We start from the raw sequence: 144,179 nt of genomic DNA, 5'->3' as shown, positions 1-144,179 counted from the left end.
CATAGATGAGGATACTTGGTTAAATCACTTCCAGAATATATTCCAAAATCAGGCAGATACTAATGTGGTGGCTCTAGAGCACTCCTCTTGTGTTTCTCCAGCACTGCAGTTCTCCATCGGTGAAATGGATTTTGCTTTGTCTCAATTGCCCGCCCTGAAACCTGCTGGACCAGATGGAGTTCTGTTGGATATCTTTCTCACTAATAAACCATTGTGGGCGCCACTACTGACCTTAGATTTTAATGCTATAGCCAAAGTTGGCCCCTTGTCATTCTGGAGGCAACCCCTGATAATACCTAATTTACAGGAAGTGGGATGGCTCAAACTCTGCTAATAACCACCCAATGTCCCTATTAAATAGCACAGCTAAATTAATTGGTAGACTATTACTCAATAGGCCGGAGAATTGTGTGACGGAGAACAATTTTCTTGCGGAGGCCCAATACGGCTTTAGGAAGGGGAGGGGGACAATAGACCACTGCATCAATCTAGCCCTAGTCGTAGCCAAATTTGCTAAGGCAAAAAAAGGGCAGTTTTACATGTCTTCATAGATTTAATAATAATAATAATAATTTGTAGAGCGCGAACAGCTACCTCCTAAGAGGTGTCCCGGCGCTATAGCAACAGGTGGCTGCAGGGTAGCCTGTCTTCAACAGAGAGTCCAGCAGATAAGTCCTGATTGAAAAGCCAAGTTTTAGTTGATTTCCCAAATATGGTTTCAGAGGTAATTTGTCGCATAGCATTGGGCAGGGCGTTCTAAAGCATGGCGGATCTAACCGTAAAGGATCTGCCCCCCAATCGAGCTTTTCTAACTCGGGGGATGCATAGCAGGTTCTGGGAGCTAGATCTGAGTAAGCGGGGCTGTTTGTACGCACCAAGCCTCTGCTTCAGACTGTTGGGGCAAGGTCCGTGGAGTGCCCAAAAGGCTAGGGTTAGGGCCTTAAACTTTATTCTGTTGCTGACTGGCAGCCAGTGCAATTCTTTGAGATGCGGAAAGAAAGGGCAGTTTTACATTGCCTTCATAGATCTATCGGTTGCATTTGACTGTGTCGCACAGTAAACTGTGTGCCATCATGGAAATAATGGGCGTGGATTCCTCTATAAGAGAACCCTATAGAGAAGCTTGGGCAGTGATCCGGTATGGGAAAAAGGGGGAATGTTCAAAACCCTTCAGGATTGAAAAGGGTAAAGGACAGGGCTGCATCCTTGTTCCATTTCTTTTCTCTTTATATACCAGCAAACTAAATGAGGTGTTGAGAGATAACGTAAGGATGTCCCGGAGGTTGGCTTATTACCCTCAATCAATCAATCAATCAATCAATCAATCAATCATAACACTTGTATAGCGCGCTACTCACCCGGAAGTGTCTCAAGGCGCTTGGGGGAAGGGGGCCGCTACTGCTCGAACAGCCATGTCTTGAGTTGTCTCCTGAAGGCGAGGTGGTCCTGGGTCAGCCGAATGTGGATGGGGAGGGAGTTCCATGTCTTGGCAGCCAGGTAGGAGAAGGATCTGCCTCCGGCGGTGGCTCTTCGGATGCGTGGTACGGCGGTGAGGGCGAGGCTAGCGGACCGTAGCTGGCGGGTGGGCATGTGGAAGGTCAGGCGGTCGTTGAGGTACTTGGGGCCCAGGTTGTGGAGAGATTTGTGTGCGTGGGTGAGGAGCCTGAACGTGATCCTCTTGTTGACAGGGAGCCAGTGCAGGTTCCTCAGGTGGCCGGAGATGTGGCTGCGTTGAGAGATGTCCAGGATGAGTCGGGCGGAGGCGTTCTGGATGCGTTGTAGTCTTTTCTGCAGCTTGGCTGTGGTTCCGGCGTAGAGGGTGTTTCCGTAGTCCAGCCGGCTGGTGACAAGGGCCTGGGTGACCGTCTTCCTGGTTTCGATCGGGATCCATCGGAAGATCTTGCGGAGCATGAGGAGGGTGTGAAAGCATGAAGAGGAGACAGCGTTGACTTGTCTGGTCATCGAGAGGGAGGAGTCCAGGATGAAGCCCGGGTTGCGTGCGTGGTCTGTCGGCTTGGGGGCGGTGCCCAGGGCAGGGGGCCACCAGGAGTCGTCCCAGGCGGAGGGTGATGGTCCAAGGATGAGGACTTGATATTTGATATTTTATTTGATATTTGTGGGTATTTGTAAACCGCAAACTTTCGCTCTGGAAGGAGCATCTTGGCGCTGAGCATGCGTGTGGGAGATAGGTGGTTCTGATTTCAGTTTCAAGAAGCTGTTCTTCATCCACTCGGCGACGTCTTTCATCCCTTCGTGGAGACTGGTTCTCGCGGTGTCAGGGTCTCTGGTGAGGGAGAGGATCAGCTAGGTGTCGTCGGCGTAGGAGATGATGTTGAGGTTGTGTTGGCGTGTGATGGCTGAGAGAGGTCTCAGGTAGACGTTGAAGAGGGTGGGGCTGAGTGATGATCCTTGCGGGACGCCGCAGATGACTTCGGTGGCCTCGGAACGAAACGGAGGGAGGCGGACTCTCTGTGTTCTTCCAGCGAGGAACGAGATGATCTACTTCAATGCCTTCTCTTGGATGCCGGTGTTGCGCGGTGGCAGACAGTGTTGAACGCGGCGGAGAGGTCCAGGAGGATGAGTGCCGCTGTTTCCCAGTTGTCGAGAAGGGCTCGGATGTCGTCGGTGGCTGTGATGAGGGCGGTCTCGGTGCTGTGGTTGGCTCTGAAGCCGGACTGCGAAAGGGTCGAGGGATCCATTCATCTCGAGGAAGGCGGCAAGCTGTCTGTTGGCGATCTTCTCGATGACTTTGGCAGGAAAAGGGAGGAGCGAGATGGGGCGGAAGTTTTTGAGGTCGGTGGGGTCCGCTGTTGGTTTCTTCAGTAGGGCGCTGAGCTCGGCATGCTTCCAGCTCTCCGGGAAGGTGGTGGTGTCAAAGGAGGTGTTGATGACGTCTCGGAGTTGGGGTGCGATGGTGGAGTCGGCCTTGTTGAAGACGTGGTGGGGGCAGGGGTCAGTCAGAGATCCGGAGTGGATGGTGTTCATCGTGCGGGCTGTGTCTTCGGTGGTCACTGCAGTCCAGGTGTGGAGGGTGGCAGTGGGGTGCGTTAGTTCGACGGTTCACTGCGGTCCAGGTGCGGAGGGTGGTGGTGGGGTGCATTAGTTCAACTGTTGGGTGCGAGGAAGGTGCGCCGAAGCTGTTGTGGATGTCGGCAATCTTGCGGTGGAAGAGTGAGGCGAGGGAGTCGCAGAGATCTTGTGACGGGGTGATGTTGTTGTTGCTGGTGCTGGGGTTGGAGAACTCCTTGATGATGCTGAAGAGTTCCTTGCTGTTGTGGGAGTTGTTGTCCAGTCGATCCTTCAGTGATTTTTTCTTGGTGGTGCGGATGAGCTGGTGGTGCTTGCGGATCGCGTGTTTGAGGGCGGTCATGTTGTCAGTGGCCCAGTGGAGGAGCCAGGCTTTCTCGAGGGTGCGACAGGTCTTCTTGGAGTCCTTGAGTTTGTCGGTGAACCAGGGGGCATTCTTGCTTCTGGGTTTGCTGGGAGGGTTCTTCAGTGGTGCGAGGTCGTCGGCGCAGATGGTCAGCCACTGCGTGAAGTTGCGGGCTGCTTCGTTGGGGTCCGGTGTGCTGGCAGGTGGGTTCTGGCTGAGGGAGGTGGTGTGCTGGTCGGCGGTGATCTTGCTCCAGCTTCTGTGAAGAGCCTGTTGCGGGTGGTGGTGGGTAGTGGTTTTTCTGAAGCTGAAGTGGACGCAGCTGTGGTCAGTCCAGTGAAGTCCGGTGGAGTGGCTGAAGGCGATGTGCTTGCTGGCTGAGAAGACGGGGTCAAGCGTGTGGCCGGCGTACTGGGTGGTGGTGTTGACCAGTTGCCGGTCATGCTTTATGCAGGTGACGCGGTTTCATTGACTAGAACTGCAAATGCCCCCACAGCTTTCCATAGTAATATACTCAGCTTACATGGCGGAGTTAGGCCTATATGTTAATAAATTCAAGGCCTTTGTGATGGCTGTGGACAGGGAAAACCTGGAAAGCGTAGACAAATTCATGTACTTTTGGATCCTCTTTAATGCTATATTAAACTGTTCTAAGATTGTGAGAAACAGAGTAAATTATATGACTAAAAGTATAACTGCCCCTTGGAAGTTTGCTACAAACCTAGGAAACAAACTGATTAAACAAATGTTGGAAATTTACTCGGCGAAAACTATATCTTCCTATGGTGCAGCAAGCTGGGGCACAGCACAAGTTGAACCTCTACAAGTTATATAGGACAAATTTGGAAAAAACGTTACTGTCGATTCCTGGTTTGTGCCCTAATATCATTTTCCACAAGAAATTAGGCCTTCCTTTTATAATTGATGCCATTAAAATGGCCCCATTATTAATAAGGTTCTCGATATGGAAAAAGAACTCTGTCTAATTAAATCAAATTGTTTAAAGGATATCTTAACACTTGATCCAGTTTCCTCTATTCTCTGGCTGGCTCATGTGAAGCTGTCTTTTAATAAGTTGGACTTGGTGATATTGTATGACTCACCGTCTCAGTGTATGACTTTCCCTAAACCTAGGTGACAAGAACTTTTTATTTGCAAATGCACTCAAGATAGATGGTTAAACAACAAACAACAAGTTTAGTTATAAGTAACCCTGGTCACTGAACTCCGCTCTGCTGGCAGAGTTTGCGGAATTTTGCATACTCCGCATTCCGAGGATAACGCGAAGTTCCTGCAAAACTCCTCCGCAGCGGAGCGGAGTTCAGTCCCGGACCCTCCCACCCCCTAGCAATAAATATTTTTTAACTAAAATTTGCAATTAAAGTAAATTAAAAGTGAACTTACCTTACTGCGGCGTCCCAGGCTGCTCTCCTCCTCCTCGCCCTAATCACCCACGTGAGGCATACGTCATGGTAGGACCAATCTATCTCTCATATACTATTCTTTTGTTCCTTCTATAATGTTGAGAAAAGAAAATGTATCATTCCATTGCTGGGAAAATTTTGCTTACTTTCTCACACGCAAGCTCTCACAGTAATACAACAACTGGAATGGCCATACATATGTTTTATGACTGCGTATTTCTTACAGGCTGCCTTAAAGACTAGAAGGGGGGTTACCTCTAGGGGACCGTTCTGACCAATTGTTAACCCTTTGTTTATGGCCTTTTGTGTAAACTAACCAAGCCAAAGAGCAATTGCTATTTATCTACATTGGTGCGCTTTGTTTAATATTAACAATTTATATAAATACAATTCATTACATAAAAAAAGGAAAAAAATAATGATACATCATGTAAAATACACTGATAATGGGAGTTTTTCCTTAAGTAGTTTGTGTAAACATATTCATTCTATCAAGTTAATTTCTTCGGCTTGCAGAGTAAAAAACCCTAAAGACTTGCAAATCCTCATTGATATATACAAGGCACATATATACATTTCAAAACATACTGCATGGGTAGCCAATTCTAAACATAAGAGGGGGCATAAATACATCATAGTTAGTGGGCAAGTAAGGGCTATATATGGAGATAAAACTGCTTGGAGCAACATATGACCTCATAGGAAATAAAAGCTAGAACAACAAATAATGAGGCTAAAAGAAGAATTTAAAATTCCATACAGTTTCTATACCTCAGAGAGCATTTCAGAAATCCAACTACAAATGGGATACATTCTGGTTTAAGCATTTGTAAAAAATGAAGGGCCGGGCGGACCTGGATAAAATGTAACATTTTTAAAAGCGATTTTACAAAGAACCTCTGGGGAGCTTCATAGAAGCTACAGAAGAACATAAAGTGCAGCAGCTCCTGTGGAGACACTCCGTCACAGCCACAGGGTGCTAACACTTGTCCATTGTGGAACCCCTTCCGAACAGCAAGTAAAAAATGGAAATAATCTATTCGGAATCGGGTCAATAAAAACCACTCATGGGCCGACAACGGCCACAGAAGATATGGCTCCATGACTGGGGTAGTTTTAAGCATCACAAAATTACAGACGCTAGTTTTGGACAATTCTAACACATTTCTATTTAATTTTTTGAGCAAAATAAAAGAATTCTTCACAAAAGACACATCTGCTGCAGTAATAAGATCCAGTCTTAAAAAAAGGTCCGGACGCCCCAGCTCACCAAAACAGCCCTTTAAATATTTTAACCACAGGATATTAATCATATGGTCCAGGCTCAGAACTACTTTCAATATCTCGTGATTCAGGCCAAGATCTTTATTTAGCCAACATTTGAGCCACAAAAGCAATGGGCTCATGGCCAATATGTCACAAATGAATGTCAACCCAGGCTCTTCATGAACAATTAGATTAGAGGTTCCTTTAGGTACCCCCAGCAGCTGTTTTAAAAAATCATTTTCCACCACCTGAATCTCCTCCGTTGCTGCATAACCCCACAGTTCAGTACCATAGTTGGCGATCGCTACGCTCTTTGCCTGATAAATTTTCAGCATAGCCGCAATCGGGCGCTTGTCCATTTTTGCGGCAAAGTTGAAAATCACTGCGTTAGCTCTTATCATCTCCCCCCTCCTTCTCCGCACTAGGGCACCCCAGTCTGGATGAACATCCAGTAAGACTCCTAAATAGGAAAAGGTTGAAGTTAAGGGCACTTTTTCATCGTTCACCTTAAAGGTGTACTGCCTCTTACGACGCAACCCGACATGCATTACATAGGATTTTGAGTTATTTATGGCCAGGTCGGTTTCTGCCATAAAGCTACGGAAGGTGTCAAGCAGAGTCTGCAAGGCTCTTGGGGTTCGAACTAGGAGGACCGCATCATCTGCATAAAGCAGAACAGGCAGACCTCTTCACCCCACATACAGAAAGTCAGCCCCTGTTTCTATCAAGGTCTTGTCTAGATCATGGATATAAAGGTTAAAAAGAAACTGGGCTAAAATACACCCCTGCCGAACACCCCTTTAAGTACAGAAATCCCTCAAAACCCTGAGCGAATCTAATGTTTGCCTTGGTGTCCCTATGCAAGTCCCTCAGAAAGTCTACTAGGTTAGCCTCCACCCCCATGGCCCTCATGGGCTGCCACATCTTCCCCCGGTTAACGCAGTCAAAAGCAGAGGAGAGATCCATGAAGGCCATGTAGATCGTCCCCGGGCAACAGTATACTTTCCGAAGATTAAATATTGGTTAAGGCACTGTGCTAGGGTAGAGGGACCTGGGCGGAACCCATATGGGATATCTGAAAGGATCTTATTATCTTCCGTCCAGGCAACCAATCTATTTAATACAACTCCACCTACAACCTTAATGACAGAGTCGATAAGGGAAATCGGTCTATAATTCAGTGTGCTATCACAATCGCACTTTTTAAACACTGGTACGATTGTAGAGGTACCCCAGGACACAGGACACCCTGCATTTTCCGCCGCGTTAAGCACAGCAACCAGGACAGGAACCCAAAGGGAAGGATTTAACTTGTAGAGGTCCGGCGGAATACCATCCGGACCTGGCGCCTTATTACATGACAGACCGGCAATACCTTTCTCCACTTCACTCTGGGTAAATACAACAGTGGCATTATTATGATCTCTAGCTTGTGGACGAGATAGGGTTGTGGCACTCTTAAAAATAAGACTGAAGTAGGATACCATTCCGCTTCCATTATGTTGGTGCCTAAATCATCTGCTCTGTTTCTTTCAAAGAGGGGTCTATTAATGATTCCCCAAAATATTTTGCTACTACATAGCGTGCTTAGATCGAATAATTCCGGTTAGGTCGCTTCCTTCAATTCCGTCTTACGGCTTGCCAGTATCTTGTTATAATTGAGACGGAGAGCAAGAATTCGGGGTTGGTCCCTCGGCTTTGCTTTCAATGCGGCCTTTAAGTCTCTAGCAGCTTTGGAACATAAAGGATTAAACCATTTGGGATCATCAAACAACGTTCTTTGTGCGGGGACAAGTAATAGTGCCCCCACCATAGAAACAATCCCTTCAAAAGCTTTAAGAACGGGAGAATCAGGTTTCACACAAAAAGTGAGTTCTGCAGCACAGGAATCAAGAACCTTTTCTCCCCTTGCACCGTTGAGACCTTTTTTGTTATCCAGCCCTCGTTGCCTTAGTCCCCAGATACTTTGGCTTGCTTTAAATAGTTTATACTGCATGCAGTTCTAGTAATGAGAATACGGTTATACAAATATTACATGGGCTACTTGAGATCACTTAAGGCGGCGCCTCCCATCCGTAGATTCCAGCACGCCCGGCATTACCACCCTGGTCTGTCTCTTCAGCATATTGCCCACCAAATGCACACACAGGGGATTATGATTGTTATATGATTCTGAATCCACGAAGGATGGACTGGAGACTAGCCGAGATTAAAATATAATCAATAAAAGATCCACTGCAATGACTTTTAAGAGTCGGAACCAACTGTTTACTGGTTGGTGCTGCAAAAGACATAGAAGAGATCAGATCGTATTCGTTGAGCAGATCATTAAGTGTGTCTCCTTGCACAGAGTGTTCAAAATGAAGACCCCAGAACCTGGCATAACCCATATTGCCCATACTAGAGATTTTAGGATCACCGCACGGATGAACATTAAAATCCCGTACTATCATAAGACTATTACTAACATGGCCACAGTACTGCCTAACAAAACCATTTAGCTGAGTTATCTTACAAACCCCCTGTCTGTTAAATGCATTATAGAAATTAATCAAAAACAGACTAGCATTTCCACACATTAAACAATAGCTTGGAAGTCCCTTTGAGGAGGGGAAATATCATTAATCCTTCAGTTCAGGGAAAGAGATGTAAAGATGGCCAAACCACCCCTAGCTCTTCCGCTGACTGATGGACCTGCGGGGACAAAACATCTTTGTACCCCTCCAAAAATAGGTTGCAGTTCACCAGCCAGGTCTCCTGGAGACAAATCACAGAAAGTTGCCTGATGAACTGCACCCATAATGGGTCTATGATCTTCTCTGCTAGCCCAGCAATGTTCCAAGACAGAACATTATAGTCCTCTACCTTGGGTGGATTCTCAGACGGCACAATGGGTATGACCTCCGATAACACAGGGAAGGGCAACTCAGGCAACGACTGGCCTGATGACCCGGCGCCAAAAAGATAAGGAACAGCGAGTGCACGGGGCAGAGCAATTAGATCTAGAGGCGCTGATCAGTTACTCAGTCATTCACAGTCATCTAGCCTTGAAAGAGCTGCAAATCTATTTGGCCCCTGTGGGATAGATGAAAAATGGCAATTCCCCATTAAATTATACCACTCAGCCATGGGGTCAAGATATCTAGCCCTGGACTGCTCTGCCGGCTTCTGAGACCATGTATAACGTGGTAAATTCAAGTTATTTTGCCTTGGGAGCTCCTCCTTATAGAAAAATCCCAAGGGCAAAATCTGAATACCTTGTTCCCCATTCACCAATGGATGTACCATGTTACTCCGCATACTTTTACTCCGCATACCGTTACAACGCGACTTTTACAACGCATACCATTACAACGCATAGCGCTTTGGGGTGCTGGATAGTGGTAAGTATAATTTACTATTCTAACTCCAGTCCCCGTGGACCCTAGGGAAGGTGTTGGATAGTAAATTATACTTATTCCCTATCCTAGAGCGCCCCCCAGCGCAATGCGTTGTAATGGTATGCGGAGTAAAAGTCGCGTTGTAATGGTAGTGCGGAGTAAAAGATGCATTGTAACGGGTGTATACCTTCACCAATCCATCTCGGACCTCCCGTAAAAAATTTCCACAGGCAGTGGGTTGTTAAAATTCACCACTATACAGTCACCCCCCCTTGATTTCTTAGAACTTCCCAGCCAAGCAACACGGTAAACCATGATAATATTTCGCTCAATCGCAAGGCCCACAGTGGTATTACTACTCAGCCAATATGTAAACTTGTTCTTGAGTTGGGAAAAGCCCCCCTTTGAACCTTTTGGGAGAGACGGGACGTTCCCTAAGATAACCACCAGTGGTGTCGATTGAGGTTGGAGATCAATCCCTGCTAAATTCTGCTGCATGTCATTGGGGTTCCCCTGCGGCATGCCTTCTTTCCTTCCTGAGTCAGAGGAGGTTTGGCCGGATTGCTTTATGAACGGAGCCCCATTTGACTTCGATCTATCAGATGCCTTATTGCGCAACCCCTCCCAACTGCTATGGATCATATTTTCAGCAGGAGACACAATATTAATCGGAGGGAAAAAAGGCCCAGTCGCCCACTCTAAGAAGACAGAGCCTAATGGATTTTTGGGCTCTGCTGAGACTGACGCAGAACAGCATTTGGGTTGAGTAGATTGTATTAATTTATTCTGGTCTGCTAAACTTTGCTCAATCTTGTTTAGCTAAACCATAATTGGACGTAGCTTCTGTTCCAGCATACTGCACAGGGTAGATTTAAAAACTTCCATCAAGGGGAGGTCAGCCTCTGAGGGGGCTACTGTCATAGATGCCCTGTGATCTGGTGCAGGCTTAAGCAGTACGTTAGATTTAGCCTTTTTTGCTTGATTACCTATTGCTTTTCCTTTTCTTTTTGTGCTACCGTGAGACCGGCCTACCTCCCCCAATTGTTGTGGCAGATTAGGGTCGCCAGATGCCTCTAAAGGAATGTGAGTATTATTCCCGCCTTCCCCACCCTTACTTTTAGTGACTAAGGGGACGGCCACCTGCCTGTTTTCAACAATTACAACCGGGGACAGGGGCATTGAAATTACCTCCCCTGAGATTCTAATAAGGGGGAGAGCACATCTGTATCTCGGGTTACGCTACCCAGCCCCGGTGAGAGTATAAGGCTTCCGGCCTCATCAGTATTGTCCTTTGAATGATTATTAGTCCCCCCCAAGAGAGGAAGAAGGCCGCTGGTTGGAGATATAGATAGGCGCCTGTTTACTAACTCGATCTCCCTATCTATAACTGAAGCCGCTCTAGTTAGAAAAGCGTCCATGGTGGTTACAGTTGTTCTAGCTGTACCTAAGCACCTCTCCTTGTTTGTCTGAATCTTTTGCCTCCCCATGACAAATTAACTGATTTAAAATCCCAAGCTAGTGGGACCTCCGTAACAACCTGCAGCAAGTTTAGCACTAAACACTCAATCACCATAGCTGCCAAGGTATCAGATTGCTGTGTGTGACATTTTCATAATTTCAGGGTAATTATGAGTGACATTTCAACGACTATGAGTGACACTTTCTCTGGAGCAAAATCAAGGAATGAAGACGCTGGAGACATATAAATATCAGAAATTACAGCTATTTGGGCATCGAGAAACTCTAAGAAGGTCTGAAAACTACTACAAAGCACCAGAAATGGAAGTGCACTCATTGGAGGCAGACTGTATAATTACAGTTCTCAGTCACAGAGGGCCGGCAGGCACTGCAGCCGCTCAGAAGATTATTTCATTGATATGATCATTCAAGACCACTCACTAGCCTAAAAAGTACATTTTATAGCATAGCAAGTGCAACTAGGAGATTTTACCGTTACTCCGTCTCAGGGACTTACAGCCTGGCAAGCTGTAGCCGCAGCAACAGGCAGGCCCTGTCACACTCACTAGCCCAGCTGCATATCTCCATGGCAGCATAAACTTCACAAGACAGTGTATGAACTACTTAAATGAATGCAGAGTTTAACACAAAATATATATTTCCATAAAAAATAACACAGGTAGCCATTGGACAGGAAGTGTCTGCCTGCACAACAACAAGAAACAACTGCAGCTAACCTTGAGATGTGCAATGAAAACATAAAAAATTTCGTGATAACGTCAGCTTTATGCGTGGTAGCAATACACTACAGGGGAAACATGTTTGTATACTTTAAATTACACAGTGTTCCTGCGTTGAAAGTCATGCTCCGTTTGTATGAGATATGTGCAGAATCTACAGTGTCTTTGGTGCTCCTTAAAACACATTTTACTGGGGCGTGGCTTGGACGCCGGCCAAGATGGTGGCGTAGACCGAGCGCTCCGCTACCGACCGCAACTAATCTCCACACAAGGGGCATTATGTCGGTGCAATTTTCCTCTCTCTACACAGCCCCGTGCAGTGGAACGTGAGCAGAGCCCGGCGCCCTCACTGTATCCGCTTTTCACGGGTTGGCGCAAGAGTTCACCGCAGGCTTTCGTTTCGCGGCTGTCACCGCCATTTTGTACGCCGCCCGCGGGACTCACAGGCAGCCGGCTTCTCTTCACATCCCTTCATCTGGCGGACTCCTCTGCAATTATTGAAGGAACTGCATTTCATTTTGGCAAAGCGCTGCTTTCATACTGAGCTCCTTGGTAAGCCAGATGTTTCTCACAACCAGCTCCTCAAATGCCTTCCTCTACAGATTCTGCCTGCATTACGTGGTGTGACATCTTTATCTATTCACACATGTGACTCCCAGCTGTAACGCCTCATGAAAGTATTGTCTGTACCTCTACCGTACTTCCCCCTCAATACTTCTTCAGGAAGCCTCTTAAATGCGCAATAGGATGCGTCACAGCTTATTTCTTTGCCTCCAGTTACCAATTTTTAATCAACTTCTGTGAGGTCTTGTATCCACCTTACTTTCAACTTGCGCGTCAGTGGTGTTATTTTCAACGAGGGCTGGTGTTATATTAAACGAGGGATGCTCCTCCCATGTTTATCTGCGCTCCTCTGCTATACTCACCTTCATGAACTTACATTTTTACTTTTCCTGAAGCGCCTTTTTTCACAAATTTTGCCAGTAACATTTTTGAATTCTATTTGGGCCTAAGTGCCTCTTCTCCACTTCAGCGACTGCTCCTTTCATAATCTCTGCCACACGTTATCCGCATGCAGCGCTTTCTCTCATTATTTGGCGCTTCTGTTCTCTCCATGCTTTGAACTTCCTGACAAGACTCTTCCTCTTATCACATACCTCCGTTCCTGCGTTTTTGGTTGATTGATTGTCTCTTCTAGGCGGTGGGTCCACTACTCATCGCTATTCAGTGGCATTGCGAGGTTTCTCCTATTCTCCTTTTTATACTGGTGCTTGACTGTTTTTTTTTTGTTTTGTTTTTTATGGGGAAACTTCGTACCTTGAAGCTCACTTCTTTGCCGAAACTTCCCTCTCGATCTGATTCTGATTCTCCACACCAAGAAATGGAGGAGGGCAAATCCTCAAAATCTGACTCAGCCCATTGAGCCATTCCTAAAGCCCACACTGGAGGGAAGACACAGCCTTCTTTGACCTCTTCCAAGCGGCTGAAGAAAGATCCGCCTTCGCCAGGGAGTAACTCTTCTTCCTCCTCCATGGACCTCATTCTGGAAGAACTCCGAGCCTTCAAACCCTTTATGGAAGCCACCACAAAAAATATGCAAGCTATGCAGGAGAAGTGGACATCTTTGGACTCTCGAGTCACAACTTTGGAACAATCCTCAGACTCTTTACATTCTTCATGCTCCCGCATTCCTTCAATAGAAGCTGAAATTCTTCTCCTCAGGCGTCAAACTGAGGATTTGGAAAATAGAAACCGCAGGAACAACCTTCGCTTGTACGGCCTTCCGGAACTTTCAGAAGGGTCCAATCCTACCGTCTTTTTCCAATCCTTCCTTGCGAAGATACTAGACACTCTGGCTCTATCCTCCATAAATATCCAGAGAGCGCACCGTCTTGGCCCCAAGGTTGCTTCTAAGCCTAGAGGTGTCATCATGCTATTCTTGCAGTATACAGACCTCCTGCAGGTCCTCTCAGCTGCCAAACTCAAGAAGCAAATCATGTGGGAAGGTCACCGTCTTTATATTTCGCAAGATGTTTCCAAGGCCACCGCTGATCGAAGGAAAAGGTTTTTAGACTTGAGACCTCAGTTACGAGCTATCAATGCCAGGTATGGTCTCCTACACCCTTGCCTCTTCAAGGTCACGTGTAAAGACAAAACCACCACATATGATGATCCTGCGGTTCTGCAAGCTTTTCTTCGCCAACTGAATCTGGATGTTATGGATACCTCCAAACCTGGCTGAAGACACTTGTTGTCTATTGTTGGATATATTTGCATGTTCTCGTCTGATTATGTTTCTACTTGCTCGTCCCTAGTGTTGTATATTCGATGTTAATTGTTCTCTCTTATTCTATTAGATGTTTTTGTTAAATCATTTTACTGTTTTCTATACTGTGATATTAAGTTGAGTCATGTTTTCACTGTGACTTCTTATGTTACTCTCTAATGTGTATTTCCTTCCTTTAGATGTTCCCCTCGTCAACCCTTCTCGATGCTTCCAATTGCTTTTTGTCTTGCCCATTGGATCTACATATCACTGGTTGGTTGCTTGCTCTGGTTGTTGACGTCGTCATCTCCCGCAACCACCACCCCCATTCCTGTTTGAGTTTTCCGTTCTCGTAAGTATGTCTTTCAGTCGTTCACTTAGAACTTGTACTGTCTCTATGTTCATCTCTGTCCCCTTTCTCTTTCCCTTTTTCTTTTCTTGCATTCTCTTCTCCCTCTTCACTGGACTCTTCTTCACTTCTCTCTCCTTTTTTCCAGATTTTCCTTCTTTTCTTTATCGCATCTGCCATCTCCATATCTACCTATTTTTTCTTCGTTGGTTCTCTCTCTCTGGAATCATTATTGCTCGCATCCTTTCCTCCTGTTTTCTTTTCACATTTCTCTTCTACTTTTCTAATTTCTTCCCAATTATATTTTTATGCATTATTAAGCATGTTGTTTATAGCTATTTTCTAAATTGTTTCATTCCGTGTAACAACATGGAACGTTAAGGGATTAAATAATCCCATTAAAAGGCAGAGTGTTCTCTCGCATTTAGCAAGACTTAAAACTGATGTTGCCCCCCTTCAAGAAACTCATCTTTCTGAACCGGAGGCTTCGAAGCTTAAATGTTGCTGGGTGGGTAATGTTCTTTGTTCACCTACCACTTCTAGAAAGAATGGAGTTGTACTTTTGTTACATAAAAAGTTAAATGTTTCTTCGATTTCTCATGAATGTGATGTTGATGGCCGTTGGCTTATTGTTAATTTACTCATTGATAACATCCCGCACACCCTTTTTAATGTATACGCTCCTACTGCAATTGATAAATCCTTCTGGCCTGCTATCTCTACCAAATTGTCTTCCCTTACTGGAGAGTATATACTCCTCGCTGGGGATTGCAACCAGATTGTGGATCCTTTTCTTGATCGACACTCAAAAGTCAAATTTACCCCCTCTAGAATGCACACGCAATTTCTCAACTCATTTAAGAATAATGCCCTTGTAGACATTTGGAGACTATGCAACCCCGACCTTCGTGAATATAGCTTCTTCTCCCCTCCTCACCAATCCCAGTCTCGTATTGATCATATCTTTCTCAGTAAACCCTTATCCCAACACGCTATCCACTCAGAGACTGGCTCCATTCTACTCTCAGACCATGCCCCTGTTTTTGTTGACCTAGACTTACTTCCATTCTCCCCACATTCTGGTAGATGGCGCTTTAACAATGCTTTACTTACAGACCCCACTTTTCATGCTGAATTTACTGCTTTTGGCAAGGAATTTTTTCTTATAAATCAAACTCCAGATTCTCCCTTTGTTATGGTTTGGGACTCATTTAAAGCAGCCTCTAGGGGTTTTATTACTAATTTAGTGTCACGGCGGAAAAAATTACACGCAGCCAAGTCGGAGAAAATGTTAGCTGACATCAAGAACAGGCCTATTTCCCCTCTAAATCTGATTCCTCTCTTAAAGCTCTTATTAATGTGAAAATCTCCTTTAACACATTTACAATGGATGCCGCCTCTAATATCCTCCTCAAATGTAACTCTAGATAATACGGTGGTAAAAATAAAATGGGGAAACTCCTGGCCAACTATCTGAAGATTCGTAAAGAGCGCACAAAAATTCAATCTATTAAAACCTCCTCTGGTGAATCCACATTTAAAGATAAAGAAATTCTTGCAGAATTTGCTAAATTCTATGATACGCTTTATACTCCTGAGCAAACTCCTACTCCTGATGATCTTCTCGCTTATTTTCAATCTCTCCCTTCTCCCTCTCCTCACATGTTGATTTTCAGGCTTTGGAACGCGACCTTTCTCTTTCTGAAGTTTCCCATGCTGTTTCTAAACTCCATCATGGTAAATCTCCGGGCCCTGATGGATTTACAATTGAATTTTACAGTCACTTCGCTTCTCTTCTTCTTCCCAAACTCCTACTTTTATTTCAATCCTTTTCCGACAAAGGCTCTTCTAGCGGTTCCTTCCAACAAGCCTTAATTTGCTTAATTCCAAAGGATGATAAAGACCATTCCCTTTGTAAAAATTATAGACCAATATCCTTGGTTAATACTGATTATAAAATTCTAGCAAAAATATTGGCCTTACGTATGGATTCTCTTTTACCGGACTTCATTGGACCAGAACAATCTGGTTTTGTCAAAGGACGTCTCTCTTCAGATAATTCCCGAGTTTTTCTTAACGTACTTAGTAAATCTTCTTCACTCACTCTTCCTTTTGCAGCTATCTCCCTAGATGCGGAGAAGGCTTTCGATCGCATTGGATGGGATTTCATGTTTCAGGCTTTACGTTGGATTTGTATTCCTCCTAAATTCATTTCTGTTATCTCCTTGCTTTATTCTAATCCTCAAGCTTCTATTTTTGTCAATGGGTTTTCTTCAGACTATTTCTCTCTCCATAGAGGAGTTAGACAAGGCTGCCCACTATCTCCCTTACATTTTATTTTAGCTTTAGAACCCTTCCTTACAAAAATTCGTTTAGATGACACTATTTCTGGCTTTCCTTTTGGTTCCCAACAAGTCAAACTCTCGGTTTATGCCGACGATATTCTTTTCTACTGTTATGATCCTGCTACTTCCATTCCCTCTTTTCTTCATCAGGTTTCTTCTTTTTCTGCAGTCTCCGGCTATCGTTTGAACGCTGATAAATGTGAGATTCTACCTTTGAATCCTCTTTGTCAGAAACACTTTTTCTCTTCTACAGGTTTCTCTTGGCAACCATCCAAAATTAAATACTTAGGGGTTTGGTTTGCTCCTTTGTTATCTGATACTCTCAAGTTTAACTTTGATTATGTATATAAGAAAATGGATACAGCTATTACTCGTTGGCATCCGCTCTTTTTATCCTAGTGGGGTCGCCTCAATTCTATAAAAATGATGTTATCTCCCCTCCTTCTTTACACTATTTCCATGCTCCCTATACGCATTCCTCTCTCTTTCTTTAAGAAAATTGACTCTCTACTACTCAAAGTCCTCTGGAACGGTAAGCGATCCAGAATAGCCCTTACTTCCTTACGTAAAGACAAAGCTAACTCTGGAGTCCGTTTTCCTGATTTCAAGTCATATCATCGCGCTTTTTCCCGAAAACAAACGATTCGCTGGTTATCATCTGATTTGCCATATCATCCCCCTGTCTGGTTAAGTATGGAATCTTCTTTCATTTCCCCTTTCACCTTTCAAGAATTCTTATCTTTTACATCCTCCTTAACTCGTCTCCGCTCGCCTATTCTCTCACACTCTCGTAATTTCCTTTCCCCCTACGTCTCGTCCTCTTATTCATCTCTTCACTCTCTTCATGAACAACCGATCTGGAATAATGCTCTTCTTAAAGTACGAAACCGTACCATATATTGGAAAACTTGGCATTCTCGTGGTCTTTCCTGGATATCTCAATTAGTGTCTCAAGATACTCCTCTTTCATTTCAACACCTTCAATCTCTTTTCTCTTTGCCCGTCTCTGCCCGAGCTCAATACAATACCCTCTATCCAGTCTTACTTTCATACCTTCAAGCTCTTCCATCCTCAAACGAAATTCCGGCAGATTGCAGACCCACTTCCCTTTTATTGGACGCGTCTCCTTGTGCTTCCGCCTTATATTATTCTTTTCGCCTTACCAATGATAGATCAAAATCTCATACTGAACTTGCTTGGGAGCTGGATTTTTCTCAGACTTGGCCGGTCCCTTTTTGGAACAAAATTTGGACTAAAATCCATAGGACCTCCAGGGCTGCTAATACTACCCAGACTTTATTTTTTATTTACCATAGGATTTTATTTACCCCTCTCGAACTATCCCGCTTCTCAACAGACACTCCCTCCTCCTGCTGGTCTTGTTTATTCCCCTCTGCTGACCTCAAACATATGTTGTTTGACTGCCCTCCTATTTCCCAGTTTTGGCAGTCGGTCTGGAAGCAAATTCAAAAGATTTTTCAACTCCAGACCCCCTTTTCACCTCCACTAGTTTTTCTTGGTTCCCTCTCATCAGAACTTCCCCATCCCTCCAACCATTACCCTTTACTTGACCTCTTCCTTGCTATAGCTTTTCATATCATTACCTCTAATTGGAAACAAGCTGAGAATGTTACCTATCAATCCTGGTGGAATGCAATTTGTTTTAATCATCGTTTAGACACTAATTATGTATCTCCCATCTCTTTAGCCATTAAGCGTGACCTACTTTTGCTCCCTTTGGTAACATATCTCTCTCCTACTACTTTAGTTCCTACCTCTCCTGCTCCAGACACAGTTGAAGTCCACAAACCCCCATGACTTCCTCCGTAATTGTTTATTCCTACTTATAATTGATTATTATTGTTATTGTATCCATATATGTTGTATTTTTGCTTCATATATTCCCACCTATGTGATATGTTCACGCTTTCTCAGGCTTGTAATGCCTATTTTTATGAAGTTTTTACTTTAATGTTTATTTCTGCCACCTGCTTATTGTAATTCTTCTCTTTCCTTCCCCCTTCCCCTTTTATTCCTCAATAAATCAAACTTAAAAAAACAAAACACATTTTACTCCTTGAATGCTTCCCTTGAGCTACCTCGGTAAAGACACTGGGACCTCAACCCCAGTTTGAAATTCTGGTATTCAAAGCAGCATGTAGTGCCTGGAAGTGAGTCAATGGAGCTATGCATCTGGGCTTTTACTGAAGCTTGCATGTGCAACACTGCTATACAAACCTACTCACTTTATTGGTGCGAAGTGGTGTGAGCACTGTTTCAGCCTATTGCCTGGTGGTTAGTGGTGCTGTTACAAATAAAAGAACAATGGAGTGACAGTTCGGTTTCGCTAACTCATAGTGCTGTGTATGTAAGAGTTGTATCACAGCCCTGAGACAAGTCTTTCTCATCAAATTACAGTGAGGGGCAAGCCTGACAGTGCATCTGTGGATGAGATGCACATTCTGCTAGTGTTTAAAATAAATCTTGCATGATACCCGTAAATTGCTAGTAATCGACAGGTGTGCATAGTTTAAAATATATTGTCTGATTTGGTGCTAAATTGAATAAGTATATATTTGTCTTTACACAGCTGATCTACATTTTCTCCTTCCTTTGTTTAGCAGTGAGTTGGTGTGCTGCCTTGCGCTGATGGGCGGCTGTCTGTGTCTGTGTTACCGATTCTAAATATTACCCTCTGAAATGCAAATGCGCCCTGTCTTGTCAGTGAGCTGCTAATCGCTCTGTCACTGCACCAGGCCCAGCAGTCACCCCCTGCGGGTCACAGCATGTGCCTCAGCGTTTTTACACTACCACTTACACAGTAAGGTTCAGACTAAGAAGAGCTTCGGGCCTGCCGAGCCTGGCTCAATATTTACTTATGGGGCTGGATGCCCCTACAGTCCACGGAGCTCTGCCATAATTATAAATAATGTTGCCATAACTGTACCTGAAATGCTGCAAGTTCACAAGGCCGGTCGGTGGGGTCAGGTCTATCGAGTCTGGATCACACAATGCGCAGCAGTCTATTTTGCGAGCGCCAGCTGCCATACGCGCGCCCATTGCACAAGTTCATTCATGCCCCCTCTTGCGGCCCGGCCATGGCATGAGAGAGACTTGAGTCTCGCCTGGACTCTCAGATTCCCCCGCCGCGTAGTTCCTCCTGACGTGACTGCACTCTATGCCGGCACATCCGGTCTATTGAACCTGGCCCCCATGGTGCCACGCCGGCGTTGATTGCCAGCTGCAGTATCAACTGATGAGAGGGCAGCCCGGCCCCCCGTGTGTGTGTGAATGTTTCTAAAGCCGTGCGCCACCTCGCTGGCGGCGCATTCAGTTTCCAGGGCAGATACATTGTAGCGCTGCTCTCAGCCACTCCACAGAGCTGAGAGCAGTCTGGTTATTAACTATTTGGGAACTCGGCTCAGCAACCAGCATCTCTCTCGGAGCAGCAGCGAGCCGGGGCACAGGCGCCGCTGGTGGCACGCCTGGCAGGTGACAAAATGCGTGACAATGCATTTCAGTGCGGTGTTGCGGATCACCGCACTGAAATGCGTGAGCGTCACACCTGTTGCATGACGCTTGACAGGACTGAATTACACTGACCACCAAATAATAACATAAGAGATAAAATAGTTACAAATAAGGAATAATCACCCTAAAACATAAAAGAATGTCCAAAGAACTATAATTTAAACTGAAATACCCTGGCCCAGTCCGGCCGCTGACGGGCGCGGATGGGCCCGCCCTGGGCCTGGGCTTTGCCCGGGCATAACCGCGTCCGTCCTGTCTCTGAGTGTTCTTAATTCAGAAAAAGGGGGTGGTGATGAACAGAGTGTCTGAATTAAGCAGACCACTCTTACCCAGTACTAAGATCAGGGCTTGATCCATCACCGTTTTTTAGCTCACTGCACCATCCCAGCTCAGATCTTGGCTATATGCAAATTAGTCTGATCCTGGCCCAGTGCATCATGGGAACAGGGCAGACCAAACTACCAAGCCAATTCTTATACTGGGAAGGAAACAAGCTACCGGGGACCAGTTTCTGGCATTTCAGCCATCTTCGGCCTCGCTTGCTTGAATCCTGATGGTCCAATGAGCTAGGGACTCACATCTGAGTATACCCTTCCACGCTTATGGTGGACAAAAATGATTCAGAAAAAGGGGGTGGTGATGAACAGAGTGTCTGAATTAAGCAGACCACTCTTACCCAGTACATGGATCAGGGCTTGATCCATCACCGTTTTTTAGCTCACTGCACCATCCCAGCTCAGAACTTGGCTATATGCAAATTAGTCTGACCCTGGCCCAGTGCATCATGGGAACAGGGCAGACTAAACTACCAAGCCAATTCTTCACCAGAAAGGAGACAAGCTACCGGGGACCGGTTTCTGGAATTTCAGCCGTCTTCGGCCCGGCTTGCTTGAATCCTGATGGTGCAGTGAGAAAGGGACTCATGTCTGAGTATACCCTGCCACACTTATAGTGGCCAAAAACGATTCAGAAAAGGGGGTGGTGATGAACAGAGTGTCTGAATTAAGCAGACCACTCTTACCCAGTCCAAAGATCAGGGCTTGATCCATCACCGTTATTTATCTCACTGCACCATCCCAGCTCAGAACCTGGCTATATGCAAATCAGTCTGTCCCTGGCCCAGTGCATCATGGGAACAGGGCAGACTAAACTACCAAGCCAATTCTTCACCAGAAATGAGACAAGCTACCGGGGACCGGTTTCTGAGATTTCAGCCGTCTTCGGCCCGGCTTGCTTGAATCCTGATGGTGCAGTGAGAAAGGGACTCATGTCTGAGTATACCCTGCTACACTTATAGTGGCCAAAAACGATTCAGAAAAGGGGGTGGTGATGAACAGAGTGTCTGAATTAAGCAGACCACTCTTACCCAGTCCAAAGATCAGGGCTTGATCCATCTCCGTTATTTATCTCACTGCACCATCCCAGCTCACAACCTGGCTATATGCAAATCAGTCTGTCCCTGGCCTAGTGCATCATGGGAACAGGGCAGACTAAACTACTAAGCCAATTCTTCACCAGAAAGGAGACAAGCTACCGGGGACCGGTTTCTGGCATTTCAGCCGTCTTCGGCCCGGCTTGCTTGAATCCTGATGGTGCAGTGAGAAAGGGACTCATGTCTGAGTATACCCTGCCACACTTATAGTGGCCAAAAACGATTCAGAAAAGGGGGTGGTGATGAACAGAGTGTCTGAATTAAGCAGACCACTCTTACCCAGTCCAAAGATCAGGGCTTGATCCATCACCGTCATTTATCTCACTGCACCATCCCAGCTCAGAACCTGGCTATATGCAAATCAGTCTGTCCCTGGCCCAGTGCATCATGGGAACAGGGCAGACTAAACTACCAAGCCAATTCTTCACCAGAAAGGAGACAAGCTACCGGGGACCGGTTTCTGGCATTTCAGCCGTCTTCGGCCCGGCTTGCTTGAATCCTGATGGTGCAGTGAGAAAGGGACTCATGTCTGAGTATACCCTGCCACACTTATAGTGGCCAAAAACGATTCAGAAAAGGGGTTGGTGATGAACAGAGTGTCTGAATTAAGCAGACCACTCTTACCCAGTCCAAAGATCAGGGCTTGATCCTCACCGTTATTTATCTCACTGCACCATCCCAGCTCAGAACCTGGCTATATGCAAATCAGTCTGTCCCTGGCCCAGTGCATCATGGGAACAGGGCAGAATAAACTACCAAGCCAATTCTTCACCAGAAAGGAGACAAGCTACCGGGGACCGGTTTCTGGCATTTCAGCCGTCTTCTGCCCGGCTTGCTTGAATCCTGATGGTGCAGTGAGAAAGGGACTCATGTCTGAGTATACCCTGCCACACTTATAGTGGCCAAAAACGATTCAGAAAAGGGGGTGGTGATGAACAGAGTGTCTGAATTAAGCAGACCACTCTTACCCAGTCCAAAGATCAGGGCTTGATCCATCACCGTTATTTATCTCACTGCACCATCCCAGCTCAGAACCTGGCTATATGCAAATCAGTCTGTCCCTGGCCCAGTGCATCATGGGAACAGGGCAGACTAAACTACCAAGCCAATTCTTCACCAGAAATGAGACAAGCTACCGGGGACCGGTTTCTGGCATTTCAGCCGTCTTCGGCCCGGCTTGCTTGAATCCTGATGGTGCAGTGAGAAAGGGACTCATGTCTGAGTATACCCTGCCACACTTATAGTGGCCAAAAACGATTCAGAAAAGGGGGTGGTGATGAACAGAGTGTCTGAATTAAGCAGACCACTCTTACCCAGTCCAAAGATCAGGGCTTGATCCATCACCGTTATTTATCTCACTGCACCATCCCAGCTCAGAACCTGGCTATATGCAAATCAGTCTGTCCCTGGCCCAGTGCATCATGGGAACAGGGCAGACTAAACTACCAAGCCAATTCTTCACCAGAAAGGAGACAAGCTACCGGGGACCGGTTTCTGGAATTTCAGCCGTCTTCGGCCCGGCTTGCTTGAATCCTGATGGTGCAGTGAGAAAGGGACTCATGTCTGAGTATACCCTGCCACACTTATAGTGGCCAAAAACGATTCAGAAAAGGGGGTGGTGATGAACAGAGTGTCTGAATTAAGCAGACCACTCTTACCCAGTCCAAAGATCAGGGCTTGATCCATCACCGTTATTTATCTCACTGCACCATGCCAGCTCAGAACCTGGCTATATGCAAATCAGTCTGTCCCTGGCCCAGTGCATCATGGGAACAGGGCAGACTAAACTACCAAGCCAATTCTTCACCAGAAATGAGACAAGCTACCGGGGACCGGTTTCTGGCATTTCAGCCGTCTCCAGACTGATTTGCATATAGCCAGGTTCTGAGCTGGGATGGTGCAGTGAGATAAATGACGGTGATGGATCAAGCCCTGATCTTTGGACTGGGTAAGAGTGGTCTGCTTAATTCAGACACTCTGTTCATCACCACCCCCTTTTCTGAATCGTTTTTGGCCACTATAAGTGTGGCAGGGTATACTCAGACATGAGTCCCTTTCTCACTGCACCATCAGGATTCAAGCAAGCCGGGCCGAAGACGGCTGAAATGCCAGAAACCGGTCCCTGGTAGCTTGTCTCCTTTCTAGTGAAGAATTGGCTTGGTAGTTTAGTCTGCCCTGTTCCCATGATGCACTGGGCCAGGGACAGACTGATTTGCATATAGCCAGGTTCTGAGCTGGGATGGTGCAGTGAGATAAATAACGGTGACGGATCAAGCCCTGATCTTTGGACTGGGTAAGAGTGGTCTGCTTAATTCAGACACTCTGCTCATCACCACCCCCTTTTCTGAATCTGAGTGTTCTTAAGCGCCTCCTGGCACTTCTGGATGATGCTGCAGTGAAGCGCCAGCCGGGAATTCTGGGGAAGGTAGCCCTGCCTGCTCGTGACCAGTCCTCACGGCTGGGCAGCGCCCCGGCCTCGGGATCTGCTGCCGAGTGATAGAAGGTGAGTGAAATCCCCACAAAACGATATGCCTGCAAGTTGCCTTTTAACCACATCCGCGCTAGTGGAATTTTGGAGCTATGCTGAGATATTTAAAAACCCATGTTACATGACGAGCTGGGCTCGTCATCAGTGTGCGAGGAGGCTACACCATGATGAGCCCAGCTCGTCATGAGCCTGGAAGGGGTTAATAATATTTTGTACTATTGCTATTAACGGATATTTTAACCATCTAGCTATTGTATATAGATCGATTGGATGTGATAGATATCTATCAGAAGTATAGTTATAATTATTATGTACTTTTCTTGCATTTTTTAAATGCGAAATAAAGTTTCTTGACTGACTGAGTCACTTTCTCGCAAATAATCTGCATTAGATCCGTACCTTAGGACAATTGCAAATTGCTATAATTTGTTTTTCGAGTTTGAAACATACAACATATAGAGATAACTTATGACCTGACTTAGATGTAGCATTAGCTGTAAGTCTTAATAAATTAGGTCATAAGATTGAGTTATACCCTGGTTCCGCACTTACTGATAATGCACATAGTCAAAATTGAAATGTGTTACAAAGTGCTTTAGTAATCTTATCTGTCATTAATGCCAAGACTGAACATTAATGAGGAAATTATGGACCTGATCTACAAATGCTATTTCTAGACCTGCGAATATCTCTCACCAGTAAATAGACTTACAATGCTTCCCTTCCTTACACTGTATTAAAATTCAAGAGTTGCCTTATATCAGGGAAGCAGAAGTGGGTAGCAGCCTATTTTAGGGCTAACTCAGACACACGTACGTTTTGTCTTAATTTTCACCTGCGGGGTTCCGAGATGGGCGTGAGAGGACTGGTAAGGGCAATTTAATGTACATGTAAGTAGCAACGGTTCAGACATAACTCCGTGGTAATGCACAAGGATGTGTACATCCATTGCCCATACCTTTCTGAACACACAACTTGTAAGAGTAAGATCCAGCTGTAAACCTAATGTTGCAAGAGTTCAGCAAGGAGCATCAAATTTCTGTGCTTTGAAGCTGTAGACGGAGGGAGAAATTACACATTAGAGAAAAATAGTTCTCAATTGAGGAAGAAAGGATTTCTTAATTTAACTAAGTAATGTTTCTTATTTTCTAATTCTAAACTGGCAGGGCTACAGCTTTCACTAGTGCAGCAGATGCTGGAGTTTAGGGGTTAGGTGTTATTTCCCTGATGTAGGAGCAGTGGTCAGAGGCTGCAATATGCTCCCGCCAACGCATATTACACGTTTCTTCTCTGTGAGAAGTTGACCTGGCATATGCTGACCACTATTTTAGTGGGCACCATGCAAAAGTCCAAATGACCCCTTATTGATGGTAGGTTAAAGACAACCTTATAAAAAGATATCTTAGTGGTAGCTACGGAGAGCAGCCTTCAGGCTAAGTCTTGAATGTATGTAAAGCAGCTTTTTTTACCGGTCTATAATCTTGTGACTGACCAAATGAAAGGAGAACCACACCAGGTATATATAAAATATATGTATTTTTTCTAAACACACTCCTCTAGTCTCTTTATGAGGCAGGAGGCAAAAGTACATAAGTTAAACTTATTTAGCACACAGTAAATTAGCACAGTATACGTTTAGCCCAAGGGGCCTCACAAACCATATACTAAGAAAGTGATATAAGACCACGACTGACATAGATACAAGGCCTAGAGTCTTTAGAAACGCTGGGGCCACCAGGAACCACTAAGGTAGTGACACAGGGGACCCACAGGGGACGCGTGCAGTGTCTAAACACAGCCGTAAATCACCATTTACTTCTATTACAAAGGAAGTACACTTAGAAGAGGACTTGGAGTAAACCCCTTTAGAATTAGGCTGTTCTAAAGTAAATTCCCATGGGAGCACCGGAGTACTTGTGTTACCTCACCCACGAAATCCTGGTGCATAGGTGTCTTTTCGTGTTGGGTTTCGTCTTCGTTTTCAATGGCGAGCTGCAAGAATGTGCTGCAGGCGACCTAGTCGAAAGTGTCTGGATGGACCCAAGCCTCGATCAGAGTCGGGAAGAACCTGAAAGCAGAGGGGACAGAGTCTGGGTCACTAGCCAGTGACCAGGAATGCGAAGAAAACATGCCAACCAATGTCGGGTGCTTGCAGGTGAAGAAGGTGAAGCTTGATTCTTCAGCCACGAGGAGCAGGAGGTGTCAACGACAACCAGGAGCTGCCCACAAAGGATGTCGAGTGCTGCCGTGTTGGATTCGGGATGAGACCCAACAAGCCTTGGCAACGGCAACCCACGCAGAAAGCAGAGATTGGCTTTGGTGCAGACCAGCAAGGTTTGAGGGACTGACCCTTTGGAGGGGAGTCAGGGCACATCTGGAGCAACCAGAAAAGCCCAAGAAACAGAAGATTTCATGGGGACCCACCAGTCGACGGATCAGGGATTGTGAAGGAGCCTCAAGCGGAAAAGCTAGAAGCAGGCCCATAGAACACTTGTGGAGTGTAGGCCCACAATCTTTGGTGCAAATGGTGCTATGGGCTTGGACTACGAGTAGCCCAATGCACAACTTCAGGAAAGCTCGGAAAGTTGTTGCACTTATAAACGTGCACAGTGTCCAGGAGTTCCGGTCCCATGTCTCTTGTGATGGCTGAGGGTCTCAGCTTTGCTGGGAACTCATGTCGGTCTGGGAGATGTCTGGAAGTCCATGTCCTGTGTCGAAAATCCGTTGGGATCCGGCGGGAGCCTTCGAAATGCAGACCTGCAAGATGCTTCTTTGGTGCCAGTTTGAACAGGGGATTCTTCTGTCTTCTAGTCTAAATAGAATGTCAAAGTTCCAGGATATATGTTGCAGAGTTACATCCAGGGTAGTCTAAAATCCTAAGGACTGGGTTCCCATACTTATACTAAGTTTAGGGGTTAGACTTATTCTAGAGACCCACCTGTGGGTGGATCCAGGGAGCTGGTTGTTACACCCACCCATCCCCAATACACTAAAGCCTGTTGTTTATACCGGAGGAAAGATCATGTGGCAGGCTTCTTGGTGAGATGGCAATGGTCGAGGGAGGAAGTGGAGGTGAAGGGTTTCTTTATAAGTTTGGGACCCCAAGATATTTCAAACGTGTTTGTCTTAAGGTCCTTAAAGCCACCCTAGAGACATGGCATAAAGCAAGATGTAGATGAGGCATTGGATACTTCTCTTATTTTGCCCCCATATGGGATTCCCCTGGGACCCCACTCTGCCTGAGAGATAGCTCAGAGGTACCAATCAGGAAAGTTGGTGTTAACAAATGGTCTGATCATTTGGATGTGGATGGGATTTTTCCTTGGGAGGTTTTAAGAGCTAAGATAAGCTCCACACTCTCTAAGTTTAGGTATCTCTAACTCAAATCATGGTATGAGGCAGAAGTGGGCGAAATATCTGGGATTTGGGAATAAGAGCAGCTATTACAAGATGTCCAGCCAAGAAAGAAAGAAATATCTAAGTGGAATACAAGGCCCCTTGAAGCAGATGATGCAGACATTTCACCCTAATCATCGGTTTGGAACCAGTCACCGCTTGGTCACAATATTGAAGATTTCTTTGAAACATCTTTCAAATTACTTTACAAATACATTAAACCAGCCAGCTCAAAAAAGAACCATCTTTTTGTACTCAATAGACTCTATTACACCCCGGTCAAAATAGCTAAATTTGCTCTGCTCCCCACACCAAAATGCCCCAGATGTAAAACACTGAATCCGGATGACATCCACATCTTTTTGACTGCCCAGAGTTAAGACTTACTCGAATGATGTGGGGGATTCCTTATCAGACATTCTTGCAACTAACATCGAAACCATTCTTCATCTAGTGTTTTTTGGGTGTAGCGACTCTACTAATGGGGTGTTATCTCAGATCCATAGGGGATTGTTGTTATATCTTGTACTGCTCACTCGGAGGGAGATCAGTATAAAGTGGAAAAATCCTATCCCCCCGAACGGAGAGAGCTGGCTTAAAGCCTCATTTGGTATGGCAAGTACGGAGCAAGACATCTCGCTTAGCATTTGCCATCCTTTGCTAAAGTGGGGCCGGGATCTGTGTTTGGTAACTTGATAACTTCTTAAAAGAGCTGGTTTCATCTTTCTTTCCCCCTTCCCCATGGGTCCTATGATTACACCAAGCCTCTACTACCTGGGGCGGGTCTGGTCGACCTAGATGAAAGCAGTGAGCCATGAGGCGCCCAGTTGTAAAGTACGACGGCTTGTTAAATCTGCAGATGTCTTCTGGTGAGACAAGGACAAAAAAAAAAGAAATGGAAGGTCACTAACTCACAACCTCTTTATAAGATCACCGCAGAGCTAGGCTTTTAAAGCTGCATGGAGCAGAAATTCGCCATAATTTATCGCACATACCTAACATTCCTTTTCATTATGGAACAAGCTTACTTACACTAAGCACTTGGAGACAGTCTAAAATATGAATTACGAAAAACATGCCTCTAAAGAAATGGAATTTTGGTGCTCTAGGACGGTTAAAGGATGTGCTGCAGAGATCCTCAGATGAGTGAAGTGAGCTGTCTAAGAAACAGTGAGAGCTTGTGACTCGCCTTGTCTGGCTGTCAGTCTAAATTTGAGCGCCGCACCTAATAATGGTTATAGTAGAGCAGAGCCATAAAGAACTTTTCAGCCAGACCTTTAAAAGGGAGATGGAATATGAGCAGTGTCAAGCTCTCGAGACTGCCCAAGTTTGTTGATCTTTGAGAGGCACTGGTTGCTCTTCGTTTCTTGCGTTGTTTGTAGCATTCTTCCAGCTACTGCCTAAAACTTGCCAATTTGTGCAAGAGCCATCAAAACCGTGGTACTATAAATGAACATTAGGGCTTCTTTAGATGATCTTACGCTGATTTGCAGGAACATTGTTCTTAGAAGTAATCGCCTCTGGCACAGCAAGTCTGGGCAGCTACAAATGATGTGCTCAGATGATTCCGCATGGTATTGGCATAAACAGCATCCCTTGTTTCCTGGCAATATGTTTGTCAAGTGGCCCCTATCATTATATAGTGGCAATGTTAAAAGCCTTCTTCTCAGGATGTCCTGTAGGGCTTGCCTTCCCAGCCCTGCCTTCAGGTATGGTTGAAATGATGTAACTTCGTGTGAATAGCCAAGACCCTCTGCACCAATCTAATCCGTTCAAGATCCTGTTGTCTTGAGATGTGATCGCCCTCTTTCTTTCACAAACCCTTAAGGCTGGCCATTGTTAAGGACGTATCGGTTATTATTTCTAACTGCAGGCCCGATCACCCATTAGCCTTCATGAGATACCTGGCCCAGCGGCTAATACTATACTTGAAGACTATTTTTAGTGCTTTTCTGATTTTGTCAGGTCCAGCCTTAAAACACGGATAAAGTTTTACTATATCTTTTTTGCATTCAATATCCATCGTTGAAATATTGAGTTCCAGACATTCCAATGTACGCTGTGTTGAATATGGAAGCATGAAAACTTTTCTAAAAGCCATGGTATGCAATCGCTCCAATTTTTGGGTAAGCAGTACTGGAAGGACAAGATGGCGATAACTCAGTAACGGAATTAATTTAGCTTGCATACCCGTTGGATACCCTCTGCAAAATGACATTGAAGCTTATGATTTAATTTACATAGTCCATGTGTGACCATAGTAGTGTCTGAGGATTGTACTCCCAGATAATTGTATTTATTAGCGGTGGCCATCCTTAACCATCCGAGATGCCATTCCAGCAGTTGTATTTTCGGTTTATAGCCAAAAACCAGCAACCTTCGTTTCTGTGGCATTAGCTTGAAGTTTGTTTTCCATGTCATATAGATTTAATGTCTACAATTACTTTTTCATGACATGTCTGGTTTGGTCCAGTAAAACCAGTGTAGTGTAGTACCTATACTCCCAATAGGCTGTGCACATAAGAATAATATATCCTATAGATTAGACATAGGACTTCGGTCAGTAGGTCTCTATTGAATATACTAAACTTAATTGTGAGTGCCAGCTAGCTCAGAAGTCACAAGAAACTTTTTTGAATACACAAGAAGGGATTCGTTTCTGACAACCGAGTCATAGAAACAATAGATAACTATTTTACTCAGTCAATCGTGCATGCTTCGTTTCTACAGAGTTGCAGAGAAATAGTGAGACAGGCGTTTTCAATAAAAGGTTTATTGAGCAGTCTTCTTTCTCATGCAAGAGAGGTGAACTGCTACAATCGTTAGACAGAATGCAAGTATAATGCATACAGCGAGAATAGTATTATAAAATAATGCTGTAATGGAATTGTATGGTTTCTAAGCCATATAAAAATACATACATAAATAACACCGGCTAAAATACTCAAGTGGTGCTTCTAAAATATGCCTATCCCAATGTACCTAACCTAGGTCTAGTACGAGGGAACAAGTAAGTATTGTTTAGCATAAGTTTTAGTTCTGCCAAGAATTGCCAAAGGTTTCTCTAGGTTCTAATCAGCTCCATACCTCAGAATGAAGGAGGTTGGTATCTCTGTCTCAGGCTCGATTTCCCAATACCCCGCAAGGGGAGACAGAAACACTGGAGCTAGATTCTTGGCAGAGGAGGACAGCTTCTTGTCAGTGCGAAAGCTGGAGAGTCGGCTTCCTTCGGCACTTGCTGTAGCGAGCAAGTAAGTCGTCGAAATGCACTGAACCACATTCTGCTTTGCTATAGCAAGTGAAGGTATATTTATACCTTGAAGGTGTTTAGGAATGCCAGCTTTGACATAAAGTCAGGAATATGAACGTCATGGATGAACCCCTAAGGAATAGTTGTTCATGCATAATAATGAGTTTCTTGGACAAATCAATATCCAGGCTAGGGGAAGTCCTTCCTGCTTAACAGTCTGGTTTTCCAAGAAATCATTGTGACGTTTGATAAACGGATGGAAGTAGCCATGCCTGTATTTGGCCAGCATGGGCTATGCCTAATTAAGGGCTTGATTTCTATGCCTATATACGGGCAACGTGGATTGTACCTATATAAGAGCATGAATCAGGAAAATTCATTCGGGATCTAAAACGCCATACAACACCCACTCCACTTTCTTATGTATGACATCACTAAATTCTACACACGTTAAACATATCTAAACATGATGTGTTAATGCCCACCCAAATCAAATAAAAATGCAATGGTACTGGTTGTACACAAAAGCGCATTGGTGCTGTACGCATTTAAAGCAATGTTTCATTCTAAGCATATATGTTGACTTTTGTAAATGCTGTCTGAATGAATCATGAAAATATACATTTATGAAATGGCTCGTAAATACAGAAAAAAGTGACGAAACCATTTCATGTTACAATACAGAAACCTGTTTGTTATGTGGACAAGGTCGAATATTGTCTCTGGAAGTTTTTCAAAGAATTCTTGTTCTCTATGAATAGTTCTACTTTAAGCAGATGACTTTGTGCCAAAAAAACTGTAAAAATACAAATTTGGAAAAGAAAAAAGTTAATCATAGAAAAAAGACTCCCAAAGTTAGAAATTTGTTTTGAAAAAAGAATGTCGAATTCAAAGTCTCTTAGAACACTGTGTGCCAAATCAAAAGTCAGTGTTATTGTTTGGATGAAACATCAAATCTTCTAAGTCTGTAAAAAAGTCATCTATCATTGCAGGTGAAAGTTGGATTACCTCGTTTAGAAGATTAACCGCACATGGATGTAAAGCATCGCCGTCAGCATTGGTCGCAGCAGCAATGTTCGAAGTGGATGATATCTGTGTGCCTGTTTCCTCTCATACCTCACCATCAGCATTTTGCGTCCGTGAGATCTCAATGAATGTCATCATCAGAATTGGTAGCCGATGGGGACAACACAGTGCATCGGCCATTACTGGTTCAAGCAAAGTATCAACATCCGTTGGCATGACTGATGGGAGTGTGAGACATAAGTCTAACACGCATTCTTCTCCACATAGCAGGCAGCGTAGAATAGGTAAGATGAAATCTTGCTAAATTGGTCTGAATGACAGAAACCATGTGTTATTTAATTCTCTTAAACAAGTTATTCCCAAAATTTGAACGATGCGCTCACGACACTTCATCGCCAGTAGAGTTGTCTCCATTGAGACTGGATGGGGCTGGTGAATTGGCTTGCCATATCATAGCAGGAGGAGCAAAAATAGTATCCCTGCAGCGAGTCCCAAAATGAGAGGAAGTCCGCTTAACACAAAGTTTTGAAATATTCCTAGGACTGTTTCAAAAGGTGCTAACAGTCCAGAAAATACGGTCTTAAATAAATGTACAATACTGCTCATATCAGACATGTGTAAGATACCACTTAACATTTCTAAGAAATGTACAGAGCAGTTTTTAGTTAATAGGGCATGTATCTCTGCAGAAGTCTTTGCAACTTGCAGATCATGGGTCTCTTTGGCCAAGGTCAGTGGCACAGTTTTTTGCAAAAGAAAGGCTTTCATTCTGCTTAAAGTATCAATTCGTATAGAAGAGATGTTCAGTGAAGGCCAAATAGGCAACTCCCTGTCTGACTTGGTCTTTGGAAACAATACTTGCATACAGCAAGTGACCCTGGCTGACACAGTTACTAGATAGGGTAAACCTGGCAACATGCCACAGCAACTGTGATCGTTCAACATGAGGTAACTTCTAGAGTTGTCCAAAAATTGGATCAATCACCACAGCTGGTGAACCTTTCATGTGGCAGGATAAGTTGGTAGAGGAACCATCGCAGGCTCCGTGTAAATTAATACCCTGACAAAGGAGAGAACTGCTTAGTGTGTTTTCACAGTTTTTACCACTAAGAAACACTTCTCTTCCCCCACTCCAACATCTGTGTGTGTACGGTAATTCCCAGGATGTCTTGATGTATTCTTTACCCAACCTTTCATATGTGCCTGCTGGTATATGTTTTTGGCAATAGTGAAAATGGAAAATTGTAACAGGCAGAGTGATTGTTCCATGTATAATCCATTCATTGGCTGCCTTTTCAGTGACTGTAAATGGCAATCTTTCCAGTTTTTCAATGTTCGGCACTGTATAGTCTGCTCCTCTTTGTGCCAGTTTGATCTGTTTATCAGTAAAATTGAATTCTGAAAACAGTGAAGTAGTATTGATTAAACACCAAGGCACATAGCCTGAACATAGGTTTTGTAACATCCAGGCTAATAGCATGATAGAACATAATTGGGACTGACCATGTCCTGTTCCATGATGTCTATGGCAGAAGACACTATGCTGTCTAATGAATATATCCTGGACAACAGAGTTGTTTGCCCATTACCAACCACAGAGAGAGTTTTCTCTAAATTAATTCGATCAATTTCTCAACTTCGTTCTGCAGTCTCTGCTTACGTAATCTTCCATGTTTCATTATAAGCAGCATAGATACCGGCATATATAAAATGTTTATGACTCAGTTTTCTTGGTCCTAGCAAAAATTCCCTAAGATCTGCGGCATCTTTAAGTAAAGATAAGTGTTGCTTTACATCCTTAAGTGTAGATCTATGTAGCCAATCAAGGCACAGTTACCCTATACTGTATGTTGTTACTATTCTAGGATGCTGTCTTTGAACATATCTTGGGTCTAGCCTAGTGAATGTGAAATCCTGTGTTTTGTATAGGAATCTATCTTGACAGTTGTTTATGTCTGTGGCCCAGATCAAAAACATTTTCCAATCTGGATGTGTTCTGTTGTGATGTAAAATAGTATGTACATCGACTTCTCCCTCTGCAGTGTTACTGCTATCAGGTGTAGCTGTTGGTATGGATGAATTGTTCAGGTCTTTTATCTTTGCTAACCCAAGACAAGAAGTCTGTTGGACAATGTCATTCAAAAACATAATTTGCTCAGGGATGATACAGGATCTAAACATAGCTTCTCTCCCCTGTACCTGCCAATCTTTTGTGCCCCAGACAGTTTTTGTGTCAATGTTATCTTTCCAAAAGTCAAAACCTAGTTTAGACAATTGAGCATAAAAGGCTTCAGAATAAATTTGTTTGGTATTTATCAACATAATTGTCTAGCCTGCTTTGTTTACATTTCCAAAGTAAAATGTTTCAGCATTGGATACACTGAACCCTAAAAAGTATGGAAATATGTTTGCATATGTTTTTGAGTTACCCTTTGGCGGCATTGGACAATGTTCCCATTGGTTATACATTAATACATTTCTTGGAATTGCAGATTTGTGCAAGGAATGGTGACAATATTGTTTATAACAATACATTTGTTCATAGTCTGATGAACCTTCTAAATATTCATGATTTGTTAATACTGCAGACATTTCTAAATCTGACATCATATTATTAACAGTCCCGAAGTAATCAGAAAAGGTACTAGATGAAATAAGGTAATTCAAGGAACTCTTGAACTTGTAAGGAATCTTCAACAGCTCCGACGGGCCAAAAATATAATGGTCAGTTCTGACCCAAGCTATACCACCAGGTATAGGAATGGCTGGAATGTTCACAGTTGACAAGTCTCTTTGTTCACAATGGGAGGATTTGTGTGGCTTGAGTAGTAAGTTGATGTTCTTACTTGCTGTGTCCATTTTGACATATCTTCCATTTTCAGCATACCCAAAGTTATCACCAGTGTCAACCAAAGTAGAAAAACTAAGCACACCCAACACAATCCAAATTTCAATCCATGGTGAAACCAGATAGGTCTTTTACAGGTGATGAAAAAGGTATGTTGCTTGTTCTTTGAAAGTTCTTTTAGCTGGCATCATGTCAGGTTCGCTTGGATCCTCAGAAAACGTACCAAAGTAAATGAAATAGCCAGAGGCAGTTCTGTCGATGGTGGGGATTGCATCCAGATTTTTTTAAATCACGGGAACCACAGGATCAATTGTTACTTCATTGTAGACAGGTGTTTCTTGACGAACTGTTATTTGGATTTCAAGAGGTACAAGTTCCATAGCTTTTTTGCATAGTCCTTCTTTTCGCACTGCAGATTATTCAAAGGTGATGAGTCTCTCAGTTTGAACCTCTTGGATAGTATCCAGATTAGGGCGTCTGCTACTTGGTCGCAGTCCTCTTGGCCTCCTGCTTATGATCGGCTACATGATGTGGTTTGATCAGGTTGATTGACACAAACATGTTCTCCTTTTTACCAGCAAGTGGTGGCAGTAATACTGTTCTTGATCCGTGGTTTGCTAGGACAGGTACTGGTTGTCTGTAAGAAGGCCCAAATTCCTTCTTGTCCGCGATCTTCTATCTGACTAGATTCCCAAGCTTAAGAATCCAGACAGGCCTTGCTGGGATGGTCAGTTTTTCTTCAGGAACACGTTACTTTGTTTCTTTTTTATTTAATTTAAGTCCTGTAAAACAGCCAAACGGTCTTTGATATCAATGGGTTTTAGTCTACCACTGAAGTCTGACAATCGAGGTCCGATACTAACATTCTGGTCCCAAAAAGGACTTCATATTGAGTGATACCCCCTAGAGAACTTCTTGGCAGATGTTAAGACTCTGTTAGACACCTATTAGATGTATTACCCACCCGTCACCTGGGCCTAATACCCTAGCTGTTATAGATTGCTTTATGTCCCGTTTTTTTTTCTCCACTACCGAATTTCCCTCAGGATGGAATGGACTAGAGTACCGCAATGCAATGCCCAATTTGGCCATGGCCTCCTTGTAAGCTTGAGAGCTAAACGCAGGACCCTGGTCAGAATGTTGCTTGTCGACTTTGTATATGCTGATATAGACTCGCAAATCTTTTATAACAGTTCAAGCGTTAGCCGAGCCCTGAGGCCACATCCAAATGAACCTTGAACATGAATTCACTGTGACCATGACATATTTATAGTTACCACCCCTCTGTGAGGGACTGCAGTGATCCAGGTAAACACAAGCTAATGGTTTATCTGAAATTAACAGGGGCACATGTGCAGGACATTTCGCAGTATATACTTTCTTCTTCTTCTTCTTTGGGCTTATTTCACATTCCAAAACATAGTTTCTGGTTTATTTCCTCATGCGTGGCCACCAGTAACTCTGTTTTAATAATGACACTGTGGCGGAAACACCTGCAGGTGCAGAGGCGTGCCGTTATGTGCTGCTAAAATTAGTCCTAATCTATGTTCCATGTTTGGAATTACCCGATCCCCCACTCCAGGGATTCAAGCAAAAAGAACATTGTTTGCATAAGTTATATACAAGTATTTGAGTGGAAAGCCTTTTGGTAATGTTTTGCTTGAAGCATTGACAGCTAGCATTATTTTGCTGTATATTTTCATTTTTGAATGAGTGATTGCAGCTATGGAAGCTGTTTGCACAGCTCCCTTTGCTGCTTCATTAGCAAATGAATTCCCTGCAACGTGAACGTCATCACGTTGATGACTCAGCGTATGTATCACATGAGTGTTTTGTAGTCCTTGTCGTAACTGAACTACTTGTTTCCCAAAGCAATTTATGCTGGATTGTGCCACCTTTTGTATCTTTGTAACCGTTTTGAATCCAGTTTTGCAAGTATTCATTGTAAGATTGAACACAATTATACGAATCGCACACTATGAGTGTGGGGAATTCGCGATCTGTATTTTTAAGTGCCATCTTGAAAGCTTGTAGTTCAGCTCGCTGAACTGTACAATCTCCTAGAGATTGAGTATTAGTAACCATTGGTCGGAATTTGCCATCAGTGACCTTTAACGATTGCGCACTCCGCACTATTATTATTATTATTATTATTAAATGGGTTTTATTAAGCGCAGACTACCCGGAGGCCTCGTAGCGCTGAGTGTGACTGGGGGGCAAGTGAGGGTAGTGTGGTTTAGGTGAAAAGGATAGTTTTTAATTCCTTCCGGAACTTTAGGAGGTTGGGTTCGCCACGCAGGGAGGCTGGCAGGGAATTCCATGTCTTGGCCGCATTCCAGGAAAAGGAGCGGCCCCCCCATCTGGCACGTTTGACTTTGTTCTCAGTGGCCAAAAAAGCTGTGCCGGAGCGCAGGGGCCTGCGAGGGAGATATGGAGTGGCCAGCGAGCATATAGGCTATAAGCTTGTTTACCCCCCGTGGCGGGTTGGGCTGATCGGTCAGTATAAATTACACAGGTGACCTGACCTCAGGTCACTCCCCACGCCGCACGGCTCCTCCTGGGTGCCTGTGACTCTGCCCCACTGCTGCCACTGCTGAGGGTCCGCCGCTGGTGTGCCCCTGGTAACTGGTCTCGTTTATCCTTCTCCTACCTCACCGCCAACACCTGGAACGCTCTCCCTACCAGCCTAGGACAGACCCAGGACCTGCCGGCCTTCAGAAGACATCTCAAGACCTGGCTCTTCGATCAGTAGCAGCCCCCCCCCCAGCGCCTTGAGATCCTCATGGGTATGTAGCGTGCTTTAGAAATGCAGTGATTGATTGATTGATTGATTGATTGATTCATACTGTTCTAGAGGCAAAATTTCAGTAGGCAGAGGACATTCTTGTTCGTATTGTAGAAAAGCTTATGTCTTCAAATATGGGTCAAAAACATATTCAACGTCTATTGCAGCAAGATAATTAACCCATTGTATCCTTCTCGGATGTAAAGCTTTTGCATTTGGAATGCTCGCTTTTGTTACTGCTTCTGAGGCAGGCACATGTGTAACAAAAATAATACCTTGTGCAAGGGCTCTCTCTTTTTCTACTGCAGTTTGAACTGCTGTCAGAATTTTTTCTGTTGAAGTGAATTTCATTTCTGCTTGTGTGTATAAGTGTGCTTTGCATGCTATTTGTTAGACCTGGTATCTTTGGCGTGGTTTCCCACTATCTTTTTACCTCTACCTCCTGTATTTTTGATGTTGTGCTGGATTTCGTTTTTGCTGGTTTAGATGCTTTGGACACTCTGCTACTGCTGATCAGTGCCAGAGTGTAAGTGCTCCCTATGTAAATTGTTATCATGATTGGATATACATGATTGGCATATTTGTATCACCACAAAGTCCCTAGTAAAGTGCACTCGGTGTGCCAGGGCTGGTGATGACAAATGCTACTAGTGGGCCTGCAGCACTGATTGTGCCACCCACATGAGTAGCCCTAAAATGGTGTCTCCGGCCTGCCACTGCAGTGCCTATGTGCAGTCTAGGAACTGCCATGTCCTCCTGGTCAGTGTCCCCACTGACCAGGCCTAACCCTTCCCTTTTGTACACATTAGTCACCCCTATGGAAGGCCCAAGGTAACCCCTGGGCAGGGTTCAGTGTATGTGAAAGGTAGAGCATGTACTGGTGCAGATGACATGCTCTGGTAGTGAAAGGCAGCCATTTTCGTTTTTCCCTATTGCAAGGCTATTTCACTATTGTAAGGCTATCTTGCTCCATAGATTAACATGGGGGATGCTGGCTACAGTGGCTTCCAGCATTTCTTCCCATAGGAACAAGATAGGACATAAGAGTCTAGTATCCCTGAACTCAGAGTTTAATAACACATCTTTTGGGCAAGGTGTTTTTTAAATCCTGTTTTTGAGAACAGCACTTTTAGAAAGTTGCTGTTCTCTTGTCTGACCTTTCTGTGTGCCTTGGCCTGTTTGTGCATTGACTGTCTGGTTTGAGAGTGACAGGAGCTGGGGATTCCCCAGGAGGCTGGCTGAGTCAGCCCTAGGCTGAATGACTGCATGTGCAACCTGAGTGGTGGGAGGAGTTAGCACCAGGGCCTGAATAGGGCTGTGCCTGCCTGCCACAATGCTGGCTCCACCTCCTGCTGATGGCTGACGACCCTGCCCCTCACTCTGAAAGGAAAGGAGAAGCCAGGAAAACAAAGTACTCAAGAAACACCCAGAACTGGTTCAGACCGGGCTCAGGGCCCACATGCACAAAGAGAACAAAGACTTTAAGGGGTATAAGTACTGGACCCCTAACAACAGAACATTAGATCATCCTGGAATCAAGAAGGAACCTCTGAAAAGAAGAAAGCTGAATCTGAGGAAGGAAGACTGTCCTGCTGTTGCTCTGCTGGACTGACCTGTTGCTTTGCTGCCAAGGAGAGTGTAAATAATTTGCTGTTGTGCTGTGTCCCCTGTCTTGAAGGAATCTCCAAGGGCCTGAGAAGAGCTGGCTCCCTGTTTCTAAGTCCCAGAAACAAAAGGACTTCACCCCCAACTCCCCTGAACTCTGCTGAGAGAGTTCTGTCCTTCCTAGAGTGCTTGATCCAGTTGTGGGGTCTCTGGAAGTTGTACCTTGCTGGTAAGCTTGAAACTAAGCTTGAGAGACTTTTGCAATTGAAAAGTATTGCATCGCTCACTGCGGAGCGCATCCCCGACAGTGCGAGAAGTTTCCCGCTGCTACGAAGGTCGAGATCATCGCAGCGACTGTTGCCGCTGTCAGAGCCGTCACATCCCTCGTTTGCGGGACGCACCCGATCGGTGCGGAGAGCCTAACATCGCTGCGAGTGTCGTCGTAGAGCCTGTCGTTGCTGGGTGAGATCGCCGCACTGCTTGCTTGCGGCCCGCATCACGTTGCTGCGAGTGTTGTCGCAGAAACCATCGCGTCAAGGAGCTGCGAGAGAGAAGATCACCGCTGATCCGCACATTGTCACCCCGGAGATCGTCGCACCTCCAAAGATCGTCGCATCGTGCCTTTGTGAGAACAAACCTCCTACTTAACCTACGCACCGGAATCCATACAAGTGGCCTTCCTCCCCATACAGACCAGATTCGTCGCAACACGTCTGCTGCTGCAGCGGGGCTGCTGCAGCGCCTCCCCAGGGTCTCAGGAGCAACGCATCGCTTGTTTTCCACCGCACCATCTTCTGCTTGTGGAACTTTGTCGCAACTAAAAGGTACTGTGAGTAAACATGATGCAACTGTGATCTTTTTACGCATCTGTGGATTATTTTATCGCAACCTAAAGAATTTATCTTACAACCTTAAGAATTCCTTTGAAACCATATTCTTGAACTGTGTATGATGGATTTTTGCCGTTTTGGTCTTGTGTAGTTTAGATTAAATCATATGTGTAAACAACAACCTAGGCAGACATTATGCTTGTCAAATAGATTTAAAAGGGCGATGGACCATTCGTAGAAATGAGGTTAAAACAAATTTTATTGGCAATACATCAAAAGTTCGTAAAAAATGGTTCAAACCTATTTTAATGAACCAAAAATGTTATATTAATAGTTCAAAAGAACTATAAGTAAGTAGACAACATCAGAAACAATCACTGTATAAAAAAGACAATTAAAAAACAAAAATACAAATGAATTATATGTGGCACAAAAGGAATTAGTCTCGACGCGCGTTTCGGCGACCAGCGCCTTCTTCAGGACAAGCCACACAGTAACTTTAGTCTTTAAAAATTAAAAGTTGCCAAATCGTATTATTTTCAACTGGGATATGAAGAGGATATCGAAGGATTCTATTTGTAGTGAATATTCCTGAATTCTTTTCTGTTCTAGAGGAAATTGATGTTCCTCTCAATAAAGATACAGGTATGAAATCATCATGATGGCTGTATGAATTGTTTTTAAACAGATCCTGGTCTGGTAAGTCGTAAGTTGACTGGCGATCTGATTAGAAAGATAGGTAAATTTAGCCGTCGCGCTGTTTCCTAGCCGAAAGCCTCACTGTGCTAGAATCAAGATTCCTTTCGATAAGGATACAGGCAAGAAATATATATGCTGACTGAATCAAGTTTATTCGGAACAGATACTGCTGTGGTTAAACGTAGGTCGGCTGGCGATCTGATTGGAAGGATATGCAAATTCGGCCGCCGCGCTGTTTCTTAAAGCAAAGCCTCAATGTGCTAAAATAATTAAATTTGTCTCATCAGTGCAATGGTTTGACGGGCTGGACGGCGACCTCACGTCTTGTGGAGCAGAATGATGAATTAGGTATCCAAAGTTTAGATTAAATACCTTTATTTTTCTAAACTGTTGTGGAGTCAGTTTGTGGTGTTTTCACTGTGTTACTGTGAGTGTTGGTACAAATACTTTACACATTGCCTCCTGAATAGCCTTGACTGCTCGTGCCAAGCTACCTAGAGGGTGAGCAGGGGTTATCTCAGAGGGTTTCTTCCTTACCGTGACTAGAATCAAGGGTCCCTATTTGGACAGTGGTACCAACCTCTGCCAACTAGAGACCCCCAGTTCTAACATTGTTGGTCAGCGGTGCGGATTGAACTTGTATTTGTACTAGACCCACAGTAATTGGTGTACATCACTAGTGAGTGCAGACCACTACGCCACCACATACTACTGGTTTTTGATTTTTGATTCTATTTTTGAGTAACTCTTCAAAGCATCATGTCTGCGAAAGGAAAGGCACTCAGTGAGGGGGCAGAAGTAGAATTGGAGTTTGCCATTGGAGATTTGTATTCATACAAAGCTGCGCAAATTAGGAAATTCTGCCTTGAGTTTGAGTGCCCCATGAAGAGCACCTACAGAAAGGAGGAGCTGCAGAGAATCTTGAAGGCCCATTGGGAGGCACAAGAGGGAAATGATGATGTGAATGGAGAGAATGGTTTTCAAGTCACAGATCTGCCGGTGGGCAGAGTAGCCTCAGGAGCTGGCAGCAACCACTCCGGTAGGGGCCTCACCCCAGAAGAGTTACAAGAGAATCAGAGAGTGAAAGAATATGACTTGGAAGTCATGAAAATGAAAATGAGGCAATTGGAGTTGGAGAAAGAAAGGGCAGCGGAAGACAAGAAAGAGGCCTGTGCCCTAGAGGAAAAGAAATTGCTTTTGGCTCATGAGTTGAGCCTGAGAGAACTGGATCTTAAAGCCAAGGAGGTGGATGCCAGTCCAAATGGTGGCAGCACACAGCCAGTGCATGGGGGTAAAGTATATATTCCCAAGGACCTGGTCCAGAATTACCATAGGAGTGAGGATATTTATACCTGGTTCACTTCGTATGAAATTGCATTGAAGATGAATGGTGTGCCTGATCAGTATTGGGGGGCGGGCCTGTGGAAACATTTTGATTCTTCTGGGAGGAGTGCTCTAGAGCCCTTAGAGATGGCAGGTGCCATGACCTACCCCAATACGAAGGAGGCCTTATGTCTCAGGTATGGCCTTACTCCAGAGCAGTATAGACTGCAGTTTAGAAACTCCAAAAAGAGAGAGTCTGAGACTTGGATGGAATACGTGAATCAGTACTCACGTGCATTGGAAGGTTGGATGAAGGGCAGTAAAGTAACTGATTTTAAGGTGTTGTTGCATTTAATCAGCTGGGAGCACTTGAGTAGTCTTTGTATTCCAGAGCTGGGTCAGCATCTTTTAGACAGCAAGCTGACAGACCCCATTGAGCTTGCTAAGGAGGCGGACCGCTGGACCAGTACCAGGGTCCAAAGAGGAATTGTGGGTATCACACCCAAAGGTGGGCAGGGTCCCCAGCAGAAGAGTGGGGGGACAAGGGTAACCAAGAGGAGTTCTCACAAGGGCCCCAAAATAGTTCCCAGGGAAAGGAATCCCAATCCCCCAAACCTAGACAGCCATGGCCCCCTAAGGGCAGGCGGGACAATAGAGACAGAAGAGATAACCAAGGTCTCCCTACCTGCTATCACTGCAATGAGTTGGGCCACATTGCTCCAAAATGTCCCAAGAAAAAGCCAGCACCCACTGGTGCTCTCACCCCCAGCGTTAGAAAGTGTAGCTTTGGGAGGGGATTTGGTTTCTAGTGACTGGGGGAGCTAGCAGTTATGACCCTTGTCTCTCTAGGAGACCAAGAGATGGTCCAGGAAACCTTACTGCCCTCTAACACTAAGAATTGGGATATCAAAGTATATAACTATGCCGACGATCTGCAAATCATCTTCCCCCTTAATTCCCAGAACGCGGTAGCAAACTTCCACGCCGCCATGGTCCACATAGAGGAATGGATGAACGTCAACCATCTGAAATTGAACCCTGGGAAAACAGAGCTCCTCCTTCCGGGCTCTAGTCTGTCTTCCTGGGGGGCGCATTTCTGGCCCACGGAACTGGGCATCCCACCAACTCCCGTGAACACTGTAAAGAGCCTCGGCGTGACCATCGACGCCGAACTCTCCCTCCGATCTCAAGTCGGTTCTGTGGTTTCATCCTGCTCCTTCCAACTCCGCAAGATCCGTAAAATCAGCCATTTACTCCCCCCTGCTGCTCTAATTCAAGTGATCGTCTCCCTAGTGCTCTCCCGTTTGGACTTCTCCAACTCCCTTTACCACGGTCTTCCCAAGTCACTTCTCTACCGCCTACAGGTAGTTCAGAGCCAAGCTGCCCGCCTCATTTATAAATCCCCCAAAAGGCAATCGGCCAAACCACTGCTGCACAAACTTCATTGGTTGCCTATAGAGCAGAGAGTAGCTTTCAAGGTGGGCTGCCTTACGTTCGGAGCACTTCACGGCACTAGCCCCGCCTTCATAACCTCACTTATTCATCCTTATCGCCCTGCTCACGACCTACGCTCTTCCCACCTTCACAAGATTGTCGTTCCCAAAATCAGAACCAATACATTCGGTGGACGAAGGTTTGCCTCCCTGGCCCCAAAGCTCTGGAATCCCCTCCCTCTGACCATTAAATCCGGTAGCTCCCTCCGCCATTTCAGGAAGCAGCCTAAAACCTTCCTCTTCCCTCCACCCTGCTAATCTTGTACATCTCCCAGCCTGCATCTTGCCTCTGTCCTACACCACCAGGAAACTCATGGTGTCAGTGCGCTCTATAAATGTCACTTAATAATAATAATAATAAGAAGTATGGGCAGAAGGTGACCATCAATGGGAGGGAGGTTGAGGCTCTGACAGAGGCAGGAGCCAGCGTGACATCCGTGAGCTGTCAGTGGGTGTCTAAAGTAGTTGTCAGTGATGCCTTGCCTGTAGACTGTCTGTTAGGTAACGATCTGGAGAGTTCTCCATGGAAGGATGTGGAACACAGAACTCATTTGGAGATGTTGGGTTTGCCTGTGTGGGTCTGTGTGACCACGCGTGCTATGGCAGCCAGTAAGGGTGTCTCAGCATAACTGGAGCCTGAAACAGTGGCCCAGAGACCTGCCAGGAGAGGAAGAGGCAAGGGGCGCGGGAAACCTGCTACAGCAGTTCCCACGGTCCAGGAAGGAGAAGAACCTGAGGGGGATGCCAAGGAACCTACAGGGGAACAGGTGGCCGAACTGGGAGACCTACCTGAGCTGACTCATTGGCAGCAAGAAGGTGGTCCCTCCAGGGAAGAATTCTACGGGGGGCAGAAAGAATGCCCTTCCCTCATTGGTCTGAGGCAACAGGCGGCAGACCAGGCAGCAGGTGGAGCAGCCAGAGATCACTTTATCTACTGGGAAGATGACCTACTATATAGCGAGCCTAAGTTTGCTGAGCCCGGTGCAGCTCGTGTGCTGGTGGTACCCGAGCGCTTCAGAAACTTCCTAATGGGTCTGGTTGATGACGTGCCTCTTGCAGGACATATGGGGCAAGACAAGACCCTGAACTGGCTTGTCACCCACTTCCACTGGCCCCAGATGAGAAAGCACGTTGGTTCCTTTTGCTGATCTTGCCAAACCTGTCAAGCCAGTGGCAAGACTGGAATGAAGTTGAAGGCACCCCTTCAACCCTTCCCAGTGGTGAGCACCCTTTTTGAGCGGGTGGGCATAGACATAGTAGGGCCTCTGGACCCCAAGACTGCCTTAGGCAACAGGTTCATCCTGGTCTTGGTGGATCATGCCACCCGGTACCCGGAAGCAGTACCTCTCAGGACAATTACAGCACCCGTGGTGGGCCGTGCATTGATGGGGATCTTTTCCCGCGTCGGGTTCCCCAGAGAGGTGGTTTCCGACCGGGGTACCAACTTCATCTCTAAGTACATGAAGTCTCTGTGGGAGGAGTGTGGGGTAACTTATAAGTTCACCACTCCTTACCACCCTCAAGGAAATGGGTTGGTTGAAAGGTTCAACTGGACCCTGAAAGGTATAATTATGGGCCTAGCGGAGCCCATGAGACGGAAGTGGAGAAGTCCTTAGGGTTCAGTCCCTTTGAGCTCCTGTATGGGCACCCTGTTAGAGGACCTCTCACACTGGTGAAGGAGGGGTGGGAGAAATCCCGTGGGAAAACCCCCAGGATGTGTTCAGCTATGTGCTGGCCATTCGCAACCAGACACAACGCTTCAGGAAGCTTGCTCAGGAGAACCTGGAAGCTAGCCAGGAAGGAATGAAAAGATGGTACAACCAGAAAACCACTCTGGTCGAATTTCAACCTGGGCAGAAAGTGTGGGTGATGGCGCCAGTGGAGCCTTGTGCGCTCTAAGACAAGTGGACTGGTCCATATGAGGTGGTGGAAAGGAAAAGTGAGGTAACCTACCTGGTTAACCTGAGGACCCCCAGGCAACCCCTGAGAGTCTTGCATGTGAACCGCCTCAAACCACACTTTGAGAGGTCTGAATTGACAATGCTCAAGGCTACAGATACAGGAAGGGAAGAGGATAGTGATCCTCTCCCTGACCTCCTGGCAGTTAAGGAGCAAGACGGGTCAGTGGATGGTGTGGTCCTCTCGCCCAACCTGACCCCAGAACATCAAAGGGACTGTCGCCAAGTGTTGGGTCAGTTCTCCTTCTCCCTGACCCCAGGTGTCACCAATGGGTGCGTCCATGATGTGGACACTGGAGATAAACTGCCTGTGAAACAGAGATTTTACAGGGTGGCAGACAAGGTCAGGGCCAGCATCAAGGAAGAAGCTTTCAAGATGTTGGTGATAGGGGTTATTGAGCCCTCCAGCAGCCCCTGGGCTAGCCCAGTGGTCTTGGTACCCAAAGCTGCTGCGCCCGGTGCCACTCCAGAACTCCGGTTTTGTGTGGACTACCGTGGGCTCAATGCGGTCACGAAGACTGACGCACAACCCATCCCCAGAGCTGATGAGCTTGTGGATCGGTTTGGAGCTGCCCAGTACCTCAGTACCTTTGATTTGACCTCTGGGTACTGGCAGATTGCCTTAACTGATGGAGCCAAAGAGAGGTCTGCATTCTCAACGCCAGTGGGGCACTTCCAGTTCCTAGTCATGCCCTTTGGGTTGAAGAATGCCCCTGCCACCTTCCAGAGACTGGTTAACCAGGTACCGTCCGGGCTGGAGGAATTCAGCCCTGCATACCTGGATGACATTGCTGTTTTCAGCTCCACATGGGAGGAACACTTGCAACACCTCTGTGAAGTGTTGAAGGCTCTGCAAAGGGCAGGCCTCACTATCAAGGCCAGCAAGTGCCAGGTAGGGCCGGGATCTGTGGTGTATTTGGGACACCAGGGGGGGAGCGGCCAGGTGGCGCCCCTACAGACAAAGATTGATACCATTCTGGCTTGGGAGCCCCCCAAAACCTAGACGGAGGTGAGAGCCTTTTTAGGTCTCACCGGGAATTACAGACGGTTTGTCAAGGGATATGGCACCATTGTTGCCCCGTTGACAGAGCTTACTTCAGGGAAGAAAGTAAACTGAACCGAAGCGTGCCAGACTGCTTTTGACACCCTGAAGACTGCCATGTGCACAGCCCCTGTGCGCAAGGCACCTGATTTCTCCAGTGAGTTCATTGTACAGACAGACGCTTCAGAGCATGGTGTGGGAGCAGTAGAGTCACAAATCACTGAGGAGGGAGGAGACCAGCCAGTAGCTTTCATTAGTAGGAGGCTAAACCCCAGGGAACAGAGGTGGAGTGCGATTGAGAGAGAAGCTTTTGCTGTGGTCTGGGCTCTGAAGAAGTTGAGGCCCTACCTGTTTGGGACTCACTTCCGTGTTCAGACCGACCACAGGCCCCTCAGGTGGTTAATGCAGATGAGGGATGAGAACCCAAAACTGTTGAGGTGGTCCATCTCCCTACAGGGAATGGACTTTACGGTGGAACACCACCCTGGTACAGAGCACGCCAATGCTGATGGTCTGTCCAGGTTTTTCCGTCTTAGTGAAGAGAACGCCCAAGAGGGTGGGTAGTTTTCTCCACTTTCAGCTGGAGGGGACACGTGTTAGACCTGGCATCTTTGGCATGGTTTCCCACTATCTTTTTACCTCTACCTCCTGTATTTTTGATGCTGTGCTGGATTTCGTTTTTGCTGGTTTAGATGCTTTGGACACTCTGCCACTGCTGATCAGTGCCAGAGTGTAAGTGCTCCCTATGTAAATTGTTATCATGATTGGATATACATGATTGGCATATTTGTATCACCACAAAGTCCCTAGTAAAGTGAACTGGGTGTGCCAGGGCTGGTGATGACAAATGCTACTAGTGGGCCTGCAGCATTGATTGTGCCACCCACATGAGTAGCCCTAAAATGGTGTCTCTGGCCTGCCATTGCAGTGCCTGTGTGCAGTCTTGGAACTGCCATGTCCTTCTGGGCAGTGTCCCCACTGACCAGGCCTAACCCTTCCCTTTTTGTGCACATTAGTCACCCCTATGAAGGCCCAAGGTACCCACCTGGGCAGGGTGCAGTGTATGTGAAAGGTAGAGCATGTACTGGTGCAGGTGACACGCTCTGCTAGTGCAAGGCAGCCATTTTCGTTTTTCACTATTGTAAGGCTATCTTGCTCCATAGATTAACATGGGGGATGCTGGCTACAGTGGCTTCCAGCATTTCTTCCCATAGGAACAAGATAGGACATAAGAGCCTAGTATCCCTGACCACAGAATTTAATAACACATCTGTTGGGAAAGTTGGTTTTTAAATCCTGTGTTTGAGAACAGCACTTTTAGAAAGCTGCTGTTCTCTTGTCTGACCTTTCTGTGTGCCTTGGCCTGTTTATGTATTGGCTGTCTGGTTTGAGAGTGACAGGAGCTGGGGATTCCCCAGGAGTCTGGATGAGTCAGCCCTAGGCTGAATGACTGCATTTGCAACCTGAGTGGTGGGAGGAGTTAGCACCTGGGCCTGAATAGGGCTGTGCCTGCCTGCCACAATGCTGGCTCCACCTCCTGCTGGGCAGCTGACGACCCTGCCCCTCACTCTGAAAGGAAAGGAGAAGCCAGGAAAACAAAGTACTCAAGAAACACCCAGAACTGTTTCAGACCGTGCTCAGGGCCCACATGCACAAAGAGAACAAAGACTGTAAGGGGTATAAGTACAGGACCCCTGACAACAGAAAATTAGATCATCCTGGAATGAAGAAGGAACATCTGCCAAGAAGAAAGCTGAATCTGAAGAAGGAAGACTGTCCGGCTGTTGCTCTGCTGGACTGACCTGTTGCTTTGCTGCCAAGGAGAGTGCAAGTACTTTGCTGTTGTGCTGTGTCCCCTGTCTTGAAGGAATCTCCAAGGGCCTGAGAAGAGCTGGCTCCCTGTTTCGAAGTCCCAGAAACAAAAGGACTTCACCCCCAACTCCCCTGAACTCTGCTGAGAGAGTTCTGTCCTTCCTAGAGTGCTTGATCCAGTTGTGGGGCCTCTGGAAGTTGTACTTCGCTGGGAAGCTTGAAACTAAGCTTGAGAGACTTTTGCAATTGAAAAGTATTGCATCGCTCGCTGCGGAGCGAATCCCCGACAGTGCGAGAAGTTTCCCGCTGCTACGAAGGTCGAGATCGTCGCAGTGACTGTTGCCGCTGTCAGAGCCGTCACATCCCTCGTTTGCGGGACGCACTCGATCGGTGCGGAGAGCCTAACATCGCTGCGAGTGTCGTCGTAGAGCCTGTCGTTGCTGGGTGAGATCGCCGCACTGCTTGCTTGCGGCCCGCATCACGTTGCTGCTAGTGTTGTCGCAGAAACCAGCGCGTCGAGGAGCTGCGAGAGAGAAGATCACCGCTGATCCGCGCATTGTCACCCCGGAGATCGTCGCACCTCCAAAGATCGTCGCATCGTGCCTTTGCGAGAACAAACCTCCTACGGAACCTACGCACCGGAATCCATACAAGTGGCCTTCCTCCCCATACAGACCGGATTCGTCGCAACACGTCTGCTGCTGTAGCGGGGCTGTTGCAGCGCCTCCCCAGGGTCTCAGGAGCAACGCATCGCTTGTTTTCCACCGCACCATCTTCTGCTTGTGGAACTTTGTCGCAACTAAAAGGTACTGTGAGTAAACGTGACGCAACTGTGAACTTTTTACGCATCTGTGGATTATTTTATCGCAACCTAAAGAATTTATCTTACAACCTTAAGAACTCCTTTGAAACCATATACTTGAACTGTGTATGTTGGATTTTTGCCGTTTTGGTCTTGTGTAGTTTAGATTAAATCATATGTGTAAACAACAACCTAGGCAGACATTATGCTTGTCAAATAGATTTAAAAGGGCGATGGACCATTCGTAGAAATGAGGTTAAAACAAATTTTATTGGCAATACATCAAAAGTTCGTAAAAAATGGTTCAAACATATTTTAATGAACCAAAAATGTTATATTAATAGTTCAAAAGAACTATAAGTAAATAGACAACATAAGAAACAATCACTGTATAAATAAGACAATTAAAAAACAAAAATACAAATGAATTATACGTGGCACAAAAGGAATTAGTCTCGACTCGCGTTTCGGCGACCAGCGCCTTCTTCAGGACAAGCCACACAATAACTTTAGTCTTTAAAAATTAAAAGTTGCCAAATCGTATTATTTTCAACTGGGATATGAAGAGGATATCGAAGGATTCTATTTGTAGTAAATATTCCTGAATTCTTTTCTGTTATAGAGGAAATTGATGTTCCTCTCAATAAAGATACAGGTATGAAATCATCATGATGGCTGTATGAATATTTTTTTAAACAGATCCTGCTCTGGTAAGTCGTAAGTCGACTGGCGATCTGATTAGAAAGATAGGTAAATTTAGCCGTCGCGCTGTTTCCTAGCCTGAAGCCTCACTGTGCTAGAATCAAGATTCCTTTCGATAAGGATACAGGCAAGAAATATATATGCTGACTGAATCAAGTTTATTCGGAACAGATACTGCTGTGGTTAAACGTAGGTCGGCTGGCGATCTGATTGGAAGGATATGCAAATTCTGCCGCCGCGCTGTTTCTTAAAGCAAAGCCTCAATGTGCTAAAATAATTAAATTTGTCTCACCAGTGCAATGGTTTGACGTGCTGGATAGCGACCTCACGTCTTGTGGAGCAGAATGATGAATTAGGTATCCAAAGTTTAGATGAAATACCTTTATTTTTCTAAACTGTTGTGGAGTCAGTTTGTGGTGTTTTCACTGTGTTACTGTGAGTGTTGGTACAAATACTTTACATATTGCCTCCTGAATAGCCTTGACTGCTCGTGCCAAGCTACCTAGAGGGTGAGCAGGGGTTATCTCAGAGGGTTTCTTCCTTACCGTGACTAGAATCAAGGGTCCCTATTTGGATAGTGGTACCAACCTCTGCCAACTAGAGACCCCCAGTTCTAACATTGTTGGTCAGCGGTGCGGATTGAACTTGTATTTGTACTAGACCCACAGTAATTGGTGTACATCACTAGTGAGTGCAGACCACTACGCCACCACATACTACTGTTTTTTGATTTTTGATTCTATTTTTGAGTAACTCTTCAAAGCATCATGTCTGCGAAAGGAAAGGCACTCAGCGAGGGGGCAGAAGTAGAATTGGAGTTTGCCATTGGAGATTTGTATTCATACAAAGCTGCGCAAATTAGGAAATTCTGCCTTCAGTTTGAGTGCCCCATAAAGAGCACCTACAGTAAGGAGGAGCTGCAGAGAATCTTGAAGGCCCATTGGGAGGCACAAGAGGGAAATGATGATGTGAATGGAGAGAATGGTTTTCAAGTCACAGATCTGCCGGTGGGCAGAGTAGCCTCAGGAGCTGGCAGCAACCACTCCGGTAGGGGCCTCACCCCAGAAGAGTTACAAGAGAATCAGAGAGTGAAAGAATATGACTTGGAAGTCATGAAAATGAAAATGAGGCAATTGGAGTTGGAGAAAGAAAGGGCAGCGCAAGACAAGAAAGAGGCCTGTGCCCTAGAGGAAAAGAAATTGCTTTTGGCTCATGAGTTGAGCCTGAGAGAACTGGATCTTAAAGCCAAGGAGGTGGATGCCAGTCCAAGTGGTGGCATCACACAGCCAGTGCATGGGGATAAAGTATATATTCCCAAGGACCTGGTCCAGAATTACCATAGGAGTGAGGATATTTATACCTGGTTCACTTCGTATGAAATTGCATTGAAGATGAATGGTGTGCCTGATCAGTATTGGGGGGCGGGCCTGTGGAAACATTTTGATTCTTCTGGGACGAGTGCTCTAGAGCCCTTAGAGATGGCAGGTGCCATGACCTACCCCAATACGAAGGAGGCCTTATGTCTCAGGTATGGCCTTACTCCAGAGCAGTATAGACTGCAGTTTAGAAACTCCAAAAAGAGAGAGTCTGAGACTTGGATGGAATACGTGAATCAGTACTCACATGCACTGGAAGGTTGGATGAAGGGCAGTAAAGTAACTGATTTTAAGGTGTTGTTGCATTTAATCAGCTGGGAGCACTTGAGTAGTCTTTGTATTCCAGAGCTGGGCCAGCATCTTTTAGACAGCAAGCTGACAGACCCCATTGAGCTTGCTAAGGAGGCGGACCGCTGGACCAGTACCAGGGTCCAAAGAGGAATTGTGGGTATCACACCCAAAGGTGGGCAGGGTCCCAGCAGAAGAGTGGGGGGACAAGGGTAACCAAGAGGAGTTCTCACAAGGGCCCCAAAATAGTTCCCAGGGAAAGGAATCCCAATCCCCCAAACCTAGACAGCCATGGCCCCCTAAGGGCAGGCGGGACAATAGAGACAGAAGAGATAACCAAGGTCTCCCTACCTGCTATCATGCAATGAGTTGGGCCACATTGCTCCAAAATGTCCCAAGAAAAAGCCAGCACCCACTGGTGCTCCCGCCCCAGCGTTAGCAAGTGTAGCTTTGGGAGGGGATTTGGTTTCTAGTGACTGGGGGAGCTAGCAGTTATGACCCTTGTCTCTCTAGGAGACCAAGAGATGGTCCAGGAAACCTTACTGCCCTCTAACACTAAGAATTGGGATATCAAATTATATAACTATGCCGACGATCTGCAAATCATCTTCCCCCTTAATTCCCAGAACGCGGTAGCAAACTTCCACGCCGCCATGGTCCACATACAGGAATGGATGAACGTCAACCATCTGAAATTGAACCCTGGGAAAACAGAGCTCCTCCTTCCAGGCTCTAGTCCATCTTCCTGGGGGGTGCATTTCTGGCCCACGGAACTGGGCATCCCACCAACTCCTGTGAACACTGTAAAGAGCCTCGGCGTGACCATCGACGCCGAACTCTCCCTCCGATCTCAAGTCAGTTCTGTGGTTTCATCCTGCTCCTTCCAACTCCGCAAGATCCGTAAAATCAGCCTTTTACTCCCCCCTGCTGCTCTAATTCAAGTGATCGTCTCCCTAGTGCTCTCCCGTTTGGACTTCTCCAACTCCCTTTACCACGGTCTTCCCAAGTCACTTCTCTACCGCCTACAGGTAGTTCAGAGCCAAGCTGCCCGCCTCATTTATAAATCCCCCAAATGGCAATCGGCCAAACCACTGCTGCACAAACTTCATTGGATGCCTATAGAGCAGAGAGTGGCTTTCAAGGTGGGCTGCCTTACGTTCAGAGCACTTCACGGCACCAGCCCCGCCTTCATAACCTCACTTATTCATCCTTATCGCCCTGCTCACGACCTACGCTCTTCCCACCTTCACAAGCTTGTCGTTCCCAAAATCAGAACCAATAAATTCGGTGGACGAAGGTTTGCCTCCCTGGCACCAAAGCTCTGGAATCCCCTCCCTCTGACCATTAAATCCAGTAGCTCCCTCCTCCATTTCAGGAAGCAGCTTAAAACCTTCCTCTTCCCTCCACCCTGCTAATCTTGTACATCTCCCAGCCTGCATCTTGCCTCTGTCCTACAGCACCAGGAAACTCATGGTGTCAGTGCGCTCTATAAATGTCACTTAATAATAATAATAAGAAGACGTATGGGCAGAAGGTGACCATCAATGGGAGGGAGGTTGAGGCTCTGACAGAGGCAGGAGCCAGCGTGACATCCGTGAGCTGTCAGTGGGTGTCTAAAGAGCAAATCATCCCTGATGTACTCCGCCCTGTAGTGGCAGCTGACAGCTCAGTGCGCCTCTGCAAGCTGGTGCGTGTTCCCTTTGAATGGGGGGGAGTCTCTGGTCTTTTGGAAGTAGTTGTCAGTGATGCCTTGCCTGTAGACTGTCTGCTAGGTAACGATCTGGAAGGATGTGGAACACAGAACTCATTTGGAGATGTTGGGTTTGCCTTTGTGGCTCTGTGTGACCACGCGTGCTATGGCAGCCAGTAAGGGTGTCTCAGCAGAACTGGAGCCGGAAACAGTGGCCCAGAGACCTGCCAGGAGAGGAAGAGGCAAGGGGCGCGGGAAACCTGCTACAGCAGTTCCCACGGTCCAGGAAGGTGCAGAACCTGAGGGGGATGCCAAGGAACCTACAGGGGAACAGGTGGCCGAACTGGGAGACCTACCTGAGCTGACTCATTGGCAGCAAGAAGGTGGTCCCTCCAGGGTAGAATTCTACGGGGGGCAGAAAGAATGCCCTTCCCTCATTGGTCTGAGGCAACAGGCGGCAGACCAGGCAGCAGGTGGAGCAGCCAGAGATCACTTTATCTACTGGGAAGATGACCTACTATATAGCGAGCCTAAGTTTGCTGAGCCCGGTGCAGCCCGTGTGCTGGTGGTACCCGAGCGCTTCAGAAACTTCCTAATGGGTCTGGTTGATGACGTGCCTCTTGCAGGACATATGGGGCAAGACAAGACCCTGAACTGGCTCGTCACCCACTTCCACTGGCCCCAGATGAGAAAGCACGTTGGTTCCTTTTGCTGATCTTGCCAAACCTGTCAAGCCAGTGGCAAGACTGGAATGAAGTTGAAGGCACCCCTTCAACCCTTCCCAGTGGTGAGCACCCCTTTCGAGCGGGTGGGCATAGACATAGTAGGGCCTCTGGACCCCAAGACAGCCTTAGGCAACAGGTTCATCCTGGTCTTGGTGGATCATGCCACTTGGTACCCGGAAGCTGTACCTCTCTTGACAATTACAGCACCCGTGGTGGGCCGTGCATTGATGGGATCTTTTCCCGCGTGGGGTTCCCCAGAGAGGTGGTCTCCGACCGGGGTACCAACTTCATCTCTAAGTACATGAAGTCTCTGTGGGAGGAGTGTGGGGTAACTTATAAGTTCACCACTCCTTACCACCCTCAAGGAAATGGGTTGGTTGAAAGGTTCAACTGGACCCTGAAAGGTATGATTATGGGCCTAGCGGAGCCCATGAGACGGAAGTGGAGAAGTCCTTAGGGTTCAGTCCCTTTGAGCTCCTGTATGGGCACCCTGTTAGAGGACCTCTTACACTAGTGAAGGAAGGGTGGGAGAAATCCCGCGGGATAACCCCCCAGGATGTGTTCAGCTATGTGCTGGCCATTCGCAACCAGACACAACGCTTCAGGAAGCTTGCTCAGGAGAACCTGGAAGCTAGCCAGGAAGAAATGAAAAGATGGTACAACCAGAAAACCATTCTGGTCGAATTTCAACCTGGGCAGAAAGTGTGGGTGATGGCACCAGTGGAGCCTCGTGCGCTCTAAGACAAGTGGACTGGTCCATATGAGGTGGTGGAAAGGAAAAGTGAGGTAACCTACCTGGTTAACCTGAGGACCCCCAGGCAACCCCTGAGAGTCTTGCATGTGAACCGCCTCAAACCACACTTTGAGAGGTCTGAATTGACAATGCTCAAGGCTACAGATACAGGAAGGGAAGAGGATAGTGATCCTCTCCCTGACCTCCTGGCAGTTAAGGAGCAAGACGGGTCAGTGGATGGTGTGGTCCTCTCGCCCACCCTGACCCCAGAACATCAAAGGGACTGTCGCCAAGTGTTGGGTCAGTTCTCCTTCTCCCTGACCCCAGGTGTCACCAATGGGTGCGTCCATGATGTGGACACTGGAGATAAACTGCATGTGAAACAGAAATTTTACAGGGTGGCAGACAAGGTCAGGGCCAGCATCAAGGAAGAAGCTTTCAAGATGTTGGTGCTAGGGGTTATTGAGCCCTCCAGCAGTCCCTGGGCTAGCCCAGTGGTCTTGTACCCAAAGCTGCTGCGCCCGGTGCCACTCCAGAACTCCGGTTTTGTGTGGACTACCATGGGCTCAATGCGGTCACGAAGACTGACGCACAACCCATCCCCAGAGCTGATGAGCTTGTGGATCGGTTTGGAGCTGCCCAGTACCTCAGTACCTTTGATTTGACCTCTGGGTACTGGCAGATTGCCTTAACTGATGGAGCCAAAGAGAGGTCTGCATTCTCAACACCAGAGGGGCACTTCCAGTTCCTAGTCATGCCCTTTGGGTTGAAGAATGCCCCTGCCACCTTCCAGAGACTGGTTAACCAGGTACCGTCCGGGCTGGAGGAATTCAGCCCTGCATACCTGGATGACATTGCTGTGTTCAGCTCCACATGGGAGGAACACTTGCAACACCTCTGTGAAGTGTTGAAGGCTCTGCAAAGGGCAGGCCTCACTATCAAGGCCAGCAAGTGCCAGATAGGGCCGGGATCTGTGGTGTATTTGGGACACCAGGGGGGGAGCGGCCAGGTGGCGCCCCTACAGACAAAGATTGATACCATTCTGGCTTGGGAGCCCCCCAAAACCTAGACGGAGGTGAGAGCCTTTTTAGGTCTCACCGGGAATTACAGACGGTTTGTCAAGGGATATGGCACCATTGTTGCCCCCTTGACAGAGCTTACTTCTAGGAAGAAAGTGAACTGGACCGAAGCGTGCCAGACTGCTTTTGACACGCTGAAGACTGCCATGTGCACAGCCCCTGTGCGCAAGGCACCTGATTTCTCCAGTGAGTTCATAGTACAGACAGACGCTTCAGAGCATGGTGTGGGAGCAGTAGAGTCACAAATCACAGAGGAGGGAGGAGGGAGGAGACCAGCCAGTAGCTTTCATTAGTAGGAGGCTACTCCCCAGGGAACAGAGGTGGAGTGCGATTGAGAGAGAAGTTTTTGCTGTGGTCTGGGCTCTGAAGAAGTTGAGGCCCTACCTGTTTGGGACTCACTTCCGTGTTCAGACCGACCACAGGCCCCTCAGGTGGTTAATGCAGATGAGGGATGAGAACCCAAAACTGTTGAGGTGGTCCATCTCCCTACAGGGAATGGACTTTACGGTGGAACACCACCCTGGTACAGAGCACGCCAATGCTGATGGTCTGTCCAGGTTTTTCCGTCTTAGTGAAGAGAACGCCCAAGAGGGCGGGTAGTTTTCTCCACTTTCAGCTGGAGGGGACACGTGTTAGACCTGGCATCTTTGGCATGGTTTCCCACTATCTTTTTACCTCTACCTCCTGTATTTTTGATGCTGTGCTGGGTTTCGTTTTTGCTGGTTTAGATGCTTGGGACACTCTGCCACTGCTGATAAGTGCCAGAGTGTAAGTACTCCCTATGTAAATTGTTATCATGATTGGATATACATGATTGGCATATTTGTATCACCACAAAGTCCCTAGTAAAGTGAACTGGGTGTGCCAGGGCTGGTGATGACAAATGCTACTAGTGGGCCTGCAGCACTGATTGTGCCACCCACATGAGTAGCCCTAAAATGGTGTCTCTGGCCTGCCACTGCAGTGCCTGTGTGCAGTCTAGGAACTGCCATGTCCTTCTGGGCAGTGTCCCCACTGACCAGGCCTAACCCTTCCCTTTTTGTGCACATTAGTCGCCCCTATGAAGGCCCAAGGTACCCCCCTGGGCAGGGTGCAGTGTATGTGAAAGGTAGAGCATGTACTGGTGCAGGTGACATGGTCTGCTAGTGAAAGGCAGCCATTTTCGTTTTTCACTATTGTAAGGCTATCTTGCTCCATAGATTAGCATGGGGGATGCTGGCTACAGCGGCTTCCAGCATTTCTTCCCATAGGAACAAGATAGGACATTAGAGTCTAGTATCCCTGAACGTAGAATTTAATAACACATCTGTTGGGAAAGGAGGTTTTTAAATCCTGTGTTTGAGAACAGCACTTTTAGAAAGCTGCTGTTCTCTTGTCTGACCTTTCTGTGTGCCTTGGCCTGTTTGTGTATTGGCTGTCTGGTTTGAGAGTGACAGGAGCTCGGGATTCCCCAGGAGGCTGGATGAGTCAGCCCTAGGCTGAATGATTGCATTTGCAACCTGAGTGGTGGGAGGAGTTAGCACCTGGGCCTGAATAGGGCTGTGCCTGCCTGCCACAATGCTGGCTCCACCTCCTGCTGGGCAGCTGACGACCCTGCCCCTCACTCTGAAAGGAAAGGAGAAGCCAGGAAAACAAGGTACTCAAGAAACACCCAGAACTGGTTCAGACCGGGCTCAGGGCCCACATGCACAAAGAGAAGATCAAAGACTTTAAGGGTCATAAGTACAGGACCCCTGACAACAGAACATTAGATCATACTGGAATCAAGAAGGAACCTCTGCCAAGGAGAAAGCTGAATCTAAAGAAGGAAGACTGTCCTGCTGTTGCTCTGCTGGACTGACCTATTGCTTTGCTGCCAAGGAGAGGGGAAGGACTTTGCTGCTGTGCTATGTCCCCTGTCTTGAAGGAATCTCCAAGGGCCTTAGAAGAGCTGGCTCCCCGTTCTGAAGTCCCAGGAACAAAAGGACTTCACCCCCAACTTGCCTGAACTCTGCTAAGAGAGTTCTGTCCTTCCTAGAGTGCTTGATCCAGTTGTGGGGCCCCTGGAAGTTGTACCTGTGCTGGGAAGCTTGAAACTAAGCTTGAGAGACTTTTGCAATTAAAAAGTATCGCATCGCTCGCTGCGGAACGCATCCCCGACAGTGCAAGATGTTTCCCGCCGCTACGAAGTTCGAGATTGTCGCAGCGCCTGTTGCCGCTGTCAGAGCCGTTGCATCCTTCATTTGCGGGACGCACCCGATCGGTGCGGGAAGCCTAACTTCGCTGTGAGTGTCGTCGCAGAGCCTGTCGTTGCTGGTTGAGATCGCCGCACTGCTTGCTTGCGGACCGCATCACGTCGTTGCGAGTGTCAACGCAGAAACCATCGCGTCGAGGAGCTGCAAGAGAGAAGATCACCGCTGGTCTGCGCATCGTCGCCCCGGAGATCGTCGCACCTCCAAAGATCGTCCCATCGTGCCTTTGCGAGAACAAACTTCCTACGGAACCTATGCACCGGAATCCATACAAGTGGCCTTCCTCCCCATACAGACCGGATACGTCGCAATACGCCCGCTGCTGCAGCGGGGCTGTCGCATTGCCTCCCCAGGGTCTCAGGAGCAACGCATCGCTTGTGTTCCACAGCACCAGCTTCTGCTTGTGGAACTTTATCTTAACTAAAAGGTACTGTGAGTAAACGTGACGCAACTGTGAATTTTTCACGCATCTGTGGATTATTTTATCGTAACCTAAAAAACATACCTTACAACCTTAGAACTCCTTTGAAACCATATTCTTGAACTGTGTATGTTGGATTTTTGTCGTTTTGGTCTTGTGTAGTTTAGATTAAATACCTTTATTTTTCTAAACTGTTGTGGAGTCAGTTTGTGGTGTTTTCACTGTGTTACTGTGAGTGTTGGTACAAATACTTTACACATTGCCTCCTGAACAACCTTGACTGCTTGTGCCAAGCTACCTAGAGGGTGAGCAGGGGTTATCTCAGAGGGTTTCCTCCTCACCCTGACTAGAATCAAGGATCCCTATTTGGACAGTGGTACCTACCTCTGCCAACTAGAGACCCCCAATTCTAACACTATTGGTACTTTTTCACCTTCGTTAAAAGTTAAGTACGTGAATCTGCATTGTCCTGGAATGATTCAGATCACTAAGTTGGGCACTTTACACGTGTTTGCAAATGTTTAGTTGCTAACATGTCTGTTTGTAATGAACGCAAAATTTCTGTGGGATTTTTTGTCCAATTTACTGTTTTGAAATCAGGTTTGATTAATTCTTAGAGAGGTTTAACCCTTTCTGTGTAATTTAGAATGTAAGTTCTTCCGAAATTTAGGAAATCTAGAATCGACTGTAAGTTTTTCAGCGTTTTTTGGAGGTTGGAGCAGCACACATTTCTCCAGCAAGTTTGCTGCCAGGTTTTTGCCTTCACTTGAAAGTTCATATCCTAGAAAGAGGTTGTTTAAATGGGCAATTCTAGATTTTTTTTAATTGAATTTGTACCCTTCAGAGGCGAATCCCAATATAATTGTATTCACCTATTCAAGTACCTATCCAAGTCATTTTCTGTTAGATAGATGTCATTGACATATGACAATGCTTCATCATTATAAGTTTGTGGTAACTCTGTTACCCTTGCTGAAAATAACCCAGGACTATTCTTGAATCCCTGTGGGAGACAACAGAAGTGATGCTGTGTCCCCATAATTGAGAAAGCGGTCAAATATCTAATGTGGTTTTATATTTTTTACACACAATGTTATTCATTAATGCTGCGCTGTGTGCATTTTGTACAGCAAAAGTTTTGCAACAAGAGTTTAAATGTCTGTAATCCAAAAGCAGACAATATGTATTGTCTGGTTTGGAGACAGGAAACAAAGGATTGTTTATTGACGAGGTGCATGTTTCAATCACCCCCTGGTATTCAAGTTGATCTAAGATCTCCCTGGCCTGTTTATTAGCTTCTTGCGTAACTGGGTACTGCCTTTGTGCAGTTGGTTGATTTTTCTAACTGGATTTTATGGTGGGGAGAATCCTTATCCCATCCTACATGATTCTTATACAATGCAAGAGCCTGGGCTACTGCCCATTTCCTGGCATAGGTATATTTTAAATGAATTGGAATGAGGAGAGGAGAAGGCTGGCATAATGATGTCTTTGCCATGTGGGCACTCACTGACATATTGTGGTGGCCAGTCTTGTTCAGCTAGAAGAATTTCATAACGCTTAGAGAGTGCTCTCACTTTTTTTGGTCTGTCTCCCTCCATCCGGAGTGGTATTTCATGTAACTTATGTGGAGAACTAACCCTGGTATCAGCAGTTTCAATTTGGATATATAAATTGAAGTCCTCTGTCTTCAGGTGATCCTTCACGTTCTTGCGAGCTATGGTGACGTCTGCTGCACTGTCCAACATTGTCTGAGCCCATTCCCCGTTCTTGAGTTGTGTCCTCAAGATCCTTGGCATGTCTGCTTTTTAGACCTGCTACTTTCTTTTTGGTGAATTGAGGTTTCTTGTTTTTCTGAACGTGCTGATCGTCTTTTGACTTCACACTTTCTTCCTTTTGTTTTGACCGTCCTCTTCTTTCAGATTTCTGTGACGAAGTCTGAAAGGTACAAGAGGAGCATGTATCAGTATCTTGATATCTATCAGGTTTTCTCAAAGTATCCCTATTCCTGAGATTATACCTCCTATCAGAGGGCTCCTTTTGAGGAGACCTACCTCTGGATTGAGAACGCTTCTCTTTAGAAGTTTGCTTGCTATTTCCCACTTCTTTTTAGAAGGAGTAGGAGTGTTTTTAGAAAACACTTTTTCAGGACTTTCAGACAGTTGGGGTTTCACTGGTTTCCCACCCAGACTGTCTCTGCCTAATTCTTCATAGGATTTCTCAATTATTCTGGCCAGTTCTTGTGGCTGCTCAGTTACATCAAGTTCCCTTAATTTCCGGTAGATCGCCACTGATGCTGCTTCTCCTTTAGTATTTGCTAATATTATTGCTGAGACCTGTTTGAAATCTTTCAGTAATTTCATACCTAACTTTAAAGCAGGCTCTGCCCCGTATTCGTTTTGAATCTTTTCCAGGACGTCAGGTATTACCGCCCTAAATAGAACACCATGTGTTTTAGTGGGGATTGCAGCGACGACTGTACCCCAAGTGCTGCAGTCCTCCAGATGTGGTGCGATCCCCATTGGTAAACAGATTGTTAAAATTCTGTGTTTCTCATGAGGGGTAGTATTAGGAAAGACTGCTTTGATTTGAGTAATTTTTTAGCTTTTTAGCTTTCCAGAATGGAATTTGCTCCCTTTTTGAAGGTAACTTACCAATGACTGATTGTTAAGTCTGTGGTGTAATTTTATTTGTATTCCCCTGTTGAGGGGAGTGTTGTGGAACCATTATTGCAGGTTGGACTGTGAAAGAGTGCATGACACCCTCGCCCCACTCAGGACCCCCGCCACCAACCACTCCACCAAGAAAGCTACATGGTTCACCGAAGACCTCCAAGCCTCCAAGCACACCTGCTGAAAATTGAAAAAGAACTGGCTCCGCGAACGAACACCAAACAGCTAAATGGCCCACAAGAACTCCTCCCGCAGACACCACCAGCTCATCAGGACCGCCAAGAGGACCGCTTTCAAGGACCGCCCAGACAACAACGCACACAACAGTAAAGCTCTCTTCAACATTGTGAAAGAACTCTCCAACCCCGGCTCCAACACTAACGACATTCCCCCCTCTCAAGACCTGTGCGACTCACTGGCCAACTTCTTCCACCGCAAGATCGCCGACATCCACAACAGCTTCAACGCCACAACCCCCACATCCACCGCTGAGCCCACCAACCCTGAGACCACCATGCGCACCAGCCGCCTGACCGCCTGGTCCAACGTCAGTGATGAAGACACAATCAAGACCATGAACTCCATCCACTCCGGATCCCCATCTGACCCATGCTGTACCGACCGGATTTTCGGACCAAATGGGATCAGCTCCTGAGAGCCCCTCTAACCCAGCCGGAACGTAACCACCACCCTCCTCAGGACCATCTATCCAGGCACCTGGGTACCAACCTGAGGATGGGGAACTCGCAATATACAAGCATAGGTTTTCTACAATATCCTATTCACACCAACTAGTCTCGCGGCCACTTAGGCCCAGACTAATCTACCCCGGGGTAGGTCTGATTATATACTCTCACACACTGATCTCCCTCAGTGCTCACTCGACACGCAATCCAGCGCGTCTACACACATGGGCCTGCAGTCCCAGTGCTCTCATCCACTCACGGTCTGCAATCCGGCAGACCTACACACCGTGTCCCTCCGGTGTTCTCATTCACACACGGTCCGCAATCCGGCAGACCTACACACCGTGTCCCTCCGGTGTTCTCATTCACACACGGTCCGCAATCCGGCAGACCTACACACCGTCTGTCTCAGGTGCTCTCATTAACGCCGTGTACCAACGACGATCACTTTCCTATGAACACTTAGGGAAGAAGCCTCTCATTATCTACTCAGGATAAAACTACGATAATAGAAATTTGTATGGCTTTCCAAATTGCAATATGTACCTTCTGCTCCTGACATCAAATGTTCCCTTCCTTCCTCATTACTCAATCATCTCTTACCTGATCGGGATTCGCATCCGCTCATGCAAACAATGTTTGACTAGAAGACAAGGTTACCCCGATTGAACAAGAATACAAGGCACATGTCGGTTCACTAAGAACTGGGGTCTCTTTATTTTAACAATGATGAAATACACATACACAAATCTGCGGGGTCTCTATGACTAACAGGAAATTTAACACACCGTTGAAAGAAAAGGATTAGACATACAGTACAAGGTTATCTGCGGGGACAGGAACTTGTAACACACCGCTGAAAGAAAAGGATTAGACATACGATAGCCTAGGGAATAAGGACAAGATTAAGGGATAAGTGTAAGAACGAGGTCACCTTGGGAGTGTGAAGTCTTGCTCTAGCTGTCATCTGGGCTCCTCTCTCGTCTGTGTCTTGGCTCATCTCAGACTCTCTCTCCTGCACTCTTGGATACACATCTGCGCCGATCACTTTGCACTGGATTTCTCTCCCCCACGGACTCTCTCCACCTTCCAACTTCAATCTAATGGTTTCTGCCGCTCTGATAACTGTTCATTCCACTAGCTTGTTCACTCTAGGTAAAGTCTCTGTGCCAATGTCCAATTAACTCCAGCTGCTCCCACAGGTTAATCCACGATATAACTTCAGTCTCTTCTAAAAGGCATTACTTCAGACTCCAGCTATTCACAACTCCTCCTGATAAGTAACTGCTTCTGACTGCTTCCTTCAGTTCCAGCTCACTGACTGTCTGTTTGTCTTCTCTCTGTTCCAAGCATCTTCTGTCTCTTCTCCTCCTGCAATTCCACTCCTCCAACTCTACCAACACTCTCTGCTCCTCCAATTCAACTCTCTCTCTCTGCTCCTCCAACTCAACTAACTAACTTCAGCTCAGCTCTCTCTAGCTCGAACTCTTTCTGCAACTCCAACAACTAACTGACTCCGCCTCTGCACTTCACTAATATAGAATGCTGTCTCCTCATGGAAAGTTCCAGCCAGCAGCTTCCTCCCACCGATCCCATGCACCAGGCTCCTTGCGCTAGACGCTCCCACAGTGACCAGCTGCTTGTTTCGTCTAGAGACCTGAGCCCAGAGACACTTTCTGATTAGATTCAGCTCTGGCCGGTTCTCTCCGGTTCGCTTAGGGCGAACAACAGCTCAAAACCAAAATATTACCTTTTCCCTTGAAGCCTCTCAGCTCCATCAAAATGGAGTCCCTCTAGTTCTGGGCCTTGTACGCCTGAAAAGGATGAAATAACCCTTAGCTCTGTCAGAGTACCTACATAAACCATACCAATGTGTAATATAAAGTCAGGACCACAGGATCCAACCTCTACTATAAGCAAAAATGACAGGCTAAAGCCAATAGGCAATAGATGGCCTCTTCTAGGTCTGGAAGAAAGGGCTTAAAAGGGCCAACACAAGCTAGGAATACATATCCTAGATGTGAGCAAGATTAAAGTCTATATCACTGCCAACTAGGGCCAAAAAGCCTGTCTATACACATGCCCACATCACATTTTCAACAAAGCCAGCACAGCCATCACCCCCATCTACGGAAAATGATCAACATCTCCTTCGAGCCAGCAACCTTCCCGGAAAGCTGGAAGTACGCCGAGATCAACGCCTTACTGAAGAAACCCAAGGCGGACCCCAAGGACCTCAAGAACCTCCGGCCCATTTCCCTGCTCCCGTTCCCGGCGAAAGTCATAAAGAAAATTGTCAAAAGACAACTGACCCGATACCTCGAAGACAACAACATCCTGGACCCACCCCAGTCAGGCTTCCGCAGCAACTACAGCACCGAAACTGCCCTCATCGCCACCACCGACGACATCAGAACCCTAATGGACAAAGGAGAAACAGCCGTCCTCATCCTCCTGGACCTCTCAGCTGCCTTTGACATGGTCTGCCACCGCACCCTAACTGCGCGCCTCCATGACGCCGGAATCCAAGAGGAGACCCTGGACTGGACCACATCCTTCCTCTACGGCAGAACACAGAGCGTCCGCCTCCCACTCTTCCGCTCCAAGACCACTGAGATCATCTACGCTCACCCATGACGCCCGCCAGCACAGCCTCAACAACATCTCCTACGCCAATGACACCCAACTGATCATCTCCTTCACCGAATACTCTCCCACGGCCAAAGCTAACTTTCACAGGGGAATGAAGGCCATCGCCGAATGGATGGCGGACAGCAGGCTGAAGCTGAATTCTGACAAGATGGTGGTCCTCATCCTCGGATCCATCCCCTCAGCCTGGGACAACTCCTGGTGGCCCACCTCGCTGGGAACAGCCCCAGCACCCACCAACCACACACGCAACCTGGGGGTCATCCTTGACTCCATCCTCTCGATGAGCAAGCAGGTCAAAGCCATTTCCACATCCTGCTTCAACACCCTCTGAATGCTCCGCAGAATCTTCAAGTGGATCCCCTCTGAAATGAGAAACACTGTCACCCAGGCCCTCGTCACCAGCAGGCAGGACTCCGGAAACGCCCTCTTCGAAGGAACAACAACCAAGCTCCTGAGACGGTTGCAACGCATCCAGAACGCCTCGGCACGACTGGTCCTTGACATCCCCCGACACAGCCACATCACCCCCCACCTGATAGACCTACACTGGCTCTCCATCAACAAGAGGATAACCTTCAAACTCCTCATCCATGCACACAAAGCCCTACACAACGCCAGACCAGCATACCTCAACAAATGACTCAGCTTCTACACTCCCACCCGCAGCCTCCAATCAGCCGGTCACGCCCTCGCCACGGTCCTTCGCATCGGTAAAATGACTACCGGTGGCAGATCCTTCTCCCACCTTGCCGCCAAGACCTGGAACACCCTCCCAACCAACCTTTTGACAAACCCAAGACCTGCTGACCTTCAGAAGACTTCTCAAGACCTGGCTCTTCGATCAGTAGCGTTGCCCCCTCTTCCCCAGCGCCTTGAGACCATCACGGGTATGTGGTGCGCTTTACAAATTCCTTGATTGATTGATTTATTGAGTTAGTAACTCCGCATCTGACATTTCTTCGATGCCAGGATGTGGTGTATAGCTGGCTAAGCCTGGCTATGTTGCTCCTGGTCTACCTAGTGGACTGAGCCTGGTAATGTGATTTATATGTTTTAGGGTGCCTTTAAACCAGAGCACAAGGAAATTCTATATCCTCAAAAAGAATGTATTCCTCCAGTGGTTCATCTCTTTGTAGAAGTGAAACATCTGTGTTACTGGATTTGCTTCATGGAAGACTATCCATGAATAGAATACCTCTGTCTAGTGATATTCATGTGCCTCTATCATAAAAACTAACCTACCACCTCTCGGTGTTAGGCCATTTTTTAATAAGTTTTATAGTGATGGCTCTCCTTAAACATAGGAATGTGTAAAGCATCCTTGTTGGTTTCATTAAAACCTGTTATGTTAAAGCTGCACCAGCTGGATCAGCCGCAGCTCCACCAGTTTCGGTGTTGTTATCTCCATTTTGGGACTATTTTTGTAAATGAAAACTGCAGAGCAAGTTTTAATGAAACAAAGATAAGGTGCACAATATTTTGGAACACTGTATTCTTCAACGTTGAAGAAACCAAAAAGCTAATACATAGGATTTTCGTCCTACTCAGCTATGGCGGATAGTATCCCTTTACCCACTCCAGACGTCTATTGGAGTATTTACGGAAAAGGGGTCTATGAGAAAAGCACACTAGAGTTACTTTAGTATCTAGCGTTAAATTAGTGCCTTACCAAATGTTGGGCGCCATGTAGTCTAGTTCCTATATTCCCAATAGGCTCTGCGTATTGGAATAATATATCCTATAGATTTGACATAGGACTTAGGTCAGTAGGTCTCTATCAAATATACTAAACTTAATTGTGAGTGCCAGCTAGCTCAGAGGTCACTTTCTCAAATCCCCAAATGGGATTAGTTTCTAACAACTGCATAAACATGACAACTTTGTTTTCCTAGGACTGGAAAATATCTTCAGAGTCGTAGAAACAATAGATAACTATTTTACTCAGTCAATCGTGCATGCTTTGTTTCTTCAGAGATGCAGAGAAATAGTGAGATAGGTGTTTTCAATAAAAGGTTTATTGAACAGTCTTCTTTCTCATGCAACAGAGGTGCTACAATCAGTAGACAGAATGCAAAGTATAATGCGTACAGCGAGAATAGTTTTATAAAATAATACTGTAATAGCATTGTATGGTTTCTAAGCCATATAAAAATACATACATAAATAACACAGGCTAAAATACTCAACTTGTGCTTCTAAAATACGCCTACCCCAATGTACCTAACCTAGGTCTAGTATGAGGGAAGAAGTAAGTATTGTTTAGCTTAAGTTTTAGTTCTGCCAAGAATTGCCAAAGGTTTCTCCAAGTTCTAATCCGCTCCATACCGTGAAATGAAGGAGGTTGGTATCTCTGTCTCGGACTCGATTTCCCAACACCCGCAAGGGGAGTCAGAAACACTGGAGCTGGATTCTCGGCAGAGGAGTACAGTTTCTTGTCAGTGTGTCAGCTGGAGAGTCGGCTTCCTTTGGCACTTGCTGTAGCAAGTTGCGTCGGGAAAGTAGGTCATCGAAATGCACCGAACCACACTGTGCTTTGCTATAACAAGTGAAGGTATATTTATACCTTAAAGGTGTTTAGAAATGCCAGCTTTGACATAAAGTCGGGCATATGAACGTCATGGATGACTCCTAAGGAATATTTTTTTCATGCATAATAATGAGTTTTTGGAGAAATCAATATTCAGGCTAGGGGAAGTACCATCTGCTTAAGAGTCTGGTTGTCCAAGAAATCGTTGTGACGTTTGATGAACGGATGGAAGTAGCCATGCCTGTATATGGGCAGCATGGGCTATGCCTAAATAAGGGCTTGATTTCTATGCCTATAGAAGTCCATTATGGATTGTACCTATGTAAAGGCATGAATCGGGAAAATTCATTCGGGATCTAATCGCCATACAACAACAGATCATTCCACTACTGCATATTCGGGAATCTAAGATGGCCTAATTTGGGCAGAAAGATTGAATTTCAAAAGCGCCTCTTCCGAATCCAGAGTATATAGATTAAACAATGTAGGGGTGGTCACACAGCCCTGTTTCAACTCTTTGTTTGTGGGAATCTTAATTATTACATGTGTCTGCGTAGGCTTATTATAAACCCAAGTGCCAGTGTGAAGCATCATATTGGCCGCCAAACGTTTCCTCAGAATGCCCCACTTTGCAAGTTTTGCCCAGAGTATGTTGCGGCCAATGCCATCAAAGGAGGCACTATAGTCGACAAAACATGCATAAAGTAGGGGGGAAACCATTCGGACAATGAAACAGTGAGGGTGAGAGATGCACACCTTTTTTGTCAAATTTAATCGATATTTCTTCCATTAAAGACTTTATCGGCGTGCAAACTTGCTCCACGCTTCGTCCCATTGTGCTGCAAATATCACAAACCACAGGGGAAACCACAAAAGATTCCACTAAGCTGCACAGCCACAAGACTTACATAATTCAATGAATGAAATTCCAATGATTTTTGTCCACTATTTTTCATAATTTTCACCATATAATTTTCAACCTTCATGCTTAACTAAATATTCAATTCATTTTATTCATGTCATTGATTAGCGAAGATGTCTAAATGGACTCAGGCACAGTAGTTGGTTCTGCATGTCATCATTTTATTGCAACAACCCAATGCATTTCGGGAACGAAATTCCGTTCGTCAGGGGAATCTAAAAGAATAAAAACACATTTTACCCTTCTTTGTCAACATTAGAAATGCATTACTCTCTAACCACAATATCCAACCATTATACAAAATAATTAATAATATTTTCAATACATTATAAATGAGGCATTACTAATCTGTCTGGCCTGTTCACAAGAAGTATACAATAGCATACTGTCACACATGCTAGTGTATACTTCTTGTGAACATTATTAATTATTTTGTAAAATGGATGTATATTGTTGTTAGAGAGTTATGCAGTTCTAATGTTGACAAAGAAGGGTAAAATATGTGTTTTTATTCTTTTAGATGCCCCTGACGAAGGGAATTTCATTCCCAAAATGGATTGGGTTGTTGCAATAAAATCATGTAAAAATCAAGAAGGGGGAGAGTGGACCACTTGTCTTGTGTCACCAGGGTCTCAACTAACGTGGCAGACCAGCGTTGTAAAAAACCCTCATATACGTACACAGGCTTTGGGCGGTATATGTTGATTCTCCACCTTTGTGTACCGTAACAGCATTATCATTGGGTCTTTTTTTCGTGCGTTATGCTGACCTCCACCTGGAGGAAGACCAACTGGATTTGCAGTAGTGGTCAGAGATCAAAAGAACGCGTGTGCTCTTATTAAAAAAGTGTGGTTTCTAAATCCCTTACTTCAAGGCTCATGTGTTTCATTCTTCAGACATATGAACTGGGAAGCTAAAAACAGTGGCATGCGTGTTTAGACTCGCTTATTAGTCTATCGCACTGGTGATCGTAGTCAACAACGTCAACATATTTCAGCCTCTTAAAACCTCTAGAGGCTTTTGTCAGGACCAGTAAATTAAAAGCCTAGTTATAGCTTTTATTGTGAGAATCCAGGGTTGTATTATACTCACCCCTTGGATGTTAGTCAGATCTATAGTATCTGAACCTGTAAATTGAGAAAGAAAAGATAGTAGTGAAAATAACGCATATGAATATATATTTTGTAATGGCTTTGTCACATATTATGTTAGTTCTCAAAAAGGCTGTGGCTGTGTATCGATATATATGTTTTCCCTCAATGTGCGAATTTGGAGTGGGGTATATATAGACTGTTCTGCACCAGGGTGTGTTTAGTACACCCTGGTGCAGAGCAGTGTTAAAAGAGAAGTAGACAGGGATTCGACTTTCATTTGAATGTAGTTCGCTATTGGGGCCTGGCGAGCGGTCTTTGTTGTGGGAATTGTGATGTCTAGTAGTAGTTACTATTGATAGGTGTCACCTCGTGTATGTCGGTTAGATCTCAGTTATCGTGCTCCAAACGGCTAGACTGCAATTGGAGGCCACATGGAGAAGGCGTGTTTTTGTCGAAGAACTTTTTGAATGCGATGGTTCTGTTGGTTTCCCCATACTTTCAACAGTTCTAGGAAAACTCGCTTTACTAATTATAGCAAGACTTCAGAGCGTAAGGGTTAAAAAGAGCTTAAAGTGAGTAGTTGTTGGTGCCGCCATCATTATTTTACCAGCTTCCCTTATATCAATACGGTAAGCGCTGCGATGTTAATATGCATGGGCTCTAGTCCGGCTTGTTCAATACTGTAATTAAGGTGCCCCTCAAGACTTCTAGTAGGATATTGTTGTTATATTTGGCCAACGTTCCAAAGGAGCTTGTATGCATGCATTGTAAAATACACGATTCATTTATGGTTGCATTAGATGAAAAACAAATTCCTTCGGGTTTTTGGTAGAAGATAACATCGGGTTACCACTGAGCCGGGACAGTCTCTTGCTAATGTGGGGAAAGAAGAGGTGGTTAGACTCCATGTTACTCATGGTTTCCCATTATTGAAGGGATGTACTTCTTGTTTACCGGCAGTCTATCCTAATGGCTTGTTCTGACTCTGGTGGTTCCCGGGTGACGCGCTCACGTTTCTTGCTGTGTTTTACCTTGGTACCGGCAGTCGAAACGGACAAAAGACTACAGTCTGTTCTCTGGTTGGGACCAATGGTTGGCATTAGTGTGTGTTACGAGGAAAGATTCATTGTGTAATACAACCCTGGATTTTCACAATAAAAGCTATAACTAGGCTTTTAGTTTACGGGTTTACGGGTCCTGACGAAATCCTCTAGAGGCCATAAGAGGCTGAAACATGTTGACCTTGTTGACCACGATTACCAGTGCGATAAACTAATAACCAATTCTAATTACGCACACCACTGTTTTTAGCTTCCTAGTTCATATGTCTCAAGAATAAAACACATGAGCCTTGAACTAAGGGATTTTAAAACCACACTTTTTTAAGAAGAGTGATAGAGCGCAAACCTAGGCCCATAATTCCATTACAAATTTACTCAATCAGGTAACCTTCGCTCTACTATCAGTCTATTTTTACCTACTAGGTTCTATACCATTGACTTACCAATCCTTGTCACTGGTACCTATAACCTATTGGATCAGGGAGTTAGTTTAAAGGCAGTTCAATAACCAAGCAGCATTTGCACGAATAAATAACCACAGACTCTGGAAGTTTTAAACTCTTTATCTAATCATCATCAACGGTCATAATTCAAAGATTGAATGCAATTAAACTATCAATAATCAAAATCAAAAATAGTGTATAACTATGCAAAAGATATAATATAACAATCATTTAGTCAAAAAATAGAGCAAAGGTAAAAATATGGAACATGCTATTTAATTAAACTGACTTTGCACAATTTCCTAAGGGTAGGGAAAAGAAGGAACATACTAAATAACACAGCTTTTACGCACTTATCAAGGGTAGGGTAAAGAAAGGGAACCTAATATGCAATGACGAAACCAAATTTACCATATAGCTATAGGGAAGGTAAAAATTGGAACTCGCTATTAAGTCAGATAACCAAGCTTAACTACTTTGTAGGAGGGTGAAGAAAAGGAACATTTATGCAATCATGAAAAACGTTTTAGCATTCAACTAAAAGGTGGGTAAGAAAGTGGAACATGCTAATAAGCAGCAAAAACACAAATTTATCATTTATCCAAGGGAGGGCAAGAAAAGAAACATATGCAAATAAAGCTTTAGCAATTTAGGGAGGGTAGAGAAAAGGACGCAAATTATACTGACAATTTTCTCACACAGACTTATATTTACCTAGAATAGTGTGAAGACCAACCCTGGCCACGGGTCAGTTGAAAGGACAGAAGAACCCCAAAGTTGCAGATCAGAATCAAGACAGGAAAACCCAGATTTGGATCAGGACCGGACCACCAAAGGTTAAGACCAGCACCCACAGTTCAGTTGCAACACTTGCGCTACTCCCTCTCTGCAGGTAACAGTCAAACCCCCAATTGGGCTATCGATTTCACCGACAAAGTGCTTCGCCAGCACCTCAGCTTCTTAGAACCCCGATTGGGTCAACAAATCTTCTGACAGAGTGCTCCTCAGCCCTCTGCTCTTAGTCACCTATTGAGTGCGTTGGGTCAGTGACAGGTCAGCTATTCAGACAAGTCGGACAAATTAACTAGCTAAGCCTACCCTAGTTATACTGTTTTTCAGGTGAGTGTACCACCCCCAATTTTGCAAGTGTAAGGATCCCCAATTTCAATTGGACAGAAAAAGAGGACAGGTCATCACACCACATACATTTTAGACTTCAGTGTTGAATATTAATTTTTCGTTCCCGCCCCATCAATTTCTTTTCACATGAAAACTGCATTTTTACCTAACAGTGGTTGTTCTATTGACAAATACATTGTATACAATTTGGCTTCTTCTAGTTGGGTCAAATGTGAGCTTCCCAGGCGCATCTTGGCTGTGACTGTCTTCTTGCTCAGTTTCAATGCCAAAGAGTTCATCTTCTCGAGCCAGTCTGTCATGCGCAGGAGGACTTCCAAAATGGAGTAATAGCATCTCCCAGGCCAAAAGATTACGATACATGAAAAGTAAAAGGAAACAGTTGTAGAACACAGAATAAAATGAATACACTGTATACCATGACTTTCTACACTATACCCATTACTTTATATTAAACTATAGCAACAGTATTAAGCAGAACAAACAGCTTGGCAAATGCAGCAGTCCAAGCCTCTTGCATGTGAGAACACAGAGCAGCCATATTAGCTCTAGAGCGCAGAAGCGACAGTTTCCCTCCAAAGCTGCGAGTACGTCATGTCACGTGAGTATGACAGACGCATGCTCAGTAGAAAATCCAGTGTACAACAGCCATTTTATATGCAAGCTTATTAAGGTTTGGTAAACACATAAGCAAGCTTCACTCGGACACCCCATGTCAATATAAAAGGGGCAAAATTAGTAAGACAAACATGTTGGTTACATAGTTAACGTTATTCGAGGTTCATGAATTTGAGCAAGTCGGTTCTCGTGCGAATCCTTGCTCCATCAATCCCCTCTTTGATGATATTTTATATCATCACCAATTAATGAACCAGATGCCAACTTTTCACAATTCACCCATTTCGATCTCTTCAAACTTTCTATTCTGCTTCTTCTCATTATTATTATGAGAATTTTTCATTTTTCTATATATTTGGCTATTTATTTCTTCTAATTCGAGTTCATCAATATTTCTTTTTACTCCTCTCCTTTTCATGGAATATTTATTTTTATGTTTTCGACCTTTGCAACAAATTATTATTCCTAAAACTAGTAACCCTATTCCCGCCAATGGCATCAGTATTCTACTCACAAGACTCTTACCTAGAAAACCAACTACCTACTGAGGAGAGACCATCAGTAAGTCTCTTCCATGCACTATCAACATCTAGTGGTTTAAGGTCTTTTTCCAAATTTGTAATATTTCTCAAAAACCTCTCAATTTCTACACTTTTGTCTGGTATGTAAGTGCAACAATGTTGTGCTTTCAACATTCTACAGACTCCGCCCCCTTTTGCCAGTAACGTGTCAAGAGCAAGTCGATTTTGTAAAACCATACATCTGATCGCAACCAGTTCGGTATTGACCATCAGGAAACCTACAGCAGTGTCAGCTGATAACCGATCTACTACTGTTGACAATTTGCAGATTCTGTGTGTATTCCGAGCCACTTCCACTGTTGGTATCAATGCACTAAATATATCACCTACTACTTCACCAAAACTAGCTCTTTTACTGGGTACTAATCCATTAGTTTCTTCATTGCTTCCAGTGATTTTACCCACATGATATATCTTTGGGAAAACTATTCCAAAATAACAGCTCCCATACAAGTGATTTGGACTTGTAATAAGCCTTGTTCCCACATATGTAATAGACTCCGGGAAACACAGGTTCAGTTCCATCTTTGAAACCCAAACCCCCAATTATCTTTAAATTGTGTTCACATTCTCCTGGAACCAATGAATACATTGTTATAATAACTAGTCTTTTCTCTGTGAAGACAGAGTTTCCCCTTCTTTTCGAAATCCAGCAACATAGCAGCATTAGCTCCACCATTTGAGGTGTTCCCTATACTTTCAGCCCATTTATGAATTTTATGGTTCTTAACATTCGCCTTTCTTTGGAAACTCTCTCTCCTTTTCTAAACCATATTCAAAAATATCTTTTCTTTTTCTTGTAATAAACATGTTAGATTATTCTTGTGTGCGTCAGCTATATCTATTGTACCTATAGTTAGAAAATATTCACTCATGTAGCGTGCTACATTCCTAGTAGTATGTACAGGATTCAGGTTTCTACGTATAGGAAGTTCAGAAAATATCACGTCTAAATTATAATAATAATACTGTAAAGGTCCTTTCTTGTAGAATAAAATAGCTAAAACACTGCATGAAATTCCATATGTTAGCGGTAAATGGTGATACGTCACACCCTCAGCTACCGAAGTAGGCAGCTTCATACAAACGTAGCAGTCTTCTATTTCCATTGCTTCTACATAGTGTACTAACAGGCTTGCAAATACATTTAAATGAGTCCTGTTTTTGATTCTATTATAATGCAGTCCTTCCTCATCTGGTGCTCTAAGTCTACTCTTTGTTGTCTAACCCTAAGTGCTTTCTTTAGTGTATTTACTCTTTTTGAGTCCAGGCCAAAACTGAAAGTGCACAATTATCTTGTGTGTCACAGAAGAGTGCAAAATCCTTTGAATAGTCCGGCATTCCCATTGCTGGTGCTGTACACAGACATTCTCGTAATTTTACAAAAGCAGTCATGCTTTCGTCATCCCACTCTATTGGGTCCTTTGCTCTTTTCTTTGTCATTTGTATTAATGGCTTTGCTAGGACTGCAAATCCCACAATCCATTGCCTGCAGTATCCTAAAACTCCAAGAAACATTCTAATCTTTTTTTGAGTCTGAGGCAAATTCATATTTCTAATTATTCTGATTCTTTTTGAGGTAACTCTTCTGACACCCTTTTCTATCTGGTGCTCCATATATTTTACTGACGTGGTACATAATTGCAATTTTTCTGTCCTCCTTCACCTAAATGATTCAGTAAAGCAATGGTGTCAACAACACAGTCATTGCGAGTTTAGGACGTCACCAATAGTTCGTCAATACACTGAACGAAGACTGATTGTCCAGGCAGCACCAATGACTCAAGGCACTTTTTCAAAATCTGATTAAAAATCGAGGGACTTTCTGTGTACCCCTGAGGGACACGATTCCACATGTAAACATGACTGTCGAATTCAAATGAGAAAAGAAATTTGCTATCTGGGTGCAATGGGATTGAGAAAAATGCGGGACACAGGTCTATGACAGTAAACCATCCAGCCTCCCATGGTATCTGATACAGAATCACTGCAGGATTTGGCACGACTGGACAGCAAGGAACAACAATTTAATTAACCTTTCGAAGGTTTTGTACGACCCTGTACTTGTCACTTGGTTTCTTAATACCAGTTATGGGTGAGTTACATGGACTGCTCGTTACTTCTTGTAAAATGCCTGCCTCAACCAAGCGTTTTATTTGTACTGCAACACCTGCTTTAATTTTTAGCTTATTTTATACTGTCGAGTATTTGGGTAAAATGCATCTTCTCTTATGGTCACTTTTATTGGGTCAACATTTGCCATTAATCCCACATCTTTTCTGGTAAAATCCAATACCTCTAGTTTTACTGTCTGTTGCAGTTCTTCTTCTGGTAAGTCCTTTATTGTCAGTCTTTTAATTTCTGTCTCTGGTCTCGCTAACTTTAATTTGTAAATTCCGTCTTTGTCTGGGGTTTGAGTTTCAACACCATTTGGAGTGCAAAAGATGGTGCAATTCATTTTGCACAACAAATCCCGTCCTAGCAGTTTTACAGGACTTGAATCACAGACAACGAATCTATGCTTTTCTTTAAAATTACCTATTCTGACTTCCATGGGTTCTGTAACTGGGGTACTAATTTGTTTATTAGAAACGCCCACTACTTGGATCGCTTCTCCCGAGAGGGATAGGTTTGAAACGTCTGCTGTTCTCACAGTAGAACGGGTAGCACCAGTTTCCAACAGAAAGGTGACATCATTTCCTTCAACCTTTCCTTCAATGTATGGCCCTGACTGGTCTACAGGCAAGGAGGCGCCAAGAACGCAATCCTCGTCCTCCCCCCTCAGGCACCGTCAGTAAGGTTCTTCACAAAAGAATGTATCACTCAGAAGAAATTGTGAAGCTGCTGTATCTCTTCTTTCCCTTCCTTCCCAATGTGTAGTATCTACACTCTGTTGTGCTTTGCTCCTGTAATTTGGCATAGGTGCTGAGGGTAACTGATTTTGTAATACTTGCTGCTGGATCTTCCGTGGCACCTCTTTCATCTGTGGATTCAAATCGTTATTTGGCACATTACCACTCTGTACAGCCTTACACTCGTTCTTCCAGTGCCCCAACTTGCCACACCCATGACAGGGAAATGTCCTTTTTGCATCCACTCTATTGAATTTTTCCCATGGGTTTCCTCCACTTCCATCACCCTGATTATGGTTGCTATTCATCTGGCTTAACTGTTGTTCTTGGTGCTCTGCTAATTTTACTTGTGCCCACATGACTTTTTCTTTTAACTCTTTTCGTTTATTTTCTAGCTCATCTTCACATATTTAGCATATTTAAGGACTTCGTCTATGGGCTTAGCCTGCCAACAAATTTTATTGTCTTTAATCCATTGTGAAATTTCTGGTCTTAATCCTAACACAAATCGATAAATGAAATGCGTCACATCCTTCATATCTATGTTATCCAATCCACTCTACTTTTTGAATGTCTGTAATAAACGTTCATAATATGCATGCACTGTCTCGTCTTTATTCTGAGAGGTTCTATCTATTTTCATCCAGTCTGTATCTTTTGCAGGCACCTTTCCTTTAAGGTAAAGCATTACCTGATTGTATTTTTTCATTACATCCTCAGAAGGTGCCCCTGTCTTTGGGTCTCTGGGGTACTCATCACTAGGCCAATCAACAGCAATTTTGCATTCCGTCCATAAATCTACTGGAAATACAATATCAAATAATCCCTCTAAGTCTTACAAAAGACACTTTAAAACTTTTACAAATCTCTCGACTTGCCTGTACCATTCTACAGGCTTTTCACGAAGTTTTGGGAAATCATTTGTAAATGACAAAATATCCTGTCGGGACCATGGAACATTGACATAGCCTCCACCTGGTACATCTTGCATGGGACATAATTTTTCCACCTTTTCTGCTTCTTTTAAAACATACACTGAAGTAATTTGTTTTGATCGAACCTCTTCCTTTTTCTTTGCCCATCTGGCTTTCCATTTCTCTAGTTCTCCCCATTTTGCAATAATGTCAACAACTCTCTTATCTGCACCTTTCTTCCTGACACATTCATATTTTCTAAATCTTTGTCAGAAAATTCTACTCGATATGGTTTCTGCAATACTTTAGATTTCCCAATGTCAATTCCCATACTAGCTGCAGTGTCCAATAATTTCTCATGAAACACCCTTGTATTTCTAGTAATTAGACCTTCCAGGATATCGCGATTTCGCGATTTGCCGCGAAATCAGCACTTTTAAAAAAATGCCGCGATTTTTACAAAAATGCCTGCGAAATCGGCATTTTTGTAGAAATCGCGGCATTTTTCGCTATTTCCTGGGGGGTCTGCTTTATGTGGCTATCGCCTGTGCCTCTGTCTCCGATGCTGCACCAAAGCTCCTCAGATACTCAGCAGCATTGAAGCGTCACAGCGGGATGGCAAACCTCACACCTCCAGCCCTTGATGACCTGTTAAGAGGTGCTTCGAAGGTGACTGAGAGGGAGGGGTTGCAGGTTCAGGAGCTGCGACATCTATTCACATGCAAACAGCCCTGAATGTGTCATGTCTCTGCTATTTAGAGGGGGGCTCACACATTCCATTTCTACCCAGGGCCCCAAACATCCGAGACTCGGCCAGATTACACCCCTGATTACACTGAGGCAGCACGTGGTTCTCTTCACAGAGCGTAATTACTGTCACTAAATTGTAAGCAAACCTCGGTTCTTCAAACATGCAGTCTATAATTTAAGAAAATACAGAAATGGCACAATCGCACCCACACTGATTAACAGAGTATGGAGGACAATCAGTTCAATCAGTTCTCTTAGAGTATCTCCTGTAAGTACTGTACATCACAGTGGGAGATGGCATTTTGGACAGAGAGCCTGTCTTCTTGTTGTCTTGTGCAGGAGGGGGCGAGGAGCCCAAGATGATACTAGAATACTGCATGCCCACCCCTGTGCCCACCCTGGTGGATCCTGTTCACTCTCCTGTGATGGCTCCTGCCCTCCCCTCAGTGATGGCTCCTGTCCCCCCATGTGGTGGCTCCAGTCCACCCCCCGCCTTTGATGGCTCCTGTCCCCCCATGTTGTGGCTCCAGTCCACCTACACCTGTGATGGCTCTTGTCCCCCCCTGTGGTGGATCCTGTCTCCGCCCTGGGTGGCTTCTGTCCCAGTCCTGGAACGGCCCCTGCAGCGAGGGTGAAGTTCTTGATGGGCCTCTTCTCAAAAGGGCTCAGCTCAAAATTAATATGGAAAGGTCGGCGAGTAAGTAAGTGAAGGGATGGGTGAATGGCGGGATGAATTAGTGAAAGGGTGAATGGATGAATGAAAGATTGAATAAATGGATAATGAGAGAGGATGGATGGATTGATGAAAGGGGAAGGATGGAGAGAAAATGTAAATAGCTGGTTGTATGGGTGGAAGGGTAGCTGGATGATGGATGAGGGGAAAGATGGATGAGGGGAAGGATGATGGATGAGGAGATGGATGGATGGATGGAAGGGAAGGATGGATGGATGATGAGGGGAAGGATGGATGGATGGGTGGGTGAAAGGATGGATGGATGATGAGGGGATGGATGGATGGATGGTTGATGAGGGGGTGGGTGAAAGGATGGATGATGAGGGGAAGGGTGGATGAATGGATGATGAGGGAATGGATGGATGATGAGGGGGCGGGTGAAAGGATGGATGGATGATGAGGGGAAGGATGGATGGATGATGAGGGGAAGGATGGATGGATGAAGAGTGGGTGGGTAGATGGATGGATGGATGATGAGGGAAAAGGATGGATGGATGGATGATGAGGGAAAAGGATGGATGGGTGATGAGGGGAAGGACATATGGATTAATGGATGGATTGATGATGGCTAAGTGAAAGGGTCGATGGAGAGAGAAAGGGAGGATGGATGGATGTCTAAAATAGTGGATGGGTGGAAGGATTAGTAAGTGAAAGGATGGCTGGATTGGTGAAAGGGTAAATGGCTGAATGGATGAGTGAATGGATGGATGGGATGACGAGTGGATGGATAAGTGTACAGATGGATAGGGTGAAAGGGTGGATGGATAATGGAGATGAGTGAAAGGATGGATGAGGGGATGGATGAAGGGATGGATGAGTGAAATGATAGATGGAAGGATACATGATGGATAGGTTTGCAAACGGTTGAATATGTTTGGAAATGGCTGGGCTTACTTATATACTATTGCACGACCTCTGATGTGTCTGTAAAACGTACCTATTGTCCTGAAGTTTTGTCCTGAATTTCGAGCTCCTGTCCTGAATTTGTGTTCTGAATTTTGGCCCTTTGTCCTGAATTTTTACACTCACTGTCCTGAATTTGCACCAATGCCAGTTGGTCACCCTATTCGCTGGCTTGGAGACAGAGCGCCGTGCAGAGATGTCTGTCCCTCAAGATAAACAGACAGAACCACTCAGCCGAGAGAGCTGAGGCGCGCTGGACAAGGGATGAAGTCAGAGGGTTGAGCTCAACTATTGCAGACCATTTCCCCCTAGGAATGAGCCATGGGAAAAATCCTAGAGGCGAGAAATTTAACACGGGCGTCAAGTGGCCCCATGTCATGGGTGTCAACTTCAACCAGTCCCCGCTTTTAAATCGGAGACGATTTGCAGGCTGACATTTTGCAACGAAACTACAAGTACCAACATGCAGTTCGCTACTGTTTAACATGTGACCACTTGGCAGTTTTGACTGCTCTTTCTCTAGTGGTTAGGTCTGTCGAACGGGCATCCGGTGGGATATCAGGTCGTGTTCAAAATACACTGTACTATTTAACGTGCTTACTAATAAAAGGGGCGATAGGTATAGCCATCATTAGTGCAGCAGGTACAGTGGCACCAAGCTCTAAGGCTATTGCAAGACACAAACTGACCTGCAATGGTACGCCTCTTCTGGCGCAGGGCTTTGCAACGTGACGCATCTGGGAGATGCATCACATAGTAAATACCCCGCACCATGGTGCATCTTTTGCGCCGCCGCTGTGTCACAAAAGTGATGCAACGGCGGCGTAAAAGCAGCGCAAGGGGCTTGTAAATCTGCCCCAAAGTGTCTACATTGTAAAGAAACCAAATATACATAGCTTCATGTTGTTAAATAACTAAAAAAACTAAGATATCTGTAATTGTTGTAGGAAAAATGGCCACATGAAATGCCGCAAAATTGCCGCTAAATTTCCATATTTGTGCCGCTAAATTTCCATTTTTGTGCCGCTAAATTTGCTAATCCATGCAGCTATATCCTGGGGGGTCTGAGCAATGCTTTTACAAATGAATAATAATTCATCTTCACTAAGTGTATTTAACCTGCTAATTCCCACATTTCCAACCATAAATTCCTCCAATTCAATTCTCGATTTATATATATCTAATGGCTTTGGCTGTGTTTTTGGTTTTTCTATTTCTCGTGTCCATCTGTCTATCTCTTCAAGAGTTACTACAGTGGCACTTCTTGTTCCCGAAGATGTCTCCATCTGCACTTCTCTCAAATTTAAAGGAGTGGTTTTCCTAATTGAGCTACACTCTGGTTCTCTTATTGGTAAATCCATTAAGGAGAATACTGATTCACATTCACTTGCCTGGTCATCTATTATCAACGGTTCTTTTCTTGGCTGTACTACTGATGTAGTTATAACCGGAGCTTTTGGACTAGCTTGCTTATCTCCGTACAAAGGAACAACTGGGCCAATAGTTACTGGAATTGTCAGAGCTTCAGGACTTATATTTAATTGGGAAATTTTCTGAATTAATTCACTTCTCTGTTTATTTAAAGCTTCTCTTTCTCTCTCTTGTAATACCCTTTCGATGGAGGTTTCATGCACCACTTGCGGAATTAAAGGTGGTTTTAAAAACGGGGCATTCGGATTTACTGTACTTGGGTCCTCATTATAAGTTGGTGGATTTTTCATTAATAAATCCTCCATATAATCATCGTCTGAATCACCACTAGTCATTAAATGTTTGGTTTTCTCAGTCCTTTTACCTCCTGTGGACACTTCTAAAGTTAATACAGGATATAGCCCTTCCACTAACATGTTCTGTCTAAGCATGGGCGAATTTTGCGAATCTCGCGTTCGCGAATTTTGCGGATTTGCGAACTCGCAATCCGCAAAATCCGCGAATTCTCGCGAATTTGCGGATTTTTTTTTGTGTTTGCGCGGGTTTCTGCCAGTTCGCAAGGGTTTTGTACAATTTCGCAAATTGCGAACTTACCTGTCAGGTCGCAAGTTTCGTGAACTTGTTGTTTCTACGTGTCCAGCCTGTTTGGGACACTCTTCTTCATCACTGCCACTCTCTGTCACCACTGCCACTCTCTGACTACTCATGCCACCCTCTGGCCCACCCATGCCACCCTCTGTTTCATCACAGCACCCTCTGGTTGTCCAGTCAGTGTACATTATTGTGGCAACGCAAGCACACCTTCCCTGCCTCAAGTGACCTGAATTAATTTGGGGCTGATTAATGTGTCACAGAATATTTTTTTAGCTGGCACCTGCTTCCTTAGTGCTTCCTGATTAGTGATCTTTTGCACTTGCTAAGTGCTTTCATTGTTGCAAAATTAGTTACAACACCTGCCCTGCCCCAACTGACAATAATGAATTAGGAGCTGATTAATGGATTTGAACTTCCAGCCTGGCCCCTGCTTGTCTCCCTTAGCTGTAATTCAGGACCTTTGTGGCATATGTGTAACTATTCTGAGGTTCAGAGCAGGGTCACATAATAGTTGCAACTGGCAACTGAACTCTGGAGGGGCCCCTCAGGAAGCACTACAGGAAATGGCTACTAATGATGAGCCTGAACTTTTGAACCTGGTAAGTAGTTTCAGTTTTGCTAAGATCGTATTTCTGCAATTTTGCACTTATTCGCGGGGCACGAAGTTGTACTGGGAAGCCGCGAACTCACGCGAACAGTGCGAGCAAACCATAAAATCCGCTGCTCGCGGATTTGCGGATTTTGCGGGAGATTCGCGAATCTCGCGGATTGCGAATTTACCGAAAATCCGCAAAATCCGCGAGCGAAACGGATTTTCCGCCCATGCTTAGTTCTGTCTCCATTGTTTCATTTGCTTATCTTTGGAATCCCGTTGAACTTTAGGGTACAACTTACTCAATTGCTTGTCAATTCTAGGTCTATCTCGCTCAAAAGCCTCAATCTCCCATTCTTCTAGTGCTTCATATTGCGTTAATCTAGGTCTAGGATGTAAATCATTCATTCGAGTCCCTAAATTGAAAGCAATTCTGCCATTAAATGTGCCCTCTAAGGGAATTGCCAAAATTCCGTCATCTTTTGTGTATTCCACCCAGTTCTCTAACCATACACAATAGTGGTAACCCTTGTCGAGCATCATAAATGATGCGGGAGTATTCGGTGGTGGAATAATAACTCCTTCTCTAGTTTTAATTGGTTTGTCTTTTTTAAAGAAATTCTTAACTCTGTTTACAAGTGATATTTTTCCTCTCACTTCCGTACATTTTGTAAGGTCTGCTTCTTAGCATCTGTTCTCTAGCAAACCCTAAGTATCTTCGATCAGGTCGAGTTTCTGGATTACTTGGATACCACATATATTTTGCAAATATTCAAATTGTGCGAAAATACTTATTTCTGTTTACTAAAATACTTCCAATAATAGCGCATCTTTGTATTCTTCTTCAACCAATAAACAATTCGGTTTCAAATACTCTTAACCAATAATCTGTCAATCTGAGAGCCCTGACTGAGGCACATCTGGAACCCCCCCAGGTTTTAGAGCCAGATTGTAATTTGGACCGAGACTACTCTGATCTAACAAGATGTTTGATTCGGGCCATCGATCAGATAGCGCCAGTGAAAACACAGCAAATCAAGGGCTCTGGGAAAGCTCCCTGGTTTACTCCGCTCTTAAGGGAAACCAAAACCAAGCTAAGGAGATTAGAAAGGCTGTGGAGGAAATCCAAGCAGGATACTGATAGGGATACCTATAAGGCCTTTCTCCACCAATATAAAAAACTTATGATTCAAGCTAAAGCGGACTATCTTGAGTCGCGCCTAAGCAAGGCCACTAATATCCAGAAAGAAACCTTTAAAATCTTGGCTGAGCTGAGTAAGAAGCCTGATAATGTTAAGCCCCCTTTTGATTGTAATACCTTCCAGACCTATTTCCTGGAGAAGGTGAAGATCATTGTCCAGGAGATAGAGAATATGGCGGCAACAGGGACTGCAATTGCCTTAACATCTAATAAGGCGAGCAACTGTTCTCTTAGAATGTTCCCACAGATGGATACACTAATCTTGGAACAACTGATGTGTAAAATTAAATCTGGCTCCCCAGCTGATCCTTGCCCACCTGAGATCTTTCGCATTGCGCGTCCCTTATTGGAGGAATACATCATCTCTCTCCTTAATAGATCGCTAGACATGGGATACCTGCCGAGTGAACTTAAGGAGGCGCGGGTAAGACCCTTATTGAAAAAGCTGGGGTCAGATCCCGCTGTGTTGAAGAACTACAGACCCATCTCCCAGCTGCCCTTTCTCTCAAAAATCCTTGAGCAACACGTTCTTCAGTCCCTGTCCTGCTATCTGGAATCTCACCATCTACTCCACGATAGACAGGCAGGTTTTCGAGCACACCACAGCACCGAGTTGGTGATGCTCTCGGTGCTGGACGAACTAAGAGGTAGGGCTGACTGTAAGAAAGCGAGCGCCCTGATTTTATTAGATCTATCAGCGGCGTTCGATACTGTCAGCCACACCCTGCTCTTGGACAGATTGAAGAGCTTTGGGATTAAGGGCTCGGCGCTGCAGTGGTTGGAATCCTTCCTTACAGGCAGGACCCAAAGGATACAACTGGGGGATGAAACATCTGAGGTCGGGGTTTTAGAGTGTGGAGCACCGCAGGGGTCGGCCCTGTCCCCACTTCTATTCAACCTATACCTGCAACCCCTGATCGCTGCGCTGGCTGTGATGGACTGTAAAGTCTTCAACTATGCGGACGATACGCAGTTGCTGCTAGTATAAATGACACCTCGGCCGCACAACTCCAATCCCAGAACATCCTGAGGTTCACGGTACGATGGATGACAGATAACCTTTTAAAAGTCAATCCTGACAAAACTGAGATCTTGGTTATACCATCCACCCTCTCACCTTGGAGTGACCTCTACTGGCCCATGGAGTTGGGCCCGGCCCCAAAACCAAGCCTGGCTGTAAAAAGCTTGGGGATTCGGTTGGATGCTGACCTATCGATGGCGCCTCAGATCGCGTCGGTGGTAGGCAGCTGTACTAATATCATCCGGCAACTGCGGAAGTTATCCCCTATCCTTTCAGAGCCCATGATGCGCTCAATAGTAACTGCCACTATCATTTCCAGAATCGACTATGGGAATGCCCTCTATCTTGGCCTACCGAAAACCCTTACTAATAGGCTTCAGGTTCTAATGAATGATGCTGCCCGACTGATTTTTAGACTCCCTAGGAGGTCTAGAGCCACTCCTCTACTACAAAACCTACATTGGCTTCCAATTAAAGAGAGAGTGGAATTCAAGAGTCTGTGTACAGCCCATAAGGTCATCTATGGTAAGGCTCCGGCCTATATCAAGGAGCGCCTACAACTGTACTGCCCGACGAGATCACTTCGGTCCTCGGACTTGCAGTTGTTGACTTGCTCTCGGTACAGGCTAGTGACGAAGGGAGGCAGAGCCTTCTCGGTATTGGTTCCCCAGCTGTGGAACAACTTGCCTGGAGGGCTACGTGAGGAAGGAAACCTCCTAAAATTTCGAAAGAGTCTGAAAACGCTACTGTTCAGGAGAAGCCTGAGCATGGCTTAATCCAATGCGATCTTTTGTTCTGACCTTGTTGTGTTATTGTCCTATTCCATCTTTCCGGGCGCTTAGAGACCTGCAGGTGATTAGGCGCGGTATAAAATTAAAATAACAATAACAATAACAATAACAATTTTGCGGCTTTTACCGTGAGATGAGTTCCCATGTTCCTGTGCTCACCCCTCCTTAACAATGCTATCTCAGCTACACGCCCGCTGTCTCGACCAATACTAGCGCGGTTCTAAGTGACGTCAGCGCAGCTTCGCAACTGACTCCCTCCTTCACAAGGTAATTCAAACTTCAATTCTTCTATTTAAAGTGCAATTCTTTTTTAATCAACAACATAACAACATTCACCACTACCACTGTACCCGAGTGTCTAGAAAGGAAAGATATGTTTCGCAGCAAGTAAATCCCTTCTGTTTATTTATCATACCCTACGAGTAGATCCCTTCTGCCTACCCTTCACACAAGTATTAGAGAACCTGCTACTCCTCTGGACTAATCCACTCTGGGATATATACTATGACCAAAGTTTCACCAGCGAACCCCTTTGCTATCAATCAAGCTCAGACGAACCTGCTACTCCTTCCGTGTGACCCTTTCTAGGTGATATCACAACAAAAGCCTTGCTAGTGAACTCTTTGCTATCATTTATTCCCACATTCATACAAAAAAACCTTAAATAGTGCTTCCAGTTTCTACTTAACCATGCACTAACTTCCTGCGAGTAAGTGACCTCACTGCGATGTGGCTTCCATTTACCACCCACTATTCTGCCCGAGGGGATTCCAATACAAACATATAACAGGTATGAACGATTTTGGTTAATATATAAAATTCAATATGGCAGCAGTAGAATCAATAAAATTTCAAAACATTTGAAATAATATCACATTTGATCGATCGACATTAATCACATAACACACTAACTAACTACCTTTATTTTACTAAACCCTAACCTTACCTCTGCTGCCAAAGAAATATACTGATAGAGCGCGCAGGTCACCCGACTTTAAATTTACCATACTCACCTGAGCCTATAATTCAAATACACATTTACTCAATCAGGTAACCTTCGCTTTACTATCAGTCTATTTTTACCTACTAGGTCCTATACCATTGACTACCAATCTTTTTCACTGGTACCTATAACCTATTGGATCAGGGAGTTAGTTTAAAGGCAGTTCAATACCCAAGCAGCATTTGCACTCATAAATAACCACAGACTCGGGAAGTTTTAAACTCTTTATCTAATCATCATCAAAGGTCATAATCCAAAGATTGAAAGCAATAAGACTATCAATAATCAAAATAAGAAATAGTGTATAACTATGCAAAAGATATATTATACCAATCATTTAGTCAAAAAGTAAAGGAAAGGTGAAAATATGGAACATGCTATTTAATTAAACAGACTTTGCACAATTTCCTAAGGGTAGGGAAAAGAAGGAGCATACTAAATGACACGCTTTTACGCACTTATCAAGGGTTGGGTAAAGAAAGGGAGCATATTATGCAATGACAAAACCAAATTTACCAAATGGCTATAGGGAAGGTAAAAATTGGAACTAAGTCAGATAACCAAGCTTAACTACTTTGTGGGAGGGTGAAGAAAAGGAACATTTATGCAATCATGAAAAACGTTTTAGGGAGGGTAGAGAAAAGGACGCAAATTATACTGACAATTTTACCAAACAGACTTATATTTACCTAGAATAGTGTGAAGACCAACCCTGGCCACGGGTCAGTTGAAAGGACAGAAGAACCCCAAAGTTGCAGTGCCAGTAGGCCAGCAGGTGCAGATCAGAATCAAGACAGGAAAACCCAGATTTGCATCAGGACAGGACCACCAAAGGTTAAGGCCAGCACCCGCAGTTCAGTTGCAATGCTTGCGCTGCTCCCTCTCCGCAGCTAACAGTCAGAACCCTGATTGGGCTATCGATTTCACCGACAAAGTGCTTTGCCAGCACCTCAGCTTTCCAGAACCCTGATTGGGTCATCGAATCTTCTGACAGAGTGCTCCACAGCCCTCTGCTCTTAGTCAACTATTGAGTGCGCTGGGTCAGTGACAGATCAGCAATTCAGACAAGTCGGATGAATTAACTAGCTAAGCCTACCCTAGTTATACTGTTTTTCAGGTCAGTGTACCACCCCCAATGTTGCAAGTGTAACGATCCCCAATTTCGATTGGACAGAAAAAGAGGACAGGTCATCACAACACATACATTTTAGACTTCAGTGTTGAATATTAATTTTTCGTTCCCGCCCCATCAATTTCTTTTCACATGACAACTGCATTTTCACCTAACAATGGTTGTTCTATTGACAAATACATTGTATACAATTTGGCTTCTTCTAGTGGGGTCAAATGTGAGCTTCACGGGCGAATCTTGGCTGTGACTGTCTTCTGGCTCGGTTTCAATGCCAAAGAGTTCATCTTCTCGCTGCAGTCTGTCATGCGCAGAAGGACTTCCAAAATGGAGTAAAAGCACCTCCCAGGCCCAAAGATTACGATACCTGAAAAGTAAAAGGAAACAGTTTTAGAACACAGAATAAAATTAATACAATGTATACCAAGACTTTCTACACTATACCTATTACTTTATAATAAACTATAGCATTAGGATTAAGCAGAACGAACAGCTTAGCAAAAGCAGCAGTGCAAGCCTCTCTCATGTGAGAACACAAAGCAGCCATATTAGCTCTAGTGGGCAGAAGCACCATTTTCCCTCCAAAGCTGCGAGTACGTCATGTCACGTGAGTATGACAGACGCATGCGCAGAGGAAAATCCCACGTAGCAGCAGCCATTTTATATGCAAGCGTATTAAGGTTTAGTAAACACATAAGCAAGCTTCACTCGGACACCCCTTGTCAAGTATAAAAGGGGCAAAATTAGTAAGACAAACATGTTGGTTACATAGTTAACGTTATCCGAGGTTCATGAATTTGAGTAAGTCGCTTCTCGCGCGAATCTTTGCTCCATCAAGAGCACGCACGTTCCTTTGATTTCTGACCACTACTGCAAATCCAGTTGGTCTTCCTCCAGGTGGAGGTCAGCATAACGCACAAAAAAAGACCCAATAATAATGCTGTTAAGGTACACAAAGGAGGAGAATCAACATATACCGCCCAACGCCTGTGTCCGTATATGAGGGTTTTTTACAACGATGGTCTGCCACGTTAGTTGAAACCCTGGTGACACAGGACAAGTGATCCACTCTCCCCCTACTTGATTTTTACATTAACCTTTGGAAGCCGAGTGGATCATAGCTTCTACTTCCCTCCCTATTGACATTTTGCAATAAAATCATGACATGCGGAACCAACTTTTGTGACCTGGTCCATTTAGACATCTTCGCTAATCAGTGACATCAATAAAATGAATTGAACATTTAGATAAGCATGAAGGATAAAGATGATATGGTAATAATTCGGGAAAAATACTGGACAAAAATCATTGGAATTTAATTCATTGGATTATGTATGTCTTGTGGCTGTGCAGCTTGGTGGAATCTTTGGTGGTTTCCCCCGTGGTTTGTAAAGTAGGGGGAGTCATCCTGGTTACCAAGTATGATAGAGTGATAGAATTGTCCAACGTAGATGAGTTAAGCGAAATCCTGTCTGATATTGTGTTATGATGTGATGTTCATTTATCAAGACCTCTAGCTCTCTCAGGAACACTTTTGCAAAGGCCTTCCCATCAACGTCCAACAACACAATCAATCTATAATTCTCCAGACGAAAGGCATCCCCTTTTTAATAGATGGGGTGCAAGATGGAGCCTTTCCATGAGTCTGGTACTGCTGAAGTATTAATCCATTGGTTGAGCAGGCTCTGCATGTAAGGAGCCCAGAATTTGTGATCTTCATTGAAGATTCTGCCGGTAGCTGAAAATATTTGCTGCAGTGCTCAATCAAAGCATGAAGGTTCCTTATCAGTCCACAACCCTTCATGCACCCTAGAAAATCTAGTAAAACTAAAAGCTCTTTTGCCATCTCTCACTGCCATCTCTCCCAGCAACAGACCCCCAGATCTTCCCAGAGGGCAGAAATGGTAACGGCCCTTGGCAACACATCCACACTATTTACCTGCACTTGAGGGTCTCTCTCCTCGGTGGGGAAGGGTGTCTTCCGTCTTCTGCCTTGTCCACTGCAGGTGCACATCTCTCCTCAATCAGCTGTGCCTGGCTGGATTGTACTGCAATGAATTTTGCCTGGTAGCTGGGTTGTCTGGGGGCCAGGAATAGAGAGATGTGAGTGTCATAATGTAATTCCCCCACTTTTGCGGTAATTACCTCCGGCGTGCAAGGATGAAGCCTCCAACGACATGATGCTATAGGAGTCTCACTCACCTCACAGCACCACCTCTAGCTGTCTGGTGGGTTCAGTGGCAATACAGGTTAGTTGGGTAAAATGATCTGGTCTTGGCTTCTGCGCCTGCCTCTAAAAGACTGAGGTCAGACTTACAACTTTCCTGCCTGCATGGATGACCCAGCAACCTACTTTGTGTGTTTAGAGAGGATGTGTACGTTTGCCAGAGAAATTTAGTTTGTTTTTGCTGCACAGCATGGGAATCAAAACAGTGTAGCTCACTGTCCCTAGTTACCATAGCATCTAGTTTCCCAGACGCGCTGGCAGGCTAAATTTCCAAGCAGGCACAGCTGAGGGTACAGCAGTGCACAGATATAGTGTTGTGCACATGACTGCTTTTGAACTGCCTCACGATTCCTGTAGTGTGTCAGAGAGCTATTTATGTGTTACTAATGCATTTTAGTGCAGCGATGCAGCCACTAATGCATTTTATTGCAGCGATACGGCCAACTGCGCTAAAATGCATTAGTCTAACCCGTTAGTCTAACCCCTGATGCATGGTATTTGACAGGGCTGCAGCAGTGCAGATTGGTTTCAGGAAGCTAAATCACAGTGTGGTGGTGCATGCACCCAAATGGAAAGTCCCTTAAGCTTTCAGTCTGCCGACTTCCTGTAAGTACTAATGTAAATTGGTTCCATTAGGCTAATCTACAGCACGGTGACATGCACACCTAATTAAAGTCTCTCAGGCTACCTGCTTGTCAGGAATTCACTTTGCAGATGAAACAGTACAGCTTCAAGAGGCATTGTAGCAGAGTCATTGTGTTTTTGGTAAAAGCTATCCAGTATGCACCAAGCCCCAAGGACAAAGAACAACTTGGCCTTTTATTGGGAATGGTCGAATAATATTCAAAATGTATTTCAATTTTTCTGATAAAACCAATGTTAGAAATTGGGTATCTAGTTGGTAGAGGTTTGCACCCTGTCCAAGTTGGGACCACAATCTTAGTCAGGGTAAGTCAGATAGACAAACTAAATTAACCTGTGCTCATCTTCTAGTGGCTTTCCACAGAGCAATCAGGCTTAACTTAAGAGGCAATGTGTAAAGCATTTGTGTAACACACACACACAGTAATACAATGAAAACACCACATAACGACTCTACACATGTTTAGAAAAATAGACAGTATTTTTATGAGAGAATCAAGATAAAAACAAAAAAAAATCCAATAAATAGAGCCCGTCAGCCATTTGGGAAACCTGCAGTAATCCCTCAGCCAGCTCTTTTCGGCAAAGGGATTATGATGAAAACTTCCCACTGCCTTTCTATGCTGGCTTTTCTGACACAGAAAGGCATTGGGAATCAGTCTGTGGGCACTCCCCACAGAGCCCCGATGGGGTCACGTCTGAGCATACCCTGCCACACTTATGGCGGCCAAAAGCGGTACAAAAGGGGGTGGTAATGGACGGAGAATCTGAACCAATCAAACACTCACACCCAGTCAAAAGATCTGGGTTTAATCCATCACCGTTCTTTAGCCCACTCTGTCACCCCAGTTCAGACATGGCTATATGCAAATCAGTCTGACCCTGTGCCTCATGGGAACAGTCCAGCCCGAACTGCCAAGCCATGCCTTCCCTGGAGCGGAAACAAGCTTCCAAGGACCGGTTTCTGGCATTCCAGTCGTCTTCAGCCCGGCTTGCTTGAATCCAGTGGCAAAGTGAGCAAGGGACTCACGTCTGAGCATACCCTGCCACACTTATGGCTGCCAAAAGCGGTACAAAAGGTGGTGGTAAGGGACGGAGAATCTGAACCAATCAAACACTCACACCCAGTCAAAAGATCTGGGTTTAATCCATCACCGTTCTTTAGCCCACTCTGCCACCCCAGTTCAGACATGGCTATACGCAAAATAGTCTGACCGTGAGCCTCATGGGAACAGTCCAGCCCGAACTGCCAAGCCATGCCTTCCTGGACCGGAAACAAGCTTCCGAGGACCGGTTTCTGGCATTCCAGCCGTCTTCAGCCCGGCTTGCTTGAATACAGTGGCAAAGTGAGAAAGGGACTCACGTCTGAGCATACCCTGCCACACTTATGGCGGCCAAAAGCGGTACAAAAGGGGGTGGTAATGGGCGGAGCATCTGAACCAATCAAACACTCACACCCAGTCACAAGATCTGAGTTTAATCCATCACCGTTCTTTAGCCCACTCTGCCACCCCAGTTCAGACATGGCTATATGCAAATCAGTCTGACCCTGTGCCTCATGGGAACAGTCCAGCCCGAAATGCCAAGCCATGCCTTCCCTGGACCGGAAACAAGCTTCCGAGGACCGGTTTCTGGCATTCCAGCCGTCTTCAGCCCGGGCTTGCTTGAATCCAGTGGCAAAGTGAGCAAGGGACTCACGTCTGAGCATACCCTGCCTCACTTATGGCGGCCAAAAGCGGTACAAAAGGGGGTGGTAATGGACGGAGCATCTGAACCAATCAAACACTCACACCCAGTCAAAAGATCTGGGTTTAATCCATCACCGTTCTTTAGCCCACTCTGCCACCCCAGTTCAGACATGGCTATATGCAAATCAGTCTGACCCTGTGCCTCATGGGAACAGTCCAGCCCGAACTGCCAAGCCATGCCTTCCCTGGACCGGAAACAAGCTTCCGAGGACCGGTTTCTGGCATTCCAGCCGTCTTCAGCCCGGCTTGCTTCAATCCAGTGGCAAAGTGAGCAAGGGACTCACGTCTGAGCATACCCTGCCACACTTATTGCGGCCAAAAGCGGTACAAAAGGGGGTGGTAATGGACGGAGCATCTGAACCAATCAAACACTCACACCCAGTCAAAAGATCTGGGTTTAATCCATCACCGTTCTTTAGCCCTCTCTGCCACCCCAGTTCAGACATGGCTATATGCAAATCAGTCTGACCCTGTGCCTCATGGGAACAATCCAGCCCGAACTGCCAAGCCATGCCTCCCCTGGACCGGAAACAAGCTTCCGAGGACCGGTTTCTGGCATTCCAGCCGTCTTCAGCCCGGCTTGCTTCAATCCAGTGGCAAAGTGAGCAAGGGACTCATGTCTGAGCATTTCCTGCCACACTTATGGCGGCCAAAAGCGGTACAAAAGGGGGTGGTAATGGGCGGACTATCTGAACCAATCAAAAACTCACACCCAGTCAAAAGATCTGGGTTTAATCCATCACCGTTTTTTAGCCCACTCTGCCTCCCCAGTTCAGACATGGCTATATGCAAATCAGTCTGACCCTGTGCCTCATGGGAACAGTCCAGCCAGAACTGCCAAGCCATGCCTTCCCTGGAGCGGAAACAAGCTTCCAAGGACCGGTTTCTGGCATTCCAGCCGTCTTCAGCCCGGCTTGCTTGAATCCAGTGGCAAAGTGAGCAAGGGACTCACGTCTGAGCATACCCTGCCACACTTATGGCGGCCAAAAGCGGTACGAAAGGGGGTGGTAATGGACGGAGCATCTGAGCCAATCAAACACTCACACCCAGTCAAAAGATCTGGGTTTAATCCATCACCGTTCTTTAGCCCACTCTGCCACCCCAGTTCAGACATGGCTATATGCAAATCAGTCTGACCCTGAGCCTCATAGGAACAGTCCAGCCCGAACTGCCAAGCCATGCCTTCCCTGGACCGGAAACAAGCTTCCGAGGACCGTTTTCTGGATGTCATCTAGCTGCCTGTATGGAGTATAGTTGTATCCAGTGTAACTATTTATAAACATATCCTAAGGTAGACATACAAGTAAAATGGAGTATAGGAATAAAGTCTGTGATAAGCTCCTTTTCTGGCCAAAGTATTTCTGCAGTCTCCGGCACTAAAAAAAAAAAAAAAAGACTGAACCCACGAAATATACCAATTTGTAGTCAAGGTGTGAAAACTAAGCCACTACTACTCATCTTTGTTGATTAATACCAAAAATAGTACTTAAAAGTCAATAACGCTAAATGGTTACTTGAGGTTAGCTAGACCGGGGTAAATCCAAAGTTCAGGTCGACCGGTATTTGTCTCTGTTATCATGCGGGGATGTCGTTATCTCTGACTTGGCTTCTATTTCCACATAGATTGGAGGCGACATCTATATTCCGGAGGCCCCTTTTTTTCATACTCTTATTGGGAGATTATGGTCAAACTAGTGTTCGCGATCTTACAGGATACCACTAAAGTAACGTCTGGTCTCCTTTCCTCGGATATATATGGATTTCTTAGTCACAAGTATTTTCCAAAGCCGTGGTATTGGTAATCCCTATCCAATCTTCGTCTTATGATAATTGGCTTTCTGGTTTACGTCATACATCAGAGCATATGCCCTGACGAAGTTACAACGAGTAACGAAACGCGTTGGCTGTGTGTTTTTACTTGGTAAAATTACCTAAATCTTCTGTATACTTATTTATATACAACAACTGTCACAAACACTGCCTTTTATATTTCTACTTTGTTGGACATGTATCATTGAGAAATATATTTACTCATCACTACACCCATAAAGACATTCACTAACCTAAACAACTGTTTCCACGTGTAGTCTTAACCTCATATACCTACTTAATGAACTATTTACACGACTTTAGACAGTCACACACCTCCCCTCAACCACACGGATATTCACTCTCCCATACAAATGCTCAGTTAACTAATCAATGAATAATATAGACTTTCACATAGCTTGTAAGCAACTGGTGCAGCAGTTTACACAACAACTGACACTGCTACTAAATCCTCCATCCAGATATTTATTTATCCACTCATTCAATCAATCAATCAATCAATGTACTTGTAAAGCGCACTACTTACCCGTGAGGGTCTCAAGGCGCTGAGGGGGGACTGCTACTGCTCGAAGAGCCGGGTCTTGAGGAGTCTTCTGAAGGGGTGTAGGTCATGGGTCTGCCGTAGGTGGGTCAGGAGGGTGTTCCAGGTCTTGGCTACGAGGTAGGAGAAAGATCTGCCATTGAAGGTCTTTTGTTGGATACGCTGGACAGCAGCGGTGGTGAGGCTGGTGGAGCGGAGCTGGTGGTGGGGGTGTAGAAGCTGACTCTGCTGTTCAGGTAGGCTGGTCCGGCATTGTGGAGTGCTTTGTGTGCATGGGTGAGGATCTTGAAGGTGATCCTCTTGTTGACAGGGAGCCAGTGTAGGTCTTCTAGGTGGGGGTGTTGAGGATCAGTTGGGCGGAGGTGTTGTGGATGCGTTGTAGTCGACGCAGGTGTTTGGATGCGATTCCTGCATAGAGAGCGTTGCCGTAGTCCAGCATGCTGCTGACGAGGGCCTTTGTCACTGTTCTTCTTGTTTCGGGCGGGATCCACTTGTAGATCCTGTGGAGCATGCAAAGGGTGTTGTAGCAGGAGGCGGAGACAGCACTGACCTGCTTTGACATGGAGAAGGAGGAGTCGAGATAAAAACCTAGGTTCCGTGCGTGCTCGTTGGTGTCTGTGCTTTTCCCAGAATGGTCGGCCACCAGGTATCATTCTAGGCTGAGGGGGTGGGTCTGAAGATGAGGACCTCCATCTTGTCCGGGTTCAGCTTCAGACGGCTGTTCCTCATCCAGTCTGCGACGGCCTTCAATCCCTCGTTGTGGTTGGTTTTGGCGGTGTGTGGGTCCTTGGTGAGGGAGAAGATGAGCTGGGTGTCATTGGCGTAGGAGATGATGTTGAGGTCGTGATGGTGGGCCATTTGTGTGAGGGGGCCATGTAGACATTGAACAGCATCAGGCTGAGTGATGAGCCCTGGTGGATGCCGCAGATGATGTTTATGGCTTCGGATTGCAAGGGTGGGAGGCGGATGCTTTGTGTTCTGCCGGAGAGGAAGGACGTGGTCCAGTCGAGGGCCTTCTCTTGGATTCTGGCTTCTTGGAGGCATGTCTTTAGAGTGCGGTGACCGTATCGAAGTCGGCTGACAGGTCCAGGAGGATGAGGGCTGATGTTTCGCCATTGTCTAGTTGGTGCCTGATGTCTGTGGCGGTGATGAGGGCTGTCTCAGTGCTGTGGTTTTGTCTGAATCCGGACTGGAAGGGGTCTGAGATGTTGTTGTCTTCGAGGTGGTTGGCCAGTTGCATGTTGAATATTTTTCCGATGACCTTCGCCGGGAACGGGAGTAGAGAGATGGGCCGGAAGTTCTTGACGTCCTTGAGGTCCGCATTGGCCTTCTTGAGGAGGGCGCTGATTTCAGCGTGCTTCCAGCTTTCTGGGAATCTGGCTGCTTCGAAGGAGATGTTGATGACCTTTCGTAGTTGGGGCGCGATGGCTGCGTCTGCTTTGTTGAATACGTGGTGAGGGCATGGGTCTGATGGGGATCCTGAGTGGATGGAGTTCATGACCTTGCATGTTCTACCGAGTCACAAGATGGCTACCAACACTTCCTGGTTTGGAGTGTTGACAGCCAATTAGAATAAAGCTCATGGTCGAGAGGGTTAGCGAATCCACCGCTGCCCTAGATATCGAAACTTTAACTTTTTTTATTTCTCAGCAGCTACTGAACAGATTTACACCATTTAAAAGGCACCCTTTCGTAACCAAGCACTATCTTTTTGCCAAATTTGGGGTCAATCCCTTCAGTAGTTTTGGTTGTAGCCTTGCCTAAAGTTTCCTATGTGAAATTGATTTTTTTACTCTTATTTTTGAAATTTCTTAGCAACTACTGAACGGATTTACACCATTTAAAAAAAAAGGTCTCTTTCTGAACCAAGCTCTACCTTTTTTGCCAAATTTGGGGTAATGCCTTTCATCAGTTCGGGCTGCAGCCTGTCTCAAAATTTCCTATGGAAATTAACATGGGGAAAAATAATTTTGGGACCCCCTTTTTTCTCAGCCCCTGCTTGACGAATCACCCCCAAACTTTCAGGATAGGAGCTGACCTGGATAGATTTTTATTTGGAGAATTTCCTGAAGATTTGTCAAACTACACAATGTTATTAGCAAATAAAAAATTGCTTTTCCTATGGAAACCAGATTAAAACTATAACTACCTACTGGCAACGGCCAGTAGGTAATACATATATATATATAACTTCACTAATATGTGCCTGAATCTGTGTTACTCTATGTGTAGGCCTGCTTAAATGTGGCTCTATATATTATGTGCCTCCATCCCTGCTAGCTTTGTCAGTGGCTCTTCACACAGTTTTACAAAGTGTTCTCTGACAATTCTAACTTGGCATGAATCATGATTTACAGAAGCGCTTGGATTAAATTCGATGAACATGGATATCAGCATTGCTTGTGCTCCAAATCAGAATCAATGCATTAGCGATTAAAATCAGATACCTCTTTGAGAAAAGCAAACCGACGAAAAATGATCTGTTATCATTTTCAGAAAGGTTAGCAGGGACCTATTTCGGCATCCTAAAAAAGCAGATGATTCACATACTTTCTTTGGATTTAATAATTTAACTGTACACTGTATGGCTGTGACTAATACAAGCCCCCAGGACTTTGCAGACACTGTTCTTCCCGGGTTCCAGAAATGTGACATCATCGCGTACCATTACTTCATTATCCACTGGTTTCTGCTATCCTTGAAAGAGTGTCATTACTGCAGTTTCTCGCAGATTTAAACGTTAACCTTTTTATTCATTTTTGTACAGGAAACCACAGAAATAGCATGAAAGAATTGCGCCTCTATGGAGCTCAGTGATTCATGTTCTATAAGACAAGATTTTTTTCTGCATTTTCCCATTATGATGGTCACTTAAATTTGTGTGGGTATTTTAGCAGTTGAATCGATCGAATCGTGACAAAAAATCTCGTATTTCTTGTAACAGATTGAACATCTACATATTCAAAATAAATAATGTCCAATGACAACATGTAAGTGTATTTACGTTTTAAAGGATGGAAGAACATCCGATTCGAAAATCCTCCACATATTAAGTTATAAATAGCTAATTTGGGTTCCAAATTCTAATATAATGATGACACAGGAATGATTTGTGCTCCAACCAGTTTTGTTCTGATATGACTGTCACTTTTTTAAACGAAGTTTGCGTTTTCTTGAAAATTCCACGCAAGATGGCAACAAGACAATTTTCATGTCTTTCGCGTCACTTTACATAATTTTCATACAATTTCAGGCACCCCTGAAATTTGCAAATACATTGTAGAACTTGCATTTGGAAGCCTTGGTACAATTTCAGTGCGTGTCCTCTGCATCACTTGTTTATTAAGTATTTGAATTGCGTGTTTATAACATTTGACCATCAATCTTACTGTGTAGGAATGGTATTAAAGTGGTGTGTTTTAACAAAACCTCTTTGCCCCGATTTTCACATCTTTATTGCAAACATAATAATTTTGTTGTATTCTACCTCACCTAAGTTCATAACACCTTTCAGCCAACCCTTGCCTGCCCTTACACAACTTCAAAGAGTCAAGTAAACTTTGTAGGTATATTTTCTGTTGTAGATCTTTATTTATGCAAGGGTTGCATCATGTTTGCACCATGCAACATGGTACATGCATGACGCAAATCTCAACGTCAGATTTTTTAAGCCACACAAAGCCACTTTGCATGGTTCTGAGTGGCTTAAAAAATCTGTATAATGCAACACAGTCAAATCACTGCGTTGTGCTACTCTGCCCTGGGAAGTCATTCCATAGGTGTCGCATGGGTGTTCCCATGCAACTCCCATGGCTTTGGTGCATCCAGAGATTTGCAAGAACTTGTAAACCTGGGGATGTGCCCAAATCTTACTCCTTTCCAGGGAAGGGTTAAAATGAGGAGAAAAACATCTATTTCTACTCGTCCTCTTTGTATGTGTGCTGCATTTTGCAGCACACATAGAAAGAAGAATATGCCTCTGAGGATTGTTCTTGTGCAGGATGGGGCCCATTCCTGCACAAAGCAATCCTCCATGCAACACAGGCATCCTTGCTATGGTGCAACCGTGTCTGCATTGGCGCTAGGCCATCAAAAGGGTGCCAATGCAAGGAAAAGGACAGGAATGCAGCGAATTTATTTAGTTACATACTATGTTCAAAAGGTACTGAGGTGCAATGTGGCTGCCTAAATGAATATACCACAATCAGGAAACCCTCCCCCTGTGGCATGAAGGATGCCTGACTCTCCACTTCAAGGGCGATGAGTACTCCTGAGCCAAATGCCTGGTTGAGGTGAGGAGTGTTCCCTAACATCAACGGGTACCACCAGTGAATAAATCAATCTATGAAGACCTTACAGGATCACTGGAGGGTTTTGTCTTTTTGATACCTTCTTTCACTTTTGTTTTGATTTTCACACATTGAGCAGCAGCACTAACAAGTAGGTCCTGAAGAAATTTACTACACCTCTGTGTGAGGATGACTAAGCTGAAACATGTTGACCACATACTGACTACGGGTGTATGTTTTCCCACCAATGCCCTGCTTTAAATCATGGCCCAGGGATGGCTGAATGAAGTGCTATCTTGTACGATGAAGCTAGTTTTATTATCATTTCCATATACTCTGCCACTCTCCCTACCTTGAGCTCATCACTGTGGTATTTAGCATACCCACCTTTACAAAACAAATCCCTCAGCTCCTCCCTCTCAGAGAAGGGGTTATAGCCTGTGCAAAGACTAGGCATCACAGCACAAAGAGAATCTCAATAATGAAGCATGCCACCTTTGGTGGGTGAGGGAATTCATCATTTTAAAGGAATATCCCTTTGTGTCTAGGTCTTTTCTTTAACAGTTTTATATTCTTTTTTTAACCAAAGGTTTTTTGATTGTGGTATATTTATAGGTAGGTGAGCTAACCCTTGCTGGTCTCTAAATCTCTTCTAACCCCCCACCCCTTTTTTGTGATGAATGCCCAAATGAATAACCAGCTAATTAACTTTGACAGTGCTAGCAAGAAGTAGCGCATGGATACCCTTTCGGGTCATTAGCCTTGCTTTATAAAGTCGGGTTGATTGATTGGCTAGTCTATGTCCAGAAGAATTCACTGTGGGTTATAGAGTCCTCTTAGGGTCTGTGTCCTATTCAATATTGCCTGTTACATTACCCATCTGTTTAGCCATAGGTGAATTCCTTGCATGCCTTATGAGTGTACCTGAAAGATGGGCAAATAAAAACTGTAGATTGATGGCACTTCTGCCTCCTATGCACCTGAAATAGAGTTAATAACTTTTCCATACTAAATTATGCACCATTTTCTTAGCTATGGGGCACCATTATTTGGGCAAATTTGCCCAGGAGTTCTATGTTATGAGTTAATCACTTGGTTCTCAGATTCAGAATGACGTGGAAACAAGTGCCTGATAAATCCCTTAATGTGCATCTCCATTTAGAAAGAGCAGACATCAAATGTTTAAAGCAATAGTCCAAGACTTCAGTCATTGTATAAGCTCAGTACCCTTTCTTGTTTTTGAGGGGGCATTGCCTTACAAGTGCTATTCCATTCTTTTCCCTTCAGTAACCATCTCTCTCTTAATATGGTGGCCTTCCCATCAAATTGCTGAGGCTGTCGAGGGTTCAATTTTATTGCAGTTTTTAATTCACATTATTTATGATAATTTTCAAGTCCTTCATGCTATCTTGGTTCAGAATCATAATCTGAGATACAGTTGGCATAGTTCTTAGCTGATTTAAAAATGCGTAATATCCTTCTCAATCACTTACAGAACGGTCGTGTTTAGTGCGCCTGAACAAAGACTGTTTTCCTTTTTTTACTGGCATAAGTATTGTGCTAAATGTCTGTCTGTATGGTTATCTACTGACCCAAGAAATGCTTACAACTACCAATGCTGCAGCTTCAAGGACACTAAAAGGAAGTTTGCTCGACCTGTTGCAATCCTTGACAGAGTCTCACCTGCTATACTGCTGCTGTTAATATAGTTTTGAATGAGGTAAAAAGGGACCCCCTGAAACTAGTAAGCGTTCCTAGGACAGGGAAACAATACTTTAAGTAGTAACAATTCCTAGGCAACCAAATACCCGTCTAAAATCAGGTTTAACACATACAATTTGATATGCTCATGTCATCTACTCAGATCTATTAACCCTTGTAGCATTGTATTGTTTGATGTCGAAATTGTTGAGTCCTATGTTTGTATTAATGATTTGATACAAATGTTATTTTACTGATATCTTGTGATATGTGTTTGATATTGTGATTGTTTTATTACTCAGATTTTTAAACTAGCAATAATAAAATGATAAAACCATTTTAATGTCCTTGTTTGTCAGTACACTGAGTTCTGTCTATCAAATTGTATGTGTTAAACCTGATTTTAGAGGGTATTTGATTGCCTAGGAATTGTTACTACTTAAAGTTAATATAGTTTTGAGCTATAGCCTCTCGTGTCCACTTTTAAATAAAGGACTTCTGGGGTTAGAGACACTGGGCAGGTTGCACATGACACATCCACACACACACACATGTGTACCTGTGCATGCTGTGCAAGAGAGAATGGTAAGTGACACACATGTTGCACAATGACAGATGGGTCATGGTTTAAATTGTTATGATTTACTTGGAGACTTGGAGGAACTGCACCATTGATCCTGTGTCAGGCATATCACATGTAATGTTTTCACTCTATGCTTTTGTACGCTAAATTGTCACTAAACTGTAACTCCAGGTTGGGATATTATACATTAGTCAGAGTCACTGCCTATGCTATAAACTACAATCTAAATCTCGTAATTTTAGACTTAGCTGGATTTCTTAACATACATATAATTTGACATGTTTCCCAGAGACAATACTTATTTAGATTCATGCTTTCGGTGCCTGGCTGTGTGAGTTAATTACTCTGCATCAGCTGGCAGGTCAAAGTCTCTAAGAAACAAAACACCCATTTGAAGAGAATAGGGCCTTTAGAACCTGTCCTGCACTTGCTTAATCAGCCAGGATGGAGGTCTCTCAAGGTTTGAGAATAGTAGGAGCCAAATATTTGTCTCTGCTTTCCAGCATTGAGTCTCTTTGAAGTGTTTGGGATAGAACTTGCAGGCCAGGTTGAACAACAGTTGGTTCAGAAAAAGATGTGCCTCAGTTTTGGGGTGAGTTGCCATTGTTATTCTTACAAAGAATGCAGCATAGGGTTGGGACATGCAGTAGGCAAGCCCCTGTTAGTAACACTAAGGGCTTGAAGAATTATGCAGCATCACCAGGTAAAGCTAGTTCCCACACATCCAACCAATCACAAGAATCCCAGTTCACTTTATAAGTCTCCACACAGACACACAAGATTGAGAAGAGACTTTGAAGAAGAGCGGAAGGAAAGCCATAACTGAACACCCTCTCTCTGAAGTTGGAGGAATATAGATTATTTTAATCATGCACTCAGGACTTTTTGCAATATTTCAAGGGCTGGTCACTCTGGGCCATTTGAGGGTGGACTTCATAGCGGCCATGAAGGAACAGAACCTTGGACTGGGTAAACAGTCTAAATATCGAGTTTTTTAATTTGACCTACAAGAATATAGACTTGGAAATATCGTGGGGACACAATATCGAAATCAAGAATATCAAAGACCAGAATATCGGCCTGAAGATAAGAAATATTGTTTTTGTTAAGATCGAAGTTAGTAATATCGATAGCAAAAATATTGATGTTACTAACATTGATATTAATATTAGTGTTATGTATTTTATTATGTATTTTAAATGTTTGTGTTTATAATATTGTACTGGTTTTAGACTATATGTATTACATTTTTAGAAGTTAGTGATTTTTTTAAAGTAAATTATGCGTTTTAGTACAGTAGCGAGTTGTGGGTTGATAGGGGAATAGGGTGGGAAGTTATTTATTATACTAATATAATTATAATTATTTAGAAATTAGTCATTATTTTTAAATACATTTTGTGTTTAGTTCTGTAGCGTGTTGTGGGTTTATAGGGGAATAGGGTGGGAAGTAATTTAATTGTAATTAGGTAAATATTTATTTTAATGTATTGCTATTGATAATTATTTTTATGTTAAATAATTCTTAATTGGTAATACAGTTTTATTAATTGGTAATTAATTCTTATTAAATGATTAATTGGTAATTATATTAAGTGTATTAATGTATCATTAAAGTGCGTTGTGAGGTTATAGGGCAATAGGGTGGGAAGTAACTTAATTGTAATTAAGTAATTATTTATTTTATTGTTGAGTATTGAGAATTAACTTATAGTTAATTAATTACTAATTGGTAATATGTTTACAATAATTAATATTTTGTTTGGGAAATTAATTCATTGTTCATTAATTAATAATTGGTAACTAAATTTGATTAATATAATGTATTTGTATTTATCAATATTGTATTGTTAATTAATTATATATTGCTAAATATTTTTTAATAATGATTGATTTTGGCATTGAAAATTAATTATTTCTTATTTCAATATTAATTGGTAATTACTTTTAAATAATATTTATGTACTTGTATTTATCCTCAATTTAATTGTTAATTAATTATTGATTGGTAATTATTTTTAAATAAATATTTATTGGTATTGTTAATGAATTTTTTGCTCTTTAATAATTGAATTATTATTTACTTAAAAATATATATTTTAATGATTAGTTAGTTATTTTAACCGCTAAGCTATCCAACACTTTCCCTACTGTTGCACTCTATGGAGTTGGAATAGTAATTTTAACCCCTACACTATCCAACACTTTCCTTACTGTTACACCCTCTGGAGTTGGAATAGTAATTTTAACCCCTATGCTATCCAACACTTTCCCTACTGTTGCACCCTCTGGAGTTGGAATAGTAATGTTAACCCCTACGCTATTCAACACTTTCCCTACTGTTGCACCCTCTGGAGTTGGAATAGTAATTTTAAACCGTAGGCTATCCAACACTTTCTCTACCTTTGCACACTCTGGAGTTGGAATAGTAATTTTAACCCCTATGCTATCCAACACTTTCCCTACTTTTGCACCCTCTGGAGTTGGAATAGTAATGTTAACCCCTACGCTATCCAACACTTTCACTACTGTTGCACTCTCTGGAGTTGGAATAGTAATTTTAAACCGTACGCTATCCAACACTTTCCCTACCTTTGCACCCTCTGGAGTTGGAATAGTAATTTTAACACCTATGCTATCCAACACTTTCCCTACTTTTGCACCCTCTGGAGTTGGAACAGTAATTGTAACCCCTACGCTATCCAACACTTTCCCTACTGTTGCACTCTCTGAAGTTGAAATAGTAATTTTTACCCCTAAGCTTTCCAACATTTTCCCTACTGTTGCACTCTCTGGAGTTGGATTAGTAATTTTTACCTCTACTCTATATAACACTTTCCGTACTTTTGCACTCTCTGGAGTGGGAATAGTAATTTTTACCCCTATGCTATCCAAAATTTACTGTTTTAGTTAATGTATTGTAGCATTTATTTAAAATGTTGTATTTAATTTGTTATATATAGTTTTGATATTTTTATTTTTATGATTGTTGTATGTGTATGTATGTATTTAGAATTTATAAAATGTTTTTAACAATTTTCAAGTTATTATAATATTTAATTGTAAATATTAAGTATGTATATATATTATATTTTATATGTATATGTATATATTTTTTTACGGTATATGTATTACTTGTAATATAAACATATTGTTAACTGTTTATTTTAAATATATGTATTATTTATTTTATTTTACATTATTTTTATACATTTTAAGAAAACGATATTTTTTACAACAACATTTTTGACAACGATATTTAATTTTTTCTCGATATTTTTGTACTTATCATAATGTAGATAGGACTTAAAAATTCTTGAGAACGACTTTCCTCCTTCGATATTTTTTATGGCAATTCTTTTGATGCCGATACTCTGTCATTGATTCCTTCGACTGATCCTGTCATGGTGCCCTAGAGGTGTGGACTGTAGACTCTAGTTGTACACATTCACCTTCTAAGTGGCCAATTTATCTTTTACTTTGCTGTTCATGTGTGTGATGACTTGCCTTTCTAGATATTCTGGTTCCATGTTGGAACCTAGTGTTTAAAACCATATGTCACCAAGGTTCCCATGACTGGTAATTCCAGGATTGTCAGTTGTTAGCTGACTGTTGGCTGGGGCTGAATAAACTATACTTGCTTATCTAAACTACTTGGACTCCCTCAACTTTATTACACTGGCGACGTTTGAGGAAAGGCCTACGTGTGCAAGTCAGCCTCAACAACAGGTGTAAACTGAAAAGAAGAGGAAAACACTCACTTGGCTGCTGTGTGGTATAAGGAAAGCGGAGTGGCATCCACAGAGGAAGATTACAGCAAAACGAGGGTAGCGCTGTAAATGTGGAAGAGATAGACGAAAACGCGGCGAAAATCGGCAAAGGTAGACTCTTTTCTTTGATTTAATAAGGAAAAGGAGAAAAAACGGAGTCTGAGAGTGACGTCGATTTTCGTGGGTAAATTCCCATAGAAAAAAGACTGTTTGTTGGAGGAAAGTGGCAGACATCTTTGAATGGGAGCGTTTTAATAAGAAAAAGAAACAAGCCCGATCAGCCGAAGAAAGAAGTCTGATCGTTGTGTGGCGGCCATTTTGGGTTGGTCTGAAAAAAAAACAAGGCCAATCGTCTTATGAAAAAAGACCGAATGCAGATCTGGAGTTGGTGGCGGCCATTTTGAATTTTTTTTTTTTTTCGTTTTTCGAATTTAAAAAGAAGAAGACAACGAGGAAGGCAGGAAATTTGGCGTTTTGACAGGAAAATCGGTATTTTGAGAGATAACATCATGGAAGTCTATATGTGAAAAACAGACCTGTTGATAAAAAGAGAAAAGTGGAAAGGAAGAAGGAGTGAAGTCAAAGGAGCACTTTTGGACTGACTAAGGGGCATAAGCTGGAAAAGCGACTAGAGGCGTTGGTGAGAATAAGAAATTGCAACCGAGTGTGTGACTGGAAGCCTATCAACGGTGATAGGCACACCATATCAGGGAAGGGTGGCGGTACTTTAATGGTGAATTATAAAAGTAGGAAAAGTCAAGGTATATTAAGGTTGTAGCAAGATGCAGAATGTAACTGCGCCTCCTTTCTTTCTGATGGAACCTGGGGAACCACTGATTAGGTGGAAAAAGTGGAAGAAGATATTTGAAAACTATGCGAGAGTGTGTGGTGCGAACTTGAGTGGTGAAAGGAAGCATGCATTATTAATGCATTGTTTGGGAGGAGAAGGTCAGGAGATTCTGGAGACACTTCCAGTTCTTTCACAGGCAGATCAAAGAGGATTGAATGAGTATGAGATATGTGCTAGGCAATTAGACTTACACTATCTTTCCAAAGTGAGTACCATCATGGAGAGGTACTATTTCGGGTTACGTGAACAAGGCAAGGAAGAGAGTGTTGAGGACTACATTACTGCGCTAAGAAAGTTGGCATCAAGTTGCAAGTTTGGGGTTTTGGTAGAGGAACGAATTAGGGATCAGTTTGTCTTGAGGTGCGTGAGTGATAAAATAAGGGAAGAGTTGTGGTTAAAGGATGAACCTGCACTAGAAGAAGTGGTTAGTATTGCAAAATGGGTTGAACAGATGTTAAAATGTGTGGGTGAACTTAGCAAGGAGAAAAAGGATGAAAAGCCAGGTAGTTCTTCAACACAAGAAGTGGTGTGTCAAGCTGTAAAGAGAGTGGATGAGAGGAGAAAAAAAGAAGTGTGTGAGGAGGAAAAATTGAAAGGGGAGGTTGATGGTGGTATTTCTAAAACACAGACAAGTAAGAAATTCACAACTCCTTTGCAAGGAACTTGTTACAGATGTGGGAGGTATGGGCATATGGCAAATGCGAGAGAGTGTCCTGCCCTTAAATTCAATTGCAATGTGTGTGGAAGAAAGGGACACATTGGAAGAAATTGCAGAACAAGAGTAGGGAGAGAAACGAAGACCGAGACCAAGTTAGTTAGCTTTCAGATTAATGATGTGGTTGAACATCCTTCTGATTATGTATTGATAGGAGATGCACGTGTGTTGATGAAATTTGACTCTTGCTCACATGTCACCTTTATTTCAAACGAGGTGTTTGAGAATACGTTCGGAAAGAATAAGTCTTTGTGTAAACCGGATATAAGAGCAACAGGTTATCAAGAACATCCCATAAAAATAATGGGTTACTTTTTTGACTGCATTGAATATAAGGGAAGGTATACAGAAGCAAAAGTGTATGTGGTAAACAGGGGTGACAACTTGTTGAGTTGGTCCCATCAAGCAAGGTTGGGTGTGAGTCTCAATCCAAATGCTCATCCAGTTATTCAAGTACAGGCTGTAGACAATGTGGAGAACAAGTTTATAAAGAACTTTAAAGAGTTGTTCAGTGAAAAACTAGGGTGCATAAAGGGGTACAACCACAACATAAAGCTGAAGTTGGGTGCAGTACCTGTTGCTGCTAAAGTAAGGCGCATTCCAATTTGTGTAAAAGATGCTGTGGGTAAAGAGATTGAGAAGTTGTTGTCGACTGGGGTTATACAACCAGTGGAAGCAACTGAGTGGCTCGCACCAATTGTGGTCGCGAGGAAGCCCAATAATGAGATTCGGCTGTGTGTTGATCTTCGGGCCTTAAATAAAGAGGTAATAGTTGACAAGTACCCTTTACCAAACATAGAGGAGTTGGTTTCTACATTAGATGGGGCATGCTATTTTACCACCTTAGATATGGCTTCAGCCTATCACCAAGTTCCTCTGAAAGAAGAGTGTCAAGAGCTTACTAGTTTCATTACACCAATGGGTGCATTCAAGTTCTTAAGAATGCCTTTTGGGCTGGTTTCAGCAGCCTCGGTATTCCAGAGAATTATGGAAGATCTGTTCAAAGGAATACCGGGGGTAAGGTGTTATCAGGATGATGTTCTCATTTCTGGTAAGAACGAGCAGGAACATGATGAGAGGGTTTGCCTTGTGTTGAAGAAAATGTTGGAAGTTGGTTTAACTCTGCGTCAAAGCAAGTGCAAGTTTGGTGTCAATGAGCTAGATTATTTGGGCCACCACATCTCAAGGAAGGGCATTTCTCCAAAAAAGGATCTTGTGTAAACAATTGAGAAGTTGAAGGAACCGTGGTCAAAAGAAGAAGTTTCATCGTTTTTGGGCATGGCGGAATTTTACAATAAGTTTTTCAGAAATTTTGCAGATAAGACTGTTAATCTGAGGAAAATCATGTGCAAGAATGCTGTGTTTAATTGGACTGAAGAGTGTAGCAGGGAGTTTGATCAGGTGAAGATGGATCTGAGGAATGCACCAAATTTGCAGGCGTTTGTTCCTGGGGATCCGACGTTTATTGTAACGGATGCTAGCAGCAAGGGTCTGGGTGCTTTGTTGTTACAGGTGAGGAAAGACAAGGAGGCCCTGATAGCTTGTGCTTCGAGGTGTTTGAAGGGGGCGGAGTTGAATTACTCTGTCATAGAGAAAGAGGCACTAGGTATATATTGGGCTGTGAATAGATTCAGGAAGTTTGTGTGGGGTTCCTCCTTCACCGTCAGGTCTGATCACAAACCACTAAAGGAGGTCTTTGAAAAAAAGGGGCTAGACTCCATCTCGGCAAGAATTAGGCGATGGGTAATTTCGTTGCAGGAGTTTGTGTTCAAGTTTGAGTACATACCAGGTAAAACTAATGTCTCAGCAGATTGTCTGTCAAGGTTGGTGGATGTGGTAGGGAATGGTGAGGAAGCCTTGGCTGACGATTTTGAGGGTGATTTAAAGGTGTGTGACGTTACCTTGGGGGCGGTGAAAGAAGATGATTGGAGAGAAGAGCTGGGCAAGGATGAGGAGTTGAAGGAGGTCATTAGATTGCTGGAAGGTGGTAGGTCTCGTTCTTTAAAGAAACCTTGGTCTTTGATTGACGATGAGTTGGCAGTGGTGGATGGCTTACTCATGAGAGGGACTAGGTTAGTTCCACCAGTTAATCTCAGGAGTATTCTGGTTGACATGTCTCATGAGGGACACTTGGGTATTTCAAAGACGAAAGAACGCATAAGAATGGACTTCTGGTGGCCTGGTATCGATGTGTTGGTGGAGCGCACTGTAAGAGATTGCTCTTCTTGTCAGGCAAGTGATAAAGTCTTGAGGACGAGGTCTTCTCCTATGGTTTGCAGAAGGTTGCCTAGGTCCCCTTGGGATGAAATTGCTGTGGATATTGTGGGGCCTTTACATGGTGAGCACCAAACTCCATTTATGTTGGTTCTATTGGATTTGTACTCTAGATGGGTTGAGGTTAGTTTGGTAAGGGAGATTACAAGCGAGTCTGTTATTTTTTTTTTGGAGTCTGTCTTTAAACGTGAGAGTTTTCCCAACTCCATTCTTTCTGACAACGGACCACAATTTTGTTCAGGGAAAGTTGAGGAGTACCTCAGTAAGTGTGGCATTGTTCACAAGAGAATTTCTTTGTATCACCCTGAGGCAAATGGTGCTTTGGAGAGACTCAACAAAACTTTGAAGGAAAGCATTCAATTGGCAAGGGTCAACAATTTGGACTGGAGAAAGGAGTTACAGAATAGAATTTCAGCATATCGATTCGCTCCTCACTCAACTACAGGAAAAACTCCGTTTGAACTTTCCAAGGGTAGAGCACCTAACACTTGCTTATGTCCTGCCTGGATGATTGCAGACAAAGGTGTAAAAAATAATGAGGTGGGGGCATGGAGAGAAAGGGAATTGGAACTACAGAGGAAAAGGAAAATATATGTGGATAGAAGAAATTCAGCTAAGGATTCAAAGTTTGTGGTGGGGGAGATAGTGAAGATCAGGGCTCCTGTTGGCTGTCAAAACTGGTCGAAGTTTTCTGTTCCTAGAACCATTGTGAAAATTTTCAAAAATGCTGTAAAGATGGAGGATGGTCGTATCTGGAACAATAGTCGTGTTTCTCATTTTGGGGGTAAAGGGAAATATGATGATGTTGTTGCTGTTCCTGATCTGCACGCTAATTATCCTCGCAAGAGTGTGAGAGTATGCAGGCCTCCTGTTAACTTGCGTGATTATGTCTAGGTAGTTTCTTCTTTTATTTCTTTATCCTTCTGTTGCCTTCTTCATTGCTGGATGTGTAAACCTGTTTAATGTTTAAGAGGGAGAAGTGTGATGACTTGACTTTCTAGATATTCTGGTTCCATGTTGGAACCTAGTGTTTAGAACCATATGTCACCAAGGTTCCCATGACTGGTAATTCCAGGATTGTCAGTTGTTAGCTGACTGTTGGCTGGGGCTGAATAAACTATACTTGCTTATCTAAACTACTTGGACTCCCTCAACTTTATTACAATGTGCAGCTTTGAAAGTCCAGCGGTCGGATCTTCTAGGCCTGTTGGCACCCACCACCACCTACAGATATTAAGTACGACTGCTTTTCTCCAGGGAAATGATCTTCTAACCCAAGATCCCACTGGGTGACCTGGACGTGGTGGAGCGCTATGTAAGGTTTCCCAATAGATGTAAGACTAGAATGGCTGTTGTCTCCAGATCCTTCAGGCAATGTACAAACTGTTGTCCAGCCTCAGGCACCCTCCTGCTGTCAGCAACATGACACTGTGTGATGGGGGCCCAGCAAGGCAGCAGGGGCTCTATCAGTCACTTTCACATGCTCTCATGATTAAGAAAGTTCTAGTTTCCAGACAACCAGGACAACATATGGCTCGGGTGGGCATAACTTGCATATTTGCTTCAGAGCAATTACTCGAAATGACAGCAAAATTATGCAGATTAGGTGGCATTGCATGAGGAGCAAAACCCAGCATTTGGCACTATGATGTTAGCACAAAATGCACCTGAATCCAAAATGGACCCAAGGAGTCATTTTGCACAAAGAAAATAGCACTAAATACAACAGAACACGAAGAGCCGCATCCAAAAGCCACTTGTGCTTGCTAAGTTTGTTTTTCCTATGCTTCTGCATTAGGTTTTTTTGCGCCGAATTACTCATGTATATGTAAATAGACATAAAAGCGTAATTTTCAGCAATTTTTTTGTCTAAAGAGGAAACTGTAAAACAGAAATTACTCTGATTACTCTGGTGTAATTAAAATTTCACAGTGACCTAAATATGACACAGACAAGTGGGAACATTGAGCATAGTCGACTCCTGGTCTGTCACCAGGGGATAGAGGTTTGGGTAGCATAGGAGTGGCAGAGTCTTTGTTATTTCCTGGTAATGCTCTGCAGTCCCCAAAAGGTCTGTGGGGCCCCATCAGGACCGACATACCTGCCACACCAGGAAGAAGACTGGCTAAAAAATAGCCTATGGTAGCCTCAGGAATTATACCTCGCCCCTTGAGCCAACAAGAAAGAATAATTTGCATATTTATCTGCATTGCTCCAGAGGAATGAGGGCACACACACAGTCTCCAATATTTGTTGGGGCACCTGCAGCATCACAGTTACACAAATTCTCTATGACCCTTTGCAGAGGACCACGCAGCTAACAAAGAACATACCTGATTCAGGAGGTCAGTTGCATATGATATTTTTGAGATACATGATTTGAACCCTGTCAGTCTTCAAGGGCGAATTAGGTGGGATTTCATTGTGTAATTCCACCAGCAATCTTTTAAAAGTCTATAGTTTTATGCGTGGCATTTAGTTGCCTGTACATTTTTAACAATTCTTTTCATTATCATGTGTACTAATCACATTAACAAATATACAGCACATCTGGGGCCAGATATACGACCTGCAAAATAGCGCATTTCAAATTGCGAGTCATTTGTGACTTGCAATTTGCAAGGCGCTATTTTGCAAGTACAACAGTGTGTTTAAAACTGTTTGGGATTACCAACGGGGTCCCAAATTGCAAGGCTCATGAATATTAATGAACCTCTCGCAATTTGGGTGCCTATTGGGAATGACAGGCCCTCCCAGGGACGATGGCCTGCTGGGCTCATCAGACCACCATGTCTGGGACTGCTTTTTTAATAAAGCAGTTTTAGAAAAAGAAAATGCAGCCCGTTTTCTTTGCAGGAAAACGGGATGCATGTAAAAACGAAAAATGAAACTTTTCAGTTTTAAGTTTTTTTAAGGGCAGGCAGTGGTCTTTGGGACCACTGCCTGCTCTTAAAAAATGTTTTCCAAAATACTCACAAAGTGGAAGGGGTCCTTTCGAGTGGTTTACCACCTACTTCAAGTAGGTGATAAACTGCGAGTGTTTTGCGTTCGCAAAACACTAGTACATAGCATGTTGACTCGCTATTAGCATGGGCTGCCCATTCCTAATAGCGAGAGTCGCACATTCTGTTTTGCGAGTCAGTGAGTCGCAAAATAGCATTTGTACATGCTATTTCCTTTTTTTGCAGCTGCAAACTGAAGGTTCTCCTGTTTGCAGCCGCAAAAAAGGGGTCGTACATCTGGCCCCTACTCAGGTTGAGTTAAACAACAAACGGTTCTGTAGGGTAGAAGGTACGTTTACCTAATGGTGCTCATAATGCACTTGGTAAAATCGGGTAGCAACCTATAACAAATGCCTGTAAAGTACAACAGTTTTCTTTGGAAAAAAAGGGGCAACAGAAATATAGATGCTTTGTACTGTTTCTTTTTATCAGAATTACATCATTCATAGATAATCACAGTAAAAAGTGGCTGTCATCATGAGAACAATATTTACATGGATATAAGGTGATCTTGTGACATAGGTCATCAGTGCTTAACAAGTGAACAGTATATACAGGGTGGTTAAGGTTCTATATACAGGTGAGGGTTAGGCCAGATAAAGCTTTAAAACCAATGGCTCTTTTCTTTCGTTGTGTGGAGTCATGGTTAGTCTGGGTCTTGAGTAATCGTCAACATTTCAACCCTAAAAACACTTAAAAATATGACCATACGGACACCACTGCTATCTTGCCCAGGGTTGCCGCACTTCCTGATTAGAAGCAGGATCACACGCACACCCCAGTCTCTCATAACAAGTTATACCTGTTTATCTTCAGTAAATTGCTTCCCGTGGTCCCATTTCTGAACCACTCATCTCACCTTTATACAGCAATTATCGCTTGGACCCGAGAATTGAAACTTCTGCGAGTGTCCCCTGACTCCGGCCGAGACACGCCCGGCCCATCTAGAGTGAGTACTGTCGCTCTATCCCTCCTGTGCATCGACCCGAGCACACCAGCAACCTCATCTCATTGATTTGCGCTTCCTTTTACGATTTTAGGTTGTCACCGTTCCATTCCCGACACACTGTCCTGATGAAGACCCTGCGTGACAAACACGGAAGCGCGTAAGGGCGCCCAGATTCCCCAACCAGTCTGAAGCACTGTGTAAGCGGCGGCCGACCGCGTTTGAAGGTTAGTCTGTGGAGTGTAGGAATACGAGGTTCTAATTTATGGGTATGCAGTTATCTTTGGTTGATGCAGGTTTCACTTGTTATATAAGACATCAGATTCATATGAGTAACGTCCCTCGGCGTCTTTGATTTTCTTCGAGTAGCGTTTCATGTTTTTCGGGTTAACGGTTGCACGAAGACACTTTTATCACATATGCACAATTTCTGAGCATGCTACACTATTTCTTGAACTGTGTTTTTTGACAAATTTTCAGGTATGCACAATATAATGACATTTGTTTATATATGCTTATTGTTCTAGTGCCTCTCCCTGAGGAAGGGCTCTAATGCCCGAAATACATAGGAGGATGGAATCTTTATGATGTCATTTGAACATATCATGTAATGAATGAAACATGAAAAAAAGAATTAATTTCAAATAACCTATGAACAAATAAATTTAATTGAGTACAAAGAAGGAACCTGATGTTGGAATCCTTTTTGAATAAAAGGAGAACTGCGTGTTCCCTAGAGGGATGCTGTTTATGATTAACAGCACATTCTACACTTATGTTCTAAAGACGCCACTGGTCGGAAGACGTCTCCTCAGGAGCACCCATAAGAAAATATAATTTTTAACAAAATATGAATAAAAATTATTCAAAAAAGACGGTGCACCTACAACGCAACACTGACCGTACCATTCCCGACACACTGTCCTGATGAAGACATTTGACATCCAAACACAACTGCTAGTGACACTGGCGGTCTCGTCACTATATACATCCATACTGCAAGGCAAGGCACTAGATACTGTTCGGTCCATGTAGGACAAACGACCTAAACCACAGTGGATACCAACGGATTTCCTAATTACCATGTTAGAAATCGCTGTGAAGAAGAATTCCTACATCTTCAGAAAACAGTTCTACTTCCAGTGCAAAGGAGTGGCCATGGGCGCAACTTACGCCCCAAACCTGGCAAACATCTTCATGGATAATTATAAGGAAGAACATCTGTACTGCTACAACAACCCATTCATTTACTCCATAACAGTATGGAAGAGATATATAGATGACGTGGTAATGATTTGGTCAGGAACAGAGGATCAACTGAAGGAGTTTGGGCTGTGGCTCAACGGAAGAAGTAATGACATTCAATTCACTATGATCTACAACAGGGATACCATTGACTTTCTTGACCTCACATTCCGAGTGAATAAGGGCCTCATGTATTGTGATTTGTACAGAAAGCCTACAGAAAGAAACACGCTACTCAAATATGAGTCTCACCACCCACGCACCCTAAGGGACAACTTGCCCTATGGTCAATGCCTTAGGTTAAGGAGAAATTGCACATGGAGAGAAGGCTTCTTCAGAGAGATGAGCGTCTTGATGAAACGGCTGCGGGATTGTGGCTACCCTACAGGACTACTGTAACTCACCAGAAATCGGGCAAGGTACTGCCCCAGAGATCAACTACTACAACCTAAAAACAAAAAAAACAGTAACGAGAACATTGTTTGTGTGACTACTTTCAGCTCAAAAAGCCATGTGATTAAAAAGATCAATGAAAAATATTGGAACCTGGTGGCCACTAAACTCAACACCATGGAAAATCCCCTATTCACCTTCAAAAGGGGAAGAAATGTTAAGGACAATGTAGTGAAGGCTTACCTGTAACCACCCAAACATCCTGACTTGTGGAGTCAACTGGGACTTCCGCCCATAATGGGGCTTTTCAAATGTGGCTCATGCAAAGCCTGCCCTTCCTGCATGGAGGGTCCCACTCTGACGCACAACAACAAAACATACAAACTACCTCTATTCACAAACAGTACTAATGTTATCTACATCATTCTCTGCCTTTGCAGTGCACCCTATATAGGTCAGTCGACCCAAAAGGTGAAGACAAGAATCCTACAGTACATGAGTACCGTCAGATGCAAGGTTCAGGGTGCCCCCCTAGTGGAACACTTCCTTTCCCTAAATTATCCACCTCAAAGTATTAGATGGAGAGTAGTTGAAAAGATCTGTCCCAATCCCAAGGGCGGTTTAATTTCAATGTCCTTAAACTTGAAGGAGTGCAGATGGATACACTCATTGAATGCAGTCACCACTGGACTAAAGGAGCATGAGGAGACTGCTAAACAGATGGGCCTACTCCAGGCCTCCTATGTCCGCCTGCCCAATCCAGTAACATATGTTACCACACACGGGCTTCCATCACAGCATAATGACCACTGAGACATGCTCATACACCCAATCACCATACATCAGAATTTTTTGTGTAATTAGTTTACTATCATTGAAGGTAGTCATGCATTGAGTTCCTTGTGTTAATTTGTTCAAACAGAGATGTGATACAACAACTAGGCCATCTGTGTTTTAGTTGTACCATCCAGTAGCACTTGTTTCTAATATATACTAGCAAGATCCATAACCTGTTCACTGCACAATGTTCTCAAAAGAATATTATTAGCATGATATATGAAACAGGCCTTAATCCATAACCTGTTCACTGCACAATAGATCATCTTGTGCAAACCTGTTCTCAATAGAATATTATTAGCATAATATATGAAACAGGGCTTAATCCTATCTGCACTGTTGGCAGAAAGGAGATTCCACCCTCACACTGTATCCCCTGATAAAATTGAACGCTACCGCTCACCAAGCCCACAAAGACTCACTCGAGTTGCATGATACATGACTGACCCAATTACTGTTGATGTCATACGAGTGCCATTGCTAGGCAACCTAGACATTAACAGAAGCGTGCACATTAGACGTCACATTAGGACGTCCCTATGAATATCAGTTCCCTCCACTTGAGTACTTCTGACTAAATGCAGCAGACAGACGGAACTGGGGCCCTCTGCTCAACTCCCCCATCGATCAGAACTTCGTAATATTCAGGTGAGCACAGAGATTGTACCCCTCCACCACTGTAAATTAATCCTGCTAGACAGCTAGCCCCCTCACAGAGCAGAGACCGTTATTTAAATATGCACTTCACACACAATGGTTTTTAACAAACGCCTTTCAGCGACTCACAACACGCTCTAATGCACGTTTTTATGACACAGCAGCAGAAACGCAATGTTGTAATACTCAGCACTTTGCCGGACAAACTGCTACCAACACACGCGGTGGGTAGTCACACCGAGCACATGGATTACAATATACTCCGAACCCGTTGTTTCCTATTTTTGCTGATTAGCGGCTGTCACGATGGGCAGGAGGGCAGCTCTTTGCACCCTAGCACACGCGCAGGCCTGAAATAATCACCATTTGGCCACGCCAACCCACGAGGTTTTAAGACATAACCATGACACTGAACTTGCCCTCCCTCCAGCACATCTTTAAGACACCCCAGCACCCATGCGGTCACATTACAATTGCCCTCTAGCCGCAACTACTACCGCCACTACATGTGTTTTTAAGACATACTTCTACCAATGTTCTCAAATGCACTTCACAAGCCCAGTTTTAATAATCGGAATCTTGACGACTTTCACTGCGCGCGCCAGTTTTAATACACTCCAAAGCATAACCACGACAAGGAATGTGCCCTCCCTCCAGCACGTCTTTAAGATACCCCAGCACCCATGCGGTCGCATAACAATGGCCGTCTAGCCACAACTACCACCGCCACTAGATGCAGTTTCTATCAATGTTCTAAAATGCACTTCACAAGCGCAGTTTTAATAATCGGAATCTTGACGGCTTTCACTATGCGCACCAGTTTTATTACACTCCAAGGTATGGTAGGTTTTGTAAAAATCACCTCAAATAGGACCATACGGACACCACTGCTATCTTGCCCAGGGCTGCCGCACTTCCTGATTAGAAGCAAGATCACACGCCCTATCCCTACTGTGCATCGTCCCGAGCACACCAGCAACCTTATCTCATTGATACGCACCTCCTTTTACGATTTTAGGCTGTCACCGTTCCATTCCCGACACACTGTCCTGATGAAGACCCTGCGTGACCACCACTGGGGCACATTTAGGGTTGAGACGTCGATGATTACTCACAGCCCAGACTATTGATTTTAAAGCTTTATCTTCCCTATCGCTCACCTGTTCATAAAACCTCAACCACCCCGTATATACTGTTCACTTGTTAAGCACTGATCACCTATGTCACAATAACACCTTATAACACCTTATATCCATGTAAATATTGTTCTCATGTTGACATCCACTTTTTACTGTGATTATCTATGAATGATTTATTTCTGATAAAAAGAAACAGTACAAAGCATCAAGATTTCTGTTGCCCCTTTTTTCCAAAGAAAACTGCTTTACTTTACAGGCGCTTATGTTGCTACCCAATTTTAACAAGTGCATTATGAGCACCATTAAGTAAACGTACCTTCTACCTGACAGAACCTTTTGTTGTTTAACTATTTCATAACCAGGTTCTGAGGGACACAGAGTTACCCCACTGAGTCTGCACAAGAAACATCAGGGGCTTTAATTGGTTTAATTGAGAGCAATTTTTTCAAGGCTAAATTTTGAGTTTGTAGTCCACAACACCCCCCTCCCCGAGTCAACCTTTGACTGTTTTCAGTCATTATCAGGGATTGAAGTGTTCAAAGGTGTACTTAGCCAACAGTTGTAGGGCCCACCATACAGAGTTACCGCAACACCAGAGGTGAAAGACTTTCTTTGTCACAGTTAAGCCCCAGTAACCTTTGATTGCTCAGAGACCTTCTGATATGGAATTATCACAAAGGCAAATAGTTACTCGAATTCAAGAACAAAAAAATATATGTTGTATTTATCATAGGGTGATCCAATATAGAAAGCATCACACATCTGGACAATTACATATAATGATTCACTACTCTTTGTTATATAAACTAGCCTATAATTGAGGTGTTTCACAATTTGTTTAGGTGGGCTGTCTTTTAGCAACCTTAAATTATTAGAACTTTGCCCAAACATACCACACAGAGACAGCTGACAACAAGCAGAGTTCAATGGACTCAAATGCAGCTTGCAGTAAGTTTTGGGACAGAGGTTTACCTGTGTTCAAAACAATATTTGTAGAAAGATGGTGGATGAGGCCCGGCCAGCTTCAAATCAACGCCAACATTTTTTTTCTGCCTTTTGGATTGGATTCACAAGTTTTCATATGCACTAGATAGTATCTTGTAGAATGCTGCAATTGGTGATTAAGTAGCTGATCATATCCATAAACTAAAGGAGTTTAGGGGAAAAGTCTTTTATTCCTCCTAGGTTCTGCCACACAAAAGAATATGAGCAAAAGGCATTCACATGTCCAGGGGTCCATTGTGGTCTTGGTTTCTTTTTTAATCATGGTTTCAAGCCTACAAGACCACACAAGCAGGGAATCAAGCATGTCAGGGCCCAAATTTACACAGGTCTTGCGCTGTCCATGTGTCACACATTTCGATGCAAGTCGATGCAAGAGCTTAAGCCATATATACTAAGCCACACAGGGTCAAAACTGATTTGCATATGGCTGGGTGCAAACGGATCTGGCATGATGTGCAAAATAACAATGGACTAGAACGCAGTACCAGTGGCTTTGATTTACTTCAGAATTCCAAAACTTACTTTTTTTACATTCCAGTTTGTCACCCTAAGTGTAACATGTATGCCCAGATGTGGGTTTCTGTGCACAAAGTACCACTGGAACAAAGATATACTGAATGATGGGCCCTATTAGGGCGAAACTGGTCCTGGCTTGCCTGTGTTTCACTTCAGAGAGGAAGTAGCTGGGTAGTGTGGCTGAACTATTTCCAGTGAAGCAGAGTCAAGACTGATTTGCATATGTCTGGGTCCAAACTAATATGGCTTGGTTTGAAAAATAAGGATGAACTGGGATGAGGCCTGAGCAATTACCAGTGTCTGAGATTAATTAAAGCATTCTATTCATTCATCACTTTTTCGTACACTTCAATGTGTGCCCTAGTGGGAAACAATTGCCCAGATGTGGGTCCCTTCTACACTGTACCACTGGAACCAGGTTATACCCAGTTGATGAACCCTAGTAAGGACAAAACAGGTCCTGAATTGCTTTTCTTATGCTTCAAGGAGAACCTAGCCAAGCAGTTTCGGTTGGAATTTCCCCATTGCAACAGGGTCAAGACTGAATTGCTTATTGGTGGGTCCAAACTAAAATAACGTAGTGTGCACAATAATGATGGACTGTAATGTAGCCAGAGTAATTACCAGTAGCTGAGATTATTTCAAGAATTCGATCCATCACTTTTTTGTATTCTTAAGTGCATCACCCTCTGTGGGGAGCATATGCCTAGAAATTAGTCCTGTGCACACTGTGCCACTGGAAACAAGACATACCCGGCTGATGAGTCCTAATAAGGGCTAAACCAGTCCTGGGTTGCATGTGTTCGAGCTCCTCAGGAAGGCCCTGGCCTGGCAATTCGAGCCAGACCTGGAGGAGGATCAAGACTGATTTGCATATGCCTGGTTCCAAATTGAGGTGTTATAGTGTGCAAAATTACAATGGATTGGGATGTAACCTGAGTAATTAGCAGTGATTAAGATTTATACAACCACTGCATTCATCACTTTTTTGTATAACTCCATGTCCCTACAAAGTGGGCTTCCATACACCAATACGTATGAGATGTTTCTTATATGATTACATTTTATTCTCAATATAGCATTACTTCATGCATCTCATAGGCAGAAGTCTGTGTTTTGAAAGATAGTTATTAATATAAAAACTGAACATTTTTTCATTAGTCAAATGTCTATTATAATTGAAATGTTACTTTTTTAGCACTAGCTTACCACATTTACTTGTGTTTAATGCAACGCTGCACATCAACTTCATATCATGTGCAGTGTTAAGTGTAGTTGATAGAACTGTAGCTCTACCTATAACCAAATACATGGGACTTGCCCGATCTATGTGTGCACTTTTACACTTTTGCCTGCCTAGTGTCAACAAAGTTACCCATACAAAATGACACAAGGGTGCCTACATTAGGGTTTATTTTCTGTACGCAAGCATATTTCCTATTGTTGCATTCTTCTTTCTTTTGTGCTGCAGAATGCACTACATGCAACATATTATACACATATCTAATATCCAACTCTTAGTTATAGCTGCTTTTAGTTGGTTGCTTTTTAAAAAAAAATATTCTTGTGCTTTAGGAACTACAAATCTAGTTAGTGATAATCATACATTGCTGGATGCATGTGAAGGCACATGTTAAAACCATGTTAGGTTATTCTGTTTTATGGTAATGCAAGGCAGTGCCATGTGTTTGTTTGGGTACTTCTTTGTAAAGTCACAAATCAGCATTATAATTTCACGTTGTTCTTTAAATATTGTATGTTTTGCTTGTGCACTTGAATAACCTTTTCATCTATGCTATCTCCAGATCTTCTTAATATTATCTTCTTTTTTCATACATAAATGTAACTTTGCATTGCATGCATTTATTCTTATCACTGGTCAGATAATATTAGATGTTTATTGTTTGCCAATAATAGACTTCTCATTGAAGTATGTGTCATTATTCCTAATACTATTAGATTAATTTAATCTTTGGGTGAACAAGTATATGACCTTCAGGTCTGTTTGATGACTCAATTTGCAGAACCACAGAAGTGTAATACTTCTTTAAAGAAAGCACGTAATGTTGTACACTAGAGATTTGAGGTCCGAAAATCAAGATTTCAATGTTTGAACTAGTAAAGAGGAAGACAGTTTTACAGTCAGTAAAAGGTTTGTCAAAAGATTGCTGCGTGTGCTTTGTTGCATAACATTTCTATGCTGTCAAATTTCATATGGGAAAGTGACATCAACAGTTGAATTATGTATTCCAGAAATGCCGACGATCTGGTCCTGTTTAGCTTCACCAGGGTCGGGCTGCAAAGGCTTCTTGATACACTGTTTCAATACACGACCAGGAACCAACTAGAAGTCAATTTAAAGAAAACCCAAGTTGTCCCTTTCGGGAAGAAACGATACACCGGTGGCGGATGGTCATTTAACAACACAAGCCTCGCCATTGGTCAGTCATACAAATGTCTAGGTGTCCATCTGGACTCTAGGGGTAACCTTATAAAACAGCGTAATGAGATCGCAGTTAAAGCCACGACACTTGCGGTGTCACTAACCAAGCTTTCGAAAAATCTCTCAGGTCCAACTCTTTCGCCTCTTCTGGAAGTCCTGAGAGCAAAAACCGGCCCTACTCTATCGTACGGCATTGGGGTATTCAAGGGCAAATTGAACACTGCTCTAAACCAGCATAATAACTAAATTTATAAAAAGGTTCTCCAGTTGCCAAGTTCCGCATTCCCAGAACAGATACGATTAGAGATGGGGTTACCAAATTATGAGGATTCCAGTATTGGTGTATTCCTTAACCTTTGCCACAAACTAAGACAGGCCGACTCAGGCACATTAGAATCTCTAGTCTGGCAAGAAATTACCGAGAAAAACCCAGGAGGAACATTTGGTTGCCTTTTTAGGGACTACATTCAACAAATGACAGCAACCGACCTCTGGGCCCTCAATCCTAGTCAGTCCGTATTTAAAATCGCAATTAAAAAATGTGTGAGAATGAGATCACTCATCATAGATAAAGCACTCTACTCGAAACGCAGTCACTCTTGGGCAGTTGTTAATTCCTATAGTCGGCTAACCCCTGCCACTTATTTTTCCTGCACATATCCATTGTATCTAAAACGCAGCCTTATATCTATTAGAATGGATGACTGGCGATTTTTACAAAACCTACCCACCTGGCGACGCACGGTGGAGGATACAACATGTAGAGGGTGCGGCAAAGCAGCAGAAACACTGCTGCATGTGGTTTGCATCTGCTCGGCCTTCAATCTCCAAAGTAGGCGCAAGCTCAGGGCCAAATGGAACAGGCTGGGTGTTCGGACTTGTAGGCAAGCCATTATAGTGGCTTTGAGCCCTGAAAACACAGACCTAAACATACGACTGATAAACTTTATTCAGCATGTGTATCGTAATTTTAAGCAACAGAGGTCTGCTACTGCTTCTCCCCTATCTTTTTAATCATATAATGTATTTTATAACACATTCCAAATTGTAAGGTAGTCTGAACAAAAAGAACATGAGCAGTACCCCCAGAACATGGTCTGTTTTCATATGTATGAAATCATAGTTAATGGGAATAACTCAAAAGGGGCTAAGACCTTGCACACTATGTTTTAATCTTCCATGCTCTTCTATTCCTCTTGTGTTTTTTACCTCTCTTTTAAAAAGGCATGTATTTTGGAGGCCCAGGTCGAGTAAGATAGCTATTTATACTATGGCTGTTTAATACATTGTTTCTATTGTTTTTATATTTAACCATGTAGATAATGTGAACTTGTAATCCGCTTTTAAAGATATTTGTTTTATATCTAAATAAAGATTTATGACTTTGACTTTGTATTCCAGAAATATTTCATGATTCTACAGAAGGAGGTAGGAGGCAATATCAAGTGGCTGGCCATTTCCTTTGTATTGTTGCTAAAAATGTCTGTATTATTGTGTTTTCTGGAGTTTTTATTTGGAGATTCTGTTTAATCAACACATTATTCATTATCACGAAAAATAAGGAGATTGCGTTCAATTTAAATTATATTGTAATATAATAAATGATGGATAATATGTAAAATCTTGTGCCATTGAATATGTGTGCAATAAAATATTGTATTTAAATATGATTATTGCTTATGTTTTTAGAAATGTGATGTACATGTTATCTTTTAGTTATAATAGACCTGTGTCAAAGTATGATATATATTTTTTATGAAAATATGCATTTGTGAAATTATATCAATTTTGTCCACGGGTGAAGCCAGAATAAAAAATTCACATCCACTTTTAATCTCTTGGAGGATCAACAATTTGACGTGGTTGAGATACTGGTATATCTCAGTGATCCGGAGAGGTATGCGGGTGGGTGTTTAGTCTTCTAGCAGGGTCACCAAATCCAGACAGGTCAAAGAGTACCAGACGAAGAGCGATCCACTGGTACTCCAGGTTGGGGTTTTGGGGAAAAGGCTAATAACCTTGTCCCATAAAAATCATTTGTTATGGAAATAAAAGCAATCTCAGAGAACAAGAGACTTCCAGAGTCTCTACATGAGACATGAATGATTGACAATAGTCAAAGCCTCAAGTGAAGTACTGTCAATGTGACAGACGTTTTGAGTGCCAAGCTTAGGACCAGAATCTGATTCTGGAACATATGGACTATAATGACACAGGCAAGCTGACTCAAGTGAAATCTGAATTGAGGCACTACAACCTACATGACTGGTTGTCAGCAAAAGTAGGTAGACTGGAACTGGCAGAATGAAAACATCCACAGGAGAGATAGAACTGTACTCAGGAAAGGACTATGAACAACATTAGTAGCCATCACCCTCGGGAAGGGGACATAGAAATGCCTAATGGAGGGGATGCTAATGAACAGCAGACTGGATGACAGCCAGAGTAAAGAGCAGACATGTCAATACCACCAATATCCAGTTCTTTACCCTAACAAATGACGCAGAGAATCAGTCAATGACATATTCAACTAACAGATGTAAGAAGAGCTTAAAGCCATACCGAAGCACGTCCTGAAGACTGTTTGGGAGCTAAATACTAACGTGGGAAATGACAACACAAGCCATGACAGAGTCATAGGAAAGGTAGGTTGTGGAAAAATGATCTGCAACAGAGAAAGATTGGTGGAATTGTGTGCCACAAATGATGTGGTCAAAGGCAACGACAGAAACCAGAATGACCATCTGATGATAAACAGCACCTGAAGACTCTCAGTGCAAGATGTCAAAGTGAGAAGGGGAGTGGATATCAGCAGTGCTCATCATTTAGTGAGCCCTCTTTTGAAGCGGAAGATCAGGAAATAAAAAATAAAATGTCAGGACAACCACAAACTACAGGACCCCTAGACCAAAAACGTATTTGTCTTACAAATCAGAAACAGGCTCCAATTCCTGGCAGACAAGGAAGATAGATCTAAGGCAGGTGCAGACACAGTCAACATGTGAACCTTGCATGCCTGTCAAGCCAAGGAAGAGGAAATCATTAATAAGACAAGACACATGGCAAGCTATTGATGGTAGGGCCACAGAAAATGAATGAATGGAGACCAAATCTGGGAAACAGTAGGAGAGATAGAAATAACAGCATGTAGAAGAAAAGAGAATATTCAAAAGAATGACAAGAGCAGACAAGTGGAGTTACTTGATAGCCTTGCCAACCAAGCAGAGGAGACAGCCAATTGAAGAGAACAGGGGAAGGTCTTCAAGATCACAAAGATATTTAAATGGTAAATCTTGTGCAACATACAACACCCTGATCATGGATGTGCAAGGCAGACTACACATTAGAGAAGGAGAAGTAAGCAGGCTGGGCCAAAAACTTCAAAGAAGTCTTGGAAATACCAATACCAAGGAGTGCAGTGGACATCCAAGAAGTAGAGACAAATTGGATGTGAGAATCACCCCACCACCGAAAGAAGAAATCATAATTGCCATCTGATAATTCGAGAATGCTAACGCTCCTCTCCAAGACAACCTGAAGGCAGAAATGTTCAAGCCAATCTCTGAAACATAAGCCAAGATCCGAAAACCACTATTTTCATTGATTTTGGAGGGAAAGAAAGTGTCAGGTCACTGAAACAAAGACATCATCATAAAGATTCCAAGAAATGGACCATTAACCAACAATAACAACTGGCCTTTAATCATCCTTCTGTCAAACCCAAGTAATACCCTGCCTAAATAATTATTGAGTACTTATCTGGTGTAATGGACAATCGGTTATGAAAGGAACTGGCTGGGTTCCGCAATGGCAGAGGGTGTGTTGATCAGAACCATACTCTTTGCAATATCATGGAGCAGTGCACGGACTGACAGAGACCACAATACATCAACTTCATTTATTTTGAGAAAGCCTTTGACAGAATCCACTGTGAGAGTCTCTGATATATACTGAAAGCATGTACTATACTGCAGTAGATTGTTCTTCCAATCGAGAGCTTCTATGAAATTTTTACTTGCAAGGTAGGTGAGAGTGAGTACAGCCTTGAAGACAAGACCGGTGTGTGACAGGGATGCACATTGTCAGCGTTGCTCTTCAACCTAGTCATCAATAAGGTGATGCAATACACAACAGAAGACAAAGCCAGAGGTAGCAGATGGACCTTATTCTCTGCACTGGAGAACTTTGAGTATGAGGTTGAACTACACTTGCTCTCTCACACACGCCAGCATATGCAGGGAAAAACATCTTACCTCAGCATCCATGCAGAGCAACTGGGCCTGAAGATCTACATGAAGATATCTGGTCATGTGACTCAACATCCCAAACTTTTGACCAATTAAGGTAAATGGAGAGGACCCAGCCATGTCTGAAGAGCTCATCTATCTAGTCAGTACTATAAGACATGATGGAGGGGCAGACAGTGACATCAAGAGTGGACTGAATAAGGATGAGAATTGCATTCAGGATGCTGAACAATTTGTGGAGGCACTCCCAGTTCAGTATCAACACCAAGATGAGGTTTTACCAGACATGAGGTCTATCCAAACTCTTCTATGGATCAGAAAGGCGACAGACTAAAAGCAACATAATCCAAAAAGTTAGCCTTCCACACCAGTACCCTGAGAAGAATCTTGCACTTTTTCTGGCTATGAGCTATCTCTATTTTGGAATGGATCAGCAGATGCAAGCTAGAGAGCATGGATATGATCGCTATCATACAAATATGGAGTTGGATAGAACACACCATCAGAAGAGAACAAGACTCCATCATAAGAGCAGCTAGAAGGCAAATGGAAAAGAGGCAGAAGAACACCTGGATGCACACTGTGGAAACAGAAATGATGGCTCTAAATCACAACTGGAACACCATACAGAAGCTTGCCCGACAGACAGAAGGTAAAGTCCTTGGTTGCTGTCCTACATGTCAGTCAGCAAAACAGGCACTAAGTAATTTAGTGAGACCAACTTAAAAAAAATTGATGGTAGCAAGCAGTTGAACCAGATGAGCACAACCACCTCTACAAATTGTCTCTTGTACTTTCCAATCAAGCATATATATATTCATCCTTCAACACACCTAGAGATGTCCAAGATTTCTTATTTATATTCTGTCGTCATCCTTTCCTCCATCATTCAGTATTGACGTAAAGTCCCCTAGGTCCGACCACATTTCATACAGGCCCCAACTCTGTCTTACTTTACTGAGGCTGCCATCTTCCTTAACTTAGACAATGGAAGCCGCTCTATTCCCTGATTTATGCAAATCATTTAATGTCAGCCTTTAACGCAGGTTTTGCCAGACCTTATCCTTCTAGGAACTGGGATATTGCCAAGTTCTTCAATTAATGACATAGATACACAATCTATCAATCAATCACTCTATTCGTCTGGGTCCAATGTCTACGCATCGTGTCAAGGTTAAAGAAGAATACATATAGACATAAAATCTAAATAATGTAGTTTGAATTGACATCCTTGTACTTTATATGTTCATAAGGAAACCTCTGGCACACATACAATAATGCACATAATCTATGTCATTCCTAAACTTACGTAAGAAATTCAAATGTCTGATAAGATGTAGAATATAAGGATTTGAAATAACACAACAATCACTTTGGGGCCCAAGGGAATTTTTAAGACCAAGCTTTGACACGTGCCCTACTTATACTTTTAAAAACACAGGTATCAAAGGGTCTACAGCTAAAAAATATATATACGCTCAAGTGAAGAGGACACCCAACACCAACACTATACCTTTTCCGTGTATCTAAACTAGACGTCAGATGTATAACCTCAAACCCCCAAACCGGTCAGTAGGGTACCCATCAGTCACCACTCGGAACCGCCCTTCATCATTTGGGATTCCTTCATGACCAAGATGAGATAGCTCCTCAGAGATGAGGACAAAGATGGAAAAAGCTCACACCTGCTCAGACGGGTCTCAATATTGTCTTTCTACTCTGTTGCGAGAATGGTGATACAACAAAATGACTGATGCCGCAGTGCAAAAGAATGTGTAAAAAGAAAAGGAAAGTGTGTTAAAACTGGATGAGGGAACTCTTCCAACATTAAAAATAGTCAGTAACAGTCTTATAAAATAACTGCCTAAGTGAAATGCGAGGTCAACATGTTTCAGCAATCAAATGGACACATTTGTCCTTGCTTTCTTCAGGACCTATCTTACTGTTGCTACTGCATTAACGTGTAAACAAACATTAATAAACAAAAAATAGAATGTGATTTCTGTGATTGATAAAGAAATCATGCAAAGACAAGCTTAAAGATCACCTGACATTTCTAGGCGTCCACACTGTGTCTTGCCTCTTAAGTCGTGTGTGTCACAGACTCGTAAGAGGTACAGACCTCACCCCACCTGGCTGCGGCTCAGGGGAAAAGGGTGAAGCACCGCTCTGTCTGTCGGTACTTCATTGCCGGCATCCAAGCCGACTGGGGAGGAATATAAGGACTGCCACTTGACCACTAGCCAGGAGAGGCCCTTTGCCCAGATTATCGCATGTGATTCTGCTGGAGGCGGTTATATTTGCTGCCAGCACATTTTCCAGATGATACATCTTGCATGAAGAAGAAATCAGATAAAGGCAAGTCCTGGAGGAAAACTAATTGATTGCTACTGCAACGTGTGTTTGCCCCTTACAGGGAACACTGTCTTCACACCTTCACTGATAGAGACATCCTTTGCTGTCAGATGCAGCAAGTATCTTCTCTCTAAGAAACTCTAGTCTGTATGTTCCTCTACATTCCATTTACTATTAGTATAGTGCATAGAAGAGGAGAGGTGTTAGGGTGTTAGGTTTAATATGACATTTTAACTATGTTGGAAATGTTCATTAGGTTGAGCCTAGGCAGTGCGTGTGTGTTGTCTGGAAGTCCTGTTGTACTCAAAAAAGGATGTAGCTCCCACCTGCTGGCCTCCCATTGGCACTCTGCAGTGTTGGTCTTTATTGCTGTGGCCTAAATGGCTCATACCGTGTAACGCCATTTCCACGTTCTGGCTCAACAGCACCGCTCAACTACAGTTTCCTTCCGCTTAAATTCTTTTTGTGGCATTTCGGAGAACTCTTTCTGTTTTTCTTTAATTGCAGCACAGGCGGGCCCAGCTGTATCTTGATTATACTATGGAGGCTGCACCTTTGTTTGTTAAGTATGGCACGGCTCGTCGATGTCCATTTCTCCTCCAGCTAAGCTTTGCGCTCAAATTTTTTTTGTGGCATTTCAAAGAACTCTCTGTTTTTCTTTCATTGCAGCGCAGGCATGCCCAGCTGTATCTGAAACTATGGTGATCACGCCTTTGTTTGTTTATCACGGTGTGGCTAGTAGATGTTGATTTCTTCTCCAGCTGAGCGTTGCGCTTAAATTGTTTTTGTGGCATTTCGGAGAGCTCTTTCTGTTTTTCTTTAATTACAGTGCAGGCATACCCAGCTGTATATTGAACTATGGTGGCTGCGCCTTTGTTTGTTTAGCAGGGCACGGCTCGTAGATGTCCATTTCTCCTCCAGCTCAGTGCCGCTGCTCCTCAAGGCCCTTCATCTTTCAAAGAGGCGAGAAGGGGGTGAAGAAGGGGTTAAGTTTGCACAGACATCAGGGACGAGAATACAACTCAGTTACATGCACCACCCTCTCTGCTGCTGCGTCAGGTTTGTTGTTCTTTGTCTGTGGGTTTGTTGCTCTTTCAACCCCATGCACTTTCTGCAGCAGCTGAGCCAAGAAATGAAGGGAGGCAGAGTCTCACAGCATCCCTCCCTGCTCCACGCACCAATACTCCCTCCTGAAAGCGGAGCCTCTCCTGTCCTGTGTCCGTCCTCAGGGACACAAAACTACCATTGCTGTGCCCCCCACCTCCATAGTGCTTCTGTGTCACTGGATGGCGCTTCATACAGGGGTCATAACTCACGCCGATTCTGCCTTTGTGTAGTGCTCTCTGGCTGTCTAGCTAGCTTCATGCTACACATGCTACCGTTGGATCCATTCAGACTCCTCGACTGCTTCCTTTGAGTGGCCCATATTGTCATTGTGATCCTCCTTCCACTACCTAGCATGGGTACCAGTAATCGCAGGCTGTCTCTGGACGAGCGTCCCTGCACAAACCCGATCTGTGGCTCACTGGTGGAATTGCTTCTTGAAGTCTCATCCATGCCCTATCTGGAGTTTAGCAGAGGTGAGCTGTGACTGCAGCACTCGCTCTCATCCGATATCAGGACTTGTCTAGCTAACCCTTTGTCTCCTCTTTCTATTATACCTGGTGAAAACCCTACAGCGAGGCGATTGCCTCTCCCTTGCATTTCATCCAACGTGATTTATTGCTGGACATTTCTTTTGCGGCTCAAGTTATAACCATGTTGGCGCTCCCTTGCCTCACCACTCAAGCCTCTTCAGCTTCTGCAGCCTTCTCTATTTCCTCTGGGAGACAGAAATGATCGTACTATTTCCAAAAGCATGAACACCATCTCTCCCGTCTCATACTTCCTAGTTGTCATGTTGCACAGATACATGGCAAGCCAGTTTAATAATTATTTAAGGCAGTATACTGTCTATTTTAGTTGCTAATAAGAATGTGTTTAGTGTAGTTCCTATTTTCCCAACAGGCTTTGTGCATTGGAATAACATAAACGATAGTTTAGACGTAGGACTTAGGTCGACTAGGTCTCTATTGAATATGTTAGACTTAATTGTGAATGCCAGCTAGCTCAGAGGTCACTAGAAACTTTCTCGAATACACAAGAAGGTATTACTTTCTGACAACCATATAACATGACAACTTTGTATCCCAAGAAAAAGAAATATATCTTCAGAGTCGCGGAAACAATAGATGGCTATTTCACTCAGTCAATCGTGCATGCTTCGTTTCACCAGAAATGCAGAGAAATAGAGAGACGGGCTTTTTCAATAAAAAGGTTATTTATTGAGCAGTCTTTTTTCTCATGCAAGCGAAGTTAATTGCAACAATCGTAATACTTGCTATGAAGTAAAGTGGGTACAGTAAAAGGAGTATTATGAAATGATACTGTAAAAGCATTTGTATGATTTCTAAGCCATAAGATACATAAAATAGATAAAATACATACAATGATAAATAATGACTAAAAGTACTCAACTGGTGCATCTAAAATACGCCTACCCCGGTGTACCTAACCTAAGTCTAGTACAAGGGAAGAATTAAGTGAGGTGTAGCTTGAGTTAAATAGTTTCTGCCAAGAATCTATCCAAGAATTCTCTAAGGTTCTAATCAGCTCCGTACCTTGGTTATAGAATGAAGGTGGTCTTTTATCTCTCACTCAGGACTCGATCTCCCAGTAACCCGCAAGGGTAGCAGGGAAACACTGGAGCTGTATTTCTCGGCAGGAGAAAAGACAGCGTCTCTCTCAGTGCGTCAGCTGGAGGGTCGGCTTCCTTCGGCACTCGCTACAGCAGGGCGTCGGGCAAGTAGTTAGTCGATCTGCTCCAAACCACCGTGTGTTTGCTAGGGCAGATGTGGGTATATTTATACCTGGAAGGTGCCGAGTTTGACGTAAGGGTGGACATAATAACGTCACTAAGAACTCAAAGTTCTTTACACGATCCAGCAGTTCTGGGACAAATCAATACTGAAGCACGGGGAAGTCCCGTACTGCTGAAGGCTGGTTGTCTTCAAGTACTCTAGGAGCTTAGTGGAAGTAGCCATGCCGTATTTCGACTGCATTGGCTGTGTCTAAATATGCTAAAAAATACACCAGCAGTAACAAAGGTAATTAAAGTAATCCGCAAGGAAATGGTGCAATACCACAGGCTGTTACTAGGTGTCTCTGTGGAGTTGCCAATGGGCCTCTATTATCCACATAAGATACTGCATCCTTAATGCAATTATAAAAAGAAAGATTGCAACTGAGCATGTTTCCAATAAAAAAAAAGAAAAGTAGGCTCAGCTGCAATCTTTTGTTTTAAGTTGCTAATACAGGTCCCTTTATAACTCCACTGGGACACCTAGTAACCGGCTGTGGAACTGCACCCTTTCCTTATTTGGATTTTATTTTATTGTTTATGGTACTGCTGGAATAGTTTTTCACGAAACAAAATCTAACAAACAATAGCTCAAAATGACCCTAATACAAGACCTTTTGCATTGCAAATGCTTGTTTTTTTCTCATTATTCAAATGGTTCTATTGGCTGTTTTTATAATATTGTGTGTAGTTGTTTTAGATTGTACAGCAAAACAGATTCTTCCTGTAGTTATAAATACTTTAAACTGAAAAGTTCTTATTCTCATTAGTACAGTGTATGTGCGTTGAACCAAGTTCACCAGTGATGATGACCTTTCTTTTGTATGAATTATCTAGTGAGGGCAAAGATCTAGCCCCAGACCTTCTCCAGAAGAGCACTACCTTGCAGCCAACTGACACACTGAAAAAGTTGCAACCCCTGTTGAGGTTTCTGAAATTTGGGTGTACTGATTTGCCTCACTACGCAGAGAGAGTGATTACTTTGTAATACTTTGTATGACCTGATTCCGCCCATGTTTTCTTCTAAACACTGGCTGAGAGCACATACTGATATCTCACATGCTCTACAAGCAGACTTGCTTAAGACTAAATGTTTACAAACTAGGGAAAACAAATCTAACCCAGTCACTATTGACACACCTACGTGACCTACAATGAAGTCCCCATACAATGAAGTCCTGCCCCATTACCTTCAAATCTCACTTGTATTCCCTGGCTGACGCATGATTTGATTTGATTCTGTTGAAAAAATCATTATGGCAGAACAAACAGCAATTCTAAAAGAGTGCCTGGGAAAAAATATAATTTTTGTTTCTCCCACACCAGTACTAGAGGAGGCCACAAAGGCAAACATTTCTAATGCTTGTGCTCTACACTCAAGATGGGTAGATTGTTTTTTTTTAAAGTGCAGTGGATGTAAGATTTCAGTTTGATCCCTCACTTCGCACTTAAGCTTTTCTCCAATATGTCCAGGAAACAGTTTCAACTCCAAACACTTACCTGTTGAGTCTTATCAGAGCATCTTTTACACAAATGGCTCTGCCCAACCTGGGGTAGTAATGCACTGTAGGTACTCAACAGCCTGTGCAGCATCTCAAGGTGTAGTGAAGAGTGGTGAGTTCATCCCACAATGCACCAACATCAAACTCGTAGGTGACAGTACTGCACAACATGCAGAATTACATGCCCTGCTACTTGCATCACAGAAGAGTAACTCATCAGATCCCACACTCATTGTGTCTGACTCAGCCTTCTGTGTGCAAGGTTACAATGCTGATTTGCACAATTGGAGATTGAATGGATTCAAGGATTCAAAGAAAGTCTATAGAAAATAAACAGGTTGGGGAAAGGTAGCTGTCTTATATGACAAGCTTCCATTGGTCCATTTGAGGCACACTTTGGGCCATCAGTGCAGTGGCATTCACGCTAAAGGGAACTGTGCAGCTGACCATGTAGCAAAAGCTATACCAAAGGGAATGATGGACGGAGCGTTTGAGCAAATCAAACACTCACCCCCAGTCAATTGACCTGGGTTTACTCCATCACCATTCTTTAGCTCACTCCACCACCCCAGTTCAGACATGGCCATATGCAAATCAGTCTAACCCTGTGCCTCATGGGAACAGTCCAACCCGAACTGCCAAGCCATGTCTTGCCTGGACCAGAAACAAACATCCTGGGACCGGTTTCGGATTCATAATCCTCATCAGCCAGGCTATCTTAAATCCAGTGGTAGAGTGAGCAAAGGACCCATGTCTGGGTATACCCTGCCAATTTAGGGCGAACAAAGCATTACCAAGGGGGATGATGGATCGCATGTAGAAAAAGCTGCCATTCAGGCTGCCTGTGTAGCATTTTTAACTTAATCTCAAACCAAGATCAACACAGCTATTTTAACAGCCATAAATGTAACCAAGCAAGCTTAGAAACATCTAGGAGGTTTTCTTCCCAGATATTCTTACACCCTTAATTCACATAAACTTTCAATAGTTATGATACCAGCAGTGGGAGGTAGAATAATACCTAATATTCTGTCTAGAATAGAATTATTCAAAGAAGCCCATGAGGGTTTGGCCATGCAAGAATAAATGCAAGCATAGCAATGCTACACCAATGCTACTAGTGGCCTAGTTTATATAAACCTACTAGGGAGTATGTTATCCAGTATGGCATTTGCCAGCAGATTAAACCCTCCACTGTTAAAAGGCCTTTGCCAGCTCCCCTCATGATCTCAAAAAGCCCCTTACGGATGATTTATTTGGCCCATATCGGTCCACTAAATTCAACTATCTGAAATAAGTACATACTGCTAGCTATTGATTCATGTTCTTGATTCCTATGGATTTGGCTACAGAGAAATCCAAATGATTCAGCATATATATAGGGCAGTCCCCAGTAGGTAGTTATAGATAGGACCATGTTTCTGTAGGAAAACCGTTTTTTAACTTGCCTATATCTTAGAAGAATTTTACCCCAAAAAGTGTGCCATCATTCTTCTTTTTTTGTTTCTTATTAGTCTTCATTTACCTTGGAATCCTGCTCTGGGACCCTCCAATTCTGGCACCTACCAGAGCTGTCTGTTTATACCAAGAGTCTTAATGTCTCTACAGTTCTACCTTGTTTCTCTGCCCTGACCAGAAACTGGCCATACTGCAGCTAATCCAGGAGAATTTGGAGACCTTTAAAAGGAAAGCATAATCATTGGACCAAACCCTTCCATTGACATCTTCCTTCATTTAAGCTCCAACCACTTTAAAGCAGGTGCCAAAATGTATTCCTTTTTTTCCTGATTTTCTATCCAGATGCATTATACTTTTAATAGCTTTTATCCAATCTAGTTCAGTTGACGACAAATTACTAATCAATTTTTTACATATCTCTCTTTGTGCCAAAAGAATCAGATACAATACCAATTTCTTTTTGTCATTGGTAAATTGGCATGCGCAGACGATTACCCAAAGAATAGAAGAGGTAAGCTTACCTGGAGTTCTATGTCCAGTGTAGCTGAGATATATCTACTTACATCTCCCCAAAATTTCTTAATCACAGGGCACTCCAGGAGCATGTGGATATCATCTACCTTCTCTTGGCAACATTTTACACACCTTAATGATCTTCCTTCTCCCAACTTTGAAAGTCTGTACAGTGCTCAATATACTCTATGAAGACAGAAGATGTGGTTGCTTCTTAGGTAGGTGTGGTATACAGTGGAATAAAGAAAGTTGAAAGATACTTGCTGTCAGTCTTCCAACTGCATCCCCGGCAAGCTCTTTCCCCACAGGTCACTTGAAAGTTTGAAAACACACTCTGATAGATCCACCAATACCCAGTGCCACCTCATCACTTCCTACTTTGGTGCCTTACTCACTAAGCCATCTTCGAAGTCATTTGACGAACCTATCTCCTCCTCAGATGACTGAAACCAACCTCTCATTTGGAGGTATTTAAACCTGAAGACTTTGTTATTGGACACCTCAACCATTTTGTCCCAGGATATCAAATTTCCTTCCACCACATCCCCCTATCTCTGCATTCCTGCCTCTCTTAGCGGACTAGCCAGAGAATCTTTTGTCCATTCATTAGATCCTGGGTGCTCCAAATTGGTTCCCACCTACTATAATACATGAGTTTTACCTCTTGTCTAATCTTAGATCAAAGTTCCGCCATACTTTGTAATGTTTTGAGGCACACTCTTTTGAAGTATTTGGGGTCGCCAGACTTGTACATAAAGCCCTACACATGCACCTATGTCAGAATTGTCTGGTTGGATTAGTAGCATCTTCCCGTTCCTTTTCTTTTCACCTGCTTAGTCTTTTCCAGGCAATTCGGGGGCCTTTTGAATCCCATATAAAACAAAAAATGTTACCTTGTAATTTTTTCCACCACTCCACCATAAATAGAAATGGAATCAGCTGAAAAAGGAATGTTAAACTTTGGAAGAATTATCATTTTCACCAGATTAACTTTACCTATAATCGTCAGTGGAAGATGAGACCAATTTAGCATCAAGTTTCTGGCCTCTTTCATTTCATTGAAGAAATTGATTTCAGGGAGATCCTCAATGTTCTGAGTTATCTTTATACCTAAATATCTCATCTCCTATTTGCAGATATTTAAGTTTGACTCCAAATTCTAAGCCATCACCTCTGTTTTTGTCCTATTTACCGAATACCCAGCAATAAGGTCACTTTGTGAAGTTAAGTCATTTAATAGAGGGACCGTTAATTCCAGCCCAGATGTGAATACCAACAAATCGTCTGCATAAAATGCCACCTTATTCTCCCAATCCTTGTATCTGAAAGGAACTGTTCAGCTCTCCATTCTTAGCTGCCAATGGTTCAATGTATAGATTAAAAAGGAGAGGTGATAACGGGCATCCCTGTCTTGTCCCCTTGAAATGCTAAAGAGCGAGTAAAGATCACCATTTATCAAAACTCTGGCCTGCAGCTTTCTGTATATCATGGCTATTTATGCAGAAGTTTCCACCCATGTGATAAAGTTTTAACATCACCTGCAGATAAGCTCAATATACCTGATCAAAGGCTTTAGTAGCATCCAATGTAATAACTGCTAAGGGAGACTGCCTCTATTAGGTTGAAAGTCACCTCCTGAATCCCTCTGCCTCTTACAAACCCCTTCTGGTCTGTGTGTAGGAGACCCCTTTTACCACCCCGTTAAGTCTCTCTGCCAGGATTTTTACAAAACATGTGTAATTGCAATTCATTTAAACAAATCAGCCTATAAGAGTAGCATAAATTCAAGTCCTTGCCTTGTTTTGGAATTAATGTGACAGTGCCATCATCCCAAAAAAGCTGGCAGTTCTGCTCCCTTCTCAAAAAATTCAGCAAACAGCTTTGTCAAGTGTGCCAAGAGGACCTCCTCTAATATTTTATATAATACAAGAAGCAACCCATCTGGACTTGCTGCCTTTCCCAACTTCCCTGCCCTTATTGCATTTTTTATCTCTATGGTTGCAATGTTGCTGTTTAACTCTGTACTACTGTTTTCAGAGATACCCTGGGATTCTCCTGACCCAGCCATGCCTTAACTTCTCCCTCAGTGACTGCCAGATCCTCCTGATATTACTCCCCAAAATAATTTTGAAAGGATTCCTCAATTTCATTACTTTCTGCAAGAATATTGAACTATCCATATTTGTGGGAAAACATTCTTCTGACTCTGCTTTAAGTTCCTCTGTCACTGCCTCGTCTAGCAACAAAGTGCGATCCATTGTCCACCTTCTTTGTGTTATCCCAGTAAACACTGATAGGACCAGACAAACTGCTGAATGGTCCGAAAAGTGGGCTCCCACATGTAAGATTTTCTCCACATAATCTCTGAGCCCTTGATCAACTAAGAAGAAATTGATTCTCGATTGGTGCCTGTATTTTTTAATATTATATCTAACACCCTTCCTGACCCCATCCTCTCTCTCTAGATGTCACTCAACACTATTTGTACCATAGAGACCTTATGTAATGATTGCATCTTACTGTGTGTAACTGTTCGGCTGTTAACATCTCATCTCATCTCAACATATAAAAACACATTAAAATTGCCAGCCAAGATAATAGGGTCTGTAAAATTCAATAGTTCTGTCAACAGCCCCAAAAATGGCCTTTTGTCATCAATATTGGGTTCGTAGTATCCTATCACTGTATACCCTTGATTATAAATTTTAAGCTTTACAATGGCCCATCTGCCTTCTCTATCTGCTGTGCTGTGTTCTACCGAAATGTGTGCATTTGTCTTAATCAAAATGGACACTCCCTTATCATCAACTGTTGGGTAGTACACACCACCTTTTGCACACAGCTTCTAGCTTTAAACACCTTCTTCATTTCCTCCTCCGTTAGGTGTGTTTCTTGTAGAATGATAAAATGGGCTGAGACATCTTTCAGATACTGCAAGATCTTCTCTCTCCTTCCTTTCAGTCTTAGTCCATTAACTTTCCATGACAACAACTCTGCTCTAATTCTCAAATCCTCTACAATTACCTTATTCAAACCTTTCCCTGAAGCGGAGTCTCCATAACCAATTTTTCTAGTGAATGAGGACAAGACTTTTTATATTTTCTCTCATATTTGCTTCCAACCCAGTGATCCTCCCCTTAAAGCTGCCTATCCCCCCTCCTCTTACCGTAGAGAACCCTCCTTCCTTTCCCATGGCCTGAGCCTATGGGCCCATTAAGTCGGACTAACCTTTTAAGAGAACTGTGGTAAAGATTGGGGAACATATAACTAATTCCTACCACCTACCCCCTAAATGTGAATCAATGTGCCCATGCAAGCAAAAATTATAATACAAAATTAAACAACCATATGCATTTCTAGCCATCCAGCCTAAATGGAGAGTACCATGGGGAAAGCAAGCTATCAGAAAGCATGCACAGAGCTTCCCCTAACCCAGCTTTATGTGCCTCCACTCTAGAGATAGGTTTCATAAATTCCTCCACTTTCTCAAATCTCATGAAATTCTGCATTTTGTTTTTATACATTACACACAGTGGGCTGGGAATGTTAGCTGTCCCTTAGCACCTAACTGTCTCATCGTCCTTTATGTCCTACTTCCCATTGCTTGTTTGCAGTGATCTGGGAGATGTCTGATCTTATCTCAAAGTTTATTCCATTGACCTTAAGGGACTTCATTATTAATGTTTTACTGAGTATTTCTTTTTTCATTCTGTATATTAGGAAATTCACCAATATCCTCAATAATATCTTGCTCTGAGCAATCCACTTGTATCCCAGCTTTAATCAATTTTGCTACAATGTTTTTCAAATTATCTCCTTCTGCCCCTTCAGAGATTTTCAACAGTCACTAGTTATTTATTCTCTGGTTATTTTCTAGTGACTCCAACTTTTCCAGCATGCCTGTCCCACTTCCTTTAAGAAGTTTAATGCTTTCCTTGTTTATCCCTGTTTGCATTAACAGAGGATTCCAGCACTTGAGTCCACACAGTAAGGTTATCAAACTTTGTATCCAAGTTGTCGAATGCCAGTCTTATAACTTTTTGGTTTGCTTCTGACATTTCAAACCTACTCCTTATCTCCATAGTTAATGACTCAATCAATTCTGACACTGGCAATGGTGGTACATGTATGTGGGATAGCTCTGCTAACTCTGTGTCTTTCCTTACACCATCTCGAACAACTGACCCTCCTCCCTGTACCGCAGGCTTATCTCCCCTGCTTTCAAGTCAATTTCACCTTCTATAATATTTGGTACACCCTCCTCTGGATTGGCACATTCATCTACTGTCAGGACTTGGAATCTGTTTGGACTAGTCAGGTCAGACCCTCCCAACTTTACCATGTCAGATTTGGATTTAAGACTGTGTGCCTCTGTCATCTCCCTTCTACTTCGATCCTGAAGCTCCACCTGTTTTTCCTCATCTCCCCTTTTCAAGACCAATGTTTTGGCATTATTTAAAAAAATGTCCAAAGCGAGGGGGTTATCTTTAGCTTCTGACCTTGAATTGCTACCCCCTTTTTTGATCTTGTCCCATTACCCCTTCGACCTCCTCCTTCCCCCTTTAATACCTGCTCTCCTGGGGTAACCTTAGCGTACTTTACTGTGTTGGTCTTTGCTAATTTAATCTCTGGGGTAAACAACTCTTTAGCATGCCCTTCGATTGTTGTACTTCTTAAAACATATCCATTACATTTTTCCTGTTCCTCTGTTTTCTTATCTAATAGTGGGGTTACAGTGACAGTCTGAGCTGTCTCAGCCTCTGCCTTTTCCCCCTCTGGGTTAGCTGGACTGATTGGAGGAGTCTTCCCCCATGCACCTTACCCGTGTTAAGCGAGTGCTCTTGCTGCTGCTTCTGATGCTGCTCCCTTTTCCCTTTGCCTTCTTTCACCAGAGCAGTTCTTGGAGGGCCCACTGCTCCTCATCTTCAGCTCTCTTCTTGCCCAACTCCTACTGGCTGCTCAGGCTAGTCGAGCGTTCTCCGCCCTTCCCTCCCCGGAAGGGAATCCAAGCCGCATCTCCACGATCCCTATAAAGCCCATGTGCAGCTTCAATCCTGTGCAACTTGGCACCTGGAGATTCCGCATATGCTGTTTTCCAACACTTCAAAGGGGGCTTCAAGGTCTGCCAACAACAGCCTAGTTTGGTTGTGCATCCAAATGCAGCAGGTAGGCTAAAGGTATACTGCTAACTAGCCCCCCTGCAATAGTCCTTAGTCCCTGACCATAGGAGCGCCCGCGACCCGCCACTACCCAGCTGTCATTTTTTCCCCAAGTACCTGCCCTGGATTTTACTGCCATGATTCTTCTTGTAAATGGAAAATTTTGGAGTGGTCCTTCAAGCATAGGCTGAGAAAATGGGGGGTCAAAAAAAGTCTGTTTCCCTAGTAAATTTACTTAGGGCTTTTAACCATGTCTAAAGCCTGATGGAATTACACTAAATTTGGCAGAAAAGGCAGATTTGGTTATGCAGATTGTGCTTTTTGTTATTTGGTGTAAATCTGTTCCATGGTTGTAGAGAAATTTAAGGAAATACAGTTAGTGGGTATACAACGTTTAGCACACATTTTTTACCACGCACTACCATTACAACGCAGGCATTACCACGCATACCATTACAACGCATTGCACTGGGGGGCGCTCTAGGATAGGGAATAAGTTTAATTTTATATCCAACACCTTCCCTAGTGTCCACGGGGACTGGAGTTGGAATATAAAATTATACTTATCACTATCCAGCACCTCAAAGCGCTATGCGTTGTAACGGTATTTGTTGTAAATACCGCGTTGTAAAGGTATGCGTGGTAATAGTATGCGTGCTAACGTCATACATCCCAGTTAGTGATAAATGTGGCCACATCAACTTCACGAAAAACAACAAGCTCATGCAGAGAAATGCTGAGTTCAGATTGGCTGCCAACACTTAAACAATGAAGTGTTGGCAGCCATCTTGGGAATCTGCTTTAGCCGAGTCCCGCAAACATTTAAACAAAAATATAAGAGGGCAGGGTAGGAATAACCTGCTGTAAAATCGCAATATTCATGAATTTACAGAAACAAAAAATGCTTGCCATTCCGGAAAAAAAGGAGTGGGGTGCAGAGGAACCCCCTCCTAGGGCTTATAAAAACCCTGGGGACAGCCACTCCCCCAAGGCATTGATTTTCATTTATAAAAGGTGTGCCCATGTGGCACTCCCTGCACCCTAGAGACCACCAACTCCCCGAGCAAATTTTTATAAATTAATGCGGGCCTGTGCAGTCCCTGGACAGCCCTGGGGAACACCACCTCCTGGGGGCACTTAAATATGTATACCGTTGGGTCTGCTGGGCCTATCCGCACCCCGGCGACCGCCACCTTCCTGAGGTAAATAATCAAATCAATGATGCCCCTGGGACTGTCACCTCTCTTGGGCAATTCATTCAAATTAAGGGGGGCCATTTTGCTCTCCACTGCCCTGAAGACTACCACCTACCCAGGTTTAAGCAGTGCAAGCAGTGCAATGGAAGGGGGGCAAGCGCCCTTCGTGGGCCAACTCCTGCTGAGTCTCACGGTGCCGGGGTAAACTTTGACAGCTCCTGCCAAGTTACCGGAAAACTTTTCAGAGAGAGCTGTGACAATTATCTTGCTTGCTGGAAGCAGAGCTTTCATCTGTTTCTCTACCCGCTGTCCAGAGGGCAGTGTAACAGAGGGTTTGCTTTTGCTTTTAAACACAGGGAGCTGAACTTTTAGCCCCTCCCCGTGTGTGAAAGCAGTGTTGGCTTCTGCAGCATTCGAGAGCCAGCTGGGACCACAGGGGCTGGAGGCTCCTACCATGGTGCCTGAGGAAGAAAAGAAAGAAGAGGCAGAATAAAGGTTAGAAACGAGCAGAAAGCAGGAGAATAAAGATCAACAAAGAACAGAAAGAGCCCAAATAGAGATCAGCAATGAGCAGAAAGAGGCAGAATAAAGATAAGAAACAAGCAACAAGAGGAAGAATAAAGGTCAGCAACGAGTACAAAAGAGGCAAAACAGAAATCAGAAACAAGCAGAATGATGTCAAATAGAGGTTAGAAATTAGCAGAAAGAGGCAAAATAGAGGTCAGAACCGAGCAGAAAGAAGGAAAATAAATGTCTGCAATGAGCAGAAATAGGCAAAATGAAGGTGAGGTACAAGCAGAAAGAGGCAAAATGAAGGTAGAAAATTAGCAGAAGAGGCAATAAAGGCTAGGAATGAGGAAAAAGAGGAACAATAAAGGTCCAAAGTAAGCAGAAAAAGAGGCAGAAAATGAGCAGAGAATACGCAGAACCCATTCAGACACTTGTGTACCCACTCACAAAACAACTCAGATACTCTCACAAACAAGACACATGCAAGGAAATGAAGGAGAGCGATGAAACTTTTCGGACACTCTCCTCCAGTCACAGATCTGGGTTGAATCCATCATTGTTCTTTAGCTCACTACACCACCCCAGTTCAGACCCAGCCATGTGCAAATCACTCTCACACCTACTCACTGACCAGTCCGACACTCATGCACCCACTAATAGAATCAGTCAAACTCTCTCTCACACACTCACAGAGATATTCAGACTCACACCTGACTCACAGGCACACTTAGAGACTCACAGACCCACTCAGAGACTCATGCACCCACTCACACCCCCATTCAGACACTCATGTAGACACAGGCTGACTGGTACACCAATGGAGGAACTTGCTAAATCACTCAAACATTCTCACTCACAGACCCACTCACACATGCACACACCCTTTCAAAGAGCCATTCACACTCAAACACCCATTCACATGCCCACTCACTCTTACCCACCAACTCCGACACCCAGTGAGGTACTAAGTTATACACTCACAGACCCATTTAGACACATGCACTGACTCACAGACTGACTTATACACTCATAGAGGTACTCGCAAACCCACTCAGACACTCTCACACACCCTCGCAGACCCCGTCAGACTCTCATGCACTGCGTCAGGTCAAACACCCAGTGAGACACTTATGCAGTTACTCCAGGTACACTCAGACATTCACACACTCACTGGCACACATTGAGAGACTCACACAGTCACTCACACACCCACGGAGACACTCATGCAACCAGTCACACAATCACTCTAAAAGGTTTTTGTTAGGAAAATAACATAAAAAACCTTAGAAATTCACTTAAAAACAAAGGTTACAGGGACGTTATTGTTAGAAAATAGAATTTAAATAACCTTAGAAATTCACTGAGAAAAACTAAAGGTTAAAGAGACGTTATAGTTAGCAAATAGTAATAAAAAACCTTAAAAAGTAATGTAAAAAAACAGAAGTTACAGTGGGATTATAGTTAGGATTAGATTTCACTTGCACCAAGTCAGTGAAATTCAACAGTTATAGTTAACTGAGCTAAGGATAACTTGTGCCCCCACAATGCACTGCTTATGACCTCACATATTACATCGCTCATGACATGGCCAGTGACATCACTGATGATTTCACTTATTACATCATCCAGAGATTATGAGTGTTTTCTCAAAGTGACTAAGGTAGCACACAAGCTACATTTGTATACTTTGTGTACTACTGATGACTGATTCAATTTTTCACCATATATTATGTGAGTGGATGTATGACTGTGTGTATCCATGTGTGATTGGGTGTCAGAGTGGTGGTATGGGTAAGTGAGTGTCTGGGTAAATGAGTAGCTTTGTGAGTACCAGTATTGGGGATTGAGTGGGTGTTTGAGTGGCTATATGGGTTTTTAAGTGGGTATGTGAGTGGTAGTATGGGTGAATAAGTGTGAGTAGCTAAATGGACAAGTGAGATTCAGTGTGAGTAGCTGTATTGGTGAATGAATAGGTATGTGAGTGGCTGCATGGATGGATGAGTGGCTGTGTGAGTGGCTCTATGCGTGGATGAGTTGGTGTGTAAGTGGTAGTATGGGTCTATTAATGTGGATGTGAGTAGTTGTGTGGGTATCCATATCATAAAAGAATGCTTATTAGTTACATTTTGGTAAATTGTAAAACAATGTCTTCTAGTGTTGATAGAACTATTTCTTGATACAAAAAAATTGTGAATGCAATGTTAGTCAAATGTACCTCCCAGGGAATTATCATGTATATCATAAATAAGGCTCCCTGTTTCCCGTTTTTACTGATTTTTACAGATGAAAACAGAGAGAGAACAATTTATTTTCTTGTCTGTATTTATTTTTAAATGTGGATAAAAACGGTGATTGGGTGCTTCTAAATACACTTTGCCATGACTAACAGGCCACTAACTGCATAGAATTGTAGGTAAGGGGGGTTAAAAAAAGAATTGTAGTAAAGAGGCTTAAACAGCAGTAGTTATGCTCAAGGCTGATAGTGCAATTTGTGTATTTTCATAAAAGTGCATTGATTTATCTTCTGCTGGTGTTCATATCACTGAAACCTGGCAGGCATTCAAGCATGACTGCATATTTATTGGGTGAATAAATGTGGAAATTTACCAGTTTCAGCTTTATTTTTTTCATCAAACCCATAAAAAATATGGATAAATACAGCTAAAGTTGACAAAAAATAAATATGGATAAATACAGCCGGAAATGTCAAAAAATAAATACCCTAAAACCGGGACCCCTAATCATAAACCAGTGATTTGCACTGCTTTGCAATGATTTTATTTAACTTTCTAAGCATTTTAAAAAAAAATTCTTGTAGAATAATTTTCCAAGGCTTACATTTACATATTTTGGTGTAAGTATGTTGCCACAAAAATAAAAATAAATGTGTGCCCCAGCTACTGTATAATAGCAAAAACTAGAACGCTTGTGTTTTTGCATTTGTACCAGGATACACTGTTTCATCTGCAACATCCCTGCTCTCCATGTTATTATATAGTACATCCGCCACTGAGATTAGACTTCTAAAAAATACCAAAACAAGTGAGGTGAATCGGGCTTTGTCTCCTTTTAAGTTTTCAGGCGTGCCTTGACTTTGGGTGTATGCTGATCAATCTTTGTTGTGTCACATAAGGGCTGTGGCACATTATACCCTGCCACTATTTTAAAATATAATCCTTAGACACTCTTTCAGGTTTGTTTAAAATGTTGGCACACTCGCAATCGAGGATATTTTACTGTAGCTCATTCTCCTATGTAGCTCACAGAGTGTCTAAATAAATATTAATTGAATCCATAATTTAATGATTTGTCATAGTGATTGTCCTTTGACTACAACCATGCTATGATGTATCTTAGTAAGTGTTGCTTTCTGACTGCTTATCAGTCCCAAACCCCATCAACTTAATAATTACTCAAACTAGTGTACCATGTGTAATAAATTGCCCCTCCAGGAGCCCATCAGACTCAGGCAACTCACAACATGTTGTTGTCAGCTATTGGCAAGAGTAAAGCACACAAGGGTGTCCTTCCCAACATCACTCCAGCGTGTCAACAACACTACTCCTGTTGCAACCTAATTATGTTTAGCATTCTGCGACCACGTGACGTTTTGTGTATACGCCTTCCCTTTCTTTGTGTCTCATGCACACCCTGCAATAGTATTGAAACACCATCAACAGTATCAAGACAAATGTTGCTGTTGCTATGCTTCTCAACATCAGACCAAACATCATTGCCAAAAATACAAGATTCCTCCCGCCATGCTTGTCCAACACACACCATTGAGATACCACTGCAGATGAGAGGACACACATTATGTTTTTCAAGTTTGTAACATTGAAACGCACTCTGCATTGGTCAACTGTAGTTTGGACAATGCAATCTAAATGCCTATAGCATCCTCACATTAAATGCAAGGTTTGTGCACTCAGATTTTATTGTAAAATAAGTGGAAATTTATACCAGTACTTTTATTTTGTTTTTTGTTGTTTTAAATAACAACTATCAGGTAGGGATGTCATTTTGCACAGAACCAAATTCAGACAGAGGGATGTTGTTTACTTGTTTAAAAAATGAAACACGTACCTTGGCAAGCAATTGTTTAATAAGATTTCAGTTCACAGTTTCATAATTCCTATGATGCGTGCGACAATTTAGACCGACCAACCTCGTGGAAAAAGTTTTACCACCCCAATTTGCTACCAATATTTGTAGCATTGATTAAATCGACTTTGTGTCATGTTTTAGTTGGTGGAGAACAAAGGGGGATATGTACAAGAACTGCCTGAAACTAACGCTAATGCTAGTTAGCGGCAGTTTTCTTAAGAAGAAATCCAGGGCTAAAAATAATAAGAAGAAGTGCATCGCTGGCAAAACCAGTGATGCATCACTTATCATTGCGCACTTCTTGCAACACCATTGCATCCAAAACCTTGAAAGCGCGGACAGTCCCTGGGGCCGGAAAGCCTTGCTGGGCCTGTGTCTGAGCCCCGGAGTGGGATGCGTGGGTGCTGT

The sequence above is a fragment of the Lissotriton vulgaris genome, chromosome 11, assembly GCF_964263255.1.
Source record: "Lissotriton vulgaris chromosome 11, aLisVul1.2, whole genome shotgun sequence".
Lineage (NCBI taxonomy): Eukaryota > Metazoa > Chordata > Amphibia > Caudata > Salamandridae > Lissotriton > Lissotriton vulgaris.
This window is presented reverse-complemented; position numbering follows the sequence as displayed.